Source organism: Chanos chanos, chromosome 10 (assembly GCF_902362185.1).
Source record: "Chanos chanos chromosome 10, fChaCha1.1, whole genome shotgun sequence".
NCBI classification, from domain to species: domain Eukaryota; kingdom Metazoa; phylum Chordata; class Actinopteri; order Gonorynchiformes; family Chanidae; genus Chanos; species Chanos chanos.
In genome coordinates this window covers 33,377,047-33,498,942 of record NC_044504.1, presented here as the reverse complement: position 1 = coordinate 33,498,942, position 121,896 = coordinate 33,377,047, and the positions used below count along the sequence as shown (strand labels likewise).

At 41.4% G+C, this 121,896-nt stretch overlaps 10 protein-coding genes across 17 annotated transcripts; 5 read left to right on the top strand and 5 right to left on the bottom strand.

The window, feature by feature from the left end:
• Window positions 1–1,626: 1,626 nt before the first annotated feature.
• Window positions 1,627–5,169, top strand: sap18 (Sin3A-associated protein). 2 transcript variants are annotated; one of them, XM_030786854.1, is made up of 5 exons: window positions 1,627–1,647; window positions 3,933–4,001; window positions 4,431–4,540; window positions 4,657–4,779; window positions 4,909–5,169. In XM_030786854.1, the coding sequence occupies exons 2-5, from the start codon at window positions 3,933–3,935 to the stop codon at window positions 5,063–5,065; spliced, it is 459 nt and encodes a 152-aa protein (XP_030642714.1). In that variant the 5' UTR covers window positions 1,627–1,647; the 3' UTR covers window positions 5,066–5,169. The 2 variants fall into 2 exon arrangements, with proteins under 2 accessions (XP_030642714.1, XP_030642713.1); XM_030786853.1 differs by lacking the exon at window positions 1,627–1,647 and having other exon boundaries at window positions 3,877–4,001.
• Window positions 5,170–5,961: 792 nt separating this feature from the next.
• Window positions 5,962–10,552, bottom strand: ska3 (spindle and kinetochore associated complex subunit 3). Its single transcript, XM_030787594.1, has 11 exons — window positions 10,444–10,552; window positions 10,263–10,324; window positions 9,945–10,116; window positions 9,328–9,790; window positions 9,061–9,143; window positions 8,398–8,573; window positions 7,924–8,103; window positions 7,372–7,572; window positions 6,718–6,812; window positions 6,379–6,509; window positions 5,962–6,125 (listed from the first exon to the last, which is right to left on the bottom strand). The coding sequence occupies exons 1-11, from the start codon at window positions 10,550–10,552 to the stop codon at window positions 5,962–5,964; spliced, it is 1,836 nt and encodes a 611-aa protein (XP_030643454.1).
• An 8,460-nt stretch (window positions 10,553–19,012) lies between these two features.
• On the top strand, window positions 19,013–20,906 carry cox17 (cytochrome c oxidase copper chaperone COX17). The gene is made up of 4 exons (XM_030787113.1): window positions 19,013–19,102; window positions 19,781–19,919; window positions 20,054–20,161; window positions 20,742–20,906. Exons 2-3 carry the CDS (start codon window positions 19,801–19,803, stop codon window positions 20,136–20,138), a joined length of 204 nt encoding a protein of 67 aa, XP_030642973.1. The 5' UTR covers window positions 19,013–19,102; window positions 19,781–19,800; the 3' UTR covers window positions 20,139–20,161; window positions 20,742–20,906.
• A 2,964-nt stretch (window positions 20,907–23,870) lies between these two features.
• On the top strand, window positions 23,871–26,169 carry popdc2 (popeye domain cAMP effector 2). Its single transcript, XM_030787251.1, has 3 exons — window positions 23,871–24,364; window positions 25,401–25,509; window positions 25,660–26,169. Exons 1-3 carry the CDS (start codon window positions 23,871–23,873, stop codon window positions 26,167–26,169), a joined length of 1,113 nt encoding a protein of 370 aa, XP_030643111.1.
• A 1,289-nt stretch (window positions 26,170–27,458) lies between these two features.
• pla1a (phospholipase A1 member A) lies at window positions 27,459–35,412 on the bottom strand. 2 transcript variants are annotated; one of them, XM_030787659.1, is made up of 11 exons: window positions 34,836–35,412; window positions 33,579–33,798; window positions 33,228–33,405; window positions 32,876–32,984; window positions 31,914–32,015; window positions 31,619–31,711; window positions 31,272–31,457; window positions 30,248–30,337; window positions 29,676–29,784; window positions 29,267–29,422; window positions 27,459–28,724 (listed from the first exon to the last, which is right to left on the bottom strand). In XM_030787659.1, exons 1-11 carry the CDS (start codon window positions 34,900–34,902, stop codon window positions 28,646–28,648), a joined length of 1,389 nt encoding a protein of 462 aa, XP_030643519.1. In that variant the 5' UTR covers window positions 34,903–35,412; the 3' UTR covers window positions 27,459–28,645. The 2 variants fall into 2 exon arrangements, with proteins under 2 accessions (XP_030643519.1, XP_030643520.1); XM_030787660.1 differs by having other exon boundaries at window positions 31,272–31,439; window positions 34,836–35,409.
• A 1,022-nt stretch (window positions 35,413–36,434) lies between these two features.
• Window positions 36,435–38,222, bottom strand: hsd3b1 (hydroxy-delta-5-steroid dehydrogenase, 3 beta- and steroid delta-isomerase 1). Its single transcript, XM_030786883.1, has 3 exons — window positions 38,072–38,222; window positions 37,528–37,692; window positions 36,435–37,240 (listed from the first exon to the last, which is right to left on the bottom strand). Exons 1-3 carry the CDS (start codon window positions 38,220–38,222, stop codon window positions 36,435–36,437), a joined length of 1,122 nt encoding a protein of 373 aa, XP_030642743.1.
• Window positions 38,223–41,541: 3,319 nt separating this feature from the next.
• On the bottom strand, window positions 41,542–48,593 carry LOC115823533 (kelch-like protein 9). The gene is made up of 7 exons (XM_030787593.1): window positions 48,589–48,593; window positions 45,518–45,815; window positions 45,167–45,299; window positions 44,740–44,936; window positions 43,791–44,628; window positions 43,219–43,332; window positions 41,542–42,038 (listed from the first exon to the last, which is right to left on the bottom strand). The coding sequence occupies exons 1-7, from the start codon at window positions 48,591–48,593 to the stop codon at window positions 41,542–41,544; spliced, it is 2,082 nt and encodes a 693-aa protein (XP_030643453.1).
• A 1,472-nt stretch (window positions 48,594–50,065) lies between these two features.
• hao2 (hydroxyacid oxidase 2 (long chain)) lies at window positions 50,066–57,857 on the bottom strand. 5 transcript variants are annotated; one of them, XM_030785852.1, is made up of 9 exons: window positions 54,606–54,776; window positions 53,940–54,004; window positions 53,317–53,469; window positions 52,996–53,147; window positions 52,315–52,598; window positions 51,856–52,074; window positions 51,294–51,452; window positions 51,104–51,173; window positions 50,066–50,916 (listed from the first exon to the last, which is right to left on the bottom strand). In XM_030785852.1, exons 3-9 carry the CDS (start codon window positions 53,445–53,447, stop codon window positions 50,861–50,863), a joined length of 1,071 nt encoding a protein of 356 aa, XP_030641712.1. In that variant the 5' UTR covers window positions 53,448–53,469; window positions 53,940–54,004; window positions 54,606–54,776; the 3' UTR covers window positions 50,066–50,860. The 5 variants fall into 5 exon arrangements, 4 of the variants coding, with proteins under 4 accessions (XP_030641712.1, XP_030641708.1, XP_030641709.1 ...); XR_004025619.1 differs by lacking the exons at window positions 53,940–54,004; window positions 54,606–54,776 and adding an exon at window positions 57,793–57,857 and having other exon boundaries at window positions 51,294–51,448; XM_030785848.1 differs by lacking the exons at window positions 53,940–54,004; window positions 54,606–54,776 and adding an exon at window positions 57,793–57,857.
• Window positions 57,858–76,652: 18,795 nt separating this feature from the next.
• wars2 (tryptophanyl tRNA synthetase 2, mitochondrial) lies at window positions 76,653–92,036 on the top strand. Its single transcript, XM_030787134.1, has 6 exons — window positions 76,653–76,757; window positions 86,054–86,311; window positions 88,859–88,939; window positions 89,617–89,699; window positions 90,011–90,129; window positions 91,486–92,036. The coding sequence occupies exons 1-6, from the start codon at window positions 76,653–76,655 to the stop codon at window positions 91,932–91,934; spliced, it is 1,095 nt and encodes a 364-aa protein (XP_030642994.1). The 3' UTR covers window positions 91,935–92,036.
• A 5,008-nt stretch (window positions 92,037–97,044) lies between these two features.
• Window positions 97,045–117,096, top strand: tbx15 (T-box transcription factor 15). Of its 2 annotated transcripts, XM_030786968.1 has the most exons (9): window positions 97,045–97,246; window positions 103,341–103,548; window positions 106,448–106,549; window positions 109,353–109,524; window positions 112,069–112,236; window positions 112,687–112,751; window positions 114,258–114,355; window positions 116,261–116,615; window positions 116,646–117,096. In XM_030786968.1, exons 1-9 carry the CDS (start codon window positions 97,045–97,047, stop codon window positions 117,094–117,096), a joined length of 1,821 nt encoding a protein of 606 aa, XP_030642828.1. The 2 variants fall into 2 exon arrangements, with proteins under 2 accessions (XP_030642828.1, XP_030642827.1); XM_030786967.1 differs by having other exon boundaries at window positions 116,261–117,096.
• The last annotated feature ends 4,800 nt before the right edge of the window (window positions 117,097–121,896 follow it).

Sequence of the window (121,896 nt, the reverse complement as noted above, 5' to 3'; positions counted from 1 at the left end):
CCAATGCACGTCAGCACTGCACATACTCTAGGCGGGGCTTCCTACACTACATCGACATGAAATTTAAAAAAAAAAAAATCATCTAGACTCTAACCTTGTGTGACAAGTATTATGAACAAAATAAAATCGAGGAGGGGGGCGTGTGCGGTGTAGCTAGGCAGGCCAACATGAGTCTTTAAATAATTAGGCATTCTTAAGGACTTAGAATTAACGGTAGCCTGTTAACAGTTTCAAATATTAGAAAAGGATGATGGTCGTTGGTATTTTCTTATACTTATCACTACCATGCATAAATCATATTAACTTAACCAAATACAGTAATATCCAATTACATTGTCCAATGTCATTACACTCTTTGATAACAGTCCCCTTATATGCTGTTATGCCATTATTTCATTCATTCTTTCTGACTCCCCACTGAATGTAACAACAGATCTCATCTTTTGTCATAGTGTCTCAAATGGAGCATTCAATGTCAATATGTTTATATGAGTATTAAATCATATAGACCAGTCCAGTCTGTCCCTGACTGAGGCAGTTTTTCTATCATATAGATTCTGACATACCATTTCACATACCGCTTTAAATATCATTTAGGCACAGAATGTTCCTAAAAGTTATTGAACTTCTTAACAAGTTTTTTTGTTTGTTTGTTTATCCATAAACCTGTTTTGACAGGAGTGTAAAAAAAGAAATGGATGCATGCAATAAACATTATTTAATGGGTAAATAACCTCACAGTTTATGGACAACAGGATCCTACATCAGAGAATTATAATCTATGCACTGTATATGTAGTAGAATACAGGTAAAAAAAAAAAAAAGAAAATCACCACATTGTGTGGTAAACAAATAGAAATACATCTTTAAAAGATTAAAGGAATAATGAAATAACGATAACAAAAAAAATTTAGTGTAGTGTAATGCCGATAGCATAGTGCTGGGAAAAGGTGAACACCACAAACCTCCCCACACACCGCAATGTAACTGTAAAAGGACTGACCGTCAAATCTACAGTGCCAAATTAACTCCAGTAGAGTTAAACCAGATCCAGTTTAACACTTTAAGAGTTAAGAGATAGAGATCATTTAACTGTGTTGATTTTACTTGTGCAGAGAAAAAAAACAAAACAGTAATCTTGTGCTATGGCAGATAACAAGGACCCTTAACCCAGCATAGATGCTCGACCCAGTCGCATGCGTGATCATAGATAAAGACAGGCGCACATACACATAGAATGAGTTAGTCTATAGTGAATATAGATAGTGACATGAACAGTAAGAGCAACATGAAATAACAGTTTTACGCTAACCCACCGGAAGAGCGTGATGCATTACCAAATTTACAGTCAATGTGAATTACAAAACCTGGAAAAGAAAAAAAAAGAAAAGTAAAAACTATTTGAACTATTTTTAGTGCTAATACAGAGATACAGAGAATAAGGCACTAACACCTGAGGACGAGCAGGCTCCAGATAGATTACAATAACCATCTCTGACAGAGCCGCTCTGTTCTCATGAACTAATGTACGTTTACCCATGAATCTCCTTTCCACCCCAAATTAAGCATGGCGTGTTCCCTCTCAATACAAAACTGTGAGCACATGTTATTTAGTACGTCATTATACTCCACACAAAGCTTGAAAAAGCCGATGCATCGGTGGGTAGAACAGCACATGTGGAAAATGAGGATTTTGGTGAAAATATGATAAGTTTTGGTACCACTTTTTTTTTTTTTTAACAACGGAACAAGGCAGAACAAACAGAAAAAAGTCTGAATGTTTCCATGTCTAAATATCAATATAAAAAATATATACAAATTCAGTAAAGATGTGATTCCTTAACAAGGAACTGGACAAATACAGCAACCAGTTATCCTCTGCTTGATGGATCTAGTCTATGTTCAGTCACTCAAGCGGAGCAGCAGAGATGCACAGGTTGTTGAGGGCACAAGCCACCTGCACTATCTTGTCAAAAGTGGTCACGTTGGAAGTGCGGTCAATAACCGTAAAAGGGCTTTCTACAGGTCCTGTTAGCATGGAATATCTCTTCCTCGCCATGGCAGTCACTTTTTTCACGTGCGCGCACACACTCATCCTCTGAGAGGATGCTTGTCCCAGCATGGCCCCCTCTCTGTCTTGACCCTCCTCATTACCTCCATTGCTATTTCCACTGGTGATTTTGAGCTTCGCTCCACACGCACTGACCAAGTCACCAATGTCAAGATCACGACCCGTCAGCACCACATCGCCTGGTAGGAGCTTACATAGTAGACCGCAACTTTCTGCCAAACTTTTGTTGCTGACGTAACCTGGTGAGCCTCTTGAGACAAATGTAACCACACCTTGGGGAGCAATACCAATTAAGTACTTTAACTCACTGACACCCGAACCATCAGAAGACTGGGTCATCATTGGCACCGTTGCTGTTGTTGTCGTCCCCTGATTGTTTGAATCCACGTCTACTGGACTTTCAAGGGAAACGGTAAAGCAGTCAATTATTACAGCACAGTCTGGGTAGGCAGACCTCAAGGCTGCTGGTAGGTTCTTCCGAAGCTCAGCTCTGGATGGCCAGAACACAGCAGTCGGCACCAGCGCTGTAAACATTATGTTAATGATTCTGTGAACAGTTCTGGTCACCGTGGCCACCTTAACACCGAATCGATAGGCTAAGTCCTGGTTCCTTAGATCTAGCCTAAGGCGCATTAGTGTTAGGAGGAGCTGCTGAAACGGAGAGAGTTTTGCATTCTTGTCCCCCTTCATATGGGGAGTGAGAAGCCACATCACCGTCTCAAACACAAAGTAGTTTGGCAATCCTGTGTAGAACCGAACCTTTTCTGGATCGTTCCTTAGAGAGGCTTCAGTGAGGGACATTTTCTCCATAGACTCCCTCAAAGCCTTGTTCTCTCTCATCAAGGCTTTGTAACTAGCCTCATAGTTCAGAGATGTAGTAGCAGTGCTGTTTCTGTTTGGCTTTTCTCCTTTGATCTTTCTTTCAACCAATGGCTCACTTTCTTCTTCTTCTTCCTCTTCCTCCTCCTCTTCTTCCTCCTCCTCCTCATAAACATCATCACTGTCACTGTTTAAAGAGGACGATACACTTTCAGCATCTCCTGGGTCCTGTTTCTGACTATGCTCCTCAGTGAATCTGCCTTGACCCTGTAGAAAAAGCAGAGCATTGGCTGCCTCTACTTGTGCCTCTTGTTTATCATAGAGTTCAAAGGGACGTGCTTCCTTCATATCAGGGGATAGTGGAGCTGATGTGAACACTGATGGAACATAGTCTGGAGACCTAGGGTTCTTCACCTGTTTACCTGGAGAAGGAAGCAAATAGATGTAAAATTAGATAGGTCTCATATAATCCACCCTACAAGAAAAAAAAGCATTCTTTGGTCATATCCAGCAAAACGAGAGGGAGTGCTGATAAATTCCAGTGGGTTTACCATGTGTGGATGATTAATGCTTATCGGCGTACCTGAGATGAAGTGAGTACTGCAAAGTCTACTGCCTTCGTTGGGCACCCAGCCCTCACGATTCACAGCAGCAATCCACCGCTGTTTTCTCTCTGGGTCTCGAGGAAATCGGTAAAAGGATAAAGTCGTTCCAGGAGTTCTCCTGTTCCGACAGCCTGCTACCACGCACGTGTGAACCATATTAGGACCACGAAACGCGTAGACCTGTGCAGTTTTAAACTGATGATACCAGTGCCCTGACTCCCAAGATGGCGGCGGGAGTCTAGGAAACTACTCCAGACCATGTCGTAACTTAAATGGCCAGCTGGTGGCTCCATCGTGTCCTATTAATGCTGTGATTGGCCAAAAGAAGCAACAGTCCGCCCATATGTAACGTAATCAAAACGCGCCTAAAGCGGGGCTTGATGCACACTTGTGAAGTAAAATCTTAATTCATTTCTGTGGCATATTTTGGGTTAAAGATGGCTGTAGAATCGAGAGTTACACAAGAAATCAAGAAAGAGCCAGAGAAACCAGTCGACAGAGAAAAGGTAAAGCTATAACTATTTATTTCTAATGAATAGGGGCATTGACTGTAGCATAGTGCCCACTCTTCGTTATGCAACGCTAGTTAGCATAGTCGGCTAACCTAGTTTACTTAAATTTGTTAGTCGTTTAACCACCAAGCTAATGTTTGTGTTCGACTGAAACAACAGTTTGGTGAACCTACCGCTGTGTGAATTATCACTGGTTCTGTTGTGCACCCTACCACGTCATACTGGCTTTTCCTCCATCAGTTCAAAGTCGTGCAATTGTACATTTTTTGCTGATACCGAAAGCCATCGATGGTCACCAATGCTTTTACTGTTCCCTTTTTGCACTGACCAGCGCTAAAAAAACGGTCATGTTCTCAATTTACCTTCAGTTTCACGAGTTGACCAGATTCGAGTATGTTTTTTAATTAGAATGTTTGTCCACAGACATGTCCGCTCCTGCTGAGAGTGTTCACTACAAACAACGGCAGGCACCACCGAATGGACGAATTCGCCAGGGGCAACGTACCATCGAGTGAGCTGCAGATCTACACGTGGTAACCCATATTTTTGATATACATTTGATACAAGGAGAGCATTATCATATTTTACCTCGGTTATGCATAGCATACATTGTATGCGGCTGTTAACCCCTAGTTCTGTTTCGATTCAGGATGGACGCAACTTTGAAAGAACTGACAAGTCTTGTTAAGGAAGTATATCCAGAGGCTCGGAAGAAAGGCACACATTTTGCTTTTGCCATAGTATATCCGGATCCCCAACGACCTGGCTACAGGTAGGCCACATGTACTCTTTAAATACACGCCGTATTGTAATACACTTATAGTTTTATGATGTTGTGCACGATCTCAGTTGAGATGCACTGGTAAACTAGAGGTGTTCATAAATAATGCTTCACTCCCAGGGTTAAAGACATTGGAAACACGGTCTCAGGACGAAAGGGCGCAGACGACTCCATGACTCTTCAGTCTCAGTGCTTTCAGATTGGGGATTACCTTGATATTGCCATCACTCCACCTAACCGTGCACCTCCTCTCCAAGGTCGCATGAGACCCTATTAACAATTTCCGATAGCATCCTCTCTCCCAGAGTAAGAGGACCGCGGATGGGGATGCGGGACAGCGTTGATTTGTTTGATCTTTTTTTTTTTTTTTAAATTCTGCGATTGCTTCAGGATCATTATGATCATTACCAGTTCCTCTGTATGAAGATTTGTGTTAAATAAACTTCTTTTTTCTTAGTATTACTTGTATGCTTGATTTTTCTAGTAATTAAACCATCCAGTTTACTTATGATTCCCACCCTCTCTCAGTCAGCCAGGAAATTCAATGAAATACATCAAATAGAAGAATATGCACACAATTTGTGATTCATTAGACTATATCATTTATTTCTTTGATTAACAAATGCTTTTCCTCCCAGTTTTAAGATAAGAAACTGCACTGAACTGGAAACAGACAGTCAAGCTTCAAGAGTTTTAAGTCTTCATTCATGGGTGCAGTTAATTGAAAATTGCAGCATTGAAACATTCCCTTTTGATGATACATGCTTGACAGATTCAGTCAGTCAATGTGCCTAGAAGCCAGATGCCAAAACAGGTGAAGGCCAAAGTCTAAATAGTTTTTATTTGTGAGTTTTGTCAGTTTATTTGAAAGAAATAAAGATTTGAGCTTTACAAACTTCCTACAAATTGCCACAGAGCAATAAAGTAAAAGAATTCTTTCCTAAAATCTATGAGGAGCTTTCATATATATCATTTTTAGCCAAAAATGTGATCCAAGCACAATTTTTTTCTACAGATATATGTGTTCAGTCATAAGTGCAAAGTGTGAGAAATTTTGCCTTTGTACATAACCAGCACCGTATCCGTTCACCACATATACAACAGGAGGAATGATAGGCAGTCTTTCAATACTGCAGCGACAGAGTGTGAAAGCAATTGATCAGAGCCACTGTTTTATGTCTGACTCAGGATCCTGTATGCATAGGTGCCAACACCCTGAATATTTTCTAGTCTCTTCAGCTCCACCAGAGACAAGATGTACATTGGAGCCTTTGGTCCCACCGCTAAGATCCTCTTCAATTCATCCATCTGAAAACCACCACAGTTTGGGTCACCACCTGTCAGGGAGAACAAGACACATTTAAGATAATAAATTATGTAGGGAAATTCTCTCACCTGGTCAGCCTGGATGTGCAGAACGGCCATAGTTCATGTCATTACAGTAACTATTTTAAGCACAAGGTGTGCATATCTGTATTAACATGCAGAATACGCAATATCTCCAATGTGATCTTGACTCAAGATGCCTGTGATGTCTGCCTGTGAGCCCTGTTATGCTTGGTATTCATTTGTTTTCCTAAGGTTCCTAACCTGTATGTTGTTCCTGAACAGCACTGTTGATTTTGTGGATGGCCTGGTTCAGGCTGGACAAAGGGATTTGTCTGAGGTAACCAGCCAGACCGTGAAATTCTCCCTCAGACACGGGGGCCAGGCACGGCGCCCTGCAAGAAAAAGAATCAATGTCACAATTGTCTATCAAACATCTTGCCTTCTTAACTTCCTGAGACGTTTACACGGAATTACAAAGCTGCTTACGTGTACCGCAACTCAGCTGCGAAAACGTTTGTTGAGAACCCTATTCAGGGTGTTTGACAAGATTCAAAACAAACACACATAGTTGTGGTTGATATACAACAGCCTTCCTCTTACCTGTTCTCTTTGCCTGGAGCCACCACCTGATGACCAGGTTTAGAGTTCAGTTGCTGTGATGTCGTAGTGGGTTTGGATTTTGTTTGAGACACGAGCTATGAGGTTAAATACATAAACAGAGAAATGCAGAACGTGACTTGCCTTGCTTAACATTGCTCTGTCGTCATTACAAGCACTATTTTTCGTTAACGGCCAGACATACTGAAATTTAGCCATTTAAAATTTAACCACGTAAGCATCACATACTGAAGCTTTCTTAGGTGAAATTCTGGTTACAGTAAAATAAAGGATTCAGCTAAACCTATCTGAGAAGAAGAATTTCTGCATTTATAAAAGCTTTATATTAAAGGTTTTTCACAGTCATCTTTTTACACAACCAAGCCTCCAGATGGCGTTAGCACCATTGTTCTGGTCAACATTACCATTTAAATGAATTCTGCAAATAATGGGTCAGTTACCATTGCCAAATTGATATTCAGACAAATTTTCAGGCAGTTATGGAGTTCCTACCAAAACCTCATCTGTTATTATGTCTTTGTATCAGAGTTTCCACTGATGCCTCCTTTTATATTTACTCAGTTCTCTCTGCCCTGGATTGTTTTGTAAAATTGTTTTTTTATGTAGCTCTGCATAGCAGTAGAGGTAACTGCTCACTTTAAATATATCTTGTGTTATGGAGCTCATATCAGGCATATCCGGGGTGGATATCTCTAACGGGAAGTTCATCCTGACTTGTGGGCTCGCCAGACTCCACTCCTGGGTGTGGCCATCCAGCGTCTGCTGCTCCGACGTGGGGGGCTCCTTCGGCCCCGACATGCCATGCCTCCCAGCCATCTTCATACCACTCACGGTCTTCTTAATTCAGAAAACAAAACAACAAAAAAAAAAGCAGCAGAGGAAAGGAATACAGAAAGTGTTGCCAGTATTAGTGTTTAGGCTTCAGTTCCTTCATGGCATTCTTATCATATAAACAAAGGAAGGATAAGGACAGAAAGAATGGTTGGAAATTAGGCCATTGCATTTCTGAGATTTTATCAAAAGGAAGATCAGCTTGTTGCTTCAAACAAATCAGACAGAAAAACAACACGAATGACACACAATCCGTTCGGCATTCAGATACTGTTTGACTTGTTGCGACATGTGTCCCAGGAATGCTGTAATCCTAAACTAGGTTGGATGAATGACATTTGAAGACTATCTGCTTACAAAAGGCAGAGAGCTGCCCAGAAATGACTGTAGTGTTGGCATCTCTGGTGTGGGTTCATCTTTCTGAGTGAGCCTGACTGGCATCTCTGGAATGTCACTTGACCAAGTGGTGCTCATGCCTGAAGCTCTATTGGCAGTTGGACGTTCCAAGGGGTGGGGCTTGCTCTCCTGTCTATCCTCCTACAGGCCAAGTACAGTAGGTCAGTTAACACAGTCATTACTTATGGCACCATTAACATGTTTCTGTGAAGATGAGCATGTACATCCACAAAAGCATACACGCATCATTCTTAACACTCTTCTTCTATGTCTATGAAATTCGTTTAAGGTAACTTTAAAAACTGTTCTATTAATAAGAAAAAAAAAAAAAAAACCCTCATGAGAAAATCTCTTGATAAAAGCTTTTTTCCCCCCTTAACCTAAACAAGTCACTTTTACATCATCATCATCATCATCTTTGTGTAACATGCTCACTTTTCTCACGCTGAGGAGTTTGCTGACATATGGAGTCTCAAAGGCCGGGATTTCGGGAGTAGGGGGAGATTCCGGAGCATTCTCTCCGTCCTGAGGAGGAGTGGACAGAGCTCGATGTTTGGTGATTTTAAACCCCGGAGTACAGAACACTGGCTGCTCTGGGGATTCCATGCTTTCTGCCATAGAAAAAAAAGGAGACATGACTTTTCCTACCATTTAAAACCAGTTTGTAAAAGTCAAATGTTAGTCTCTGAGTAACGCACATTGTCCTCTAGGAATAAGCACTTGTCCTCCTTAAAAATTACAAGGCATACAGGGAATCCAACTCAGCACAAACACACCTGATTCCACCAATTACTGACTTGAAAATCTTGCTGTTTTATGGATGAGAGTTGCCTACTTCTACTCTAAGCAAATTTATTTTGTTTAAAAGAGATTCTGAGCTCTCTTTTCATCTAACTAATAATAGAACTAAAAAAAAATACTAGGCTATCACACTGTTTTCCTATCCCAACTCTCATTATGACAGAACATTTTTACACCGAAATAATTCGACCCAGACCACACTGAACACATGACGTCACCAGCATATCCGTTTAACAGCTAAGCTGTGTCAGAAGAAAAACAAAAAATATTCATAACTTGTATTCATAAATTATTCACCATTGGAATCATGGCATAGCACAGACGATGATTCTGGAGTGGAAAGGTTGTGATTTGGCATGCGAGAGGGCTCCTCTGTTTTGCTGTTAAAGACAAGGCATTACAACACAATACTAACACAATATAGTACTGATTATAAAATATAATTATATAATACAATACTAACACTTACAATATAATACTTTTTACCAAATCTTTCGCTCATTCACTGACTGACATGCATACACAGACACACACACAGACACACAGTAGTAAGAGTGAACCAACCTCTCTGTCTTGGTAGGTTTTTTGCGGTATAAATCCATGGTAAAGTCGTTATTTAAGCACATCGTGTACTCAGAGATCCCGAAGTCCTCTAGCCGAGGAGTCGGCGCGTCCTCATCCATGCGTAGGACGCATTTAGGGGTTTTCGGTTTGGGAGGACACAGGCTCATGACCAGGGGCGGAGGCGAGAGCGCTACAGCAGGCCGTGGCGGAGGATCCTGTGATAACCCTGGGTTACCTAAGACCCTCTGCAGATGGAGCTCAGAAAGTCCAAAATCTGAGAGCTGAGGGGTGCGCATGGGGTCAACGGGAGGAAGAGGAGGAGGAGGCATCTTCTCAGGTGTGCCAGGAAGATGTTCTTCAGTCTCTTTCCCTGCGTTGCATTCCTCTTCATCCTTCTCTGTTTCACCCCCCACCTCCTTTTCTGTCTGCTCCTCCCGGGCAGCCCCAGGGTCTCCCTCCACATCTAAAACAAGGGACAAAGAAGAGGGCCACATAACTGGAAGAAACTGAAACCTCTACAGAAAAAAGTGAAGCATTTTGTGCTCTTTGGCACTGAAAAGAGGGATGCAACACTAGAAACTGAGCATGGCTTGGTCGGTAACTTAGACAACGCCCACCTGTGGGTTTCTGCGCGGTCTTCAGGGGTCTGTATCCATATTTTTCATAGTGTTTCTTCAGTCTTTCAATGTCCTCTGTTGTCCGCTGCTTCAGGACCAAGCATGTCTTTATAAACCGTCTCACTTCGCTGGCTTCATTGTCATGGCTCATCAGCTGAGTCTGAACTAGTTGCTATACGGGGCAAGGAACGCGATATGGCAGACTCAGTCACGTTTCTGAAAAAGCTTCAGAAACTTCAAGTTCAACTTTTGATGTGGAAATGGGTTATCAGAAAACAGCTGAACATTTAACGATACTGAACAATAGCATCCACTCACTTTTAGCCCCTTCACCTCAGACCGTAAGTCGTACAACACTTGCACGGCCCCTTCGTTACAATCTAGACAAGAGAAAGATTGATTATTCCCTTAAACTTTTTAATTACCTGTCTCTGAGTAATTTTGAAGTAAGGGTTCGGAGCCAGCCAAGCAAATAGCTGACATGTCAACTTTACTTTACCCTCGTCCTCATTGAAGTTCTGACTTGCATTTTGGAGATTAGCCGTTTCAGTCTCCACGAACACAGCCAGGCTCCGTAGCTTGGCAAAGAAACGTGCCGATGTATCCATTCTACCAGAAATAGAACTACGTCAAAAACCTGTATTAACCGTGCCTCTTTGTCACATAGAACCTGGTTATGTTAACAGAGCGCACCATCCCAATAATAACACTAATAATGAACGTCCCAATAATAACAATAAAGGCGAAACGCTACCCAACCAATTTAACTTACAGTGAACTGAGTTCTTCTGTGAAATTGTCTTAAAAAAGACCTTAGAGCAGAATAAGCAACGACAGAGAGGTCGTCGGAATGATGATGTACTAAATAAAAACAAAGCGCACCTTCGTTTCAGTCGAATACAACTTGATATATTTTCAAATTTGGCGGTATTTCCGGGATTCTTCTTCGTCAGTGCTCGTAGATCCTTTGGAAGCTCTGCAGACTCTGCCACCTACTGTATCGGAGGATAGAAATCCTTCCAATGTGTAGTGCCATTTGGATTCTGTTAATTAATCCTGTCTCACTGAGAAAAGAAAAAGGACCCTCTTGGTCTTCCGTATTCCACCCATTTCACATTATTCTATCTAAATTATATCTCCATCCAAGCTGTTTCATACAATTAAGTCATACCTCCTTCTGCAGCATATTCCCTGCAAAGTAATCCAACATCTTCAACGTTTGTCATGTCTGACCCTTATTACACCTCTTTATCCAAGATGAACTAAAAACCTGTGTTTGACCAATGAAACCCCATGTTACTTCCTAAAGCCTGTTCATTGGAAAGTCATTGTGCCATGTCCTTCAGTTTCCACTTCTAGAGTTTTTCTTAGTTGACACCATTCAAGTCTGAAGGTGGACACACACACACACACACACACACACACACACACACAAAGAAAATAAATGAAACAGTGCTTCAAGTGTTGTCATTGTTTGATCCTCAACATACACTTGTTTCAATGACACTATGCAACATTATATATACATATCATTACATACATTCATGGGAAAGTACAACTGGATCCACATACCATAAGTCTGTAAGTAAATGTAAAAATTTGACTCCGGTCATTCAGCTCTTTTTGGAAACACATGATCCCACCCCTCCATTATAAACTGCCCTGTAACGCTCTCAGTATTTAAATGTGTTTCCTTATATGTGTCAGTCAAGTGCAAAAAGTTAAAGAAAAAAAAAAGCTTATCAGATCTGTGCACCAGCGAGTGACTATAAATTCCTGCATCCCATTGAAGGTCACATCAAACCTTTCTGCTCATTTCCTCTGAGGTGAGTCTTGGACATACAACATGTCGTGTGAATATTTTTAAAACAGCATTTTAAAATGGCATAAATATTACCAAGTATGAGAAACACTTAAAACATGTATTTTTATTGTAAAGTCTGTCCAATGTTGCATTTGTGGTCAATGTTTCTTTTTTCCCCCTTTTCTTCCTTTTTTTTTTTGACCCTGTTCATCTCAGCCAGTCGGACAGTCAGTTCAGGACGATGGCACTCTTTGGGAAGGTTCTGGAGCCTGTTGGCTACATGCAGACCATGCGTGTGCTGGTCCAGGGGATCTGCTCTTATCTGGGTGGCACTGCTACTCCTGAGGATGTAGAGCAGGTAAAGAAGAACTTGGACCAGATAGATCAAGACCTTGGCTCCTTTGGCCCGGGCTTACTTAATGACCCAGAAGTCCATAATCTGGAAGATGACTTGGTGGTGGTGTACAACCAGCTGGGGGCCACAGTGAGAGCCCAGCCAGAGTTCACAAAGCGGGAAACCGAGGTATTTCTGAGCTACGTGCGGGAGCACCGGCTGGAGAGGCAGCTTACGGCCATGTACAGCCGCATGATGGGTATTTCAGCTCTGACTGAACAGCCCACCCTGCTGGAGGAGCTGATTCAGAACCGCAAGCCCAAACGCTGGGAAATGAGAGAGTTTTGTGTCAAGGTAAGTATGTGTGCAGTGTTGGGTTTTTTTCTGTGTGTGTGTGTGTGTGTGTGTGTGAGAGAGACAGAGTGCGCATTTAGTTTTTGGTCAGTGGAACCTGTGTTTCTCAACTGATTCTCACATTAAGTGAATTCTATTTAATTTATGGAACAAAGGTGAGATATTACAATAAATACTATAAAATACACTTTCAAACTTTGGAAATGAATGCTTGTATGTATGATTTGAACAAAAATTAAAGAAGTAAATCAGGGAACATCTAAAACACGTACTGGTATTACACAAGTTGAACAAAGAGTAGCATTTATCTGCGAAATGTTAGTTGGACAAGAAGAGCACAAAACTCGCTTTGCTGTAATCCTAATTGCCATGGCTGCTATCCCTGTATATATAACAGCTAATGCCATCTCCATTTCATCTGTAAGGTTTCTATTATCACAAAAGTTTGCTACTTACTTAACTAAGAACTTCAGTGAGGTCACGTTACATTGTCTGACCTTGCAACAAATATCCTTTTAACTTGGTCAGTTTTTTTTATAATGTTATCAAGAACAACCTGATTTGGACTGATAAACTTTTCACAGTCTCAAGGACCACTGTAGGTTATGTACACAAGGTCGTCATCAACACATTACTTGTGTTTGTCAGTTGACCCAAAAGTCTAAGTAAAACAAGATAGAAGAAGCTGAGATTTTCAAGGTCTCATTCTCTCTTCTTTGTATTTCAGGTGAACTTTGTCCTGGGGACTGGTCTGCTATGCCTCTTCGTAGAGGCTTCTCTAACTGGGCGAGATCAAGCCCTTCTCATGAAGACCTGGTCGGACCGAATGGGCGCCCTCTACAGAAAGATGAAGTCCGTCGGCAGTCGCTGTTCTGGGTACTTCCTGCAGCAGGCTCAGGAGGACATCCAGAAGCAAGTGTTAGAGGCCCAGAAGAGAGGTCAGGCTCCAGAAGAACAGGCAACAGAAATCATGAAGACCCTCGAGCGTAACTACGACTGGCTACGTTGGGCTGTGATGGTGCATCCACCTGTGGGTGAATGGAAGGAGATTGGAGGAGAAGCCAAGGCTGAAGGAGAAGATCAAGGGAAGGAGACGCAGGAGAAATCTGAGCATTTCTTGTATTTTTCAGGAGCGCCCTATTCACACGTAGTAGCTTGTCACAGGGACACGCCATCTTCCCTGGACAAGAGTCGCATTCATCAGCTGATTGTGGACCTGGAGTGGAAGATCCCAAACCCGCCACCTGAGGTGTACGCAGCCATAGAGGAGGATCCTGGAAAAGCACGGCTGTATTTGGCCAATCGGATGTTGAAGAAGCTGCAGGAGGGGCTAGGACCGGGCGTGGCTGTCTATGTAGTGCCAGGCAAAATGGAAATGAAATGTAATTTTCCTCAGGCATCTTACTATTTGTATGAATACAAGCACAGGCTGGCCTCGGGCACGGTCTGTGTCTTTGGGTAGATGCGTAGGAAGGTCACAGGTCATGTCTCATTAAAATAATAACCATAGATTTGGTTGGCTTGATTTTTCAACAAATGCTGGAATTTGTTTTAATACTCAGGAAGCACATTTTGTAACAACAAAAATGTGTACATGACATGTCAAATTTATGTAAAGAAGCACGACTTACAACTTAATAAAATTGTGTCATTTTCAATTAGAGAGATGTCTAAAGCCTCAGGTATTTAAAAACATCATATGAGTTCTCTGTACTTTTTAGCCGTCTCTTCTAATTCCCTTGCGACCTCTGGAAAGTCCTGTAAGACCTGATGAAAACTGTTCACAGACAGAGAGAATAACTGACATGTGGTCAGAGCTTGAGCAGTGGCCAAGTGCTTTCCTCCGGTCAGAAGACACGACTCTATGGAGGGTGAGAGTTAAAAAAAACAAACAAAAAAAACCACATGACATATACAGAGTCAGAGTGTTCTTTACAATGGGAAAACTATTAAATCAATATTATATGAATGGTACTACTGGTATTACAATCAGAATGACTGACCAGGGATTCACAATGACAACAGTTAATTCAGCATCTCACATTTTTCATATAGTTATATATCCATTAAATGATTTTGGGTAAGACCATATAATAACACCAGTATGTCACCACGCCCACCAGCAAACACCAAGACAAACATGAAGAGGCAAAATAACAAAACAAATGCTCATTTCTATAAAATGACAGATACTAATTCATATAAAATACAGAATCTTTGATTGAACTCACCTCCGAAATAGTCTCCATCACAGAGCTCTTTCTGAAAAGAGTCGGTTTGTACGAGGACCTGACCGCGCTCGATGAAGAACATTCGGTCAGCGCGAGCGTTCCGACGCGTGATGATGTCATCCACTTGGAAGACCTCATACTGCAGCAGGGGAAGGATGGCATTGGTGAAGTTCACGTCACGGCTCTGGAACATGGGAACTTTTCTCAAGAGGCTGGTGCACATGATTGTGAGAATTTCCTAGAAAGAAACAAGACAAAAGATCTAGCTCCAGCAGGAAAGAACATTACTACTGTTTGAAAAAATAAATCTCTTTAATAGCCTATTTTCATTAACCTAAATAAACAATGTATGTTAAATGCAGTGACAATGATGTGTTTGCATGTGCCTCAAAAATAGTTAATAACAGTTTATCAGGTTTATACAGTTGAAAATTTGAGTGGCACCTCTTTAAGAGATGAAGAGACCAAATTCAGGAGATCCCTCTCTTCATACCATTTCCCCCCATAACGTGCCTGGTAGTACTTCCTTATACGAATACGCAGGGCATTAGGCAGTTTCATAAAGGTCATGTAATCTTCCAGATGATTCATCTGTGAAGAATCAGATGAGTTAACACAATCTGCTATGCCTTAGGCTAATATGTGTGTCCACCGCCTTGTCCATATATGGAGTTTCCATGCACCTTGCTTTTATAAGCTTTTGCTGTGCTGTCCACATTGGTCATCATAGCTGCGGTGTTGGCAACCAGCACTGTGTACATTAAAGCCCCAGACACTATGCTTGTCATAACAATCCACAGCTCCACCTCATCTGAAAAGCAAACCAACAACGACATTTAAATATTTAACTTTTGAATAGACATTTGCAGTTTTTTTTTAACTTTTAAAAAAGCATTTTATAAACAAGCATTGGGCCTCTTAATGGACACTGAAGTTTTAAACAGACTTAAAAAAAAATTACACAGTGGGAGACAGAAAAATCGACCGAGTTGTTAACCAAGCGAATAATGAAAAGTATACTCCTTGCTTGTTGGAGTGTCGGAGGAACCATAGGATATTGCAGTCATGTGAGAGAGGGCACGGAAGACACCAAATGAGTACTTCTCCCCCACTGTGGCATTCTGGGAAAAAAATGACTGAAGTGAAGTTCCTGCATGCATAATTTAAACTTAATCTTAAACAGACCAAATTTAGTAACAGCACACGGTGAAAATGATGTTTAACGTTCAGATTAGGGCACATAGACTATAGACATTTTACAGACCACCGATCCCCTCTAGTCCTACTCTTAGCAGTAATCACATGTTAGTACATCAGGTATACCATTAGATTTTCTCTTCTAATCCAGCAGTCTGAGGGAAACTCCTCCAGCATGGGCACAAAGTACTGAATACAGCCATTCCAGTGGCACAGTAGGAAGATCATCATGAACAAAGACAGTATTCTGAGGAACACTCCAACCACCTCAAGGTTTGCATTTGAAACCTAAAGGGCAGAAAGAAAGCACGTTTTAACAATATCTCAGCTAAACCGTGCGAAACGCAACACAACAACATGGAAAGCGTAGAAATTTAGATGCCGCAAGTAAAAACAATTACCCTCTCTACTTCGTTGAAAAACCTGACGAGGCGGGACACACGAAGCAGACGAATCAGGCTGAGAATTCTAACAAACATCAGGATCCGCACCATTTTAGTTGCCTTGGATGACAGGACATCACTGTGGTAATGCAGATCCTGTCGTGACATATAAATCACAGTAAAAACATATACGCTATCCGTGAACAGGCCAAATTTGTTTTGTTTAGTGCGTGACTTTATGGTGGAGAGGGCACAGTGATATTACAGCAATAAGCAGCATGTAGCCAATGGGGAATGCTGCAATCAAATCAGGAATGAACCAGCTCTTTAAATAGTGTCGCCGAATGGCTTTTAGATCCAGAATGGCTCCCTGTGGAGAAAACAAAAATATCATCGGTTAAGCTCTGTTATTTCCTTCAAAGTAGTCAAGTAGTATCAGAAAAAAGAAAAAAAATTAGATTCCATTTAATACATCTCTGACATATACTGACAGTTGCAGAATCCTTGTCCACTTCAGCAATCATAATAAAACATATTATTACCTGTATAATGAGTTTACAGGCATGCAAATTTTTAATAAAATGTGATAGAACTCTATGTGTTTCCATAATTTCCATAATCCTATGCACATGAGAAAGGCTTGGTGTAACAAGACATTGTCAAACGATCTTAGATTGTTAAAACACTCATTTTAAACACATAACTAAACACTCTTACCGGCACAACCTGATGGCAGTAGTCATTCTGTTTGCGTGTAGTCTTACCTCACTATCCTCCGTAACAATACCCATCCTAAAATTCAGGGCTACGTCAATCAAAAACAGCGTGTCTGAGAAAACGTTAAAACCCTCCCAGCCCACACTGCCATGGCCGTCTAAAAAAGCAATCTCCATTGGGATTCCAATCAGGTTCAGAAAAGTTACGGCCAACATGCACATGGTGTAATAACTCCTGAACAAAATTGAAAAGGAAATCAAAGTTACACATACTTGTGTTACATATGAAATATCCTACATCATGACATGGCATCACATAATTTTATTGTTGAATAGAGTTCTGGGATCAACCGTATCGGTACATTATAAACTAAGTTATAAAGAAATAAATGATATAAATAAATGAACTATAAATTAGAAATGATAAAAACAGCTATAAAGTTATCTCAGCGTGCCATTACAGCGGAATTCTTCACATAACATTAACTTGAGTGTGCTTAAGCTTGAATACAACATTTGTCACTAAAATATGAAATACGGGTCTTTTCCCTTGAAAGAAAAAAAACCCCAAAACATTGAATTCATTCAGGATCGTTAACTAGGGCAGATGACAAACAGTACCTGATTGGACTGAAGGGATGGATCACCAGAACCCCTCGCTCCCTCTGTCTGATACACTCTTTCTCAACAGCCACCTCACTTCCATACACATGAAGTGATTGTCTGTTTAACTGGGGTAACAGCAGGTTCCTCAACCCATCCATGCTGCAGGGCCCAATAACTTTAGATCCTGGCTTTTCCATCTCGACTGGATCGTTAAGCCTTTGTGTATGTCCTCTACGGAGTGTCTCTGGATTCAGTGTCTGGACTCTGATGCTGGCCTTTTTTTCCCCTTCTTCTTCTTCTTTTTTTCCCTTGTCGTTGTTGTTACGTGATAATTTTCCAACACACTTCTTTGACCCTGTCTGAGAAGGGTGGCAAAGGAGACAGCTGGTGCCAGTTTCCATTCTGCCTAATCTCACTGTTGTCTCATCAACTATTCAGCATCTATGTTTCATGCACACATGAATTAAGGCCCATCTGAAATGCATCCTGTCACTGGGGTTTTAAAACAGACAATGACTGGTTTTGAATATCACTATTATTGTCACCCGAACCAGACAAGTGGTTCCAATAGCTCTGACCTCCAAGAAACAATGTAAATTGCTACAGAACACAAAAAGTGTGGTAAATGGTAAATTGCTAGAGAAGCAATACACACACTGAAGAAGACACAACAAAATGAGTTGAATTTTCAGGATAGGAATCACAAGCTTTTATGCAGCTTGGGTTAGCATATAGTCAAAATGTTTACCTTGTGGATCAATCTGGTCTCAATGACATAAAACTTTGATGAAGAAGGTGTGGAGTATTAAAGTCTGCACGACATCACAAACGAGACAGTCTAATGGCTTTATGGCTCATCAATTTCAGTATTGAATTACTGAGTTATGTTGTCAGGCAGGGCTCCCAGTAAAAACTTTATGAGTCTCGAGATAGGGTGTTGAATAACAGGGTGACGTTCAAATAATGTAACAGCCAGATGATCTTAAATTTTCAGAGAGTGAAAACAGTAAACGCGGCTGAAAAGTAAAATGTTTTTTTTTTTTTTTTTTAATGCTGCACAGTACATCGTCAATTTTAAAGAAGATCTATATGGTGCTTATGAGTCTATTTGTAACAAATAGCGTGTGTTGTGTGTATCCTTTATGGAAAAAGTCTGCCCATGAATAAAGGTAAATGTAAATGTAAATATTTAGTTTGTATAGATATGCAGCGTACGTAATTTGCCACGGGTATAATCGTCATCATCTTCCAAAGGTTACTTCATTCATTTGTATGTATTTAACGCACGAACTCTGTAAAATGAAAATATGACATATTGTAAGTGTTTCTCTCCGTCTGCGTATTTCATCTAACGGCATCATTCATGCCCTGACAAAAAAGACTATTATTTTGACGACATTCTCTCGCCTCTGACCAGGAAGCAGAAACTTACTCTTAAAGAGAACTTCATATCCTACTCTCACGCATGTTGTGTAAGTAAGGACGCATGTAAAATTGCATCAGGTTGATGTCCTAGAAATCGTCTCTGTAAAGGTACGTTTTTCATGAATATATAGTTACTACTCCTTTGTCTAATGTTTACATCCCTTGTCCAGAATACAAACTACATTTTTTAATACCAACCTCTCTATCGCTTTCGATCTACACGGGTTACACAGTCTGGTATTAATGTTAGACAACCATCCTTTTTGGACTCGAAGAAGCATCATTGTTTTGTTTAATGGTTTTGACTTTACTGATTTAAAGAAATGACTATCCTATGTCTGCATTATGTGAGCATACATAAAGATATAACACTGAGCTTTGTTTGTGGCGCATAATTAAATGATTCTCCAAAAGCAGAAGCCAGCGAATGCTAAATTGGACTAGCTGGTTAAAACAACGTGCGCGTGTGGTTATAAGACATCGCTTCTCTGTATCAATTTACTGTTCCGTACTCCCGATAAATGGATCTAACTGACCTCTGAGGCGTTATAATTCCTTACGCAAAAATATTAACACCTGTTAAGTCCCAGGCAAATCTCATTTATAAGCAGGGATGTTGTGAGTGTAAAGCAATTTTGTAGGAGAGACTGTGCGAAGCATATCTTGCACATATTTGTATTTGAAAACGAGCCTAAATTTGTATTAGTGGGAATTAGAAATTTGCGTCTCTCTGCACAAGAATCTCACTGCATTTATTGTAATGTCAAATTTCCTGTTGTACGACAGTAATCATCCCTTGCAAAGAAATGTCGACATTATCTGCTGCCAGTGTCGAGCCAACCCCCGCCATAGAGGGCGCTGAGGAGAAGAAACCATTGAAACCATGCTGCGCGTGTCCCGAGACCAAGAAAGCAAGGGATGCCTGGTAAGGATCACAAACAGTATGAGAAACTGGATATTAATATATTTTAATCCGTTAAAGTGCATATTGAAGAAATCGTTGTGGAGAACGGGTTATTGCCCTGTAAGAGGTGTTATAATGACACTCTTGTGTTTTAGCATCATCGAAAAAGGCGAAGAAAATTGCACGCATCTCATTGAAGCTCACAAGGAATGCATGAGGGCTCTTGGCTTTAAGATATAATTTCATCCTTCTGAAAATGAGTGGTAAGTCGCTTCTCATATACGTTAAAATTAATTTTCCTAAAGAGGTAAATCCATGAGAACGGAGCGTTGTTCTACTTTGCTGATCTGTGCGAATATTGATGACGCTGCTGAAGTGTCGTTTGTAGAACGCCAAATCTGAGTATCTCACTTTTGGACTGTGCATGCGTACATTATGTTCGAAAACTGAGCCAGGACACAATAAATGGGCGGGGCTTAGAGTTACATGAGCAGAATGTGCTTCCCAGAGCTTTCCAAGCCGCATGCGAACTCAAAGAAAGATAAACGATTTAAACCCCCCCCCCCCCCCATTTTCAACCATTGTCATGACTGACCTTGAATGGCACCGTTTATGTAATTTTTCTGATATGTAGGTAGAGAATTAAGTTTGTTTCTTTAAGTGTATGTCATCTGTAATGATTGGGGTTTTATAAAGGAGTAAACGCTGAACTATTGATTGCATTTTAATAAAGTGGTGCCCACTGTAAATCCCTGTCAATATGAATTTCTAAAAAAACCCCAAAAAACACAACTTCAGTGCTCAACCTTGATTTGATCCTCTCTCTTCTCTCCTCTCTTGCAGTTTGGTGTGGCTGACTGGATGTGTGGATGGGGACCTGGAAGCTTTTCTCCATAGTTTTATTTATAACCAGAGAAGATAATGAAACACTGAAATGTTAAGGTTCTGAATGAAATATTATGTCTTATTTTCTGAGTTCTGTGTACGTTGTTACAAATGTTGGATGTTCAATAAATAGGCTATGCAATATGTTTTTTTTTCCTTTCCTTTGACTTATTTTACTTACACATTGACAGTTACATGTATTCATTTAATGATGCTTTTGTTTTTAATTGACTCAAGTGAGACAGAGTACAATCCAAGCACCACAACGGGGCTGGTTGTGGTATAAAGCTAAGCTCAGTGACTTAACCATGCTGAAGTAAAAGCGTGAACTCAGATGCAATTCGGGAAACTGCTAATGAACAAGGGGCTACAAAAGGAAACTATTGTTTCAGTGTAGTGGATGAAACAGTGTTAATAGTTTGGATGCTATGAACAAAACAGCTGTACTACCTCAGTAGCAGCAGAACAGTTCTGTGGCATCATATTCTACAGTTTTTGATGTACCTTTTGAAAATAGAGTATCTCAAAATTAAGTGCTGGATAGTACCTTAGAGGTGAAGGAATCATAAATCATAAAAAAGTAAATGGACACAGCATAAGCATCAGCACAGAATACTTATAAGGGAGTGCCAGGTGATATACAAGAACTAAGAGATATGAGATTTCAGTCAGTAGGTATCCAGTCAGGTGTAAGGGAGTAGGTTAGTTAGCAGCATTTTGACTAAAACCGAAAGAAAATGCTTAAAGTCATGATCTAATTTACAGAAGATTTAAGCCTAATTCTTGTCTTATTTTTAGTTGTTGGAAATAGTAACATGGCAAGTGATACGTTAAGGTGTGTTTTTGAACCATTCGTCGCACTGAATGTGCACGCGTTTTTAATCATGTCAGAGGTGTTGAGAAACTGGTTCTGCATGGTAGCTGTACTTAGACATTATACAGGAATTAATCTGTTCCAGGAAAGAATCAGGAACCCGTCACCCATTTAGTGTAACAAACCATTCCCCTCGGGTTGAGTTTATACTTCCAGGTTAGGGAGTCCTTTCATGTAGTCCCTCTTGCCGTGGTTTGGCTGGTGACAGCTGCTGCGCTCTGCTATGTACACATGCTTAAAATAGAGCAGGCACTCCCACCCAACTCTCTTGACTTATCTGAATTCTTCCCACAATGAGGTGCCGCTAGGCCGCCTGAGCACTCACGATGGGCCACTTGAGTTGAAATGTGAACTGGCCACGGGGGCTATATAGTCCACCTCGGAATTCTCAGGTTTAAAGTCTCTTTTCGGCGTCTGGTTTTCTACCAGTGCAAACGCTGTTTCTGGCTGGCAGCAGACAAGTATGATGACGGTTCGTGTCTGAATCATGCGTCGTAGTGCAAAAAGGGACTTGGGGATGGATTAATGGGTCAATGACTAGGGTGATGTCATATAACTCGAGAGGATCTGCTAATCTGTGTAGATGATAAGTTTGAATATCATGGCAGGAACAAATGTTGCAAAATTATCTGTTTTTTGGGGTATTATGTACATGCATAATGGATAAATAATGTCATCTCAGTCACTACTAGTTTCCTCACACTTTTATAGATGTCCTCACAGTAGAGAGGGACTCTCTCTCTCTCTCTCTTTCTCTGGCTCAGTGCCTTGTATGGATGTGATGGTATATAAGTGTGCAAGGTAACCTTTGGTGCTTATCTGTCTCTGCAGTGGGAGGGGCCTGTGTGATCAGGAAAGCCACATGTAGAGCAAGCCACTGGCTTAGACCTGTACGTACAGACACACGGTTTGCACAAGAGAATGGGACATTGTGTCTGTGCTTACATTATAGGGGTAGAAGAAGAGACACTTTCCCCTGTGCATGCCAGTGTATTCCTGGATGTGAAATGTTGTATGTGTGTCATTCTCTCTCTGTACAATCTTACTCTCACACAGTGCTGTAAATGGTTCAGAAGCTACACATAAAGGACGTACACCTCCCCATTCCACACAGATGTATAAAATGATTATGTGTCACACACCAGAGCTCTTCATCAGATAAACCCAACCCCTTTGTATTTGCATATATGCATATTTAATATTATCAGTGCATTTAGAGGTTTTTTTTTCCCTCCCTCATACAACAAAAAAGTGTGAGCGGGGTGATTAGAAACACTCCTGAAACTCCATCCACTTTCTCTCTTGGACAGTGCGCAATACTTCTCTAACTGTCCGTGACAGCAGGGCAGAAGTATGTGAAACTTTGGTAGGGGGATAATCAGAGAGGGGGTAGTAAACAATGTAACATGAACCTCCACGTAGTTCTGTTCATTTCAGAATCTCCAGATATATGCCTCCTCCCGCCCCGCCCCCCTAAAAGAAGAACGTTTCTTCGAAGTGGGATTCCCAGTGTTGAGTCCAAACACACCGCGGTTGAATCTGCAGCATTAAAATTTCATGTGTCTGGTTCAGTCATGTAAGTTTCTTAGTTGGTGTGACTTTCGCGGTGACTTGGTGAAAGCTTTTCTCTCTGTCACTTGTTATCGTCACTCTGCTCCCTGTCCATCGGTGTGTTATGTTAAGTAGCTGGTCTGCTTTCTGTCTGTGACTCTTTCCTCCTTGGGTTTCAATTCCAAACATGGTTATCCTTCTCTGGGTCTCTCCCTCTGCCCCCACCTCTCCTGCGACCTACTGCCAGCGTTGCTTACTCTACCCTGGGAGAGGCAGAGAAAGAAGAAGTTGCACGGTGCAATATATTGGAAAGACATAAAGATGTGGTGTGAGAGAGATGGAGTGACTCACTCTGTGAGGAGAGTCGCATTCCATTTTCATTTTTCATGATTTTTATTCAAGGAAAGTAGTGAACACGAGGGAGCAATCTGTTTTCTCTGCATTTTTTTTTAGTATTGCTTTGTGTACAAATGCTCTGTACCCATGGGAAATTTTATGAAGCAACATTCAGAACAGAAGGCAAATTCTTTTACCATCATCTCCTGACGTCTATGCTTTCCAGTGACTTATTTTATATTTTTAACTGATCGTTTGCCAAGTTTTTGGGGTTTTTTTTCCATTCGTCCTGGTTGAGCCTCTGTAGTTCAAAAGCTAAAATGAGCATGAATACTGACAACTCAACCCTGTTTGAAACCATAGTTTATGGTCATTCACCATGCGATGGATGGACCAACAACACAGAGGGCGCCTTCTACCAGCTTGGAAACGCCATCCTCTTCTTGGGGTACATGGGTGGGAGCGGAGCGTACGGAGCCCTCTACATTTTCGGGTTCCTCACGCCCTCCTTTCTTTGCCATTCGCTGTGGGGCTGGTGGTCGGTCTGCGGCTTGGACGTCTTCATTTGGAACCTGCTTCTGATTCTCATCTGTCTGGCTCAGGTGGGTTTCCTGATCTACAGGCTGATGCAGGACGGACTGCACAGCGAGCTCTCCGCGCTCTACAACGCCGTGTACCTCCCTCTGGAGGTACCCGTACAGGTCTTCAAAGAGATCACCGCTGCCTGCGAGAACAAGGTTCTCTCCCTGGCGCCGGAGGAAACGTACGCCGTGGAAGGGAAGACTCCCATTGACCAACTGTCCTTCCTGCTCTCCGGGAGGTGAGTGAGCGTACGTTGAGTCAAGACGCTCTGTTTCTCCTATGTCAGAGTTTATTTTACAAACATCCATCAGCCATATTTACAGATGATACATTTTGGCAAACCATGGGGTGTATGCGTAAATATTAGAAGTGATTGTTAGTGTTTCTTTCTGATCTGTTTATGTTAACTGTTCTTAATGAGGAAGAGGGTAACAGCTACATCATTGTTCAAATTTATGAGTGATGTTTTTCACTTTTCTCAAACATATGACTCTTACAGTACTCTTTGACTTTGTTGTCCATTTTTTATCAGTGAACTATACATCTGAAACAAGGTGGTTCTTGGTTCTTGGTTTGGCATAAGCAGACTTGTCTTTGTGGGAAGAGTTCCGAGTTGTCAGCTGTTTACTGGAGAAACAGTGTTCTGTGAAGTTCTGGTACTCTGACCTAGCACTGAAATGGTCTACAGTGGTACTGAAACCTAAACCCTAGATCCATCATCCTGCAGGATTTGGACCAAGCTGAATCTAACATGCCTAACTCTGCTAGACGGGGTCTATCTGATTGCTCTGAGTCCTGGAACCTGGAATGTCAGGTTGAGACCGAAACAAGACCTTTCGGGAGGCTAGATCTTCAGCTGTGGAGTTGCAGACAATGATCTGTGATATTAACTGAGCAGTCAATGTTACAAGATTATCAAGAATAAAAATCACAGCACAAATGCCAGTAACTGTCCAGTTTTATGATGACACTACGTTAATAGTGTACAAAGCAAGACACCCCTTTTTTGCAAGATATTAGATGTAGTCATTCAAGTGGGTCACAGACCTCGCATGGTATGCAGAATCATTTCTTTAAACGCACTGACACTTGGCTGAGTGCAGAGTGAGGTTATTTACGACACAGCAACTGTGAAATTATGTGTAACATTTCTTCTGCGTTTTCCACAATCCCAGGTTTTCTTTTTCCCTGCTTTCCTTTTCATTTGATGCGTGACGTGCCCGGACCATGTCAGCCCTGTTCATTTGTCCTCCCTGTCTCGCTGTCTCTCACAGGATTCGAGTGTCATTAGAGGGACAGTTCCTCCACTACATTTTCCCACACCAGTTTCTGGATTCTCCAGAATGGGAATCCCTTAGACCGACGGAGGAAGGGAACTTCCAGGTACCAAAACACAGAAGCAATATAAAGCCGTCTGCTCCATAAACAAAGGCGTTATATTAAAGTTTTAGAATTTTGGACATTTTTGGCAATTGTTCTGGTGGAACATTGAATAGAATGATTAAATGTTCTCTTTTACCGCTACAATCTTAGGTGACACTGACTGCCGAGACAGACTGTCGTTATATATCCTGGCGCCGGCGTCGGCTTTACCTTCTGCTGTCCAAGGAGCGTTACATCGCCCGCCTTTTCTCCGTCATGCTTGGGAATGACATTGCCGACAAACTCTACTCCCTTAACGACAAACTCTTCGCCAAGAGTGGCGTGCGCCTCGACATCCGTCTGCCCAGCCTGTACCATGTTCTCACCCCCTCCCCGCTGGGCAGCGAAGGGGGGAGTGTCAGCTCACCTGCCCGGGGAAGTCAAGGGGACCAGACGGTAGTGACGGTGGACCCGGCCAATCAGAAACCAGACGCGTCCGCCGCCCAGCCGAGCCAGGGAAAGGCCCCCGTGCCGAAACCCCTGGCCTCCAGTCGCCAACCCTGGCCCTCGGACACAGAGATGCCCTCTGGTGAGGACTCTACCAGCCTGGTCCTGGAGGACTTTGCTGATATGACAGGCTCTTTAATGGACTATGGCAGTGAGAGGGACTATTTGAAGTAGAGAGTGGGTTGCTGAGGCTAACACACTGGGCCACCTCTTAAGCCACATGTAAGTACACGTGTGTGTGAAGAGGCATGAGCATCCGTTGTTGCAACACCTTTGCACTAACCTAGCATTGGACTGGCACCAAACACGTCGCCTAACATTGAAGATGCAGAATATGCAGCTTGCTTTTCTGTGGCGTTCTACATTGTTGTTTTTTTTCTCTTTCAGATTTTGTTGAAATATTTTGCTGGTCTTTTAACACTCTGTGTGATAAAGTCATTTTATACTAAGAAAACAACTTGTATTAACACTTGGTGAGTCAGATCAGCGTGGTATTTGTGTATGTGTATTTTTGTGTCTGAGGCAACAATATCAGGCCTTTCTTAGATAGTAATAGTAGAGAAAGAATTTTATAGTAAAGTAACACCGGTTACATATTTGAGTTTGAGCAGGTGGAAGTATTGGGAGGGGCCTCTATGTAGAGAGTGGCTTTAAGCCAAGAGGAATTTTGAACCGTGGGTCAGGCAGCATTGACTCACTTAGCTGAATGTTTTGTTTCTGTTTATGTTCTGGAGTAAAATCCTGGGAGTCTGGTTGTTATCCAGAGATCTCGACATACCACAGCTGAATAGATCTATTAAATCTATGAAACCCTCATTCAATGCCCTCTTCTCACCTAAAACATGTCTTCAACCAGTCGTGCGGATTGCGTTTCAGGAGGGGGAGAGGGTGGTGTTGGATAGCAGGACAGCTGCTTGGAGGAGGATTCCACTGAGTCCTGACCTTCACAAAGGCTCTGCAGAGGAATGAGAAATGTGGGAGAGGGGGAAGAGATAGAGACTGACCCTGCTTCACAGAGTACCCTTCTTCATCAGATACAGCCCAGTGTCTTCTCCTGTCTCTCCCTCTCGTTTCCTCTACCGTTCAGCTGAATTTTCTACAGCCTTAACGTTCAACAGGTGGCCGAGCTCTCTCTTGGATGACGAGGCTGGCGGATAGGTGGTTGAATAGTTTTGTGTCGTAAGGTCGACTGATCAATATTTTTCATTAATCTACCAGAGGGCGATAATCCCGGAGGTGTTCCGCTCCGGTTCCAGAGAGGACGGGCTCCGCTGGCACCTACGGATACCCCCAAGCTGTAAGAATGGTTTCACCCAGTGTCTGAGTCATACCCTGGCCCAGAGTGGAACAAGTCTCACCCTAAATCACACTACTTCCCTCACAGGACCTTCCTCCCTCAGACGTCATCCGTGTGAGGCCCAGCAGAGGGAAAAGACACAGGACATATCACGCAGGACAGAAACACTGGTGATGAGTAAAGTTTATTGTACTGTTTTCAAGAGTATTTATTTGAGGACACTTGTATTTCGACACGTGAATTCACTTTCACTGGTTTTCCTAAAACCACCCAGAAAAAAACCCCAAAACAAAACAAAACAAAACTTTTTTTTTTCTTCTTCTTGTTATGTATAATTTTGTTATGTATAATTCCACATGCTACTATAACATTACAACTGTTTAGTCACTAAATAGCTAGTGTGGACGAAGGTGTGTTTCGTGGATTTGTTTGTCAGAATATATACAACAGGTCACTGGATTTAATAAGGTTATGGGGCGGGGGGGGTATTTTGTCTGCACTCGTCATGTGTTCGGACACATTGGTCAATGTAAAACCAAAAGTAAACAGTGCAATGGTGTTTCTGGTAGAAAAGAGGGGAAAATGTATTGACATAGTAGAAGAAAATAGTGTATAAATAGTGTATTTTCATGGGGCCAAACTGTTCCATTAAAGCTCTTATTGAAAATTCATGTCTGTTGTTCCTCTTCCACGGTCATGTTCCGACTTAATATTCTCCATTACATTTTCTGAATTACAGCTCTTCCACACACATGTCTGAATATAATGTAGAGTGTGTTAAATTTTCTGCATTTTTCTACAATGCATAAAACATTACAACACCTTTACAACACGCAGCCTTACCCTAACTCTTGCAGTAATCAGCAAATACATATCAACATCCTGTCCTTTCATCTGAACTGAAACTTGAAAAGAGATATAGGTCATATGTTTAGCCAAATTAAGATTAATGTTGCTAAGCTTCCATTAGAGGATTAAGCAGTGTGAAGCTGTAGTCAAGACTACACACATGAGACTTGTCATCTTATGTATCTCACAGTTATGAATATTATCAGAACCCTAATTCAATTAACTTTAATCGAGTAGACAAAGTTACAATGTTTTACTGTTTTTTTGTTTGTTTGTTTATTTATTTCTTGCTTGTTTTTAACCTGTAGCACTTCCCATCTTCCTTGTTGTGAATTATGTAACTCTGGGCATGAACCCCTCTGTTTGTATTACTCATAATATGTGATTGTGCATTTCTGTAAAGGGTCTTCTCTGCCCACTCTTAAATGAGTGTTTTTGTAAATGAGTGTTTTCTCTCTTGCAGCTCTCACTTTATATGTAGGCCTCTGTGGGGCCCTCTGTCTGTCAGCACACCTGTACAAAGTCATGAGACCATGCTGCAGCTCGGCCAACGTCTACGTTCTTCACACACAGCGGTTTCAACCTGGGGAACCACAGACAGAGAGTGAGATTCGTTCTCAGTCTCTCCCACACACCCCATCAAACAAACACACACTCACACACACACACACACACACTCATACACACACACAGATATACAGATATATATTTATAGATACAGTGTATATGCAGTCCTGGTATATTTGTACCTAGCACTTACTCTTATATGAAATATCAGCTCAGTGTATTGAAAATGGTAAGAAATGTAGGAAGACCTGATACAGATATACACACGGTATCTTCAGATCCACTCAAGAAATTGGAAAATGTAAACTTAATTCCAGTTACTTGCTACTGTATCCTCACACAGTCATAAAAGTAAGAACAGAAACCACCATCACTCAAACACTCAGAAAATAATTCCATATACTTTCCTTATACTTGTACTATACTGTGATTATACTATACTATGATTATTAGATGTGTCAGCTTTGCACAGTGATTTCATCCATGATAGAATAGGATGTTTGGAGAGTGTGATAGACAGAAAGAGACAGAAAACAAGAGAGACAGTTTGTTTCCCACCTGTTGTTTGGAAAACCAGAGATGCAAACAGATTCGATGTGGATGTTGCTCTGTCTATAGAATCGAGCTCCGGTGTTCTTTATCTGAATAGAGTCAACTCTACACAGTCGCTCTGGATGAGCCAACACTCCTTTATACGCAGTGTTGTCCGTTTGTCTGAAATACATACACACACACACACACATACAGAGCTGTAACCACCAGGAGCATGCAACGGCACAATGTTGTGTACATTCACACAATGCCACGCATTATCCTGCTACAAACAGACATAAATGGTATGTATATGCGCGCAAAAAAAATGATCTTGTATAAAAGCTAAAAGGACATTAGATAGTTAATATTTATCTGTAAGGTCCATCTGGGAGCAACATGGATTCCAACATTACAGAAGAGTTAGCAAACCCACAGCCTAAGTTTCAGCTGTGTCTCTGGGAGTCCTATGGTAATGAGGGTAAACTGTAGTTCAGCACTCTTGCTCAAACGAGCCACCTCCAACTCCAGCAGGATATGATGGGCTGTGGAAAGAACAAGATGTGGTACAGAAGGAAGGGAGAGGACAAATCCATGAGTTATGGATGAAGGCAAACACTTATCGCACTTGATATTAACACACCACCTTTAGGCCCTTCATGATCATAAGTTTGTGTAAACTCGGCTTCTCAACGTTGTCCTTTTGCCCAAAGCATCTGGAAATGTTTTTTTTTTTTTGTAGTTGCTATGAGGTAATCAATTGTTATGGGCTACACAAAAACCGTCATGGTTTACAATGTTTGTACTTAGTACATACTGTATCATGAAATGAGGGAAGTCTGGTCTTTACAGTTAAAACTAGATGTCTGGACAGATGACAATCAGAAGAGTTGTGCTTTATGGACTGCTGAGCAATCAAGGATTTACAGCAAAAGCAGCCACCAATCCACACGCGCACACACACACACACACACGCACACACACACACACACACACTGTAAAACACACCGCAGAAGGGAGGAGCAGACGTAGTGAGGAAGTAAACTTTCCCCAGACTGGGTAAAGGAGACACTGTTAACCCACTGTTCTTCAAAAGACCTGAAATACACACACACACACAAGCACAGACTTGTAAGGGTGCATTCTGACTTTCATATCACATGTCAAAGACATTCAGAGCATTCATTTGCTGAACCAATGCTATCAGAGTCACAAGAGATAAGGTGTTGCTGGCTGACACACACACACACACACACACACACACACTCCTCTTGTACTTCAAAGGAAAGGTTCACTAGATCTTTTCTTTTTCTTGCCTTACAAAACTGAATCAGTGAGGAACAGATGAATTTCATTGGCTGTAACAGTTGAGTTTTGAACATACTAACAGTAGCGTCCTCATAGCTAGAACAATATATATAATTGTATTCTGCTAACTTTTCAACTAGATAAATTGTGGCTTTAAACTGTCATTGTTTACAGCTAATGGTGTTACCTGTTAGAATCGTGAAACTGAGAAACGATAGCCCATGCAACACATCATATTTTCAACAATGGAGACAAAAATACAGTAGGCCTAATGAAAAAAATATTTTTTTTAACCCTCCCTGACATAATGCGTGCGCTAAAATGAGCAGATGTGACAATATTCATTTCTCCCTCAATGGAAAAACATTTAGTTGCCAACATATTCTCGGAATACAAACTTGACCTAGATTGTTGTGGGCCAAACAAATGTGTTCCTTTCACACAAAAGCCAACTGTAAACACTAATGTCCTAATACGTAGTCTAAACGGTCTCTTTTCATAACTATAACCGTATCATTGAGTCTAATGTGAATTACACTCTTCTTTACATTTTGCCAACATAATGACAATAAAGTTTAATAAGCAGTGCTTTGGACCTGCTTGATTTGATGTAAAATCGTTATTCAAATTGCTCTGTACAGACAGTTTCCAGGCGTCACTGTAATCGAATATGAAACTATGAAACAATAGTCAGATGCTATACTTTAGGGAGGAAAAAGAGTACCTATTTGTGGACATTTGCCATCGAAATCCCCGTCACAGCTGGTACAACGTCCTGCAAGGAATTCTTCGTAACTGGAGCACGGGAACCCCATCAAAAGACACGAGCCATTCAGCGCACTCATATAGATATGCACCGCCCTCATGTGGTCACAGATGACATAACCATACACTGGAAAGTAGATAAAAACTGACAACAAATGCAGACTCTCAGGTAGCATGCAGCTAAGTGCCCGTCCTAGCATCTGTCCTCTATGAACCACTTACTGTTTTTTTGAACTGAAGTATTTTTAAAATTCCTGTTTGGCTTTAATATAACCCAAATGTGTTTTCCAATGTGTGTATACGCACTTGAAGCAAACCTCGAACGTGCGCATCCAGTCTGGTCCATTCCTCCGTTCGGAAAGAAGTCAATATGTCCGACAGGGATAGAGATGCCAAAGTCTGCCATGACCCACAGAACAATTAAACAAGTCTGTACTTTTATGCAAATTGAGTAAAGGGTGAAATGCACAAATTAGAAGTATACGAGAAGCCACAAATGAAACAAGTTGATAATCACTGACTTTTAAAGATGCGTTAAAATTTTGTTGTTGTTGGTTTGTTTGTTTGTTTGTTGGTTGTTGTTTTAAAAATTCGTTCTTACAGTCAGAGTCTGTGTGGATGGCTTCCACGAACATGGCATCTGAGGAATCCAGGCGGTCAAAAGGGTCTGCAGTTTTGAACATGGGTCCTGCAGGGTCCAGGCCTGCAAAGTCAAGGAAGGATCAACTTTACAATGCAGACTAGCAAATGGAGGTGAGGGAAACATAGTGAACTTTGTCTGTTCATGTTATTTGTGATAGTGAAAGAAGGACTGATGCTGGTCATTTCTCTGCATTGAAAGAGCAGTAGTCAGTGAGAACAGTAATCTGACTACACTTTTTAAATACATGATTGTGAGTACTCCCTGTCACTGTCTGTCACTTTGATGTCTGCCAATCACTGCATAAGAGCCTCAGAATTCACAGAATCTGTACAATTTACCAAGTTACCCAAAGGACAAACATTATAACGTTTTTGTTTAATGTCTAATGTGCTAATGGTAATGTGTTAATTGTATTGTCTGAGCTCTTCTCCTTCTGTTTGAAAGTTTTATTCACACATAAGCTCCTCTCTGGGATTTTAACTGTTTCAAGGAACAATGGGCTAATCCAATATGTCTGGACCAGTGCATTCTGGTTCCTCACACAGACTGGGCTCTGTCCCCTTAACTCTGCAAAATGGCCCTAAGATCAGTCCAAACACTGCGACAGAACTGTTTGACTGTCAGACTAGCTCCTTTTTATGAAGCATGCAAATGTCTCACAAGGCTATAATATATATAAGGCTATATGAGGCTATATGTATACATACACACGCACGTGTGTGTGTATGTATCTATATATAGCCTTGTGTAATACACATTTTTTTTTTTTTAACCAGCTGAACGTATAACAAAAGACACACATCAAAGACAGAATCCTCCATCATTTAAAATGCAGCACATGGAATCAGAAACAAGGATGACTGTCTCAGTTTGTCGGTAACCAGTGCTCATAAAAGGGGTTTTGAATATGTGTTACTCACCTGTGATTCTTCCTATCTTGCCCTTGAAGAGGGTTCCCACAAATCCTGCAACATGAGCCCCAAGACTTACGCCAATCAAATGGAAAGACTCCAGTGGGCTCCCATGGTTCTGGAGAAGTCAGCAACACAGCACAGTGCTCAGAAATATTAAATGGATTTTTCTTTTGACAAAGTAACTTTAATTAATCGTGCTCCATAACGTAGAATTTTATTGTTGACTTCATTTATTTGTAAGGTTGAGGAATATACAGAAATTGTTGTACAGATAAGCTAAAAGCAAACGTACCAACAAGGTAGTAAAAAGCTAAAGGGAGCATAAGAAAGACCCTGTTCTTTAGGGTTAGAGCTTTACCTTAAGCTGATTAACAAGCACTGAAATTTGCAATGCCACCTCCTTGTAGTTTTCTACCACCAGATTGTAGGCGAAGGATGCTCCATAGATCCAGTCTACCACCAGGACGTTCCCGTCCTCAGCCCTCAGCAGGGCCTTAGCCAGGTCACTCACCCAGGAAGGCTTAGTACCCAGAGCTCTGAGAGAGAGAGAGAGAGAGAGAGAGTGAGAGAGAGAGAGAGAGAGAGAGAGAGAGATGGAGAGTGATATAAGGTTACAGTGAGTAGAGTGTGAATATTCAAGAGAATATTGGAGAGCAATTGCACGTAAGGTCTAACGCAGTAAATAATGACCCAGTTTTGCTTGGCTCACCTGTACCCATGGACAATGACTTTAGTTGGGAGAGATGAATTGAAGTGTGGTGTGTGTTCCTGGGTGTGGTTTAGACAATCCTGTGTGAAGAGGGTAGCACAGTCTGCATTCTTGCGTGTAAGAAGCAGGTATTGCACCTGTAATTTGCCACCTTGTCTGTACTCCTGCCAGGTGGTGTTGCTGAGGTCTGCACACTTGGTTTGTGAGTGTTCATTGCCCCCTGTTGGAATGGAGAAGGAAAGAAATCCTTTCCGTTTTACTTTTTGAAATGAAGTGTAACAATAATAAATGAGTAAATACGAACACAATTTATCTCACAAATTTAATAGCTGAGCCAGTGGATGAGTGCCTGACAAAGAGAACTGGTCTCACAGTGCGAAGGGCGCTCAAATCTCAGAGCACAAATGAAGGCTTTCATAGTACTTGAATCAATAGTTCTAAAGCTTTTCAGTTCTGACGAGAAAGAACAAGGATTCTGTCCATGATGTTCCCTTTAAATGGTAAAGGGATTTTCAGAACTGTGCTCTGTTTGTAATGGATCAAAAAGCCTCGAAATGAATTCAGAGCAGATAATATACTGTGATGAAAAATATGTGTAAACAGGAAAACAGTTATTATTACAGCAGCAGTAAGTACATCAACAACAACAACAACAACAACATACTACTACTACTACTACTACTATTACCACTATTACTCCTTCTACTATTGCTGCTGCTGTTAATACTATTACTACCACTACAACTGTGACTGACAGTAGTAAACAAACAACATTTGCTTAGTTTTTAATGAACCCAGTGATTTATTGATGCCAAGAAATGAGAGAATACAGTAATGCCGGGACACACAAGTCCAACCTAAACAAATACTGTAGCATTCTTTAATGAAAAACTTTAAAATAATTTCTATAAATCATTATGATTTTAGCACAAGTGGTATGATTAGTGTATTTTTTTTTAATTTAAAAATAGCGTAAGTGTTATGATAAGTGTATTTCTTATGACTTTAAAATTTCAGAAAAGAAAGGAGAAGAGAAGAAAAGAAAAAAGAAAAACAGTGATTCTCACAAACTCTGTTGTTACTGTCTGCAACTCCTCACAAGAGAAATTATAGAGTTTTTTCCTCTGTTGTTTGTTTAGGAACAGTACACTTAACCAAAATTCAGCACTCGGTTTAACGGACAAATTTAGAATAATGAATTCATCCCAGATACACGTATTTTTTTGTATATGGAAGCAGGAATTGAAATACACTCACCTACCCCTGACAGAAAGTGTATCAGAATGCTGCAGAGGGCTACAGCTTTAATTCCGTTCAGTGCCATGGAGTGGAGCACAATGAGAACCAAACTGTCCTGAAAAGTCTTTTCTTCCCCCGTTTTCCAAAAAGACAAAACCAAACCAAACAACAACAACAACAAAAAAACCCTTTTCTCATTCACGGCCAGACTTCATTTTGTGGATCCCCTGGTAAGCACTGAGTAAGAGTCCCCTGAATGCAGGCATTAAGGACCTGAAAAGAAGGGGGGGGGGGTGAGAGAAAAAGAAAAGCTATTTCTCAACACTTGGCACTGAGAAATCCAAGTGTCACGTCAGTTTAAATGAGTTGAAGGATCTCTCGGCCAAATGTTTCCTTTAATTTTTTTGTTCGACACTGATTCGCTGTCACCCAGAGCAGAACGTAAACAGAAGAGCCGATTAATCCAGAGCTTCCTTCTTGTGGTTTGAAAGACAGTTCTACATACATCTAAAAAGCGATTTGTGCAGTCTGTTACCAAAGCAACAAGAGACAAATGAGCTGTGTCTCCCCCGTGGTGCAGCTGGTCGGGGACTCATGACCTCACCAGGGCTGAGGGGTGTTTGTCTTCAGGAGCTCGAGTCTGACCTTTGACTCACTGTTTGTGCTCTCTGTGAGGATTTGTAGTTTAGTCGAGTGATCGGACGCTAATCTGAAGGTAATGGAGTGACACGTGATGAAGTCACTGTGGTTTGGTGAAAATCTTATACTGATCTGAGAACAGGGTTTTTTTTTTTTTTTCTCATTTTCTTTCATGCTCGTGTCAAATAAACAGCCAGTACAAATACCTTAATGATGAAAAGAACAAGATTTTTTTTTTGTCTGTCAGTAATTTATTTATTTTGATTTGGAAAAAAAAAAAGAAAAAAGATGTACATCTTTTCGCAAAGCACTACATCTAATTTTGTGATTAGCACATTCTTGCAAAACAACAGATGCAGTTTCACAAGAGACCAAAGGGTATTTTTTTTTCAGAACACTACCCACGCTAAATCTACATAAAATACACGAGAATACAAAAGTCCAAGCGCTCTATTTACTGTGGAACCAAGAAGATCAGAACATAGCTGCTTTTCGATATTAGTTGCTTTTAGACAGTGCAGTGGACTTAGTGGATTCAGTTTTATGGTATATTAAAAAATACATCAGTGACAACAATAGTAAATATAAACACTTCAACAAAACTGAAAGATTACAGGTAGTATTCCCATGTGCCCTAGTCTACAGGCATGGAGAGGGACTGATACAGCATTTACGTTCAAAAACCAAGACCGTAGATCAAATTTAATGATTAACCAGGAAATCTATTTAAAATCCGGTGGTATGAAATCTGAGCAATTTGTGCCATCATCATGAACTATCACACAAACACACACACCCACACACACACGCGCACAAGCACACCCACACGCACACCCACACACACGCACGCGCGCACATGCACACACACCCACACCCACACACGCACACGCACACGCACACGCACACACACAATATTTTTATGTTAGAATAATCGTGACATGAATTCAAATCTTTTGGCTGAGGTTTGTCAAGGAGTCATTAAGCATTCATTTGCTCTCTCTCTTTGGGTAAGACAGACGCGAGCCAGTCAGTGGTGTTCCTTCGGGCTTCCTCCCAGTCATAACGAGGTGTGTATCCCATGTCTCTGTGGGCCTTCTGATAGGAGAAACTAAAAGGTGTGTTCAGCATGGTGAGCAGCTGTCGATTCAGAGGTGGGGTGAACCTCACAAAGGGGCGGAGCATCGTCTGAAGAGCTTCCAGGATAAAACAGATGAAGAAGAGGAGGCGTAAAGGTAGGAAGGGTTTCTCCTGGATACCGAAGCCCAGCGGCGACAGCACCGCGTGGTTGAAGTCGGAGTAACTAATCGGCGGCGTGTCGTCGGAAATGTAGTAGAAGTGTCCACCCACCACGGCTCTCTTCTGCGGGTCCCTTAAGGCGCGAGCCGCTTGCAGGTGGCCGAGAGCCGCGTTTCCCACGTACACGGGGTTCACCCGAGCCTCGCGGCACGACATACGGAGCAGCACGTTCCCGTTCCGGATCCCGTCCCTCATGTGTCCCACAGTGAAGCGACAGCCCTCTCCGTAGATGTACATGGGCCTGAGGGCGCACGCGGCCAGTCGACCTCCGTTTCTGAGCTCCTCTCCGTGGGCGCGGAGGGTGATCCTCTCAGCCTCCTCTTTGGTACGGCTGTAGGGGAATTTGAGGCAAGAGGAATAGGGTGTGTCCTCGTTGCCATTGACGATGGGATCACCCCTGGGGTTTGGACCAGCAACCTCAATGCTGCTTGTATAGATGAAGGAGGCCAGGTTTTCCTGGATGCATGTCTCTAGAAGCAGTTGAGTCCCTGGTATAGGGAGAGTTTACAATGAGGATATGAGATTCTGATGTATTAGATGACTGTTTTTTAAAAATTTACTGGTATTTTACATGCTACAGTGTCAGGGGTCCAGTTGTACACTTTTAAGTAACGAGTATGCACACTATCCTCAGAACAACGCTGTGCTTAATTTTCTTGTAACTTTACATTTCCACCAGCACAGGCATGACCTGTAGGACTGTTTCCTCACTTGATTTTACGGAGTGTTATATTAGCTTCTCCGTACATCCTAAGAGCACCAAACGGCTTCTCACCTTTGACGTTGACCTCGTATAGCTCTCTGTATTCAACAGCACCGGTGACATCGATTAAGGATGCGGTGTGAAAAACGAGGGATGCTCCTTTACATGCTCTCCTCAGGACCTCAGTGTCTCTGATGTCCCCCTCGAACACAGCCAGCCTTGTCCCCCCCCTGCAGTCTGATCAAACAGTTAACCAACAGTGCACTGATGAGTCGTGGCATCGTTTTCCGTCATTTATTTACGGTGTGTCCGACGAATCAGCCTGACTACGATTACTTAAGTCCTGCAAGTAGGCCCACAAAAGGATACACAAAAGACAAATAAAGAGAACTGGAAGGAGAGCAAAAGAGGAGGATTAAAAAGTTTTGTCTGATAGAGTTCATGTCCAAGAGCAGTGGATTTGCATGCACACTATGTGGGGGGGGAAAGAAAGAGAAAAAAAAAAAGAGGAGAAAAATCAAAGAAAATTAAAAAAAAAAACTTCTAAGAATGAAAGAAAAAGTGGCAGAGAAATGAAGAGGGTTACTGGCTAAAAGAGAAGGGTTTTGATATTTACCTTCCAGAGACTGTATGAGTTCAGCTCGCACGTCTTTGTCCAGCAAACGAATCTCTGCAAGATTTTCCTCTCGCAATAGCAGCCTGATCAGTCTCTCTCCCAAAAACCCACACGCCCCGGTCACCACACAGATCTCTCCTTTCAGAGACATGACTGCTCCCCCTGCAAGCCTGCGGTCCTTCTCTGTTTTCTGGGTAAGAGCTTTTCTCTGTGTCTGAAAAGTTAGAGAGCAGTGTGAGAATGGCACCACTCAAGGATTCCTTCATATAAAATGACGCACTTTGACGACTGACAGGCTCAACTGGTGTGTTTTTGAAGCTCGACTGCCTGCCAAGGACAGCCCCATTGCCATTAGGGAAGAAAAAAACTGTCTGCAAGGGCTGGAGTGTCAAGGTGATGCCTGTCTGACGATTGTGTGTTCGATTCAAAGTGTTCCTTCATGGGGAGACAAACTGTCATTTACTGGCCGGGAGAACTGGAACAAATGAATTCAATCTGTAAAACTGTCTGTGATCTTGATGATTTGGAAGGATCTGCTTGTTTTGGAAGCTACTCCTTGTATTTGTGTGTGTGTGTGTGTGTTTGCACTTCCAGTAATTGGAAGTGCTGAAGCTGCAGAAGGGAACTGCTACTGTAACCTGAATGTTACTGTAATTTGCAATCAGTGGTCAAGACTGCCTCTGAAATGTAAATTTATGTGAAAACTACCTGGCTTGCAGATCTTGGTCTCAAATCTATGGATGACACAAAAGCAAAACACATTTATGTAACTGTCTCCATTAATCCTGCATTATGTTACTGTGACATCTTGTACATCTACTATATAAGACACTTTTTGTTTCCTGTCGGTGTTGGAATACACTTGTACTCTATTGATGATGGTACAGGACAATTTTCCTAAAGGCACCAACAAATCAGACGCTAGCATTAACCCCACTGTCATTTCTGGTCTCAATTTTTTTCCACCCTGACTCTAGAAGACGCTAAATCTCACTGTGCTCTTGATCAGGAAAGGAACACTGACAGTATTATTATACTTATAACACCTTTTTGCACATCATTAACCTACTAACTCCTTGTCTCCTTGTTCGAGTAGTAGTAGTAGAAAATTAGTGCAAGGTAAAGCACTACATATGGGTTTGAGTTTGCTGTGATCACATCCACAGCGATATCATCACACAAGCCTTTCGCATGGTGTTTTTATGTGCTTTGAAGCGAGCGTGCAGACCTTGACACAGTGGGCTTTCTGTATAAATATCCGTCTGATGTCTTATCTGCATTAGAATGGATGGGATTACTGGGTCAAGGAATGTGGCCTTCTGACGTCATAAGGCACATCAAAACAAAACAAACCATTCTGTGTTGTCAGTCTCTGTGCTGTGGATGGGAGAAAATGTGCTACTCTCTCTGTTCCAGTTTCACAGGGGGAAATGGAGGAACTACGGTTTACTTTCCATTGACCTGCGAGGAGAAAAGTGAAGTTCGCTCACATCCAACGGACACAGCTGATTACACAGACAAACAAATCGTCCTGAGTTCTGGATGATATTTTATTGTAAAAAAAGTGATCAGATTAGAAAGACATAGAAAAAAGACATATAAAAAAAGAAATACAACAAAACGATAACCTCTCTTGCTAACTCATACTGATGTATTAATAGGCTCCTGTATGTAAAAGCATACAGGATTGTTCAAAAAGTCATTGAATTTCTGGTTTTAGACCTTATAAATGACAAAGACTGTTTACTGCTGATAAATGAAATATTGTGTACATAAATGGCTTATCTTAAAGAGACATAGCATATACAAACAACAACAGTGTGTATGAAGGACAATATTCGTTTTAAGTTCAATTGCATTACACACAGAGAAAAGCTGCTTCCTCATGAGATCGCAGCTTACCTTTTTCTAATTCATCACAGTCTTTGACAGTTTGGATAGGAATTATCCAGTTCAAACTGAAACAACAGGTTTTGCTGCAGGACATGTTGGATGTTCTGAAAATAATGTGGTTTCTGGGTTGGCCTGCTATTTGGCAAACCCCCTTTCTTATCCCGGGGCCTGTACTATGAAGCAGGATTTATGGGTTAGCGAGGTAACTTCAGGTTTAACCCTAGGTTTTCAGTGTCACGAAGGTGGTTCACTTTTTACCAGGGTACATCGCTATAGTAACTTAAGCTGCACACCTAACCTGCTCCGGAGCAGGGGGGTATTCCAGAAAGCGGGTTTGGTGAAAACTCTGAGTTAGTTAACTCACAGTAACTAGTAAACCTCCTAATAGAAGAGTCCTATGGCTTCATTCTCCTAGCAAAACAAAGCCATAAGGCTCTTCTATTAGGAGGTTTACTACTTGTTCTGAGTTAACTAACTCAGGGTTTTCACTAAACCCGCTTTCTGGAACACCCCCCAGGTTATGTTCAAGATAAGAGATCAAAACGTATAAAGCACCGCCTACTGACCAATCAATTCTCTTTGGAAATGGCGTCACCATTCCTTGAAGATCCTGTGGACCTCGATGCACAGATTACATGATTAATCTTATCATTACAATGGCCAAATTTCATAATCATCAATGTAAATTTACAGGTAAAAACCATGTTTTACTGCATTACCAAAGCGTTCAAATTATACATTTATTCGGTGCAACACTCCAAAACGGAAAGCAATTAAAACAGTAACAACTTGTACTACATTAAAAATGTTATTATACGGTTCCTAAGAATACCGTAGAAAGTTCCATCAAACTGAATGGGCCATCCCAACGTTCGGAGATCCTCTATGTAAGGAATAATATATAGTCCACCGGTCATTATCGAAAAATAAATCCCTTCAGGATGAAACAAGACCCCTCCACTGCGCATCGGGGTCCTGTTCGTACTATTGGGATTTATTTTTCGATAATGACTGGTGATCTCTACTTTATCCCTTACTTATATAGAGCCTTATTCCCCCCTAGCGTCAAACTATAAAAAATCTATAAACCTAATAAATAATGAATATAAATCTATAGATAATGTAGACCGTATGACGTGTACTATTGTATCTTGAGTGAAACACATGGCTCTAGATCTCTCCATGTTTGCGATTGGTCATCTGGTGCCAATCGCACCGCCCCGTTTATGTGAATGCGTTCAGTACTAGATTGAGAAAACCTGGGTTGACTTAACGACTTCATGACCACCACCGTGACATCGCTTATCCGAGACTGCGGCTGTCAGGCTTTGTCAAACCAGCTAACGAAAAGATACCCTGGGTATGCTGAACTTGCTTCGTAGTACAGGCCCCTGAAGTGTCAGGTTTTGTTCACACTGGTGATTATGCTTCAAGCAAGCTAACTTTGATTTCAAAGGGTGACACTTATTCAATGCCTGTTTTGAGCTACAGCTCACCTTTCAGGTATGGACTTGTTAACCACGGTCTCTGAATAACATTGTCGAGTTTAGCTTTAGCATCCCTCCTCCTGTCCTCTCTCAGTTATTGGCGGTAGGGAGAGGACAATCCTGCATTTGAGCCCCGTCCACAGAACCTTCTGGAAAATGGACGGTCATCGTACAGGCGCGTATGCCCCCCAGGGGCTCCAGCACAGTGAAAACCTTTTCCCATTCGTCTCTCTCGGGGTCATAACACTGAACAATGTCCACCATGCAGCGGCTGTTCCAGGAGTACCCCCCCACCACGTAAATCCGTCCCTTAAACACGGCCACGCCCACGTCACTCTGCCCGCGGGGCATGGGGCTCACCACGGTCCACTGGTCTGTGGCAGGACTGTAATACTCACAGCCCAGTACATCATCGTAGTCACTCGTGCCACGGAAGTGGTTTCCTCCCATCACGTAGAGACGGTCGCCAATGGTGCACATGCAGTGAAGCCCACGCAGCTCTGTCATGTCCGCTCGACGACTCCACGAATCTGTGATCGGGTTATAACACGAGAGCTCTTTCTGGAAAGCGTCTCTGGTTATCCCGCCTGGAGAAGGGAGGGAAATAAATTCGGTACATTAAACGTGTCTTTGGCCGAAGACGTTTTCCGTCAGCAACTTCTCTGGCATGAAATCTACCTCTTTTTCACTTTGTGACGCGCTTCGGCTGTGGTCGAAACGCAACAGAAACACCGCATGACATATCATAAATTTACTGAGGAAGAGGTGCCTCTGGGCCTTTATGGAAATTAATATTGTCACGTTACATAATATTTCACGTGACTGAAATATTACAGTTTAAACATGAGCTTCTGCCTCCAGATCTATCGAAACATACTGTACCCCTGTCAACTGATTGAACTGTTTCCCTGTGTTTTTAACTGAGACATTGACCTTTTTAAACAGTTGTAACCAACCTCTGAAAGAAAGCTGAAAAAGAAAAAGAAAACTTTTGTTGAAAGGCCTGGCCTGAGAGGCAATGGAAACAGGGTCATGAATGTAGAAATGCTGTTGCAGGAAGGATGTGGTGAGCGCTACAGGACCTGGCCGAGTTGCCATAAAGCCCCCCTCCTACTCATGTCACGTACTTTTGAATTCTCTCGGCCCCTCTCTACATGTGCTACCTAAAAGGGACTGGGTTCAGTTAAACAAAATGCACTTTTTAAACATGACGGCAAAATGCATGCTGAATTGGAACAAACATTCGAGTTACACAGCAGTGACTATTTTGTGACACCTGGTGTCAAAAAGGAGTCTGATATTTAAAAACTTCTTGTGTGTTTGTGAGAAGATTTAAAAATGTATGTACACGCTGTGGTGTTGAGATGTGACCCCTGATAAAGAGAAACGAGTGTCATTGACCCACTTAGGTCAAAGCCTGAGTCTTTGTGCAGTCAGCACCTGTGTGAAACTTCTATTTTACTCTCAGATCAACAACTTAAGTTTCACTTTCAGTGTTGCTAAGAGACCTTTAAAGATTCTGATCGTTCTGAACATTCTGGAACCACGACCACAGTAGAGAAACCTGTTCAGAGGGCTTAAGTGGATTAAAATAAGGCCAACAAGACAACAAAACGTGCTTTGTGTGCCTGACTTAATTAGCCAGTGAAAAGAGCTCTCTCTCCTCAGGCTGAGAGGATTATAGTTTACGTTTTTACATTTCAATAACTTAAATTCAGTCATTCGGAGAAACTGCTACTTAAACTGTAAGCAAGAAATGAGACATACCTGAAACATACATCAGGTCACCGTGTACTGTGCCAGCATGACCATAGTGAGGTTCACTCATGGGGCAGACAAAAGTCCACTCATTTTTGTGCAAGTTGTAACATTCCACAGAATCTGCAGAACAAGCAGTGAGGGTTTAGCACACATTAAAAAGGGACTTAGCAGGGATTTCAAGATTTGGTATTTTTTTCTGGTTCTGTATCTCTGCTAAAATGATTTGAGGTTATGAGTGAAAAGATATAGTTCAATGTTGGCTGAAGATAAAGAGATTTTGTACAGTAAATACACCTCTGTTAATACAATCCTCTTAAAATTTCCTGGAAACTGAAATGCTCTAACAAGCCTGAGAAATGCCAAGTAAATGTATGTTTACATGACATATGCACTTTAACTTTGGTTGTTGTTGTGTAATTTTTTTTTATCAATATTTCCTAACGACAGTTTCTCGCTGTACTCCTGTACTCACTTTTATTCACGAACCTTTTTTCTCTTTTTCTTTTTTTTTTCTTTTTTCTTTTTTCTCTGACAACACAAGAAAGTGGCATCATAATTTCAAAAATCGCATGCCTCACCAATCTCGCCCGTGGCGTTTCTGCCTCCGACGGCGTAGAGCTTGTCCTTCAGCGCGCTCAAATGGAAGAACGTTCTCTTCTCGTTCAGGGAGGCGATCTGGAGCCAGCGGTCGAACCTCGGGTCGTACCGGTACGCGCTGTCCACGGCTGTTTTGCCCTTGGTGTCGTATGTGCTCTGACCACCCACGATAAACAGAAACCCACCGAGCAGCGCCACTCCATGCTGGTATCGCGGCACTTCCATAGGTTGTAGGGCCCTCCAGGTACCTCCACCCTCTTCGTCGTAAAGCCTTAGCTCCCTGCTCACCACCAACTGCTGCCTCATCACTCCACCCAAAGCCAGAAGGTGGGTGGAACTGGAGCGAATGCGCGTCCGTTCCGTCTGCAGCGCCGGCTGGAGAAACGGCATCATCTGGTAGTTGCTGGCCTCCAGGAGCAGGTTGACGCAGCCGGTGTCCGTGCGCATGAAGTGCTCCCCACCCTCTCCTTTGTTCGCTCCGTCCTCCTGGTCCTCCTGGGATATCTGGAGGAGCTCGGAGGGAGTCATGAGGGGGAAGCGGATGTGTCGCATCAGCGAGTAGGCGGCCGGCCGTCGACCGGCCGGGTCATGGGAAAGCCAGGCTCGGGCGGCTCTGTAGAGCTCCATCTCAGAGAACCCCTTGAGGGAATCACTGGACAGGGTGTGGACCATGCTGGACTCAGACAGCTGTAGGAAGCGGCCGCTGTGGACCAGCACTTTGAAGTTTTCACACACAAAGTCGTGGATGTGGTTTTGCACATCTTCCAGAAGCAGGTCGTTCGCGATGCGCTCTACCTCCACGCAGTTATCGATTGTGATCTATAGTGCGAAAAAAACGAGAGAGAGAGAAAGATCGCAAAACTTTAACACTGTTAACCTATTTGCACATGCTCAGAATGAGAGCGAATGCCCGTCCGGAAGGACCTGTACCTCACTGCTCAGCAGCTGGTTGCAGAAGCTGAGGACAGGCATGACTTGCAGGAAACTCGCCGCCTCCAGTGTGTCCTGCAGTGTGTCCAGGCTCAGCTTGAGACGAGACGTGTAGATGAACTGAATGATGTTCCTTAGACCTGTGCTGCTCACTCCATGCAGTTTAATCTCCTTCAACTCCTGTTCCCTCATTCCTCCTGACACAAAAATGGGAAGAAAAGAGAGAAAGAGGCGGTGGTTCTTTCTTCATGTATTTATTTATTTTGTGTGTGTGTGTGTGTGTGTGTGTGTGTGTGAATGATTCGATGGAAAAAAATGAAAACAGATGTTAAGTCTGGGAAGAGTGTATTACATAAAAGTATTGTATTACACGTATTACATGTATTTTCATAATTAAACACACCCAAAAATAGAGTCAAGGACTTACCTGTAAACATGGCCTTGAAGTAATCACTGGAAGAGGCCATGATGACCCTGTGAACTGGGAATGTTTCGTTGCTGTCTCCAGGCACCAGAGTGACATCACAAAGTGTCTCATCATGGCGAAAGTGATCCAACCCCTGACAGAGGACCACAACGGCAGTTTAAACGAATGTAGATGTTTCAAAACCCCCGACTACCAGAGTGAGACGGTGAACAGATGGCTGTTTCAGTGTTAAAGCATTGCACAACTTAAACTGTGGTTGTGATCTTTGCTGTGAAACAGTGAGAAAGAGTAGATAGAGGCTCTGTGGTCAAACCACATTCTCTCAACCCTGTTACATGATGTGCTGTTTACCTGGAGGATTGCACACCCGTGCTCCTCACTGCAGAACTCTTGAATTTGAGGTTTTGGAGGGATGCTGGGCTTTGGGCTGACCTCTGGAGGCTTTGGATTGACAACCTGGGGTTTAGGAGGTAGCTCTGGGGCTTTAGGGGGAGCTTCAGGTTTAGGAGCAGGATCAGGAGGCGTTGGAGGAGGCGCTGCCGCTTGGGGTTTGTCTGATTGAGGAGGGGGTCTGGGGGGCTCCCTCATTTGTGTCCTGCTCCCCAGACGAGACAACCTCCGATGCAACTTCCCCTCCTCTCCACTGTTTCTGAAATAAAACAGAGTTCTAGTCAGTCTAGCACCTTCACCAGCTTTCACAGGCTCACAGTTTACTCTGAGTCATTGCATGACTTTTTGCTCGTCTGGTAGTCCTCACATGTACTCCGTCAACACATGGGCACTTTCTCTTTATCTTACCATGCTGATGAAAATGATAATAATATCATAACACTTTATTTGGATAGCATTTTTCCTACAAAGAATGCAGCTCAAAGTTCTTTTACATTTCAGCATATAACAGAAGACAAAATAAAATAGTGATAAATAGACCACGCAATAAAAAAAGAAAGATAAACCACACAATCCAAGGGGCATAAAACAGGGAAAATCATCTAAGTTAAAGGATAAAACAATTTAAGGAAAAATAATTCAAAGGATGGATAAAATGATTAAAAACCAATCAAATGCAGCGCATATGAAGGTGAGCCAAAGCTAACAAGAAAGGTCTGGCTGCGATATTTCCAACCAGGGTAACACACCTTTGTGGCATCGGTCAAAACAAACATTTACTTAATGGCTTTCCACTATTGTACACATGGCATTCATTTTTTTTTCTTAATATTGTTTTAACAGTCTGGAGAGGAATATTCCGGTGCTCTTACAACCTCATATTAAATTATTAAAAATACTCATAATAATAATATAATAAGCTAATAATAAGCTAGATTGAAAAAGTATGTTTTTAGTTTCTGTTTAAAAATGTCCACTGAGCCTGCCTCTCTAATACTAGGTGCATTGTGGATGAAGGCAGCTTCACCAATTTTATTTTTGGGGATTTTTGGAATGTTTAAGAGACCTGCTATAGAGGACCTAAGGGCTTGTTAAGGGATATCAAACAACAGAGAATGGGAGATATAAGAGGGTGCTAACCCATTAAGAGCTTTGTATTCAAGTAGAAGGACTTTAAAACCAGTTCTAAAAGATACAGGGAGCCAATGCAGTGTAGCTAAAAAAGGAGTAATATGCTCTCTCTTCTTTGTTTTCGTTAAAAATCTAGCAGCAGAGCTCTGAATTAGTTATAGTTTCTCAGTTGAATTTTTTTGGAAAACCAGCAAAAAGAGCATTACAATAGTCCGGTCTACATGAAATAAAAGCATGAGTTTCTCAGCATCCTCTTGAGTTAAAAGCGGGCATACTTTGGCAATATCCCTCGGGTGGAAGAAAGCTGTTTTGGTTACCTTGCTTATGTGGGCTTTGAAACTTAAATCTGAGTCTAAAATTACACCCAGACTTGTTACTTCCAGTTTGATGACCTAAGTTTCCTAGCCTAGTAGAAAGTGATCTCTTTTGGCTTTGGGGCTAACTAATGGTATTTCAGTCTTCTCTTAGCTCAGCTTTAAAAAATTATTACTCACCCATTGGGTGATTACGGACAGGCAGGTAGTCAGGGAGCATAATGCATTTATGTCATTTGGCTCAACGGAAATGAATAATTGTGTATCATTGGCATAGGTATGAAAGTTAACATTGTGGTCCCTAATGATATTACCCAGCGCCAGCATATATAGTGAAAAAAGAAGGAGACCAAGACAGCTTCCTCGTGCAACACCAAAAGATATGTCGTATTTCTTTGATACATGATCTCCAAGACTAACATAAAATTGTGTCCCTGTAACGTATGTATGGAACCAGTTAAGAGCACATTCAGTGAGACCAACCCAGTTTTTTAGACGATTGATTAGAAAGCTGTGGTCAGTTGTGTCCAATCTGCAGCACTCAGATCTAAGAGAATAAGAACTAAGACCTTGTTTGCAGCAGCACTGAGTCTGAGATCAGTGACTATTTTTGTTAGAGCATTCTCCTCACTGTGATTAGATCTAAAACCCGACTGGAACTTCTCTAGAATATCGTTGTTGTTTTTAAAAGCGGTTTAGCTGTTTAAAAGCTTCTTTTTCAACTATCTTGCTCACGAAGGGTAAGTTGGATATAGGCCTGTAATTGCTTAGCACACTCTACTCTAGATTTGGTTTCTTCAATACTGGTTTCACAACAGCAGTTTTGAATGCACTGAGGACTATACCAGTCTCAAGAGATGTGTTAATTATTTTTAGAACAGCTGTCGAGACACTGTTAAAGACATTTTTAAAGAATTTAGTGGGGACAGGGTCAAGAAAGCAAATCCAAGGTTCACTCTGTCTTACAATCTTACAGGGCTCTGCTTCGGCGATGCTACTAAAGTTTCTCATACTTGCGGGCCTATTACAGGGCAGATCATATGGGTTACAGGAGTTCCTGACAATACTCTTCCTGACAGCTCTTTGTTGTTGTTGCTTTGAGTTGTTATTTTGTTGTTAAAGAACTGTGCAAATTCTTCACATTTTGAGGCAGAAGCCAAGCTGAGAACGTCAGAAGCTAGAGCGGGATTTAATCATTTGTCAATAGTTGAGAACAGTACACTAGAGTTGCCACGATTCTCTGCAATGAGTGAAATGAATCAAATGTGACATATATATTCCTAATAATGGCACAGCCTGTAAGGACATGATAACTTGTTTGGCACATTCACTAAACGTACTAAACAAACATAATGCCATGAGAGCATAATTTAAATGTATTGACCATGTAGCATGATCAGTGATCAGTGCCTGAAAAATGCCAGACCGGTATGTTATCGTGAAAATATTTATTTTATCGTTAAAATAATGTCACACAATATTTTACATTTTGCAATTGTTTTTTTTTTTTTTACATCTTGATCTGAGGAAAGTGTAATGTTATTCCTGCCGTCTAATAAGGACGTAATAAGGACATCAGACTCTCACCCCATCTCTGCTTGTCTCTGGTGGTGGTGTCAGCAACGCTCATCCAAAAAAAAGTTCCCTGAGAGCCAGCGAGACGTCTGGTAGCCGCTCGGACGGACCTGACCACCGGTGATCACAGCATTGGAGTTGCTTGACTGAAAGACAACGTTTGATACACACTGTCAGAAGTGTGAAATAGGAAGTGAGAAGCAGGGGACTAAGATTTTAAACTCACAGCAATGCAAATGGGTGCAGGTTTTTTTAGACCATTTAGAGGATGTGGGCTTTTTTTTTCTTCTCTTCAACTGAAGCAAACAGGCAGAGTGGTACAACATCACTGACGCTGGAGACTAAATCGTTTGCTGTTTTTTTTTACAGCAGTCATGTCAAAAATGAACCCGAGATTCAGAGTCATGTGGTGTATTTTTTAAAAATGTAGTACATTTAAATCAGTTTTCAGATGTATTTGTTACATCATGTACCTTAGTTGGATATATTTTAATGTGAGGTCTACCTCAATCACCGTGGCTACAGAATGCACTGTGTGGGGCTGTTCCCATCAATGGACTGTTTGTGACATAGTATAAACAGTGCTTTTGAGTTCATGTTTTTTTTGTTTTGAGTTCTGTTTTAATGTTTCTATTTGTAACTGACTCTTCTTTGACATCTGTCAGCAATAAGGGAGATGTACACTAATAGAACAAACAGAGCAATCTAAATAAGGAAGCACACACAGAGGGTGTTCCTACCCAACAGGACTTACCTAACGCTGATGTTTTCTCTGCAGGTTCACAGCCTGTCTTCTCATCTCAAATTCTGAACAACTCACTGAGGTCTCACTCTGTTTAAAAAAAAAGGATGAGTAAAATGGTATACACTGTGTTTACCACAACTTCGCTGACTTCCTGTGTTACTTCTACTTCATCTCTCTCTCTCTCGCGCGCGCTCTCCTCCCCCTTTTTGTTTTCTCAACACTTACAGTTAGCGGAAAGATAGAGACTTTTCTACTTCTTCATTTTAACATTTCACTGATGTTGCCGACAGATAAGGGGCCGGGATCACAAACGAAGCAAAAATAACCACACTTCTGCTTTTGCATCCATATTATGGCCTCATGAAATCATCTTACAAACAGCAACAAAAAAGGGAATATAATCCCACGGTGACGCATGACAGCATGTGTGTGTGTGTGTGTGTTTGTGGGCACAGCCTCATCCCATATTCTTATGTGTGTTTCTCAGGTCTCTCATCTTTTGGTGTTTCCCCTCTGTTTGATCTCCAGTTCCAGGAGACCTTCCTACACAAGACTTTTGTGGGAGGTTCAGTGAAATTTCAGCGAAAGTTTAGCATTATAAAAAGTTAAAAAAAACAAAAACAAAACACTAAAAGCGTTATTTTTTAAATGATGCCTTGCTTCATGCACGACATAATTTTTTTTTCCACTCCAGTATGACACTTAAAAATGAATAAATAAAAGAAGTGAGAGGAAACACAGAAAAAGGATCATTTCTTTATTTTGTCTAATTTTTCTTTTTTTTTTTTTTTTACCCAGGTGCAGCATCAAAGTGGCTTTTCCATAGTGAATGAATATTCAGTGAATGGAGAGTTACAAGGCATTGCTGCTTCACTTGAAGTATACAGTGCTGAAACCATCCCTCCTTCCAATATTACAGTTTATGTCACCATCTGGTACCATCATATTACCATCAAATTAAAAGAGCAAAGTTTTCCTGGGGGAGCGTTAATTACTTTCTCATATATTCAGTAATTTTGCATTTCACACCACAATGTACCTGATATTCCACTTTCAAATCACTTCTGTTACTTTTTTTCTACTGCCTTTACTGACAGTCCCTCATGCTCTAAGCAATCCCACTCACAGGTGAAAATGAAACATCTCAGGGGAGAGCTAGTGATGTAATATAACCTGAGTAAAAAGTTGTCTTTGTTTCAGGTAAAAACTCAAACAGGATAAGATCCAGTCTGGGTTAAATAAACCATGTATTTTTCTAAGAGCCCAGGAGAGTTTCTGGAATTTACTTCATGTATGAAATGGAGTTACTCTTGACAGTTGATTAGAAAGAAAAAAAAATGCTGTAAATGTACTATGTGTTTCCATCATCCTAATCCTAATCTCATGTGCTGTGTTCTTAATGTGTGTCACACAAACACTGAGTACACTGGGCCCTGTGTAAAAACACGGCATGGGATTGAAAAGATCACTGTCGTGGCCTCGTTAATTACGCCAGCAAAGTCCATCCCGCCAGCGAGCGCACTTCTCGTTGCCGTCGGGTCAAAGTTTGGAGAACTGAATTAGGTTCCTGTTTATCTCTGCAACACTTCTGCAACCTGAAGCGAGAGAAACCGAATGTCAGCTTTGCACCGATGTGACATGAACTTCTCAAAAACGACCGATCTTGGTCTGCACACTGTAACCTCGCAGTCCGCTCTGCAGGAAGAACTTTCTGGAACACGACAGAAGATTTCCAGAACACACGCTGGGGTTATCTTACGTGCTGCGTCGGCACAGACTCACCGGACAGAGCCATGGACAGACGAAACTCGTCGTTCAGGATCTGCAGCACCTCCCTCACCCCTTCTTCACCCTGTTCGACAAAAGTCAGTCAGTCAGTCAATCTACACATGGTTTGGATTGAACTGTGGTTATGCCAACCCCCCTACACATATAGACACACACCCACACACAAACACAGACAGACAGCTACCTTGTATGCAAGGCCCCAGATTGCTGGCCTTCCGATAAACACACACTTGGCTCCCAAGGCCAGGGCCTTGAGCACATCGCTGCCCGTGCGGATCCCACCGTCCATGTATACCTCGATCCTGCCTTGCACTGTGTCCACGATCTCTGACAGACAGTCTATCTGTGGGCAGGTGGAGGGGGCGAGGGACGGAGGGGGGAGAGATAAAGGTGGAGAGAAACGGAGACATGCCTTAATAAAAATGGTTCTTCAATCCAGTGAGGCAAGGTACACTTTGGACATTTATCGAGATGGCCATTTTAGAGATTCTGGCCGTTGTGTTTTTCGATTAAAAAAAAAAAAGTCTTAATGAGCAGTAACGTGGGGAGGGAATGTGTTAAACATTTAATGTAGTAAACATCGCAGTAAAATACGTAATACACTGGGTAAACCTTAAGTAACAAAGAATTGCAGGAATTGAACCGTTAAAATTATGACATGTTACAGTTGTAAGGCTTCGCTTTTATGAGGCAATGGAATCTGTATTGTCTGGGGCATAAAGAAACCATGTTCCTCTGTCTCTCACCGTAGCCGGCCCTCCATCAAGCTGTCGCCCGCCGTGATTGGACACTATGATGCCTTGTACACCGTGCTCCACAGCCAGCTCTGCATCCTCCTTGGTTAGGATGCCCTTAATGATAATTGGCAGGCGTGTGAGGGATTTCAGCCAATAAACATCCTTCCAGCTAATGGATGGGTCCAGAGTGTTGGCAGGGATCCCGTATTCCTCTGGTCCTGCATTCTCCTGTAGGGAGCGAGAGTATACCAACAGTTAGGAACACACACACACACACATACACAGAATACATGAATATATTCATGCGCACAGAAAGGCATGCTATACAAGTGTACATGTTATAGGATGAATACATATATGTGAACATATATGTGAACAAAAACATTTTTAATCTGATTTTATACAATATTGGAATCTTAGGGGGAAGCATCTACACTGTTTGGAAAATCTCAATATGTTTATTATTACCTGGAAGACTCCATCAAAATTTTTGACCTTGAGGTGAGGTGGGAGTTTGAACTGGTTGCGAATGTCGTTGCGGCGTTTTCCAGTGTATGGTACATCCACGGTCAGGACGAGGGCTTTGTAACCGAGGGCTTCCACCCTGTGAACAATCTGCTCAGACACTTTGCGGTCACGGTAAACGTACAGCTGGAACCATCGGTAACCGTTGGGTGCCGCGGCAACAATCTCCTCCACGGAACACGTGGAATAGGTGCTGGTGATGTAGCAGGTGTTTACAGCCTCCGTAGCTATCGGCAGGTGGGTAAGGGAGAGAGAAAGAGGGAGAGAGAATGAGAGAGAGAGAGAGAGAGAGAGAGAGAGAGAGAGAGAGAGAGAGAGAGAGAAAGAGAAAGAGAGAGACAGAGAGAGAGAAACATCAATGTGGGAAATACCGCTTGAAAACAAAAAATATAAACATCACAATATCGCCATCTAGTGGCTAGACTACAGATAGACCATCTAAAAAAAAGCAACATGTAAGACCTTGTTTCTAAAATGCCAAGAACCAAGAACACTGCTCTGTAAGATAAATTCAGTATAATTACCAGCCTTTTTGTTACATTCATTATCGCTGTATGGCCACTAAACTGATTTGTCCGACATGTGTTTGTGTATCTTTAATCAGTGAGCCAATGTTCCTCTCACCTCTGGCAGTGGCCATCTCACCCTCATGCCAGGCCAGGCAGTGAAACGCAGTGGGTGCGATGCCCACTGGGAAGCTGATCTCAGTACCCAGCACCGTGGTCCGAGTGTCGCTCACAGACACGTCCCGCAGAATCCGTGGCCTCAGGCGGATGCTACAAAAAAAAAAAATTATAAAAAGAAGAAGAAGAAAAAAAAAAAAAAAAAAAGACAGGAAGCCACAATGAATATAAACTTAAGACAGCTGTTATTATCATCTGCCAAGAGCGTGATATTACGTGTTGGTAATGGAACCGAGCGTAGATGAAAAGGGAGAAACGGCACCGTTTGTAGGCCAGCAGGTTGTCATCTCTCGTGCAGCACTCGTCAGCGCCGGCTGCGTAATAGTCCCAGGTCGCCTTAGACAAATGCTCCTTGGCATACTCCTCAAAATCAGTGAGACATACCATAGCCATCTCTGCACAGCGACCTCCCTCTCTGCACAAGGACAGTATTATCATCTCTCTTATCGTAAGAGCCCTGATTCTCAGTCAGGTGAGAGAAAGAAAGCTTGTTTGTCAAAAGTGGAGCTTAGCTTTGGCACAGTTATGCCCAAACTGTAATAATCAGAGCTTGTTAGATGCATGCATAGAGAACTGAAACTGAGAGAACTGTTTTGAACTCCAGATGTTTGGTAGGTTTTCAAACGTTCAGCAAAAACGAAACTAAATGAAATTAAGTACAGTACGCTGTTATTTACAAAATAAATAAATAAATAAAATAAATGAGCCAACATTTATCTATCAAGACACAGTTTCACATGTTCAAATACAGAGCTGAGCCTAAGCTAATTTCTCACACGTTTTTCATCATGAATGAATCTCAGAAAACACCGTAAAGACATTTAAGAAATCTTAACATCAAAATAAGAATGATTCGATTTCCCGTCATGGTAACTTTAACCTTACTTGAAGCAAGTTCGTGCAGCACAAGGTCAAAGAGATACAGGCCGCTTTCGTGAACCGATTTCCCCCTGTGTGTATGTGAGCAAAACAGTCATTTACATATTCAACAGACTGAATAATGAGGGTGGGAACTAACCCTCAAACCACGGTTAAGGATTCTTTTTTTTTTTTTTTTTTTTTTTTTTTTGAGGAAAAGTAGAATGTACAAAGATGCAAATGTGTTTTCTGCTGTAATTCTGCATGAAACGTGTATTGTTTATCACACAAACAAATTATTTGCAGTATTTCTCCCTCACAAGTGCTACGATTCCATTTCAACTCCAACTTGAGGTTAATAGTTAAAGCCACATTACACAAACATGTTCCAGGCCTCGCCGGAACAGCCCTGAACTACGGACTCTATAATACATTAACCTTCTCAGCCAGGATTGTAGCCAGACATAAATCCATTCATCACCATATTAATCAAACAAAAACAAACTTCAAACAGTCAAAACAAGAACAATGGAAAACACGTAACAAAATCGCCGTACACTTCTGAAAAAGCCTGACCCTTTGGGCGGTACAGTATTCAAGCTTAACCACAAAAATGTGAAACTGCTAACCGTAACATATTTGCCAACATATAAGTCTATACTTCCAGTAAGTACATCTATTTTAATCACTTACCACTCCAGTCAACAGCATTGCCTCTGTAATGGAATCTCTGCTCCCACAGAGTGACACTGAGTGCCCTTTGTGTGATGAGAATAGATAATACTACCACAGATTAACACTGACAGTGAACGGGACCCCAGGATGACTCGCTTCTTCATTGTGTTTACATAGCCTGGAAATGTGCTGATTGGTGAGCAGATGGCCACACTGAGAGACATTTCTGTCTCTGTGTGTGTGTGTGTGTGTATGTGAGAGAGAGAGAGAGACGATGACCCTTGCTGAATTTTTCTTCCCCATAACCATGTTTATAATTCGGGTAATAATTTATGATAGAAGTGAATGTGTTTTATATTTTACTCTACCAGTCTTGCTCTATCAACTTGTACTATAAATGTGTATTTTTTTTTGGTAAATGTTTAACCAGCCCAAACTAACCAATTAAAGGCCTTAATCCACTTCTATCATGTTCCCTTGCTCTTCTCAGGAAGGGAAAATATTGCATGGTAATCATTATGTAGACTCAGCTACAGCAGGAAGACACAACTCAGACTACAGTTCACAGGTCCCGCTGGAGTGCACATGTCCATTTCTCAGGTAAAAAAACTCAGTCTCTAGTTGTTAGAAGAACTAGTGCTTCTAAAAGTCCATAGCCTCTACAGAAACTGCTTACTGACCAACACTGCTCAGAATATTCCCTTAAAGACATTCCAGACATATTCAGAATTTCTAATGCCACAAAGGAATTCCACCATCATACACTTCTGGCCTCCCATTGCTGTCATAAAGAGATCAGCTAAGAACCATGAGGAAACTAGTGATTATGCTCACTTGAGAAAAGCCAGTAAATAATGTCAGATTATCTATATTATCTTGAAGAAATGGCTTTTGTGTGAACAAAGACAAAAATGAAGCCTGATTTTTCTGTGACAGGAGAGGTTGCTTTGAGACATCAGGTGTACAGAGAATTTGTTAGAGTCAGCAATCTTGTTGAAAATCGGCTGTGAGGATAGAGCCAGGAATATTTTAAGAGATGGAGTTAGACTAACAGGGTTAAACTAACACCTCCTGCTGTATGAACTGGTTTCAGGGCCTAGACAGCCGTTTGGTCTCGCACATCACACTTCATAAAACAACAGCCTGCTCTATGCAGTAGTAAGAATCCTCACTCATTAAGACACTTTCACGTCAGGCAACGCTCTGCTTACTGCACTGGTTCCCACCAAATACAAACTGGATTTTTAGATTGATTTTTAGATTTCAGTTGGTCTCGTCTTCCACTCTAAATCCCTGCTTAACTCTTTCCCACTTTCTCCATTCCTAGTCTCTCTCGTCTCACTTAAGTTACTGTTTCGGTGGATTAACTTACCGAGCGGCAAGCTCTACAGAAATCCGGACCCAAGAGCATTTTAATGCTCTTTAAATTCTATGGGTCAACTGCGTCTAACATGACAGTTCTAGCCCTGCGGGAAGTTACAAAACAGCGCTCTGAAGACAGATACTTTCCTGCTGCAGAACTTTCTCATTCCATTTCCAACGAACTATATCGAGAGGACAAGAAAACGTGTTTCTAGTAGGCAAGTCTTTACTTATCCATATATGTTTCTCAAAGCGGAACACCTACAACGTCTATCCTCTCGTCAATTCGGCTCGCAGCTGACTACAATGAAGCCTCACTCTATTTTACGACCGTGAAAAACTCATGCGCGAATTCTTTCTGGAAACTGTTTTTTCATTGTGCGCGCTGATTTAGGGCACAAACTAGGTAGTGTAATTTTAGAAAATAGAACAGGACTCAAATAAATAACTTGAAGGTTTCCTACAGGGCAAAGCAATTTCCCCAAACAAACGTCATTTTTCAGAGATGCTATATTGCTTAAACAAGATGTACCACATACTCGTCAGTAAATTGCCAGTAGCCTAGGCTACGATTTGTGGATCTACAATAATAAAAGACCAAACATGAAATCCAGATCGATGTTTTGTCATTGTTTCACAACATAATTAATTGCGCAAGTCGCCTTACAGCAATAATAAACCAGACAGGAAAAAAGTGATCGTACCTAAATTAAGCAGCCTGTTAGCCATCTGCAATTTTTACACACCCCCAAGTGGCGTAGCTGAAGATATTTGGCGCAGTCTGCGCAAACACTGCCTGAATTTTCACTAAAGGTTCGTAAGTGCTGAGAACTTATTAAAAACAGAATGAACGAAACATTAATAAAGTTTTAAAAAAAAAAAAAGTAAGATTATCTTATAGTGTTCGTCTGCATTATCCAAAGTGTTCTAGAAGCGTTTGTTGTCATGCAAATTGCTATAAACTACTTGTAAAAATATAGACATAAAAGAAGAAACAACAACAACAAAACTCCATCAGCCTGAACTACATGGCACCCATACTGTTTATCTGTACTATCCATTCGGATCCTTGGGTTTTCTTAGATTTTTTGTTGATTTTTTTTTTTTTAAATTCAAACCAGACAAAACGTTTTCTTTGAAGATGTTGTTTCTCCCCAGACTGAAACTCAGAGTCCTTGCGTCACTTTTTGTGCTCTGTGGGGTAAACTAACGATAAGGAATTTGAGTCTGTATGGCTTTTGACAGATTAAGAGTCAACTACTTAACTGTTTCGTTGTTGTTTGATAAAAATTTGCTGGGTCAGTCGGATCTTCTCCTAGCTCTAAATCTGGGTAGTTTTATATCTTTTTAAATTTCGAATTTATAGGGGGGGGGGGGTGGGGGGGGGGGGGCGCTACCACAATTTTGCCTACTTCTCAACTGCTAAAACTGTTCGTTCCAATCCCGGTTTATGTACATCACCAGTTCTTCCGCTTTTGAAATGTTCCTCGCAATTAGAGGATTTCTTAAACTGGAGAAACGCAAGGGTCTGCGCGACATCTTGTGAGGATCTCGCAACCGATCTAAATTAACAGTTGACATTACTTGTCAAGGTAATCTTAGCGAACTTGTGAACTGCCGAATAAAGGCCAATTTAAAGTTTTAAAATTGATATAGATTTATAGAAAACGGTTCTCTCTCTCTGAAGACCAGCAAGAATTAGCTCTAGTTTTAATCTATCACATCCAATATTCAATATATTTGATTCAAAAAGGTCTGCATACTCTGTGGCAATACTCATGCCCTATGACTAAAAGGTCACTACGTCTCAGTCTAATAAACTAACAAATGAGAAATTACTTACCTGTTACAACCTAAAATGCTCATTTTACTGTGGAATCTGCAAACACCGAGGAGTCACTACCTGAAAAGAAACGTTTTACAGAAAAAAAAACACGTGAGTGATACGTTTATCAGTTTAATGTGACGTTGATCGGAATTGTAATTTTGGTTCTATTCCAATATTCTTCATAAAAACTGCGATACGTGCTCAGTATCTTTCACTGTCTCACAGGGTATGAACATTTTTTATCGAAGGACACTGGATGGCGGTAGAGGAGGCAAGAAAACACAAACATGCTGAAATACGCAGAAAGTTTTAGATTGGGTAGAGCGGTTAGGGAGACTGGACAACATGGCGTTACGCTGCAGAATTTTATCAGCGATACGTTCTACAGTCATCTTGGCCGGTCGCAACCTCATCAAATTTATAATGGAATTCTCTTGCACTACTACATGTGCAAACACCTAATTTGCATTTTTAGGCTTTGAACCACCTTACCATTCACCAACTACCATCGACCTATTATAATTTTAACCATGATGTGTTCCATCTCTCCTGTTTGATTATTAATAAGAGTGAGTTTCCAGTGGTAACTTCTGCATGCTTTTTTATTACACTGTTTCCCAGAATGTTGTTTGTTGTAGAGAGAGCTTGTTTTATGAATGTGGCTTTGTGTACTGTTTGTAGGTTGTGAATGGTTAGAGTTGACACCTACACCACTCTACACGTGGGCCATTTAACTGCTTTCAGTTAGTTGTAAAAGCACATTGTTGTGGTACACTTCTAGAAAAATTTTCTGTTTTTTACGCTAATACAATATATTTACCAAACTGTCGTTCCAACACTCTCAGTGTTCTCAGGGATTATTATGAATTTATACATACATGTCTTCTTTAAATTTTAAAGTGAGTAAACTTTTAAGTTTTATCCTGTATAATTTCTCAGTGTATCATATTTGTATTTATTTGTTTATTTCTACTTTTGTCAGTGTTTATATGTAAAAATCATCTGTGTTTTTAGTTTTATGCCGTGTTATCTCTCTGTCTCTGGTGAGTGTCCAGTTCATATGCGACGGCGAGCAAACAGATGAAGTTATAAACGTCTTACCTTGTCATTGAAGCTCTCTTGCTTGGATCCTGTGACCTGTTCTCTTGTCCTCCCCGAACACGTGTGTACCATAGGGTTGTACCAGGAAGGCCTAAACCCCTCCCATTAGAAATGGGCTATTCCCTTACCTTATGACCCTGTCCACAGACTCTCTCTCTCTCTCTCTCACATACACACACACACACACACACACACATACACACATACAGCTGTTAAGCCCCACTGTCAGCACTCTGGCTTCAACCCTCTCATTGTACATAGCTAAAAAAAAAAGGGGGGGGGGCAGATAGTCACTTTTTGTCTCAATTGTCTGTTGAGTCAGTGTCAATGTAGGGATCCGTACATGTAATGGATAGGAGACTGTGTCTTTAGGTTAAAAATTACGTACAATACTTGAATTTGAAGGTCATGATTCCATTGAATTACTTTTGACTGCAGTGATTATTCCACTGTCACGATACTGTGGTCAGAAATTTTGTTTTTATCTTTTATATGTAAAACTAAGAGGGAAGATCTTATTTTTGAAATTGGAACCAGAGTAACACTTTGGTATAAGAAATCATTTTCAGGCTAACCTGAGCTTCAGTTAATCTTTCTAAATCCTGGTTTGTTTTTTTTTTTGTTTTTGTTTTTTTTTTTTTTACACAGTTTCTGTAAAACACTCCGACATACAATTTCATTTAAAACCTGTTCACGCTGTGAGCACCCCGAAGCTAAATTAAATGCTCTCGGTTCTTTTTAAAATCGGGTTATTTCAGCCTGATGATCTCGGTCCGAAGACGAATGGCTTTACGTTTCACTTCGCCCTGTCTGGGGTTTTTAGTTTTGGTTTTGCCTTGAGACGGGGAAGAGGGTAAAACCCCTGTGTTGAAGACAAAGTCAGGTTGTTTGGACGGTCTCCGCTGAGGGACACAGATTGGTGGCTGCGGCCCCTTCAGTGAGGTGTAAATTGTGTTAATCCACAGCTGGCTCTGATGTTGATCGCATATCTTTCCATCTCACTCTTTCTCTCTTACTTTCTTTTGAGCGTGAGGTGTTGAGTTTGTGTGTGTGTGTGTGTGTGTGTGTGTGTGTGTGTGTTTTCTTTTGGGTAGAAAACCTTTTTCACATGCTGCTGTTGCTTTCTCTGACCTAGGGCCACAGGATCGGCCTTCACAACATGTGTGTTAGATTGTGTGAGGTGTTCTCCTGCCCCAGCCAGAATCTCTCCCTCTCCCTCTCTCTCTCTCTCTCTCTCTCTCTATCTCTCCCCCCTCCCCCTCGCACACACACACTCTCACAGACACAGAGACACACATACGCGCACATATTTCTGGCACTAGTTCTGGATAAGAGTCTTTTTCCTTTAGTTCCACATTGGCTTGAGCCAAAATAACATTGGCTGCTGGTCACAATATACTCCCCAGATCAAAAAAAACCCTCTCTGTCTGTCAAACACTGTTTAGGTTCATCACACATTCACACAGATCATGTGCCATAATATGTTTGCTCCACAGTATGTATTTGGTGAAATTTCATACCCCCCTTAGGACTCAGTGTCATCATGTGTGATGAAGTGGTTGTTAATCTCTAGTGGTGGCATCTGAGTCTTCTTTAATGTAACAGTCATTTCACTGTTGCCAAATCTAGAAAGCAGTAGGCAGAGTGCTGAAACAGTGTAAATCTCTCCCACTCAGTCAATCTATCTGTCTGTCTATCTGTCTGTCTGTCTGCCCCTCCCACTTTCTCTTCCCCCCTTTCTGTGTTCTTTATTCCAGCCACAGAGAACTGGCAATAAATGATTGTAGCTTTAGGTTCACTACTTTAAGGTAATTGGTATTTTAGGCTAGGGTGTCATGAAACACGTGTAAGAAGAGCAAACAAAAACAAGGAAAGGTTTCTTATCATAACCAGTGTGATGACACAAGATGCTCATAGAGACAAAACCATAGACTGAAAATGAATTAAAGCATTCTTAGGCTATATCAGTATATTTGCAAAGAAAAAATTCTCTTGCTTTTTCTGTGCTGCGGTTTTGTTTTGTTTTTTGCGCTGTAATGATAGAATGTTATTACGCTTCAGGGGCGTGTATTCAGTTGCCTCTGTAGGATGTTTATGTTGCTTTGGCAAGATGTTGACATAGGTTAGTTCAGCACTGGACAGCTCTCTCAGGATGCCATTTTGACATATACTGACCCCGGCAAAACACCATTGTACCCTTAAACACCCAGGTCCCTTCAAAAGTGAAACTATTCGTCTGTCTTTCTCACAGAATTCTGTGCAAGAGTTCTAAACCACAAATTATAAAGGAACAAGACAAAATGCTCGACTCTGCCAAAGTGTTAGCAGAGCAGTCCATTCTCACTCTTTGTCCATGTGTAGAAACTTGGGATAGAAATGTGTCCTTAGGAAATGGAGCATTTTAATGCTTATCCTGATCTGACTTCATTAAGAAGGCTTTCAGTCTCATAAATAGGGATTGTAACACTGTTGTTTTCGCTGTCTCCATGACTGTGGTATTTCCGGGAAAGTCCCTCTCTGCGCTAAGCTCCTCAGTTCTCTGGCGAATGGAAGATGCCCATAATGACGACTTTAATCCTCTGAGTTTCGAAAATTATGCAAATTACAAGTTTAGTTATGTGTGGCTGTTCATGTGTTAGCCCGTAGGTCCTCTCTGTTTTGTCTTAACCTTAGGTTGCTGAAAGATAGAGAGATAGAGACAGAGAGAGAGAGAGAGAGAGCGAGAGAGAGAGAGAGGAAGGGAGGAAGTAAGAGACCGTGTGTCTGTGTTTATATAAATATGTTAGAGCGAGTGTGAATAAGGGAGAGGTAGAAACGGAGAGTGTATGTGTGTGTGTGTGTTTGGGTGTGGGTGTGTGTGTGTGGGTGTGTGTGTGTGTGTGTCACCCTGCTGACTCTGGCTTTGGATACTCAGTCCTGGTGTATTTGGCTGGCTCTAGCTGGCAGGCAGCACCGTATTTGCAACTGCCAAACTTCTCCTAATCTATCACAGCTTTTTATTTTAGTCTGTACTTGTCAAGGGACTCACTGAGAATGATTTAATGCTCTTATTTTTATTGAAGTTATTTTTCAAAGGTAAATGAAGAGATAATTTCTCAGTTTGCCTTTTATTTATAGTGTGTGTGTGTGTGTGTGTCCGTATATCTGTGTGTCTGTGTGTTTCTGAATGAATAAGTGTATGCAAAGGGTGGTGACATATGATAATAAGCTTGTGTGTTTTTTGAGCGTCTGTCAGTTTGTGCCTCTATCTATCTATGCATATTGCATGATAATTAGCTGGTTTAAAATCCAAATGATGATGTTGCCTCCATAGCCCATTCCTTTCATACTGAGATGCTTTCAGAAATGATGAACATTTACACATGTGTTACAGCTGCACATAAAATAATAATAAAAAAATGGACATTTTCAAGTGTTCTCATTATTCCATTTATATTTAGCTCAAAGAATGGAAGGAATTAAATGTTTTTATTGGATTTTTAGATTTAATAACACAGAGCAGGGCAGATGTGCGTGTATGTGTGTGTGTGTGTGTGTGTGTGTTGGGGTTGGAGACAAAGACAGAAGTGTAAGGATAGCCACAATATCTTTTAATTTTGTGGCTTGGTGCATGGGTGGATGTGTGAACCTATTTTCTGGTGCAAAATGTTCTTCCCTGCCACCAAAGTCTGCATAAATGGTAAAAGAATTGAGTCTACACATAGGATACAAGATTTGTGTTGTTGAGGCAACAAGGGGGAAAGCCATGTCATGATGTTGGCTTTTGTGCATCCTAGGAAGGTACTGTACCCGACACACTCTTTGAAATAAGAGAACAAAATATAACAAAACGGGATCAAGGCAACAGGGACAAAAGCATGTTTGTTGAAAGAAAACTGGCGCCTCGTTCAACGTACACAATTTTTGGTTTTATTCAACAAAGCATGAAATCTCGAGAAATCAGCATCAGATCAAAATGGCAATATCAAATGGCAAATGAGAAACATGAATGTTTAGAGTTGATTTTAAACAAGACCTTCAGTAGGCCTCTGTATCATGTGCGTGTGTGTGTGTGTGTGTGTGTGTGTGTGTGTGTGTGAGGTTGGTGGCCGGTGACATAAAACTCCTTTCCGAATCCAGAATACACCTTCATTCTTAGCCACAGGATAGCTTCACAACATAGTAGACCCACTTTTTTTTTTTTTTTTTTTTTTTTACAAATACAGGGCTGACAGAAAGACTGGAACAAAGGAGAGTCTGAGAGACATAGATGAATGGTGCTGAAAACAAAGGGAAGAGAGAGTGTGCCACGTTGACGAAGGAAATGACGCTTTTGGGTGGATCTTCGCTTGTGGAGATGAACCAGTTCCCTCCTGCGCTCGTTTAAAAATCGTGCTTTGACATAAGATAGGGAAAAAAAAAAGAGAAAACAATTACATGGGCTGGATGCAGACTTGTAGCTGCCTAACAAAATGGACATTCGTTTTGTTTTTCAGTGAACCTTTAAACGATCGTGACTCGTATTAACACTGGAGTGGCGGATGCACTTCCTTAGTGTAAGAAAAATGTACAGGTAGCATGAAACAGTGATTGCGACTGAGAGATGATAAGCACCTTTGAGAGTGATAAGACTTTAAGAGTGTGTGTTTCTGTGTGTATGCATGAAAGTGTGTGTATGTGTGTATAAGTCTGTGTAAGTGTGAGTGTGTGTGTGTGTGTGTGTGTGTGTGTGTGTGTGTGTGTGTTAGAGTATGAGGAGTGCTATAGATCTGTTTCCCATTAAAAGCAGAAGCCCCTGCTACAAAGCTTGGGTTTTAGAGGACTGGTAATAAGGAGAGTGTCAGATTTCTTAAGTCCTGTGATCTGCCATTCTAATGTTTCACTTTCAAAGCTTGTCTTGCTGGCCAGCCAGTTGTGTTTCTTCCTAAGGAGCACTCTCCACCCAGACTTCTCTAAACCTCTGATTTCTGTGGGGAGATGGAGACAGAGATTGACTTAAACACATTCCAGTTTTTTTTTTTTTTTTTCAAATTTATGACATCTCCAGTTCTGGCAAAGATTCATGATAGGGCATTGTTTATACTGTAATTAATTCTCAAGTCACGATCAAAGACTGTGGATATGGTGTTCAGACCAGATGGATGGTGTAATGGGCTGAAGTTACTGGCACCTCCTACTGGTCAGGCCTGGGGGAGGTGGTTTGCACTGTGATTAACCGGACGTGTACGGGTGACTCACTCTCATTGTCACTCGGCAAAACTCACTCAGTGAAAAACACTGTCCTTAAAATCTAATCTCCTCGATAGACAACATCATACAATTCAGAGTGCCAAACTCAAGCGAGTGGTTACTGAAGAAGGGAGTGCTTAACCTCAATCACACCAGAGGTCACTTTGGAATGGGGGGGAGGAGGGGTGTGTGCTTCTGAATGAAGGGAGAAAGTAGTAAGAAATATATCTTCTATTTGAGTGGGTGGTTACAGAGAGGTAAACAAGCTGCCTCATTCTGATTGGCGAGCTTCTGTCCTCTCACATCAGAGCCAATAATTATCTTGTTCGTGTCACTCAGTCCGGGGAGAGAATGTGACAGCTGCCTAATCCCTTTAGGTTCCTTTGGTGGTTATATACATACTGCATGTCTTCTCAAACTATAGCTATCTATGTACACTGTTTATTACTCCCTATGTTCTGTTTGTCAGGGTCAACCTTACTGGATATAACCGGTGTTCTCCAGATTTTCCTCGTGATGTAATAGAAGAGAGGAGAAGTCATCTCCTGCCATGGTTTCGGAAGGGTTGTGTGTGTGTGTGTCGGGGGAGGGGGAGGGTGAGGAGGAGGAGGGTGGGGGGGGGGGGGGGGGGGGGCTGGCGCTCATGTGCTGTCCAGATCCGTGCGTACGGAGCGGGTGCCCGCCCCTGCAAAGAGAGACGGAGGGAAGAGGGAGGGTTATTATTCATCGATCTGGTATTTATGAGAGGAAGGAAGGAGCCTTTGATAGATTGTCCCTGCTCTTCTCCTCACGATCACACACACTCGTGTTGTTCGAGTCCCTCTCTCTTCCTCCTCATATCTCTGTCTTTATCAGTCCGGCGTCCTCCCCGCTGCGCTCCGTCACTCTCTTTTAACTCACCAGGGAGTAAAGAGAGAGCAGTAACGGTGTCACGAAATGATGAACTGCGTAGATTGAGCAGAAGTGAATTAAAATGATGGTCGGATTGAATTAGGCACCTTAAGCGAACTCGGATCGTGAGCATAAAATCCGTATCGTGGGTTCGTGAGGTGAAGCGTTCTGGAAAAAAAAAAAAAAGAAAAGAAAAAAAAAATCAACGATGAGATGGGAAGAAAAAAAGAAAAAAGTACGCATGTATTCAGAAAGAAATGCAAAATGACGTTAAAAGGGTAATAATCTTTCAACAATTGTGACAGGAGGTCCTAAATGGATTGGGATACATGTGTTTAACACATGATCATCGTTGTTGTTGTTGTTGTTGTTGACAGAGTCATGTCTCTGTTTTGGAGACTGATCTGCAGGGGTTCACTCTGCTATTCCTGTCCAGGACATGGCAAACCGCAGGAGAGAGCCCTGCAATCTTTACCGAGAGAAGCATTTACTGCCTCTTAAAGACAGCACAGAGCGACTTGTGAGGCTGGTGCACTTGAGGAGATCTTGTCAAAGACGCCTTCTTTAATGTCATTTCTACATTTAAAAAAAAAAAAAAAAGTCTTTTATGTATACGTATGCATCTCCAAAGGCTAAACGTGCAGAGTGAAAAAAAAAAAAAGGTTTGATACATTTAGCCTTTAAAAAAAAAAAAAAAAACGTTTTAAAACGTGCCCTCATAAGTCAGTGTTTCTGATGTTTGAGCTCTGTCAGTCTTCTCCCTTCGTCCTCCATCTCTGTCCGAGCGCTTTATGGCAAAACCCACAAACCTGTCAGCCAGGGCAGTTAAAAGGACCTGTTGCTTTTATCTGTTTTTTTAGTGCATTCAGATGAAAATGTGAACACCACTCACAGAATGGCTAACTCTGTCTCACATCTGCACTGCAGATTTCGTACAGCATGTAAGTACCCTGCTCTGTATGAGCACTGCAGGCCTCTGTGTGTGTGTGTGTGTAGGTGTGTGTGTGTGTTTTGTCTGGGACTGTATTTTAACTGCTTTGATACTGGCTGAAAGAGACCTTAAAGTGTGTACTGATGAGAAAATTTGGTCCTTTGCCTCCCATTTATGGAAAAGGCCACTAAATTCTTGCCACCGGCCTTTTCTCCCATGACTCTCCAAAAAGAAAAAAGAAAAAAACACACACCCTGAAATTAACAAGTCAACACGTAACCCGAGACCAACAACAGGAGTCTAATCTGAGCATTTTTGGGCATAGCTGGGGAGAAACACCATGGAGAGAACCAACAACCCCCCCCCCCCCCCCCCCACCCCCGGTGTCCCTCTGCTTCATAGGGCAACTCCAAAAACAATGAGGGAAAATTGGGAAGATTGGAGTTGGCACCTCACACTCTGGGAGCTCCAGTGGAGGGGACGCAGCCCCCCAGGCGGGCTCTGCCCAGCCGGGGTGAGGTATCGCAGGGGAAAGGAGAACTGGCAGCTCCACTTCCTCTTGGCTCTGCGGAGGAGGCCTAATTAACAAACCCTTTCATAGCCTCCCCGTCTCTCTCTCACTCTCTCTCTCTCTCTCTCTCTCTCTCTCTCTCTCTCTCTCTCTCTCTCTCTTTCTCTCTTTCTCTCTTTGTCATTCTCTTTTCTATCTCTCCCTCATCTTTCTTGCCTCTCTCCACTCCTTTAACATCAATATGGAAAAGATCCCATGCAGGGAGGTTGAGGACACAGAGTAAAATAAATACCAGATGACTGTGAGAGAGTAAAGGGTGAAAGAAAGAATGAGAGAAAGAATATCTTTATGGTCCTATCATAGTCCACCTCGGCGTGCTAGAGTAGAGACTATGATTGCGGCGTCGCCGGGATGGTCTGAAGAGGAGTGATAGGACTAAAGTCTCCACTGATCATCTCTGCACACTCACCTGTTACTGCCCATCATCTTCTCTTCACTGACTCAGCTCAGCGGGAACACTCTTTGCTGAGACTGCTTGTCTGATAAGATGCCATTAACTCTAATTCCTGCTAAATCACTCTTGCTCTAGAGTGCTGTGTTCACTTAAAGCAAGTGATAATAATTTATTCCAAAGGGAGAGAGTTAAATTTCTGGTATAGGGTATGAGAAGGTCAAGTGGAGTCTGCTTGTAAGGACATAATGTTGTATTTGTGTAGCTCATATATGGCTGTGAATACAATGAGACTGTGTCTCTCTGTGTTTTTGTGTCTGTATATAAATCAGACAGACAGAATTTAGACAGAAATATTTAGATGTTTCCACCTTAAGTACTATAGTTACTCTTAACTAACACATGAAAGTTCAATCAAACTAACAAGCTTCAGTGTAAAAAACCAGTGCCTTTCTACCTCTCCAATAAAACTATGGTTGTCGTTAATCGAATAATGGCGTTTGGTAACATTAAAGATGTTTTAAAGACTAGGAGGATATTCCACTCATGTTTCACAAAGGCATGCCTGGCTGCTTCTCCCACTTCACGATTTAACTGTTAATTATTTAGACCAAATTATCTCATAAAATTGTTTTCTTCCCAATCATTTAGTCCACTGATTATTTGATAAGGATGATGAGCGGGACGATTACCCATCAATATTAATTTCGATGTCTGATCTTAAACCGTTTATAGACTTCCTGAAATGGAAGAAAGGCGGTCAACCGAGTGTTCAAACACGTTGCGATGAGTGATTCCTTCCATCGACCACTGACTGGAATAATGACGTCAGAGGGCGTGGTGCGATGCTCGGAGGTGATGGCAGGAGCATTAGACAGGTGTGTGTCCTTTGCTCACTGAAGCAGAAGTGCTTCAATTCAGAAAAAATAAATACTCCGTTGCTGTAATAACACTCAGAGCTTAGACCCAAACCCCAACTGACTCACTCGTTTGATGTGAAGACATTTGAGTGTTTTTACAATTGGGCTCCTTTTAGAAGATCAAGCAAGGCGCATATATTCGTTCACAGTACGCGTAAACACACACTATCCACACAATGCTTAAACTTAGCTACCTATATGTACAGTTATATGGCCAGTCATTGTTCTGTTACTTCAATTACCTTTTGACAACTCATCACAGACATACATGCTTCTGATAGAGATGTGGACTTCATAAAGAGCAACAAAGGGATATCTGCGGTGACAGACGGAAAGAGAGAGAGAGAGAGAGAGAGAGAAAGAAAGAAATGGAAGAGGAGGATGGATGGATGGAACAGTAGTGATTCTGCTGGGGAGAAGCTTTCAGATTGGGGAGTGTTTTTTGGAAGAAGCAGGGTAATGGACATAACAGACAGTGGGAGTGAGTAGATAAAGATTGCGCAGAGTGAACTCACAGTGCTGCTGTCAGTCCCTGAGCTTGGCTTTTCATCAAGCACAGCTCCCACAGGAGGAATCTGCTGCCTGATAAAGACATGACTGGATACAGCACCAGACAGGTGCTCTGTGGTATTCACTCCAAGACACTGTGTGTGTGTGTGTGTGTGTGTGTGTGTGTGTGTGTGTGTGAGAGAGAGAGAGAGAGAGAGAGAGAGAGAGAGTAAAGACTGCTTGTCAGTAAATTGGACAAATGCCTGGGAGAGACAGACAAGGATGACACAACATAGTTGAGCACTCATGGAAGAGTGAAGCACATCAGGAGTGTTTAAATGCATGATCAAATGAGTAAAGCAGCACATCTTTGTCCTGTGTGAAAATTGAACTACATGGACAAAATGAAAAGCAGTTATGACTGTGATTGTGTTTAATACATCATAAGTTTAGTTCCCGTTTGGCTTGGGGATGTACTCAGTAAGCCTGATGAAGCAGGGTCTCTCTCTCTCTCTCTCTCTCTCTCTCTCTCTCTCTCTCCATCTTGCTCTCCACTTCCCTCTCTATGTCTGAATATCTGTCTGCCTCTCTCCCTCGCTGTCTCTCATTCTTTGATAAATACTCTAGTCAGATCCCACCCCCTCTTACTGTGCACATAGTTGAGTGCTCATTCGTTCAGTCTGGTTTCAATTTCTGGAAAAACGAAAAGGTTGTGAAAAGGAAAAACTCTTGCCTTGTAAATCCATTATTGTTCAGGATATACCTTAAATCCAGCTTTAATAGGACTGTTTGTTTAGGATATTCTCTCAATCCTCCACTACATAATCCCATTCACGGACCAGGGTTTAGCAGGACAAATAAATACGGTAATGGATCTCTTCACATATCCAGAGAAAGGCAGCTACGGCACCCAAGCCCAATCTCTTCCAGATGGCACCGATAGATCACATTATTTACATGTGCCGCACTCAGTTTCCACGGCAACACCGCTCCACTTCTACACCGCTCCCAACTCGAATCATTCTTTTATGGGCCTTGATTACGCAGGAACGAAGATCGCTTTCACTGGGAACCTGATGTTCTGGTGTTCTGACCTAAAAATACACCTTATCCACGAATCGGAGAACGTCCAACACGACACATTTGCAAAAGATATCTGATATCCTCATTCAGCACACATTAAAGGCTAATCATTTCTATCATTTCCATTAGTGCAGCGCGACGCCGAATCATTCACCCGTAAACTGATTCATTATTTGCTATCCGTCTCTGCTCTGTTATGGATGATTAGCTTTGTTCATGATGCTTAATTATTTCTCTCTGTCTCCACAGATCAGAACAGATTGCTGACAGATTTGTCCGTCCTCACAGCCAATGTATGGTCTGTCCAGCAGAGGGCGACCCAAGCAAAGGAAAATGTAGTGGGCTCATTTCATGAAGTTATAACTCGTTATGTCTCACGGTACGGACAGATTTAGATCTGGCATTGATTTAACTTTACAGTTGAAGTGGGGGAGTCACGCAGTGGTGTGAATATCTTTTCAGTTTAAGGATGTACAGGTTTGCCCGTGTGCTCAGTTTGTTACACGGCTTTTGTTTGAAAAGATCTGAGTTGAATGAACGGATTTTAACTAGCCTGTTTTGGATTTAAACATCTTCATATCTGCAAGCATTGTTTTAGAACACCTGAAATGTCTAAAACACAAAATCTTGCCGTGAATCTCTCGGTCTCTAACTTTTGATCTAGAACTTCATCTACAACTTTCTCTTTAAGAGGCTGTGGATGTATGATAGAAAATAGGCTACATTTCCAAACATTTGACAGAGAAATAGGGGAACATAAGTGAGATAACTGAGATGTGTTACTGTCAGATGAAGAAATGTAACTCTAAATATGTAGGCCTATATGTTTTGTTCTGCAAATGTTATTCAAATGTTAATCTCCAAACAAAACGCTGAGTTTAAAGTTTATGTAAAATTGAATTATTTTAGTTTTCCCAGTATTTATTGTAATCTAGACTTTGAATTTAAGATCTTGGTTTGGTAATAATTTTTTTAAAAAAAGACACGTAACAAAACACAATTTACAATTTCGGCATCAAAAAATTTACAGTTAAACAGTTTTGCGAATTCTGTATAGATGGAAGAGGGTCATTCTAATATCCTAACAATAATTCATTAATTCTCAGTATATAGAAAATAGAATACAGCTAAGTACACCACTTCCGTAATTGTGTTGCAAATTTCAAATGAAAACCTCATGTTCAAAAATTAATGAAATTATTTACTAAATGTCTGCCTGCTGGACAAATAGTTTTACCTTTTCCATTATAATGTCTGAAGTATATTTCGTGCAACATAAACAGTAAGTCTGCAATATCAAGCATTGTTTTTATTTTTTAAATATTTGTTTTTTGAAGATAACGGAAATGGCGAAACATTTCTTTTTTCCAGGTGTAGGCTATATACTCAGTGGGATGTTCCCCTGTGCTTCTGAAAATTTAATCGAACTCGTTCCGCCAATATTTTGTCTGTCTTCTTTTCATTTTTTTTTTTTTTTGTGTGTGTTTGTTTGTTTGTTTTGAAGCAAAACCTACGCTTGGAGTCCCCTTAAACTGTGCGGTTTAACGCTGTTAGGGAACATTATAACAGGAATAGTTCGTAGCCAACCTACAAAACAACTGTTTACCTGCGTTTAATCTACCGTACAGGGTTGTGGTCAATTATTCATAACCATGTGACAGATTGATGCACACCCAGTGTGAAAGTTGTTTTATTTGTCTGAGGTAAAATCCAAGAGTACAAATTTGCCTTAAAGGAAGTACGTTTTAAATACTAAATGAATAAAGCAGTACTCGCGAGAAGAAAGAGAATGGAGAAATAAGTGGATTCTACAAATACCGATTTAAGCAGCATCGCGAGAGTTTCACTGACGTGTCCACCACTAGTGAAAGTAAATATAAAATTGAGTGTCCAACAATGCCCTGCTTTGCCCTTGGTAATACTTTGCATGGTAAATGAGACTGAACCTGTCTAGCAAACTCGGTTGTGGCCTTTCATACTGTGATTTTCATTTCCAACCTTAACCACGACATTCCAGTATCACTGCCGGTTCAGCTAACTCTGTCACTTTACAGCAACCACCAATGATCGTGTAACAATCCGCCTGAAATGTTTACGGTTTGTTTAAAAACCTGTTAATCTCCGGGTAGCCATATTTAGGACATCAGAAGAAAATCCTGCTGCGCAGGGCAAGCGCGTGCTTCGCAAATCTTAATTATCCTGAAAAAGAACCGTAAACTGTAAAACCATAAAAACTACCGCCGTATCCTGAGTGTCTCAAAGCCCTCTATTGTAGCTTTGCTTTAAATTTCCCCCAAATTACATGCAAATTGTCTAAGAAGTTCTTGTTTCTGTGTTGGAACTTACTAATTTTCTGGCATGTCTGTGAACTGACTGGGGTGACACAACAGAAAAAGTATGAATTCCACGTCGTCGTTGCGGATTACGAAAATGCTGTTTTTTCAGTCGCTGTCTCCTGGTCTCGTCTCAGTGATATTTTGACGTACTTATTTTGGCTGTTCACGGGACATGCTGTGCGTTCATAGCTTTTTCCCTCTCCTTGAGGTTAACATTAGTTTCATGGTAACTTGTCCCTGTTTACTCGCTGTCTTTAATTGCGTAATGAAAAATAATAATTTTCTTAATTAGTAATAGTTTCAACCCTCAAACATCAGTCTCACTTCAAGACTTGAGTTTCATTACTGGTTCACTGGTTCTCCTCTCTTCCTTCTCGTGTAACAGCACCAGTTTTTTGTTTACCATGGAGAATGTAAAGAGATTACACTGAAAATAAAATGCAAATTGAAATTACAGGGTTTGGTGCAGAGGACTGGAGGAGGTTCCAGGCCTATGACTTCAGTGTAAAGTGATACCCTTTGTGTACTCTGAAGAACAGTGCACTGACAGGGCGGTGAGGCCTGGAGAGTATATGCACTCATTCACTCACACTCACACACACACACACACACTCACACACACACACACACACACACTCCCCAAATCTATGCAAGGATGTATGCTGATGAAATTGGGCTAAGAGGCTTTGTTTACTTGTCATCTCTGTCCTTTATAGGATTTCACCTCCCTCTTTTTTTCCTTACCACATCAACACCTTCCATCAGCTTCTACAGAGCCTCTGCTTGCCATATTTACACTTTACTCTCCTCATGTACACTACAACATTTCACAACTGTTTCTCGTTTTCTTTATCTAAGTATTCCACGTTCATTATGATTAACCGGTGCGTTAGATTCCTCTGAAATGTGGCAGTTGTTTTTGAAGAGCATCTTTGACAATATTTATCTAACTGATGTCAGGGCTGTGACTCCAGTGAGCTGACTCCGTAACTTTCGGCCATCTTTCGGAACACTTCTCACTTTATGTTTGACACCATAATACATCTGGACAGAAAGGAAAAAAAAATCTTAAGAACACACACACACACACAGAGCCATTAGTTTCTGCCCACAGCGAGTGCAGAGATCAGGACTGTAGCTTGCCTCCAGAGTAGGTTTATTTTGGCTTGACCCGTGCCCCTTTAATGATTAAATCATTTATTAGTTCAGGGTATCATTAGCCAACATTAGCACATGTAGTCAGTTAATGACAGCACTCTCACCCACCTCATTCACAAAAGTGATGAATGATGGAGTGTTACAACACAGTAAAGACTGCACATACAAGTGTGAATAACTTACTGTGTGTGTGTGAGTTCGCGAGTGCTCGCCCGTGCACGCGCGCGTGTGTGTGTGTGTGTCTGCCTGTCTGTCTGTCTGTCTGTTTGAGATAGATAGAGAGGTGGGGTGGGTGGGGGGAGTTACTTTCTAATGCCAACAAATTAGAACAATGAATGATTAAACAGGGTGAAATAAATCAGGAAGTATAAAACAAAACAAAAAAAAGAGAAAGAAAGAAAGAAAGCTGCAATCATTTAAAGATGATGAGCACTTCCTCAGGGTGCTGAATGAAGTGAACCCTCTCTCTTTCTTTTTTAACTCCAAATACATGGACAGAAATGGAGAGTTCAGAAAAACGACGTGGAAAAAAAGAAGAAAAAAACGAAGGGTACACGTATGAAAAAGAATATCACTCAAATTACATTTGGCTGAACTGCGCAGAATTTCTGGGTGGATGCTAGCACATGATTCACATCGAAAGAGACAATTATTGTTTCTGTCTCTGCAGAAACGGCGAGATCAAAAATGTCAGTATATCAAAATTTGGTGTTCTTTCATGGTCAAATTAGGGGAGGTCTCATTTTACCAGCGTCAGCCATCTGTTGATAAACCACAGTGATAATATATGCAGGGAGCTGGTTTCCATTATTCCAAAAATGACATGTATTCATCTCTTCACCTTTGTCAATTGAGGAAAAAAATACTCTTTCTCACTCATATGGTCGTGTCATTTTACATGAAAAAGTACCTTTATTCAGGGTAATAAAATCTCGAAAAAGGAATGAAAACTAAGGTTTTTATTAAGCGGCACTTAACACAGACATGGCCAACAGAGTGTCTCCGCAAGTGGACACAAAAAAGTTATCTTTTTATTATGTTTCAGGTTATCTGTCTCCAGTATCCATTTTGGTTGTTCTACGATATATTTCAAACCTTTTGTTTAATAATTTGGTAAATTTGTTATCTCATATGCACCGAAGAACTGAAGACAGGACTGAAAGACAGAACAAGAGGAGAGAAAAAAGAAGTGAGAGAACAGAATCCCCTGTCCTCTCTCTCTCTCTCTCTCTCTCTCTCCCTCTCTCTCTCTCTCTCTTCCCCTCTCTCTCTCACCGCTGCTCTGTCAGCGCTGTAACAGGGAAGCTAGACAAGGTGCTGAAACACATCTCTCCTGAGGGAAACCCCCCCCCCATACATACGTACATAGATACACACACACATACATACAGCTGTCTGCTGCCCTGCCTGTTTAAAAACACACACACACAAGCACATATGCTGCTTTAGAGATAGCGGACAGCTGGGCCACATTGCATGCCCCTGCACAGCACAGAACAGGACTGTGGGACTGAGCTGGAACGAGCTCTGGCCGCGGTGAACTCTGGTTGTGAGTGGGGTTTCTGGTGAAAGCTGTATCACAGGATTGTAATAGAGATAACTCCATTACGGCCCACCATGCGTGTATTCATACCGCTGTCTCGGCCTGTGCTGCAGGCTAGCGAGACACACTATGGTCCTAATAAGAACCAGACTCCTGCTCTGAGAAGCAAACACAAAATACTTCTCCCCAAATGTTTATTTTCTCCACCAAAGTTTCACACAAACATATGGTCGGGAAAAAAAAAAGAGAATTAAAATCTACAGAATTTTCCTCTTAACTGAACCTTTAAATTAAATCAGCCTCTCAGTCTGTCCATCTTGTCCACTCTCCATCTGTTTGTGCATCTATCTATCTATCTATCTATCTATCTATCTATCTATCTATCTATCTATCTATCTATCCATTCATCCATCCATCTATCCACTCATCCATCCTTCCATCCTTCCACTTGGGTGGCATGCTCCCTGTGGCCTCGCTGGACTGCTGTGTCAGAGGGTAAGGCCTGTCTGTCAGTCTCAGGATGCAGGTATGTAAGGAAGCAGTTGATCCAGACTGAGGCCCAGGGCCAGCCCCAGCGCTCCCAGAGCTCCTGCCCTCCTCGCCCAGCCTCTTGGTGGGCTGCGGCCCCCTGCCTGGGTGTATTATCACAGGTGGGCTGTCGGTCACCGCCACTCTGACTATTCTGTCTGCAGCACAGGAGGGGCGGTCAATAGGCCCTGGTCTTGATGTATACCCAGTAGGAGGTGGGGTGGGGGCTCATTGGACCTCATTTAAGGGAGAGCAGTGAGGCATGAAGGTGGTCACACTGACGGATCTGTGGTGAAGAGATGAACAATTAGTGATCAGGGCAGAGTGATGAAAGAGGGTGACTTTCACTCATCAGGGCTGACAGATTTTCGCTGTTCAGAGGATTTTCATCTGGGACCTTTCAGCACAAATAATTGTCCTCATAAACACAGCATTTGCCACTTTAAATCTGCCTTTTAATTTACCGTCTGCTACTGTGTGCAGTGGAAACACACACACACACACACACACACACACTCACACACTCACACATTGCATACAGAAGTCATGTGTAATTGGTTGTCAGGTGAATCAGATCTCTCTGATAAATTGTGGAAAAACAGGGGAATATAAAAGGACTCGGTTAAAGCGTCTGCTCAATACAAGGGGAGAGAGTAGATTATCTGAAGGTTTTTCATGAATAATTCTTCATGACGAAGGGAGAAGAGGAGGAGTAGAGCAACAAATCTCTCTTGGGTGGCCAGGAAACCCAGGCCAGAACAGGGAGGGGTGGGCTTTGGAGGTAACACAACATATCAGCCAAGTACAGACCTTACTCACACTCACTCACACACACACACACACACACACACACACACACACACACACACACACACACACACACAAAAGTTGCGTTACACCCAGATGTGAGGGAGCATTCACTCAGGTTTTCTGTGTTACGGTGCACAGTGCCCCGGGAGAGAACGCTGAATATGGAGTGATAGTTGTACAAATACAACCAGATGCAAAGGTGGGAGAAATGAGCAGCAGATGTGGGATAGAAGGGGTAGCGTGGGGCTCTGAACTCAGCAGACACAGAGGACTGCTTGTGCCCTCTAAACATGTGTAAGATAATCCGCCTCGGTGCATAATCACATAGAACTTCTCTCGTTTTGAGTAAGGTGGGGCATGTTAAACCGTGAAGCTGCTATGGCGGGTGGAATCCAGCCACAGAATCAAGCCAATTAGATATGGCTCTCAGGGGTGTAGGCGAACTGTCTCATGTGATTTTTTTTTTTTTTTTTTTTTAAGTGTGACAGAGAGATAGCAAAACCTGCCTTTCATCACAAATGACACCTTTCTGTTTTATATACATACTGAACTGATGTTCAAACTCATCAAAATACAAGTGTTTGTGAGTTTGTCTTAACTTCTTGTTATTTTGACATACTTTATGTACATGACAGTTCGCTTGCTATCCGACATAGATCTACCGCCCCCGCCCCCTCTACGGACCATTTTGAACAAATTTACCACTCGTGCAAATGGTATTTGGTCTTGTGGAACAGTATTGTTGCAAGATAAATAAAAATGCAAAATTCAACGTATTCCCTTTTCTCTTATTATGTATTATTATACTGTGTTTACCCTCTTTCGGTTGTTAGTTTGTGAACTGTTCTGAATGAAATTTCCTGGTAACGTACTGTATGGTCCTACAGGGACACCGTACTGAGCTAGGGCATCAGTATGGCGCTCCACATCAGGAAGAGCATGAAGTCGCTCTTTCGTTTCAATCAAAAGAATACTGTCATTAGAAGATTATTCAGCGCCGAAACATGTACAGAATTAAAGGTAACATATGATTTTAAATCTTTGAATCTGTGGGTGTGCGCGCGAATAAGCGGTGGCTACTAGGATTCACCTTCACTGGTAGTCGAATCTGGTCATACAAGCCAGTTATGGTGCGTTCCATTTGAACTGGGAAGTCGGAATTATAATCAGTCAATTAAATTAAATTAATTGATTAAAATTAAAGATAGTTATTTGTAAAAATTTTACTGATTTTATGTTTTACTTTTGAATCTTAGCATAATTAGACCTCGACATATTGTTCTGAATACAAGTAGCAGGTATGCATAGCCTTTCACTTTTAAACTGACAACTGCTGGCAAGTTCGCAAGACTTTTTAAATAAACTAAACGATAAACATCCTTATGGTCTGAAAGCTCTGTCCCAGTAAACACGTTGGGGGTTTGCAGTCTGTGATCGAGAGAGAGAGAGAGAGAGAAAGAGACACAAACAGAAACAGAAACAGAAACCGAGAGAGAAATGAAACAAATAATCCTGCGACTTTGTTTAATCGTGAAGTTGTATGCAAAGTTTGTGGTCATTCTGTGGCAGAGTTGTTTTTTACCAATGTGTAAGAGACTAATATGACCAAATTATAGTGAGCGTTATAGCCTACATTTACCTTCTTATTAAGAAATGAATTACACAGACTCAGTGGTTCTCAATCCTGCTCCTGGGAGACCCCTGCTCTGCATATCTCCTGTCTACACTTGCTCAAAACACACCTGATTAGTGTGATTAATATGCACTTGATTAAATCAGGTGTGCTCAGCCAATCAAAAGTGCCACTGATGAGTTCAGTCAGGTAGGTAAAGCAGGGGTCCCCCCCAGGAACTGGATTGAGAACCACAGACATAGACAACCGAGAAGGAGGGCCATTCAACAAGATCACCATGACGAAGCAGCAGTGCTGAAATGATGTGTCCTTTTCTCTCTGTGCATTTGGGACGTCCTTTAGGCTCGCGGAGATCTTTCTTTGTTTCAAACTCTGCGGTTTTCGGTCATTATCAACCCAAGAGGCTTAGACCGTTTTACTTATTTCTAGAACAAATGTCACTCTGACAAGTCAGTGGTAGTGAGACCTAAGAGTTTTCGGGTCGAGTTATATTTGTTTCATTTAGCTCATGCTCTTATCAACAGACGCTTGTCGTTCGTCCTTTTAGTGTCGGACGTCACGCACCCTAGAGGTTGAGGCCCTTGCTTAGGCTCCTTGGTCTGTGGTGCAGACCACCACACCATTACAGCTCTTATTGATGACAGTTTGAGCATGATTTCCTTTAAAGGGAGCTGGACCACTTGTTTTAAATTGATTCTTGAGGCACTCATTTTAAATCATTCATTCACTTTAAATGGTTTATTAGCTGTTCATTACATTGAATCACTCACTAATGTGGTACACATGATTTTTTTTTTTTTTTTTTACATAGATATTTTTTGGGCACTTTTGAAGTATGTTGTCCTCCTAAAACACCGAGCAACTCTGATTTGTGTGCAGTATATTGATTTGCAGGACTTTGACTGCAAAAGCTCTTGGGATATATAAAACATCTTCAGCACCTTTTGGCTGTGACTCAATCAGCAGTCAACGCACCATACAAATAATATTATTAACTGATGACATAACACTGAAGCTTTGCCATCCATTCTCTTCCACTGTAAGTTATTTGGAAGGTTTGCTATAGCTTAAATTAGTTTGAGCTTTGTAATTGTCTTTCCATGAAATGTCAGTGGAGTGACACAGCACTGATAAATGTATTTTTTAAGAGTCTTGCCTCTCCTCACATCGGAACACCGTGTACTTGATGAACATATTGTATAATCCAGTAAATTATTTGATTTTCTCCTCAGCAATACGCTGCAGTGTAAACAAGTCAGACATTCTGCTTTGTTAAGCTTTGGAAATGGCCTGAAGAGATGCATAATATCCTCTTATGTTTAGTGCAGTGGTGGAGAGAGTTTTCAGACCTTTGTTGTGTTACTCATTTAAAAAAAAAAACTCCTTAACTCCTCAGAGTAATCTACTTCCTTACTACGGTTGCAGATATGCCTTTTCACACCTATAGCTTGCTTCCCTGTTTATAACAGTCAATGCTTAATGACTGCCAATTCATTCGCCTGCACCTTTCATTCGAATAGGTCGGAGGTAACGACGCGCAGCATATGTATACGACACAAACAGTGATCACTGATCGTGAGCTATCGGATCATGCGTTTGATTCAGGTGTTACGGCGGTTGCAGCAAAACTATGTATACGTTACAGTTCTAATCTATTGAATGGAGGTAGTGTAGCCGCGACAATGGATTCACTGGAATTATTTGACGTTATTATTGTGTGTGACGTTATTCTGACACATATGAATATTACACAGTTGAGCCTGCCTGAAACATTTGGTTTTTGAAATTTCCTGACCAATTTTGGATATTTCTTTTTGTTTTATTCTTTATCTAAATCATCAGAACAAGTAGACATTGACTGAATAACTACATCAATGGATCATTATGTCATTTTCATTATGTCAGAGGCAAAGAATGGTGCTTAGACTTATTTCTCGTCACTCCACGCTTGAAATCCAATTACTGTAATAATACTTAGAGGAAATAAAGAAACCAGACATATTCTACTCAAATGCTCTGCCTTCAAAATAACACCAGACAGTCCAGGTAAGATAATGAACTGTTTATTGACTCGGTGACACCCAAGATGCTAGTAACGACGTAGACCGAGGCGCACGAAGGATGCTAATTGAGCGATTGGAATTTTACCGTGCATTCTTAGCCACCCCGCTCACCCCCAGCCTATTGTTGTTAATTTGATGGACGAGCTGTGTCTGATGACGGCTTCCCCATGCTCCGAGCCGGGAAAGCGCCGCGCACACCTGTATTTTGTTAAGCCAGTGTCATACAGGGCATGTTAGAGGTGTGGGACGTATGAAGTTGGTTGTACGCGAGGACCCTTTAAGCATCACAGCGGTGCTTCATTATGAGAAAAAACAACAGAAATGAAGTGTTGGTTTTCATTTGTTTTAATATTCCCCAAATGTGGACCACTGCAGAAAAAAATGACGGCTTTCATAACGTCCCGAAGTGTGATGTGCGTCAAAACGTCAAGTTCTTTTCTGTGTAAAGGGAACATATGAAAGGTCATTTAGTCATGGCAGATCATTAGACTCCTGAAGAGAAACAAGTTCTTTTGATCGGTGCCTATGCACAGACGATGACTGCGAGCAAACAAAACATATTAAGCGTTTTTGTTCAAGCGTGAACTCGCTTTAAATGAAAGAATTGGCAGGTCTAACGAAAGAAACTTCATAAACATTACAGCCCTGCAGTACTTTGGAATAAGATGTAATGCCGCTTTGTAAGAAAATAGACATTTAAAAATAATTTAGTCTATTAAAGAAATACATATATATTTGTGGACTTATAAATGTATGTTTGCATCTGAAGGTATTAGGAGGGAGAGGGAAGTTGAAATCCTTTGGCTATGTGATTAAAACACAGTTATTCCCTTCCCAGCCCTAAATGGCCTGTGGTCTTAATGGGCAATATCAGTCATCTGAGTGCCGTGCTTTCAGAGAGAGGAAATGACTCTTAATTCTCCTTCAGCTCCAAACGCTCTCACTCTCATGTCAGCTAAAACCATTAAACCAACTCCCAGAACCACACCGGAGCGGAAACGAGAGGAGAGGAGGAATACTTGAACTCAGTTTGATTATATTAATTAATTGCACAATTTGTTTTTAGATGTCAGCTAAGTACTTTATTTCAAGCTAAATGCAGGTTTGGTTTATCAAAGTGATGTATGGGAACGCTGAATCTCTTACACCCATAAATCAGGTGTACAACGGACATATTAAAGTACATTTACATATATATTAAAAAAAAAAAAAGTAGGCTAGGCTTTAGTGTCATGCATCCGATTTCTTATAAGTTCACTGGGCTAGTGGTGGACTAAGTGTCTCGCATGTAGTTTTATGTGTCTTACCTAACTTAGGCTTAAAGTTTTGGAAAGAAAATCTGTCATGTATAATTAAAATGTACTAGGTATCTGGTATCACACTTCTGGGCCATTGTCAATTCAGCATGGCCCTGTTTAAGAAGAAGGAAATTGCTTGGCTATTCATAGATGGAGAGCAAATTTTGGCTGAGGCAACTGCTGAAAGTTTCCAAAATGATATTAATAGATATGCACAAGTTATTTCTACTACTTTTTGAGTTTCATTTAGCGAAAGTGTTGTTAATATCTTTGCCTCTTAGCATCTTCCTTGGATCAGGAGAGTGGGAGAATGCATACATTTGAAACATTTATTGTTCTACTTAAGATATCTGACATGTCATTTTTACTAGTAGCTCTCTATACCATCAATTTAACGAATAAAATATTATGAATAATAGCTACATTCTATGCACACCCCAACATTTGTCATAAAAAAATCAGAATGAACTGTAAATGTGTCTTTGTAATGCTTAAGATAATCAGCAGCTTAGAGATGGTTTAGTAATAAAAGTCAGTGGTGCTAAACGGCTCAGGGTTTTGGGTCTGGTTCTGCTTGTGGAGCAGTGGTCCGTAGTGAGGCGTCTGTCCAGTCCTGGTTATTTTTGGAGCGAGGTCCAGCCCTTTCTGCTGGGAGCGCTGTTTTTGAAGGGACTCCAGCCCCATTAATCAGCCACGGGACCCCACGGTGCGAGAGGGCCCCCAGCTTTGGCTCTCCACACTGCGTTTTTCTGTTCCTCTCCCTGCGCTCTCCGCACAGTGTGAAGCATAGAGGAACCTCATCAATCTCACCTGTCCGAAACGTCAACCGCAGATTTAATCAAACGCTCCATCCCCTGCCCCTGCCTCTGCCCCCCCCCCCAACCCTCCCTTCCACCTCCTGTATACCTCCTGCCCTACTGAAAAATACTCTCTCTCTCTCTCTCTCTCTCACTCACTCTTTCTCTCTCTCGTTCTCATTATAGTTTGCCTCTTTTTGGCCATGCCACTCATACTTTCTTCACAGGTTTTTTTTTTTTTTTTTTTTTTTAGCTTTCATTCCATCCACTCCCTTTATTTTAGTCCATTCACACTTTGCTTCAAGCTGAGTGTATTTCAGTACAGAATAAACACACAATCCCCGCTGTATCACCCCTGTTAAAAAAAAAAAAGGGGGGGGGGGGCTGATACATTAAACGCGATTTCCTGCTCAATACTTCACTGAGGCATAGCTCGGTTGGTAGCCTGCCCTAACAGGAGCTGATGTGTGAGGGACATGGTGAGGGAAAGGGGCAGGATGGATGCCTGGCTTTCTGCTGTTCGCTGTGATGTCTGCTTTAATGGGCTGCGTAAGGTTGGACTGATTAACGGGTTAACAGTGGGCTCTGTGTGTCTGAGGCTTAGTGGGGGACACGCTCGGCCTCTCAAACTCAGCACCCCCTGTTCCTCACGCTGCGTCTGTGTTCTTGAGAGGTTCCTTGCACCCATGGAGGGGCTTGCGCTCCCCTGTCGAGGCACCAGAATTGGGACGGTGATGTGGTGAACTGTTGAAATTGGCATGTTAAAATGGCAGACTCTACAGGACTACTTGAGGCCCTCCAAGCTGCCTCAAACACATCGGTGGTACCCGCTGGTTCTTGTTACAGTTGTTACAAGTTTTTGTTACAATTGATGTATTACCAGTAATATTGAACTAGATGCATACTGTATGGTCGATTTGGCCATTTGTCATTGCCTAGTTAATTCTGTAGTTTAACAGCTTAATGTCATACTGTACAGCTTCCCAGTGGGGCTTTTCAGAGTCACACTCAGAAGTCACCAGTGAAAACTAGGCATTGTTAACCTGTCCAGAACAGCAATGTCGACCAAATGCTGATGTCCGAGTGAATGAGAGAAAATGGAGAGAGAAAGTCTATGAGAGTGAAATTTTGTAGATGTGGAGCATTTCATCTTGATATCTAATTGCTCCATTCAGAACAGTTGGAATTTATACCTTTATTATTATTATTATTATTATTATTATTATTATTATTATTATTATTATTATTATTATTTGCCCAGCTGGCCCATGACCTGCTCTCCACATGTAATTATGCTTCTAAGTATATGGAAAAAATGTTCCTTTCCTTTAGAAATTTGGTTCTCCGTGGACATGGAAAAACTGATGAATGCTGTAACAAAAAAAAAGAAAAAAAAGAAACACGTTACACTGTTTTTGCAACTAACCTAATCTTCTCCAGTTGAAGAACAGACCATTTTCCTTGCCAGTGGAAGTCAAGCTCTGCTTTGTTAAAACTGTTGTTTTTATATCAGTAGATATGATCCCGTTTTTCCATCTCTCTGCTCTTAACTCTGTAGAGATGTTTAACACAGTGATGTACTCAAAGACATTAGATATGTTACATCCATTACCTGCTGAAACAAAACACAAAACCAACACATTTACTCTTCAGTTTATGGATCCATACACTGTTTTCACTGGCCATGACATACTTACTCACACACGCAAAGACATAAAGACAGAAACACGCATTCCCGGAAAAAGAACATGAGTATATTACATGGATGTACAGTAAAGTGTACATAACCCTTAGAGCTGTTGGCATTGATGTCTCTCTCACATATACACTACACTACACACAGTATAATGCGTTGACCATCTGGTAGATGTGGACGAAGGCAGCTTTCGTCAGGTTTTTTTTTTTTTTTTTTTTTTTTCACTGTGGTACAACAGCATTGTGCCTGTCAGTGTAAAATATGGGGAGTAAATACCCAAAGTTAGCCCTCCTGCTGTGTCATCAAGATGAGAGGGAGAGAGAGAGAGAGTGAGAGAGAGAGAGAGAAGGGAGGGAAGAAGAGGTAACATGGACAGAAACATGAGAGGCACAAAAAGACAGGCTGAGGATGGATTTCCAGGATCAAAACAGACTGGAATGGACAGACTGGAATGGACAGACAAGATGTTTGGTTGTTATTTTCGTTCAATACCTCATCTACACTTTTGAATATTTTTTGAGTTTAATTATGGGATGTCCCTCCATTAGAGTAAAGCACCAAGGCTGGTTTCCATGTCCATAAACCATCTCAAGATTTACTGCCACAGGAGTCATGAGTCAGGGGTCTGTTGGCAAGTGTCACCCATTTTGACATCAGATCAAAGAAAGTTGAGAGAGATTCAAAATTATGCTCATCCAGTTGATCCTTTTTGTCCAAATGCTAGAAATTAGAACATGACAGTAATTCTTTCATCTTTACAGTGAGTAATAAATCACTGGATGAGTATAAAAATAAATGTTCTGTAAAAAACTATATTACTTCTCTATTAGAGCTGCTCTTTTGTAATAACTGTGTCATATAACAGTAGGTAGTCTGTTGATACATGAAAGGTCTAAAGAGACCAGCTTATCACTGCTGCCATGCTAATTCTTAAATTCTGTCAGCTCTGCGTCCTTTTAAGCCATGAGAAATATTTTGAGTAGCTTATTTGTAAATGTAAAAATAGGAGCAAGATTGTTCCGTTTTTTTTTCCTGAAATATAAGGTGTTTAAGGCAGATATGTGAATGGTCTGTATGCTCCTGGTAGAGTGTAACAGCTTGGTTTATTTCCAGTTTTCCTATTCTTCTCTTCACAGAGTTTTTCCTTTTCTCAAAGAGGCATGCTTAATATTCCTTAGGTAAAGGAAGTAAACTGTCAAAGAACATAACCCACATCTCCCTTATTATCCCTGGCATTTCGCTCTGTTTTGCTCAGAGCGATACACATTTTTTGATAATGCAGGAGCTGATTTTTCTATTTTCCCTGTAATTAAACATCACGCTCACATTTCAGACATTCCTGTCTGTCAGTAGATGTGAGGTGTGATAGGTTGATTATTCCTTCGGCAGTTGTGGTTGGCGTTGTTTCAGCTAATGTGCGATTGTCTCAAATGACACCATTACCATGTCTGAGTGGCTAATAGCCACCCGGGGGGAAAGGAGTAACATGCTTTTTGGGTGTCAACGCGAGGTGAGAACACACGTAAGCCAGACTCATGCCGGACTCCCCAAAATCGGTCCTGACACCTCCAAGAGGCCCTGTGCATCCGGGCCACTGCACCACGATTACTCACTCAGTAATGACATAAGTGCCTTGTTCCTTCCTGCCTTATGCCGGCCTGTCAGTGACTCTGGATCAGTTGTCAAAAGCTCAGGAAGACAAATGCCCGGAGCTGTGCTGACCTGAGATCAGTTGGTTGATTTTTAAAATGGATGTCCAGTATCTAGACGCTTAATGCAGCAAAATGGAAAGATGAGATATATAATTATCATATTTTTCATCACATTTTTTTCTTCTTTTTTTTTTTTTGAACTGTTGCCCCCTCACTTTTCTTTGAATTATTTTAATTTTTAAAAAATTTTTTTGAAAAGCGAGTGTGTCCTCCACTCAGAGAGAAAGAGAACATCAGACGACTGAACACATGAAAATTAGAACAGTTTTGTTTAAAGTAGGGAACATACTGTTTTAAGTCTCTTTCCCTTTTCTTTATCATCTGGTTCACGCTCTAAATCCTTCACTTTCTGCCTGCTGTCTCTCCTTCTGTACCTCCACTCAAATCACTGAACTGTTGGCTCACTGCCACAACCAGCTGGATTTGAGCAGCTCCAGAACCTGGCAGTTCTACAGAAACCCGTACCAGGGCTCCCTGCAGCCTGCCGCGGCCAGAATCCAGTCTGCCAGGCGCTCTGTTAGCACAATATTTGCTCAGGAGTAGATGAGCAAAAAGCAAATCTCTCTGTTTATTAAAAAAGGAAAAGGAGATTCCTCTGCTTGTCCAATTTTTGTAAAATGAGGTCTTTGTTTTAACCCGTCTGAAATGAAATAAAATGGAGTTTTATAATGTTAGTGTTGCTGATTTCATCCCTTTTTGCATTGGTGTGGGCTGCTACTGTAACTGTTGCCCAATGACCCACTCTCATTGGTTGGCTGTTGAGGCTAGAGTGTTTTCATTGGCCGTGGAAGTGGTTCCGCTCTAGCTCTCTCTTACCCAGTGGGATGCTATGAAGTGTGAGGCATGCTTTGGATTTATCGTTTTGATAACAACCATAAAATTGAGTGCAGGCCTCCCCTGCCTCCTAACTGTCAGCCAGACTAACTGCAGGTGTCTCCTCTTTTACTTCCTCCTGTACCTCCTCTCGCTCTCACAGCTTTTCTCCTCACTTCTTTTATTTTTCTTATTTCGGTCCATTTTTTGACTTTCTCTTTCTCGAATATCCTTAGCTCTCTCTTTGTTGAATGTTTTTCATGTCTCTTTCCTCTCTCTCTCTCTCTCTCTCTCTCAAATATAGGGTCCTTCGTCGGGACGTGTGTTCTCTGGGATCCAGCCCACAGGTGTACCTCATCTGGGGAACTATCTGGGTGCCCTGGAGAGCTGGGTGGCCATGCAGGGGCAGTATAGCTCCGTGCTTTACAGCATCGTGGATCTGCACTCCATCACTCAGGCCCAGGACCCGCAGCTGCTCCGACATAGCATACTGGACATGGCAGCCAGTCTGCTGGCCTGCGGAATCGACCCGAATCGATCCATCCTCTTCCAGCAGTCACAGGTTTGTGTCAAATATGCTCACTTGTGCCCAAGATAATTCTGCGGGGCCCTCGCTCTATGTTTGTGAAGTTCATGTATGAAATTAGCTGTCGCCTGGAATGTCTCGAACTAGAAGTATCAGGGAAAAATGTGGGTACCTTTTTTCTTTTTTCTGTTTTCTTTCTTCTTTTTTTTTTTGTTAAAAAGGTCCGTGAGTGTTATTGCTGTGGCTGTTTGTCCAAGCGAACAGTTGAGAGACTCAGCTGGAATTGCTGCCAGTTCTGCCCGTTTATTTAATTCTAACAGACTTGAAATGTTTATTTTACTTAGCTGATCCCTATCTCTTTTTGCCCACTACAAATTCCCTGGGATAAGGAAACCGCACAGATATATTTCCACTACCGACTTCAAAGGAACCCACAAGAACTCTGAAGAGTGAGATAATAGTAGATTAACCGTATGCAACAACTCACCAGTTTTGCAAAGAGATTCTTAGGGTTCTTTTGAGTTTAACCACTTTGGAAGGGAGCTATAATGAGTGTGGACATGTTCTTCCTCTTGGACACCTGAGATGATGGTTGTACAGATGTGTGTGTGTGTGTGTGTGTGTGTGTGTGTGTGTGTGTGTGTGAAAATATAGTTTTGTGTGTGTACTTGTGAAGGAAAAAGTCTTGTGTGTACCTGGTCCATCTGGAACATGCTCTCTCACTCACTCACATGCGCCCACGCGCACACACACACGCACACGCACACACACCTATTTTTATTCCAGTTTAGCTTCATGCCACATATCTTGGCAGCGCTGAGGACCTCCCGTTGAACACGCTAGCTCAAGTCTGTTCCACATGTGAAAATAAAACTGCCGCCCAAAGAAAACACTTGACTTCACTCAAAAAATGGTGACAAACTGAAATCAATCGTATCTTAAGTGAGGGGCTTCAAACAGAAATTTTGTGTCTGTGTGTCTGTGTGTGTGTGTATGTGTGTGTGTGTTTGTGTGCCTGTGTGTCTGTGTGTGTGCATGTGTGTCTGTGTGTGTGCATGTGTGAGTGTGTGTGTTTTTGTTTCTGAAGAATATTTTGAGGTTCCGCCCTGTGGAATAATATCCTCAGACCAAAGAGATTTATGGGAATCTCTCTGGCTGTTTCAGATCAGTATGTTAAACCAAGTGAGAATATTATTATTTTACATATCACAATCCTGTCTCTTGCCTAGTTTTTGATATGGATGAGGGAGATGTGTATTTATGTTTTGGAACTCATTGTTTTAACGTCTGCAGTCAATGGCAGTGCTGTATGGATTCATTCACTCAGGAGTGGACACGTGTTTTGAATGACGATATTAATCCTCTGTCCTCCTCATTAATCTTTATGACTCTGTATCACTTTCTCTTCAGTTCCTTCTCTGTCAACCCACCCTCTGTATGATCTTCCCACGCAGATGAACCGGCAGCAGTAAATTTCTCTTAAATCGTTTTTTTTTTTTTCGTTCGTTCCTCCTTAGGTTTGCAGGCTCCTTACAGTTCTCCTGTCAGTGGAAGAGACAGGACGAAAGATGCCGACACCCATAAACTGTAATTCTGTGAAACAGAGGGATTTCGCTCCTCTGTGTCTGTCTCTACAGAGCTGGAGGGTTTTTTGGCGAGAAGTGTGTGTGTGTGTGGGGGGGGTTGCATGCAGAGGGAAAGCTCTCTCTCCTGCTCTGTTGCGTAGTTTCGGTGTGAGGCAAAGGCATGTTTAACTGGCTTAGCTAAAGCCCCTTAAGATGTTTCTGTATAAATATGTAATGACTTGGAATAACCCTTTGTATGATGAAATTTTTTACACGTTGAACTGTGAAGAGACCCCCCCCAAAAATGTTTCACTTTTCCAAACAACGTCCTCTTTTGTTGTTTGGACCATTTATCAGGGCTGATTTGGCTGACAAAGTGACAACTAATTTCCACAGAGATTTTGAGATTTTGTTTTTGGGATGAAAACAACATGTACGGAGAGAAAATGTAACAACAGAGGAAAGTCATTTAGCTCTCTATTCAAGCCAAAAGAAAACTGCCACTCTGGTTGTGTAGGTGAAAAATGTCAAAGCAATAAGCAACCTTAAACTTCCAATAAATACCATAAATACCATATGTTGTAAACTATAAATTATAACTACTGGGTTAAAATGATAAAATGACTGAAATTCTTATTTTCGGCCTAAAATTGTGTATTTTTTTTTGGCGTTTTGCTAGTGTAGAATGTTGTGCAACTTCGAATGTTTTTTTGTTTTTTTTGACCAGCGCAAGGGGTAAATGCATACTGTTGAACTGGACAAAGAGAACAGTTCTCTGCAGCTCACTGCGCACCTGTTGGGAGGTGGGAGTACCCCTGCTATACACCTCACAGCCACACAGGGGGGCTATGGAGCCACCCCTCAGTGTACATGGTCAATGCCACACCTTATAATGTCTCTGCTTCAGATTTTAATCAACTTGTCAGGGTGTCGTGCTGTTTTGTTTCCCCCTGTTGACCTGTCTGGCTTTTCGTAATTATGCGGCGATATCTGACCCCGTGCTGGCGTTCCCGTGCAGGTATCGGAACACGCAGAGTTGTCCTGGATCCTCGGCTGTCTCACCAGCATGCCTCGTCTTCGACACCTGCCCCAGTGGAAGGTGAGCATCAGGAATGTACCATTCATTGGCACGGTCCACTTCTCACCAGATTCGACTTTGGAATCCTTTACAGAGTATAAGTTTGCATGTGACCCGTATAGCACCTCCCCCTCTTCGTTGTATAATCAGAAACATGAGAAGACAGAAGTATCGTCACTTTGATTTAGAGACAGGTCTTCTTTGTTTACCTTCATTGAGGGTGTGCGTGACAGTAATGGTCAGTTGTATAGACAGTGACGGTGTCTGAATACCTGCCACAGCTTGACAGGCACACGAAATGACTGTGATTTGCCCGAAGAGAACGGCGCTTTGACACTGCCACTGGAGGAGCCCTTGGCCAGAGGCGCGCTGTAGCAACAGGAAAACACACCTCGCTGTTTACTCAACAGTTGAGTGCATGTGAAACGTGGCGGAAAATAATCCCAGAACGCTGCCTTCTCACAATGTGAGACTCTATCGCTCAGACAGATTACATTTCACCAGGCAGGAGCAGAAAACCAAATCACTAAACTTTAAGGGAAAGAAAAAATGAGGAAAGGCAAAGATGTACCTCCAAATGATCAATGTAATGATCTAATTATCCATCAGCATTTGTGCGTGTATGGTATGCATGTGTACATATCTAGAGTACTGCATACATATACTGTCTCGTTATCTCTTTATCTCAATGTCTGCAGATGAAGAGTAAGCAGAAGAATGAGGGCAGTGTGGGTCTTTACACTTACCCTGTGTTACAGGCTGCAGACATACTTCTCTATAAGTAAGGCTCCTTTACAGGTTTATACCATGCTCTCTCTCTCTCTCTCTCTCTCTCTTCGAGCTACGTGTCACTGATATGAGTTCTCATAGAAACAGTATTGATCATTTCCCTGTCTCCCTGCTGCTTTTTGATATGTTTTTTTTGTTGTTGTTGTTTAATCAGTTAGTCTTTCCTTACTGTTATATACTTTCACAATTGTGCTTTTAGGGAGAAGTCGGTAGAGTCTCTTTGTTTTGTTTTTGTTTTTGTTTTGTTTTTTTTCCTACAGTGGCTGTTCACACTGAAAAGAAGTGAATGTAATTATTGTGCAGGTCCACTCATGTTCCTGTTGGGGAGGATCAAGTCCAACATTTAGAGCTGGCCCAGGACCTGGCCCGAATCTTTAACAACCAGTATGGAGAGTTCTTCCCTGAACCACGGGCTCTACTCAGTGAGTGGCCTGTCACGTTTTTTTTTTTTTTTTTTTTAAATCACTTACTATAACAATTCAAAGGATATGACGTACCTTTTTAATATAATTTTGGTTTGTTGTTCTTATACACCACTGTGTTTTTAGGTTTTAGTGATGACCAGCTGTATATGGAGACTTAGTGGGTTAGTTGTTTCTACTGGCAAGGTTATGGTAAAGATAAAATGAATATATATCTTTTTATGTGGAAATGGAAATAACACGTAGCGCTTACTTTCTGGCCTGGGAAGTGGGTTGCATCATGCCCTCTTACTTTTTTTTGGCGATTTCTGTGCCATTTTTATGGTGAACGGGCAGATCTTCAGAATTACAATTTAAAAAGCTCTTGGTATTTTGGCCTTGGTATTTTTATTGAAAGCATAGATACAATATTTTGTGCCTATTGCAATAAATTGACCAAAGTGTGTGTGTTTGTGTGTGTGTGTGTGCATCTGTTACATATGTAGATGCAGATATATCAACACCAGACATATCTTACACAAACACACGCGTACACTCACACACACACATGGCTGGCATGTTGTATCAGCAGTATGGAGAGTTTGTCTTTGAGCTGAACTCTTTTATGGTCCGTAATTATCAGCAGCGTCGAAGCACAATATGAAACCAATCATGCGTGAGATGGCACTTTGATTAAAGGAAGATTCCCTTTCTCTTCTGCCTGAATAATAGAGTGATAATAGATTTGCTGGGAAGGGGGTTTCCTCTAAGCAACTTCAGAGCGGACAGATAGAGGCAGAGCGGGGTATATGGCAGAAGAACCGGTATTGAGATGAGAATATGGTTTGCATTGGTCCACTTTCGGTTGTTAACATTTGGAAAATGTATGTGGATGCCCCTAAGCCGAACTCGGAACCAGAGACAAGAACTAAAGACAGTTATTGGACATCTCTGCAAACCCAAATCAAAGTGCTGCTAATGGTTACCCATCTGGCTTATGATGTCATCCTGTAAGATAAAAATGAATAAAGTTAAATAATGCAACTGTTGGACAGGAGAGTCATCTCTTGTGTACTATGTAGATGTGAACCAAGTGTCACCATTTATATCAGTAATTTTCATACTGGCAGTGAGTTAACTTTTCATATAAGTGCTTGAGTTTGTCTTAAGGGAGAACTCGCTTCTCCACATGGGCATCTCAGAATAGGTGACTACTCGCGATAGTGATTTGACTGGTGAAATAGGTGACTGGTGAAATAGTTGATTTTTTTTTTTGATGTTTCCATGGACTTTTGTTCAGTTTTGCGCTTACAGTAGCATAAAGTTATGGAAAAGATTCAAACAAGAAAAACTCTACTTTATCTACTTTCTTCTTAGGTACCACTCGGAAAGTCAAGTCCCTCCGAGATCCCTCATCTAAAATGTCCAAGTCGGATCCTCAGAAGCTCGCCACGGTCTTCCTCACCGACACACCTGAAGATATCGCCTTCAAAATCCGTCGCGCGGTAACAGATTTCACCTCCGAAGTAACCTTCGACCCCGAAGGACGACCGGGCGTGTCCAACCTGGTCTCCGTGCACGCCGCCGTGTCCGGTCAGAGCGTGGAGGAGGTTGTCAGGCTGGCCCGAGGCCTGGACACAGGACAGTACAAAACTCTGGTGGCCGAGGCCGTCGTCCAGAAGCTGGAGCCGATCCGGCTTGAGATCCAGAGACTGAGGGCTGACAGGGGCCACCTGGAGAGCCTGCTTACCCAGGGAGCAGAGAGAGCCCGTGCACTGGCAGCTCCAGTTCTCAGAGAGGTCAGACAGCGAGTGGGTTTCTCCTGAGAGATGGGGGATAGAGACTGTTCTTTATCAAAGCGACCTCTTTTACTGTTGGACACATACTTACGAGAGCCTGGGACGCCCAGAACCCTCCTAAGGGGGTGAGATGAGTTTATTCTGTCAGCCCGAGATGTACCTGTGAACAATCTCTTTGTCAATTACATTGGCTAATTACATTTGTTTGTTCAAATACACATGTGTACTGTTTTCCATCTATGTGTTTTCTGTCAGTTTTTTCCCTTCTGTTTGTTTTGAGAGAATAGAGTGTGCAGTTGATGAGGTTTTTAAATGGAAAAATAATTACATAAACAAACAAATGTTGGTTGCATAGTAGCAACAGAAATGTCTGTCTACTCGCGGTGTTTGACTGTGGTCAGAAGGAGATCACAGCCTGTAAACCCTCCAGACTCACTGCTGAATGAGCTGGGCAGGATGAGCCAAACCTGACTGTAGGTAGGATAGTACATTAACCCTCTGTTGTTCATCACTATAATTTCTCCTGCTGTCCAGTTTATCCCTCAAATAATCTGTTGATGCTGGACATCAACTAACTTTCCAGATGGATGCTTAACTTTCGACCTGTGTTCATGCGATGACACGGTTTTACGGGTAAAATTGCGCAACAAGTCCCATTCCAGCATGCAGAATAACATGTTGGATTGATTTGAACAAATTGCATTTACGTGATTTAAGCTGATTCCTCCGACTGTGTATAAGGGCGCACAGAGCAATTTTAAACCAGCGCTATTTTCCCTTGTTACATGTATTCAGAGTGACTCATTTTCGGGAGCTACTTCTGCTTTAAAGTGTGTAAATTACCGTCTGATCTTAAAATAGGGACAATGATAAAAACGTGAACGAACTGAAGCCTAACAATAGGGTCTCAGATTTCAAATGAGGAGGTTGTAAATTGATGTCTCTGCGGTTCCAAAGGGTGTGCGGGCTGTAGCTACGCTACTGACGTCAAATTAATTGCGGAAAAAAGGGGTAAAGCAGACCTGGTGGCTACCCATCATTAGCTGTGAAGTAAGGTAGCCTATATCACAGTGTAAACTGCAGGCGCCTGAATTAAAAAATTGTGACCTCATTCAGATTGATTAATTGATGGATTGGTTGTTTCTCAAAGTTCGCAAAAAAAAAAAAAAAAACGATAGTAGCTCAACACGAAACCGCCATTAATGTAAATGCAACAACATTGAGAGCCCTTTGCTAATGAATGGCCGAATGTCTGTGTTTTTTTTTTTTTACACTATTTCCGAAGTTATTCAAATGCGTTCAGCCTCTATCAGAATTCCATCAAAATGAGACGTGTTATTCCTTTATACTCATTTTATCCCTAATGTCAACACCCTGTGAGAAGACCTCATTTCAAAAAACAAACTGTTACTCTGTGCGTTATGATTACTTAAGCAAATATTATTACAGTTTTGGTGCATTATTTTCCGATTTTGCCTTGAAACAGATTGAAAGCTTTACCCAAATAGTTTCCATGGAGAATTGTGCCTATATGCGCAAGTCTTGGTAATTACAAGTGAAATATTTTTGTAGCTTTTAACTTCCAGGAATACTCCCCTGGATTATGGCTGCTAAATCCTAGACAGCAATTAACGAACAAGCTAGTAAAAAGACTCGTTTGTTCAGACCTTTTGCCCTGTGTCGCATTTGAATTACGGCAGCAAATCTTAAAAAATACGTCACCTAGTGCTGCATTCTTCGTCCAAGATGTCGAAGAGCCTATTCATTTGCTGTCCCCTTGGTATATCGTAGTCAAAATAATTACATTTGTTACGTGGCCACTTAGTAAATAAAATGATTTTTTTTTTCATCTTGTCAGCTAGGGCTCTGTGGCCTGATTGAATGTACCCTGTGTTTCGGTGAAAACCTCATTAAACGATGTACATATGCAATTAACTCAAGAACGGGCTACTCTATCAGTGCCCAACATTATGTCGGAACGTTGACATTTTGTTAGATATGTTCTGGAAAGAATAATTCTGCCAATAATGAATCCGCTACTTTAATTTTGTACCACGTCTGTTGAACACCTAACAGTGAGAAATATGTTTATTTTCTGCAGAGCTTCTTTGCTTCTTAGTGTTTGCTTCTTATTGTTTTCAGGGGTCAAGAGTTAAACGACTGTTTCGCCAACTGACTGTTTATAGGCTAGCTATTTTTTGAATTAATTTACAATCGTTTACACCAACCATGCGCAAAGTTACATTTCACTTCGATCATGTCATGTATTGAAACTAAACGTAGCCTAATGTTATCATTCGACTCGTATGTGGGGTAGTGAGAAAATAACAATTGTAACTGATCGGAAATCCAAGCGTTTGACAGGTACTCCGTTTGGAGCAATAGCTCTGTAGCGTTTTCTAAAAAAAAAAGGAAAAAAAACTTTGTGTACGGTAGGCTATGTGACTCGGCGTTTGAAACGTGTACATATATATTATATTATACATATAAGTATACTTAATAAAAACGTGTCTGGCTTTCTGGCTATGCTGAAAATACTTAATGTGAAATGAAATTTCCGCCATCAGACAATGACGCGATGCCCCGATACTGGACGCTGCATAAAAAAAACCCCAGCGGATGTTATATTAGTGCAAGCGCAAGAAAAAAAAAAAAAGTCGTTGATTTTTTCCGTTGATTTTTTTTGGCGAATCTTTCAACAAATCTGTTTCCAGGTAGTCTGCTCCACAGAAACCAATACTGAGAAACACAAATATATTACCTTAATTTGAATCAGCTTCCGCACAGTTGGAGCATCTGTAGAGGACAGGTAATACGCAACGTAATAATCGAATATCGTTGTGAGGCCACGTGCTGTGATGTTTAACTAAAATAAAATATCTTTGTTTCAATGGTAAATGTAATCATATAGAGGTATTTTGATATGTGTTTTTATTCCTTGAAAAAAGGGAATAATTGTCATGAAGTTAAACACCAATATAAAAAGTTAAATGTCTGTCAATTTAAAAAAAGTGAAAGAAAAGCTTGTCTTGTCTCTGATTCAGAACAACTTTTCTTACGCAATTTGTTCCGCTGAAATGCGATATGATGAAGTGTGATCATTTTCGCACTTTTTTTCTGACTTAAGAGTAATTACCCAATTTTACAACTCTAAGGTACCCTACTAGCCTATCCATTATATTATTCAGATGGGGCGCGGATTTGGGTTTTATAAACCACAGACAGTAAGTCTGTAATTCAGTACGAATAAAGGAGATAAGGACAGGAAAATCTTAATTTTGTCAACGGTTACTTATCCTCAATTTTCAGTCAGAATGTGAATGCATGTAAAACATATTGCAGTCTTAATCTGAAAGTACTATGCATGCTTTCAGACATCAGGAACCAGTGACATTTCTTTTATAAGACGAGCAAAATTATTATATTCAGTATTCTACTTAAGGAACTGTTGGGGTAAACATATTTTAAGGAGATTTGCTAGTTTTGAATACAGGCAAGATCTGTCTTCGTAATGAGTTTACGAAGATTGAAAATTTTATTAATTCTGATGTTTAATGGCAAGGTTTCAGTTTCAGTTTTATATTGAAGATAAGTCGCCTTAAATGTTTAAAAATGACAGCCCAATTCTCCTTTTTAGTGTTGCTTTCAAATGCCGACCCACCCAACGCCCGACGACATGATAAAATATTCACAAGTGTAGATGACACAAATGAGATGCTTTCCCAAATAACGACCATTTGAAGATGGCCGGGTTACACGGCTAGGCTGCAGGGGAATAAATATTGATTCACAAAAAGAAGAAAGACACAACCAAGAAAAAAGAGCAATTGCATTCAGTTCCCAATGCGATTTGTGTGATCCCTGGGAGACATTGCTTCGCCAACTTCAACTGTAGGGAGGACCAGCTGATCTTTTACTCGACGCATAAAAATAGTCCAACACTTCATTGACCCAAAGTTTTAGTCTAATTTGCTACCTCAGTGTAAAGTAAATACTCCAGATTTTCTGTTTAGATGCGAAAGAAGCGAATGGGGTCTGATTAAATATACTCGGGCAACAGCGTGTGTTTTAGATAAATCCTTTAGGTTATAAAATGACAATTTAAAATATATATTTGATGTGATTTAAGTCCGTTTGTAATAAGAGACCGCTGCGCGAAATTAAATTGCAGGAGAGCTGGCAAACAATCAGCTCTCAATATTTATGTTGTTCGGTGCCAGGGATGAATCTGAAAATTTTACATTGATTTTTACTGATTGGTTAGTAAATGCATCAGTCTTTGGGTAAGTACATATTCTTAATGTATATGTAGTGATTTGATGAAACCTCGCGGTTTGCCCACAGGAGCTCCACTTCACACTTGAAGGTGCACTTACATTTTAAAGTAAAGACGAAGCATATGCAAAGCAGCATCTTGAAGTTTGAGGAGTGGACATCAGTGATGCATATCACGAGCCAAGAATGATGCATGTAATGAAATAAGAAAGGCATAGAAACTTGGATGGCAGTTCTCTACCTTGGTGGAACTTCATCAAGAACGTAATATTTGGATAGCTGCACTTCCATTTGTCCTAATTATTCCAGAAAAGATATAAACTATGTATTTTTCTCCGTTTAGTCTCGACAAGGTTAATTTAGTGCAGGATTCCTAGGACTGATGGACCAACACAAAGTTACTGCCCTTGGAGAAGCTGTTTCCCACTTCTGCTATTGGATGATATATTTTGGCTCTTTCTCCTTCCTCGTTTCTCATTGGACACAGGGGAAATGACAGGGAGCGAGAAGGTTGCCCTTAACGCTTCGAAAAAAAGTTTTCCAGAAGTGAGTATCAATCAGAGAGAAGGGGGGAAAGACAGAGAGAGAAAGAGAAGTAGGAAGGGTTGACGGCAACACAAAAAGCGGCACAGGCATGAGTAAACTATAGTCTCTGACGAGGTGATTATCTAACTAACTTTGCCTATGAGTGGCATCTTATATCTTTAGACGCTCAGCATTCGCATGTTAGTCATAGATTTTTGGATTACTATTGCCACTGGAGAACTCTTCGCCGTTGTAAATACCGCTCTTAAGCATTTCACTTTGCTTGCTGGCCAGGAGGAGTTTTTGTTTGTCCTCCGCTGGATTTGTCGTAGGAGACATGAGTGACAGGAGGCGATCTGCAGCCGCGCTTAGTTCAAGAGCGCACGCCTTTTCAGTAGAAGCCTTGATCGGGACAAACAAGAAGCGGAAGCTCCGAGGCTGGGAGGAGAAGGAGCTGGAGCTCTCAATGGAGAGTCTCGCAACCAACGGACAGTTAGGAGACGGCGAGGACCCGGCTCATTGTTTGGATATCGATCCCGGTGAGTGCATTAACATCGTTGTAATCTTGGCTTGTGAATTAAGCCACGTAGCCTATTTTCAGGATAAGAGGAGAAAGGAAAATACCAAGTTTGAAACGTTAACTTTGGCATGCTTACCATATCTCACCAATTCCTTTGAAATAATTTAGTTTCATTTTAAACCAAAGAGGCCCATCAGTGTAAATCGTAAAACGCCATCACAGCAGTTAAATAAATGCGATTAAATTACTTTAGAGGATTAGATGTAAAACTGAGCAAAGAAAAGGAGTCAACACCAAAGATATTTTTTATCATTGTGTTTAAAGTACGAGGATAAAACACGTTGTTTTGAAAAAAAAAATTCATCTCCCAACACAGCGTAAGACTATGTGCGTATTAATATCAATTTCCATCACCACTACTTTGTTCTGGGTCAGTGGAAAATTCAATATGTAAGAATGACTAGTACACCTCTCTTTCATCAAGGCCTACTCGTCTCAAAGTTGTCTTGTACCCTTCAGGTGTCGCATACGTTAAGCCCTGACAGGTATTAAAAAGGGGAAAAAAATGCACATCAACACAACACATATTTCAAAGTACGACGAAGAAGAGCTAATTAGTCAATGTATTTTTAATAACTTAATTTTTGTATATTTTCAATTCAATAAGTTTCGTAGGGTATTTACGTCACCGTTGTTTTCCCCTCTTCATACGGCTAGGTCACCCATCACCTACCGTCCAGGTTCTCTGAAAATAACATTCGAAAATTCATCCCTGTCAAATAGATTGCAAATAGGCCTTACGTGTGTTTGTGCGCCTCTACTTGTGATAGCTATGGCACACGCGTGTGTCTTGCGCAAGAGTGCGCGTGTGTATCTGTTTATTGTATTGCCACTACTCATAGACTGAATGTTGCAGCTTTGGTGATCACTTCATCATCTCGCTTCAGCAACATCTGCCACGGGGTTAATCATCCAGTAGCACACAGAATGCGTCTATTCTGTTATCTTCTCTTTTGATCATAATTCTCAGTTACGTTGCCTTTCTCGTGAGTACCGTTTTATTTACTCATTATTCACCGAATCTGTCTATTAAAATACAGGCTACTAAAGACATCTGCGTATTCGCTAATGCTCTGCCTGCAATGCCAAACCTCAACGGACGACTGTCCTCTCCGAATATCTGTAATCATCATTGACTGGAATCAAATTATTATGAAAAATATCAACATTTACACGTCTTATCTCTGAGTGGGTCTTACCTTTCCTCAGAGTAGAGAAAAAAAAAAACAGAAGTAGCAATGCTAGCAAACGGCAGTTTTAAATATGTTTATATTTTTATATCATAATTATTTTGTCCGGCAGTACATTTATAGTACAAATAATAAGTTGTTTGTTAGATTATACTCAAAACAACATTCTGGCACTTAAAAGAGCACAAGTGTGTAATGCCTACCGCCATAGCCCATTGCTAGTCTCGGTAAACAGCCCAGTCATCACAATGGACTTCTTCGTTTTTATTCAACATATTCACAATATAATTATGAACATTGTTTAGGATCACACAATCTGTTAATCGAATGTTTGTGCAATGCAAGGATGCTGCTCCACTCAAATCAAAACAGATACATTTTTTTAAATGTATTTAGATGATTTTGACAAACGCTCGGCCTAGAGGTTTTGCTATTTTTATAATAGGCCTAATATTCAGTTGCTAATGTTATTTTTCCACATTGATTAATATAATTATATTGCTTGGTGTACTATTCCGTTTAATGTATTCGGCAATAGGCCTAAATAACGAGTACACTTGCTTATTAAAATGAAAAAATGCGCCATGGGCTCAGTAATAAAAAGAAAATTCATCTCATGAATTTTGTGTAGTATCTGCACATCCTGGCAAGTGTATATAGATTTATTTCCAAATACCATGTTCACATATTCTTGGTATGTAGAATTGCACTTTTACCGTGCGTTACATCCGATCATTCACGGTGTCTTTCTGAAATCACTGTTCCGTTTTGCCCCCAAATTACTAATGGAAACCCGTTTGCATAATAAATTACAGCCACTTATGTAGTGCTGTAGGATCCCCACAACATTTTGTTCCAATAAAGTAAAATATTATTTCGTGGGCAAATTGTTCACTGGGAAAATTCTGAATATGTAAATATAATTTAGATTAATGGTATGGTCACAGTTTTTGAGATGAATCTACTATCAGGCCCTATCAGGCACTTGACGAAAGAGCGCCGAAGACTGTTTGTATTTTCTGTCACTACAACTTCTACTACAGGACAGTAATTTAAGTATGTTAAGGGTGGTAGTAGTAGTATAGGTGTATTTAGTATTTTTAAGTATCGTTTAAATATTTCTACGTTCTTGCTTGATAACTGATTGTAACCCAGACTGTGTCATTTGATGAACTGCCTTCGAGCTGTCTTGACCTGCGCTCACACTTCGGAGCGTCTGCTTTTGATGTGCGGGACAAGTGCTCAGTCATTTAAAATGCTTTTTAAAATGCTTCCCAAATGAGAATGAGGATCAGGGAACTAAATCTGTTTACGGCACAGGCATGAGATATGAACCTTCTGCAAACAGATTTGTCAGTCAAGGACGGTTAATGTCCACTCTCCCCAAGAGTATCCGCGAGATCTTTCTCGCAGAAGACATCGGATCTCAGACGTCCGGGCCACTGGGGGTTTTGCTCTTGACATCATCGTTAGGCTTAGAGTAACTAGGCAATGTTTAACCTTTCGTTAGCATATCGCTCCTACTGATCAGCGCGGGTTGAAAACAGACGGACACCGTGGTCAGTCTCTGGTTGGTATTTTTGTGATCATTTTTACGTGTCGAATTTACCTTTATCTACGACTTCAAACCCTCACGTAAAAGTTGGACTGAAACGTTTTTGGGACGCAAAGGAAGACAGTATAACAAGGAAAACCACAAAGGAATTACCGAGTATCTGAAGTGAAAGAACTCTCTTTTGGGATCCCAAGTCAGTCGGTCACTAGGTGGCTCAACATTTATCAAACGTTAATTATCTAATTATGCCGTCTAGTTGTTAAGATGAACTAAATTTGATTGTTGAAACTCAGATTTGTTAGTCTGTCAAAGGAGAGAAAAACCGGTAAGTTGAGGCACCAGTGTGAACCTGTGTTCACGTTGTCATCTTAAAGGCAACCTGCTTCACAATCTAAATATTTTGGGATCAGTTTTAACCCATTGTGGCCCCACGAACTGTCATCCTTCTACCTCCGCTTAAAGTGAACATTCGCGTAAAAATAACCTATATTTTTGTTGCTCTGATATTTCAGCATCTTTTCGTAAGTGTGTTATGTTTTATCATTTTAAAATGATCACAGCAGATAATAGTTGATATTAAATATCTCCATAGTTTTTTAAATTTATGTATGCATACATACAGAAAGGAATCGTACAATGCCGAGTGATAACGCCCGTTGGAAATCATTTGGATCACAACTCTTCATAATTATGCTTAAATGATTAAATATCCCGAGGAAACGCAAAATAAGGATGTGTTTATCCTGAAGAGGTTTTGTTATTGAAATTTTAGGTTTCGTAATATTTTTCAAATAGTCCAATTTTTTTTTTAAATCTCTCCCCTGAAAGAAAAGGATAAATACAACAGTGAACAGATGTGTGCACTCCAAAGAGGTTTTAATCTTTATTTTTATTGCCTCCCTCTTACATGAGACTGAATTAAGTCCAGCGGAAACAGGTGGTTCTGTTCCTTAAGGATTAGGTTACTCTGCAATTTCATGCTTGGTGGATCGCTACTTACCCAAGTTAGACATTCCTGTTACAAGGGCATTAAAAGCATATTCTATTCATAAATCTTGCAAGACATTTGAGTGATGTAACGGAGAGGTGCTGTAATATTAATTAGGGGATAAATGTAAGCACCCAAACATATCAACTTCTTTCAAGAACTAAAAGAAAGAAAGAAAGAAAGAAAGAAAGAAAGAAAGAAAACAAAAGGAAGGAGAGGATACATGGACTCTGCATATTGTCTTTTGACAAATCAGTTCTTCTTAACATTAAAATAGTAAACAAAACAGACCTCTCTTCAGACTTCTTAACCTCAAAATGTGTGTTAAGATGAGCGAATAAACACTATTGTGCCTGTTTTACTTTCCACCTTCCAAACTTATTCTAACTCTATCCACTGTGCACATCCACTCTCAGAGGCTGATCTTTTACCATGGGAAAGGTTAACTGATCTCTCTCTCTCTCTCTATCTCTCTCTCCTTCCTTCCTTCTTTATCTCTCTCTCTCTCTCACTCGATCTCAGCACTTCTTGCACTTGGTCCTCTAAGCATTTGATCTTCTGTGCTTGTTGGCTTGGTTCATTATTAAACAGACATTTAACACTTTTCAACAAAAATAGATTTGAGCACTTCAAGGCTTTGTTCTAGCATTACCTATGATGTTCTGCTTCTGTTTTGAATTCGATGTGGCTATTTATGGGGTAGTGTTGATGCCGGTGTAATGGAATTGACAGCTCAGCATGTGTGTGTGTGTGTGTGTGTGTGTGTGTGTGTGGAGTGGATATGTAAAGGGAGGCCCTACTTGATATGAGTGCTGAAATGCCAGTCTGAGATGCGTAGGACAGAACTGAATGTGTTGTTGCTTTTTCTATCAACAGTCACTCTCCCGTTGTGTGTGTGTGTGTGTGAGAGAGAGAGAGAGAGAGAGAGAGAGAGACAGAGAGAGAGAGAGACAGAGAGACATACAGAGAGTGAGGGAGGAGATGGAAGTCATCATTGCAATCACGATGATAGGATCTCTCAAGAAGATGATGAAAAGTCTTTCTCCTCCCTCCCTCACTCACTCTCTCTCTCTGCCTGACCCCTGGTTTCGGTGCTACAGAATCCTCTCTCTCACGTGTCCTCAGAGGGCTTTGCTGGTCCGGTTTGTTGTTTGGTCTAGTTTGTTTGAGGTGCTGTAGATTCAGTGGTTTGGCATGGGCTCCTGCCCAGCTTCTCTGCAATCTTACATTTGCATAGACTCATTTGCATCATGTGTACTGCCAAAATAATCTCCCCCTTGTTGATTGACTGTGTACATAGTAAACTTACACATAAAATACATGAGCAAACCCAGAGTTAGAGCTAACATTTGTAGCCTTATCTTGAAAAAAGTAGTGGCTATGTATTAGCATCTCCTCTCACATTTTAGTCATCTGTAATTGCTTGGAGGAAGGTAAATGGACACATAATTTGACATTTTAATTGGCAAACACATTTTTGACTACCCATTTTTTTCCTGCAAGGAGGTTCTCCATTGTCATGCATTTTAGATGGTATTACTCTCCATTTAGTGGCAAGGTTTCTAATTTAACATAAAAAGGACATATAACATATAACACACACACACACACACACACACACACACACACAAATAAATAGATAAATAAATAAATAGATCAATATAAATAAATGTAAATATACACACACATATATACATATATACATACACACACACATATTACATATATATATATGTGTGTGTGTGTGTGTGTCTGTGTGTGTATGTATGTATGTATGTATATCTGTATGTATGGAAAAGGAGAGTAAACAGAAAATATAGCTCCTTTTTATCTTCAAAATGACCCATCACCAAATGCATCATCTTTACAATTTCTTGCTGCTTTTTCTTCAAAAATGAATAAATATTTTTAAGAAAAGTTTTTTTGTTTTTTTTTTTTCAAATTTTTGATATTACATCAAAACATGACTGCATTGTTGTAATTTGTGCTCATGGTTACTTCGAATTTTTATTCAATAATTTATAAGTCAGCCAGTTAATTTATTTGGGACTTCGTTTGTCATACCACACACATAACAAAGTAGAAAAGTAGATGAGAGAGAGAGAAAGAGAGAGAGAGAACGCGAGAGAATGCTATATTGTTTACTTTCTGTCGTAAAACCCATGATGGTATGATTCCATCCAAGTTATCCTTCGCTGCTGCAGGTGATTTGGCGGCAGACCGAGCGAAATCCCGTGAAAAACTTCAAGCTTTCCTGAGGCTTCTGTTTGTCTTCGGACGCTTTTATAATGATCTTATTTACTCATGCTGCCATTCGCAGATTCGGAAGCCAGTCCCGGTTCTGACGGCGAAGGCCTGGCGGATAGGACGTCGTGTTCGTTCGGCTCCCCCGCAGACCTGGCCCCCGCTTCCTGCGACCCTTCGCCCTCGGCCTCCATGGAGGAGATCCAGGTGGAGTTGCAGTGTGCAGACCTATGGAAGCGCTTCCACGACATCGGCACGGAAATGATTATCACCAAAGCGGGAAGGTAAATGAACCCTTTAAACCTCATTGCTCAGATCTGTAAATAAAGACTTTAATGAATAGATAATAAACGACATACAACTGAAATAAAAATGTGTCCGGAGTGTATATTACACGTGATACCGCTCAATGGCTAGAGACAGCAGTTTCCATTCAGAGAGTGTAGTGTCAATAGCAGAGCTCAGGGAAAATGTATTTGATGTAGGCCAGTTGACTGAGTGAGGCCTAAACGACGCCTTTTGTCCTACTAAAATTCTTGGAGGGCTGAATGTATTGAGGCAATATTAAAGGCGCATTGCGTGAACACTTTATGGAGAGTCATGGCTTCACTTATTCATTCAATTAATATTGGTGACCAAAAGAAGAAAGTCATTAGAAAACGGAGCAAGACTACCAAGACGTTCAAATACAGCAAACAGGCCTACATATTTGCCCCGATTCTGACAAGTGGATGACTTAGCCATTGCTGACCAGATTCTTTATGAAATTCACAACGAAACAAAACCTAGCAATTACAGTTGCACCATACGCTGTTATTAAAAACATATTTCTTCTCCATAACGAATGAAGTAAAGATCCCTCTCTCTCTCTCTCTCTCTCTCTGTCTCTCAGACACACACGCACACACACAAACACACACACACACTCGCACGCACGCACGCACGCACACAAACACCGTTGTTTTACACTGAGAGGCCGTTGCGCTGGGGGAATAACTCTATTACGCTATGTTTTTGGGGTGCTAATGTGTTGCACATGGGGACAGGGCTCCGGACGCGCGAGAGCCGTTGTCTAATCACGCACCAAGCATGACGCTCTGGGGTAGTCCATTGCTGATGACAAAGAAAACCGACAAAAAACGGAAACTGTTTCTAATTAATTTCTTTGAAATATGTTTTTGGTTTTCTAGTTCTTCTGGGCGATAATTACAACCTAAACCAAGTTTATAACTTAACCTACAAAGTCCCCAGCTAGACCTTTACGCTTTTGTTTCTCTCGGTGGGATTCGCAGGTATTTCCGTGCTAGTTTCACATTTTACGACCAAATCAATATGAAAACTTGTCTTGATTTATTAATGTGGCGTTCTCCTCGTTTTAAAACATAGACTAAACATGTACTTAAGCGGACTTTATTATTGCAGTAGATGTCTGTAAAACTAAGGCTATTAATGAAAGGGTCGAGGTTGAGACGTTTACCAGGGGAAAAACATAGCCCTCATTAAATGGACTTGTGACCTACGCAGTGTGAGAACTGTGTTGGCTGACGGGAATTAACCAAGCAGTCTGGTTAATGTTTATAGCGTCAGCGTCGACCGAATATTGGCTTTCCTTTCATTTCAGAACTCTATAAGTTTAAACGAACATTTTCGCGCTTTTGGGCCTTGTGCGCGGACTTACGCGTCTTGGGTAAGCTATGTCAACGTTATCCGAAGCAAATGTCACCGAGGTGTTTCTTTTATGTTCTTACTCTATTCAGCTATTGCGTATCGAGAGACTTATCTTTCCTCCTCTCTCACCTCCCTTTTCACTGAGCGCCAAATAATCAGTACCAATATTCTTTTTTAAATTTTAATGATAAAGTATATATATATATATATATATATATATACACACACACACACACACACACACACATATACAATTAGAATTTTAATAGCACACTCAGACCATGGTATCCCTTTTCCCAGGCTATGTAAGTTACAGTGGAATACGTTTACAAGTGATTAAAATTGTAATCATTGTTTAAATTGTTTAAACCGCTAAAATAGTGAATTTCGTCATAGATCAGTTTCCCTTTTTCTTTTTCCATTTTTTAAATTAAAAGGCTTTGTTTAACAGTGTGTCTTGAACGTTATCGGGAGTCAATTAAAATGTTAAGCCATGGGGGAGGGGAGAACGGGGTTTAAGAACATTTAAATCATATTGTTTTACCAAGCCCAATTGTCCAATCGCTAACTTTAGTAGTGTCTGATTCATTACTTCCCAGCTGAGTTGTTCATTCAAATATAGAATGCAGTTGTTTTTGTGCTATAGTTCAAAAATTAGATTTATACTGGTAATCGACCTTGAAACGTAATTACTCTCTCTGCTATCCAAGACTAACAGGAATAGTAGTGGATATTATGCCTTTGCTAATAATAAGCCTATAAATTCCGAGGAGAGGAGAATAAGAATACAGCCCCTTTCCTTTTCAATGGGAAAGATTTATGACGTTTAAATGAAAGGGGGAAGGCAACGTTTGATGTGTAAACGGAGGAATTAACTTGAAATGTCTCACTATGCAATTTTGCGTTTTTAATATGGATTCTTTGTTCACAACTTATTTTCCTCATTTGCCTTCATGTAAGCCATCTGAGAGCCAAATTAGAAGTTTGGGAGATTATTGCTGTTTAGGACATCAAGAAAAAAAAATGGCTTTCTTGAAAATTATTTTCTTTCCTTCATAGGCTGATAGCCATTTTTATTAAATCTTTGCACTAAGTATTTGAAACTTTTAGCTGTGTATAACACTTTAAGTGTATATGATATTTCAGTTGCTGTGATTCCGAAGTCTCTTAATGTTTTCCATTCTTTTTTTCAGTGTAATTGTGCCATTGGTTTAATGTCAAAATCCATCATGACAAACATGTTTGACAGCTTGTTTTGAAATTTCAGTATTTCACTGATCATTTAGAGATGTGTTTGGCTCATTTGGAAATGTAGTGATTAAATTAGCATTTCCTAATCTCTCTCTCTCTCTCTCTCTCTCTCTCTCTCTCATGTTAACTCCTAGAGTGGTGAATTTCCTGTGTACTTGTCTGTAACACCAACTTTCATTTTGCTCGTCCTAACATTTTTGACTTTGTCCTTTTTTAACTCCATTGGCACTGAAGTGGTCTCTGACATTCTGCTGTCTATTTTAGGAGAATGTTTCCAGCCATGCGAGTGAAAATCGTCGGACTGGACCCCCATCAGCAGTATTATATAGCCATGGACATAGTGCCAGTGGATAACAAGAGATACAGGTATGCAGTGGTCATATATACTCACAAGGGTACTTGTGGAGACAGGCTGGTATATGACTGACACATGTGTATTTCTCCAGAGAATAAACATATAAAAATAGAGAAATACAAGTGGAAAATTAACACTATTATTTTGGTTTAATTCCCCGCTGGTCATAATTCTCTCTACTCTTTGCTGAGTAAGAGCAATGTGACAATTTCGGCTACCACAAGGCATGAGGCAAATGTCCAGATCCACAGTAAGATGGTTGCTGTGAGGGAGAGAGAAAAAAAATGATGATTCAGCGCAAATGGTGACTTACTGAGTCACTGTGATTACAACCAAACCGTTTCCATCACACTAACTAACACATTCAATTAATTTGATTGGAAACAAACACTGCATATCTGGATAGTATTCAATATGATATAAATTCATGAAGTATTACGATTTATTCCAACCTGCATGTGACATAACTTGTAATAAGTTCAGTTTTGTAAAAAAAAAAAAAAAAAGAAAATTAAGTGACTAAAACATTATTCATTCAGAGCAGACATAACATACAAATATATTTGGAGCGTATTTAGTGCTGACAATTTTTTTTTTTTTACTGTACCACATTCTCCACAGGGATTATGTGGAGGTGAGCTAATTAATAAACCAGTCTACCCGTTAAATAATATGCTGGTAAAATATATATTCATCCACGCTTTTTTAGTAAGGGTAGAACACCTCTATTAAAATCTTATGATGGCATTTTTCCCTCTTCTTTTACATGTTTAAACAAAACATACAGGAGAATGGACCAATAGGCAAAAGACAAAGTGCGCCAGTTGGGCTGTTGACATTTTCTTGAGTGAAAAAGTCATTTTTGAACTGACAAGTGCTTCATGTGACCGTGGATATGCAAACGGAAATACGTTACTATGGCGTCCATAAGATTCAAGAAAAACATCAGTGTTTCAACTGATGTATCTTAGTTTTAGTCCTGCCCCCCCCCCTCTTTATTTTCCTTGTGCTGCTGCTCATCGTATAGCCATTCTGTCATTAATCTAATTAATTCCGTAATTAGGTTAGAATGTGTCTATACTCACCAAAAATAGAGCCACAGCCATGTGAAGACTGTGACGGGGGCCTTGAAGAGAAGCATTTAAGGGGAACCCAAATATCATGGAGGATTTTTGAAGCCAAAAGATCCTGTAAAATTAAATGGGATTTCTTCCTGGCTTGGGAGTTTACCACAAGGCTTTGCAAACTTGCAGTGCGAAGCTGTCACTGGAATTCCTCATGTGTCTCGGGGGCTGAGGTCTGGAAACACGGCCTTTATTGGAATTTACTCACTTTACTTAGGCTCGTTGCCTTTTTAAAAGAACGTTCAGTTTATATTAGACTTGTTAAATCTTCGTATATGAATTACTCTCTCCCTTTCATGTGGGCACTTGGTACGTTCACATTTGAAAGCACAAATAGGAAAAATGCTATTTGGTCCAGCTCGTAAGATCTCTCTCGTTAGTATACATAGCCATTGTCTGTCTTCTCTCTCTCTCTCTGTCTCCTTCCCTCGCCCTTTCTCTCTCTCTCTTTCAAAAAGATCAAAAATATAAAGCAAAACTACAAAAAATAAAGCTGCAAAACCATGTATTGTTGCAAATTCTGAACACAGTTCACTCCATAAGGTACAAATTTAGGGATGCTCACTCAGGCAGTCAGGTAACTTAACGTATGACTTCATCTTGGCTTCCGGTGTGTGTGTGTGTGTGTGTATTCACGTGTGAGTCTTTTATTCCTTCTAGCTGTGGCCCGTGTGAGGGTATGCGATAATTTCATCTTTCCGTATACTGCACATATGTGTACGTATCCTAAGCGTGTTCCTGTCCTGTTTCTGGACAGCCGTGATCTACAACCCCACCTCCTTTGTCCAAAAGGGTGTCACATAAAGTGGGATCTTTATTGATTGTGCTTGGGCCAGATGGCAGATTTATGAAAGATGAAAGGGGACTAATCAAATTTCCAGTCCGGTTTGAGGCTTAGGTTTCCCTCTTCTTTAACACTTTCCCTGCTACACAGAGCATAACCCTAAACAGGGCTCCAAACAGGAAATTACAGAAATGCCTGGCATTCTGTGTGTGCGTGTGTGTTGTGTTGTATGTGTGTGTGTGTGTGCGTGTGTGTGTGTGTGCGTGTGTGTGTGTACGTGTGTGTGTTTTGTTTGTGTGTATGCATGTGTGAACTTCCCCTATATATTTTAGTGTGAGTGAGAAAACAAGTGCTACCTTAAATTTGTTTGAAAGTCTATGGATGCAGTGGTGTGCTCATATGTGTGCTGAGGGTTACAGTATGGGGGAGGAGATGCAGAAGAGGGTATGGGGGACATTTAGCACTGCCAAGCAAGCAATAGCATGAGGTCCAAATGAAAGTTCTGTCCGTGTTTTAGTACTGAGTGATGACTTTGGCAGAGGCGATACAGCTAAGCACTTTCAACTGTGCACATAACCAGAACTAAAGGCAAGCAGCTGTGCCTCTCGGAGCGGTGCAGAGCCTCTGGTTTTGTCCACAAGAGGAATGCAATGAGAACAAGCCGACAGGGAGAGATTACACTGAACGCCGTGCCATTGAAAAGCTTATTACAACCAAAGCTTAATTAGGTACTTGTGGGAGAATAATGTCTTGAAGATTATCAGCAATATGTAAAAGTACTGGGTTTTGTCTCTGCGGCAACTCCTTGAGATGGCACGTCTGTCAGAACGTACTGTGGAGAATATATACGCATCATGGCTGTTTATCTGTTTTTGTTTTTTGTTTTTTTTTTTTTGCACGTAACAGGTACGTGTATCACAGCTCCAAGTGGATGGTGGCAGGGAACGCCGACTCCCCGGTGCCTCCGCGGGTTTACATTCACCCAGATTCGCTGGCCTCGGGAGACACCTGGATGAGGCAGGTGGTCAGCTTCGACAAGCTAAAGCTCACCAACAACGAGCTGGACGACCAGGGCCACGTGAGTGCGCCAGCCGAAACCGAACACGCTCAGACACGTACAGTATGATCTAGTATGATATAGTTTAGGGCTCTGCAGGTCTGAGAATGCCTGTGCACTTTTTGACCCAGACCATCTATAAGAGGACAGAATATTATACCTGCTTAGTGACACAGGCTTTACTTAACGCAGAATGAAATTCGTTATTGAAATTAAACTACGTACAAGAGGGGTGAAAACCCTCTCTAAAATGCTTTTTTTTTTTTCTCCTATGGGAAGTGATTCTTTTTGATGCTATGCCTTTAAGATTGATAAATGTCACTTGGAATGCACACAAATCTCTCATTATTTAATAAAAACACCCTGAACGGATCCCTTCTGGGCCTGGCTCTGAGAGAGAATACGCAGCGGTTGTGCGGTTCATACAGTGAGTTCACAGAGATGGTTTTAGTATGAGAGCATCAGACAACAGTCGCACATTTCCAAAGATGTTTCGGGGTGTTGTCATGGATATGCCTTGTCATGGTTACAGCGAAAGAGAAAAATGGGGTGGTAGTGAGAACTCCATCTGAGAAACGATACCCGCAAAAGCAATAAGCCTGACGCTCTCTGTGTGTTTTGAGATGGCTGTGGAAGTGTGAGCTGTATGGTTTCAGAAAAATGCCTAACATTTAGCAAACAGAAGTTCAGAGCTAATCAGAGAGACGCTAGATTAGACTGGATCTATGGCTAGGTTAGCTTTCGTGATATTTCTCCTCTTCAATCTAAATCGATCTGAATGGTGTTGAAACAGGTACACTTCAGACACGGTGATGGCAAAAAGACAACCTGACCTTCCTTTTGAGGTCAGTGGACAGGAGATGGTCAGATTGCTTTGATAATATTGACCATTCCTTGGTCCTCTGAGCTGAGTAGCGAGTTTCCGTATGCAGCTGTAAGGTTAACGGTCCCAGCTCTGGACTCGGGTAGTAAAAACTTTGTTTGAAAAGACTTAAGATTCGCTTGCCGTGAATAACGGACACTTGGAATGAGCCTTCAAGATGCGGCCCCTGTTCCTTCAAAATGGCCGCCGCAGGGCATGTGTAACACAAGCGCCGCCGAATGCCATCTTCTTTTCATATGGAGCTGTTTTCGCTCTAGACGCTGATGCTATCATTCGACCATTCTGACAAATGCAATAACATATGGGTGTTAGAACTGCAGTGGGATGGTGTTTTTTTGGAAAGGGGAGAGGGGCTTTTTGCTTTTTTTCTTACACCACAGCCTCGTAAAAACATTTTTTTTTTTGTGTCTGCCTGGAGGAGGAGAGGCGGAGGGGAATGAACTGTGGAACGTCCTGTGTGGGATACCTCACCGTGCCGAATATCTGCCTCTTCTTCCTCTTCTTCTCCTTCTTCTCTTCTTCTCCTCCTCTTCCTCATTCCTCTACCGAACACACGCTCTGTTATATCGCAGTCCAAATGGTACAAACTATTGTCAAGCTGTGTATAGTTACAGAGTGTTATGCAGTGTTATTTTCTGGTGATTTATTGTTTTTGAGAACAAATAGTCACTTCTTGTGAGGCTCAGATGGCAGCCACGTCCCTTGTTGGGTACTGGCTCTGAGGTTAAAACGGTTCAGACGAGTTCAGACGTCTTTCTTTGTGTCGAGGTCTTGGCAGGCAGTCTTCATAACTGTGTATTTAGAGGGGGGAAAAGTGCATTATTGGACCTCAGCATGCCTCGATACTGGGAACAAACTCCTCAGGTCTTGCTGTCACGGACCCAGCTCTGTTAACGGTGGACAAGCGCTGGATCATGTGCAGTTCCCTTAACGCTGTCAGCCCGGGTTAGGACATGAGTCACTTAAGTTTATTGCATCACTTCACTCCAGTTATACACATGATCCAAACATTCTACCCAAGACATTACTGATATGACACAGACACGGAGATGATGCGGTCAATCATATCAGCATGGATATGCAGAGAGTGTAACTCTTACCCTCGTAGAGCAGTCAGGGACTGCGGGAGTTCAGCCGTAGCATTCTGAAGAGTTCCCTTGGTGACGCTCTGTGAACCCGTCCGATCTTGCCTCGGGGCAGAACTCGGGTCTCGAGGGTTGTGCAGTTGTATAAGGTGATGCGGAAAGGAGGGGGGGGGGGGGTTGAGCTAGAATATTAAATTTACCAACACCAGTTTTTGGCGCTGTTTTCGCAAAGTCCTCTCTTCTCCGGGTTGACCCCCTTGGTTGTGGCAGGCCCAGGGGATGCTCACTGACACTGGCCGTAATTAGAAGCAGATTCGGGGCCTGAGGGGAGGCTGTGGCCAGCTTGCTCTGACGCCGACACACACTAGTGTGAAATACTCACCCACGGCCTGTGCTGATTCATATCTGTGTGTATGAGCACACACACAGATGCACTTACAGACACACACCCACACACACACACACACGCAAATAAATGGGAAATAACTACGTACCATATACCCAGAAAAGCATTAGCAGATACCACAACATTGTCATAGGGATGTACAATCAGTACCACTCGTGAACATTTCTGGTTCTTCTCCTTTTTCTCTCCAGATCATCCTTCACTCCATGCATAAGTACCAGCCTCGAGTCCATGTGATCCGGAAAGACTTTAGCAGCGAACTGTCTCCCACAAAACCAATTCCCAGCGGTGAGGGAGTGAAGACTTTCAGCTTTCCCGAGACTGTATTCACCACCGTCACTGCCTACCAGAACCAACAGGTCTGTATCCGCCTGTCTGTGTACAACACCATGCAGTCCAATCAGGAGTAGAGTAACAAAGGCAGTGTGATGCAATGCACTGTCCAATCAAAGGAGGGTTGCTCTCTACTGTCCAATCAGATCTCTGCCTCAAGCCTGCAGTTTGTGTGAGCTGTTGAGACATTCTACTGTTATGGGACAGAATAGTTGTTGTGGTTTACTCTCAGTTCTTTTGGCTGTAGAGCATCATGGGAGGAAGGTATACCTCCAGCCTTTCTTTTCGTTTTTCATCGAAAATAGGATGATGCAATGCTGAACTTTCAGTGCATTATCATTCTTTCTCTGTTAAATCGAGTGGAAATTAAATTACTTAAAACCTAGTCTCTGCAGAGTTCTCTACATCCAAGGCATTTTGTTTTTCAAGGTTGTTTTAACTTTTTAATGTCATTTCGCCTTTTTGTTTTTTTTCAGATCACCCGACTAAAAATTGACCGCAACCCATTCGCCAAAGGATTTCGGGACTCGGGGAGAAACAGGCAAGTTTTCACAGATTGCAGATTTTTGTCGTCGCAGCACCTGTCGTAGTATCATCTGTGCCGTGTGTACAAATGCTCACGTTTCTCAAAAAATGCCTTTAATATCGAAATAATCGCCTGGAGGTCCCAAGTGTCTCAACACAGAGAATCACTCATTCACTGTCCTCCCTAGAACACTCCTTTCTGTCTGTGACATCAGAATTCCATTTAGCGGAAGGCAGAGTGAGCTTCATTTTGTTCTCTCCCTCTCTTGTTTTCTCTTCCCCTGTGTCAAATATGTGCTTTTTCAGTTATTATTTTGCTCTGTTCTGTTTCTAGCTCTCGTTCGTTTTTCTCTTCACTCTCTTTCTCTCTCCCCCTTTCTCTCACTCCCTCTTTCTCTCTCTCTCTCTCTCTCTCTTCTCTCTCTCCCTCTCTCTCTTCAAGTCACTCTCCATCACTATAAGATGTGAGCCCGAATTATCATATAACGAGGGAGAGCCTGAAACAGACCCTCAACACATGAAAGTGCACTCCCATCTGGAGCGCATTATTGGCACAGATATTTGAGACATCTTTTTTCATTTTTCAAACAATAGAGTGCCTGATTTATGAACTAGCATTAGATTTTCATTGCCGAAAAATACAGATGAAAAGATTATGCAGGAGATATTTATAGGGAGAAAATACACTTACCCTCACACATATATTCTTATTTAGCTCATACTAATGAATGTTGTAAATATTTAGTCTTTTTCTATATGGAGTTGCCGATACACCGCAAAATAATGACCGTCCAGTCAAAATGACTCTCATGGTATGAAATGTCAGGTATTACTTTCCACCTGAGTTTAATTTAGAGATAAATAATGCATGCATTATAAATATTGATATTTTAGTAAAATGGCAAATTTGTGCACAACACGTCATCACTGTCAAACTTTTTGTAGTTATTATAACAGATTCTGTTTGTGATGACTATTGTTTTTATAAGTGAAATCCCCAAGAAGGGATTCATTGTTTTAGTGGATTTTTCTCTCTGCTGAACAATTGTGAATGAGTGGCGGCGTGGTGAAAGCCTGAGTGATTAGCGTGTCTCGCTAACGAGCAGAAGTGACTGGAGAGTTACAGCCTCTAAAATGAATCAGGCAGGGGCAAGGGAGTCTCTCTCCGAGCCGGGGCCCAGTGTTGCACAGGGGAGTAAATCACACAGGAAGGAGAGCCATGTACACAGCCGAGATGAAACATCACCCAGATTTATGTGCACAGTAAAAACCTGCTCCTTTCTACAGGCCCCAGTTTCCTCTGACTCTTTCTTTTCTTCTTCTTCTTCTTCTTCTTCTTCTTCTTCTCCCTCTTCTTCTTCATCTTTTCTTTCTCTCTCTCTCTCTCTCTGGCAGATGAGCGCAATCTAACAGTCACTCTTTGTCTCTGTGCTTATTCCCTCTGTTTTTCCCGCTTTCTGTCTCCCTGTCCAATACACCCATTATTTTTTTTAAAATCTCTCTCTCTCTCTCTCTCTCTCAGGACTGGTCTGGAGGCAATCATGGAAACGTATGCATTTTGGAGACCGCCAGTAAGGACGCTAACATTTGAGGACTTCACCAACATGCAGAAACAGCAAGGTGTGCAAAACTAGACCACAGCTCCTTAAAACCACCTAATCAATCTCATCAGGTCTAACTTTAGATCTGTTTCAGTTTTTTTTTTTATACCAGTTACCTCAGATTGTTCAATAAATATCGAATTCTGTTGGTGGCCTGCTGAAATAAGCTTGTGCGTGACTATGAAAATGTACCTTTGCTTAAATAACCATCTCTAATTGCATAACCGGACCTTGGGATTAGGTTAGCAGGAAGATTTCTTTGAGTTTTAGAAAACATTATATGCACTGGGCATCCTTACCATGTTTACAGTCCAGAAATCACTGATGCCTGATGCCTGTTCCAGCACAAAAACACATCCTCTATATCCATCTCGTCTGAAGGACATTGAAAAGACAAAAAAAAAAAAAAAAATGCAATTAGCTTTCTTCTTATTATCATAATTGCCTCCCTCTTTCCTCTGCCCAGGATCTTAGTCATGGCTAGTGTCAAGAGCACTGACAGTGAAATGCAAACTTAGTTTCCTCACTGGTGCTCCCACATAGGGCCACAATGACGCGAGTCCAATATTTTGTCTGTGCGGACATCTGTTTGTTATCATCAATATCCTCCGAACGGATTAAATTTTAATTAAAGAACCTGCTCCGTTGATGAACTTTTGTTTTGATGACAAGATCACATCAACCCCCATCTGCCCTCTCTGCACCATTCGGTCTCCATTTTGTCCCCTGAACCTCCAGGCGGTCTACTGGAGTGATCACTGATTCCCTTAGCAACTGCGAGGGCCTTCTCAAACTTGCTTGAAAACAATGGGAAACCATGACATCATCAAGAGATCCCCTCAGACTCGGCCAGCAGAGCAGAACCACGTTACGACAGAAAGGAACAGAGCAGAGCAGACCAGAGCAGAACAGAACAGAAGAAAGCAGAGCAGATCAGAAGAGAGAAGAACAGAATACTTCTCAGCTGTGTGTTGTCCAAAGGCTCATGGAACCGACCCAAACCTCAACCAAGAGAAAGTCCTGAATTATTTAGTTGTGCAGGGTTCCCCCTCCCCTCCTTCCTCCTAACCATGGATTGAGTCTGGATTTTCAAATAAGAGGATGAATGCTGGCCAAATTCTCATTAATAAAGAAATATGTGATCGATACCCCCACAGCCATCATTCAGTTCCAAGCGCTTGACTTATGCGATGGGCATCCACGCCAAGCCTCTGCTCTCCCCCCACTCCCTCTCTTTCTGAAATTCATGCATGCATGTCTAAATTATGAATTCTGCTCTCTTAGAAATGAAGGCAAGCACCACAGAGCTCTGCTGACCAGACATGTTCTGAACACCAAACTCAAGCCACATTTAGGTTTGACGCATGCCGTGGCATTTCTTAGAGGGGTCTTAGCAAGTTAATGGCTGAACATCAAAGAATATTCATAAGTTTTTTTTTTTTATGTATCTTATAAAAGTTATATATTTTTAGAACTTTATATGTGCACATATATATATAAAACTTGATTTGAACTCGAAAATGGTGTGAGGATTTCAGATATGAGAACGTGCACGTACACACACACACACACACACACACACACACACACACACACATATATATGTACTTCAGCTTAGACTAGAGGACTGTTATGTAGATGCATGCTCTTTAGTATTCTTCCAAGTGGCACTTGTGCCAAACTTAAACAATCCTCCTTTATTCTTACAGAAAGTTTAGGATGCAGCGCAGTACTGAGGAGCCGCTGGGACGGCTTGTAGTCCAGAGGTTGAAACAGGGGATACTCTGGCAGTGTGATTTTTGGCTGCTGCCTGTGTTTTTGTTTCACTCTCTAGAGTTGCCCTCGTCTCACCGTTCCTCTTCTCTCTCTTTCTTTGTGTTTGTGTGTGTGTGTGTGTGTGTGTGTGACTTTGCCTGTTTTTCAGGTGGAAGCACTGGGACCTCTCCCACCACCTCCAGTACTGGTACCCCATCTCCCTCTGGTGCAGCACATCTCCTCTCTCCCTCCTGCTCTCCTCCCACCTTCCACCTGGCCCCCAACACCTTCAACGTGGGCTGCAGAGAGAGTCAGCTGTGCAACCTGGGCTTGTCTGAGTACCCAGCCTGCGCCCGAAGCAACATGGCTGCCCTGCAGGGCTACGGAGGATTGGCCGACGGCTCCTACAGCCGCCTCCAGACGGCAGGAGGTACCGTGTCCTCCGCCCAGACCACGGAATCCTTCCTCCCCCAGAGGACTTCCTCTCTAATCGCCGCGGGGATGCAGGGTGGTTCCCATGCCTCGTTAACAGCCAGCGGGGGTGGTGGAGGCAGCGGCGGGAGCAAGATGGATGCGTACGGAGGTCAGCTGGCCTCCTTCCCCGCTTCTCAGCTACAGTATGTAATGCAGGCGGGAGCGGGCTCCACCTCTGGCCCCTCCTCTTCACCTGGAACCTCCCCTTCCTCCGCCCACATGTTCACGGGGAGCCATCATCACGTGCAACAAAGCTCTTACAATGCATTCTCCCTGCACAACCCCTACAACCTGTATGGATACAACTTCCCTGCCTCGCCTCGTCTGGCGGCCAGCCCAGAGAAGTCCCAGAGCGGCCTGCTGTGCTCTTCCTCCCCTGCTGGGCCCTTTGCCGAGCGTCAGTACCTGTCCAACGGTGGCATGGACAGTATGCATATGATCAGCAATCCTGCCGGCAGTCAGCAGGGGGCAGTGGCTTGCGACGGGCGTCAGTATGGCTCCTCCTCCCAAATGTCCATGCACATGGTTTAATAAAAAAAAAAAAAAAACTCAGAGAAACTCAGAGTCTACCATCTTTCACCATAAACGGCACTACTCATTTTTTTTTCACGGTTTCACTCATCTCCCATCGAACCCTCAGTGCTGTCATTGAAAGACAAGGGTGTAGCTGTGTGTTCGGTGATGGAAATACCAGCAGTTGTCCTTGAACGTATTATAAGCAAACCTTTCAAAGGAACTAATCATCTCATCATATTTGTGCTTACAGTTATTGCCAGTTGGACTTGTGAAATAAGTGGATAGATATGCACGCTTATAAAGTCTATCCATACTGACTGATGCAACTGCCAGTTTGTCCGAGAGAGACAGTTTGAAAAAAGGAATTTCCAGATGCTGAAGAGTTTGCTAAGGATTCTGGTGAACATTCACAATAGGTGCAATAACAAAAACAGTATTAAACCTGTCTGGGTGTTGGACTCAGTGGATTATTCAGCCCAAAGGGTAGTAATTTCAAGCACACAGTGCCATTGCTTTTTTTTTTTTTTAATTTTTAATCTGACAAAAATATATACCACACGTCCCTCTAGACTATGTGTGAGTGTTGAAAGTTGGTAAGATTGTCAGTGTTCGTTTTTCGGAAACAATGGAATTCTAATGAGTGTGTCAACTAGACCTACGTCTCGACAGAGATTTAAACTGGTTTATAGGCTCAGCTGGGGAGCACAGGATATGGACACATGATGTCAAAACTCAAATTTACAGTGGATCTCTGTCACTGTGTGTGTGAGTATGTCTGTGTGTGTGTGTGTGAGGGTGTGTATGTGTGTGTACGTTTGTGTTAGTCTTAGAGGATACAGAGTTACAACCATATTTTTGAAGGATTGATTTTCAGAGGCTCTGGACCTGTCTAAATCTGTCGCTTCTGGATTCAGAGGACAATTTTTTGAACTATTTTTTTGCCAGTTTATCATTGGCTTAACTATATTTTGAGTGGGTGACCTTTTTAAATATATACACAATGGTGGATGCACGCAAAAAAAAGTAAGCTTTAACGTTGCTGTGTGATAAAACTAAGAAACATAGTAAATCACAGTAAATAAGTATGTTTTGGAGTGTTGTAGATAAATATATTTAAGTGGTAAGCAATAATACAAGTTTATTGGCCATTTATGGTGTATTAAAAATTACAGTGAATAAAGGGGCAGAGCAGACATATTCTTTCAAAGGCCTTAAAAATCTGTACATTCAGGTGCCAAGCACAAAAGCTCAATAAATAAACAATTTAAATTGTTTGCTGCATTGATACATGTTTGTTTTTTTGTATACAGCTTAACGATGCTTGTTAATAATGCATTTATTATTGTTATCATCAATCACCCTAGCAAAACCAAAGTCAGTAGTGTAACAGTGTAACTCAAGAACGTAATGGAATATTACTTCCAAAAATTTCCGTCAGCTTAATTGTTGTTAAAACACTTGTGAAAAAAACAAACAAAAAAAGTGAATATCCTATTGTGGTAAATGGTGATACAAACATTCATCCCAGCTGTACACTGTAGTTATCTGTAACATCACCCATAACACAAAGATAAAAATAGGTTTATTAAGCTTGAGTATCATTAAATGCGTTTGTCCTCCTCTACTATGTGAGCGTTGGACTTGATCGAGAATTTTTTCTATGGACGGACATGTTTTGACGGGCCTGAAGGTATGGGCCTGCATATTCATCTAAATCTGAATGAATAAATTCATCAACATCAGAGGCTTTGTCCTGTGGATTCTGTTTAAAACAAAGAAAGGAAAAAAAAAAAAAGAAAAAGAAGGAAAAGAAAAGGCATTCAGATCATATGTGCCCCATTTTTTTGAAGGCGGATGCATATAAATATGCCACCTGCCTAAAAGAGGGTGAAGTGAAGAGGGTGGGATGGATGTGGGTCGTTTTTACATTTCTGGTTTTAATATCGCTCCACTTCATACATTCCCAGCATGTATTTACGATCTTTCTAATCTGTCTCTGCCTTACTCCTCATTATCCATGCCTCAGACTCCAGTGATTTAGCTGTACAATCAGCATCTATTACATGGATGTCCTAAAAAAAGACTGTTTTTTTCTCTCTCTCTCTCTCTCTCTCTCTCTCTCTCTCTCTCTCTCTCTCCCTTTCGCTCAAATCACCTCCCATCAAGCATTTCATTCTAGCCATGAAATATCATATCTGAATCATCATCAGAAAATGACGGCGGTAGAAGACCGTGGAGCCATCACTGTGTATTGGAAACACCTGTTTTCCAAGCTTAGCTCTAGTAATGACTTGATATACCATAAAGGAGTGCATGATTTCATAATTTGGCATGGCTCCATCTATCTGGACATTATTTCCAATAATTATTCACGTTTACTCGTCTGATATCCTCTATTATGGATCCAGCAACATTGAAAATAAAGTATCCTTTTCTACAAATGTAGCACAGCCTGATGTAGTAAAGAATGGAAATAAGGACTGAGAACAACACAGTGTGCAGCTATGCACTGTGCGGTGAACATTCTGTGGTTTAGATTGAACTCTTAAAAAGCAAAAACGTACTGCCCTTCTTTTGTTGCTTTGAGGTATAGAAACACAACCTAAAATATGCAAAGAGCCTTTGTCCAACAAAATTACTGATTAATGTAGACAAGTTATTGTCCTGTTCTAAAATATGAAACTGGAAAATTTTGAAATTTCCAAGCACACTGATCACAGAGTAAAATGTTTTCAGAAGCTTTTCGTAATGAGAGTTCTCCTTACCATATAAGGTTGTTGCGTTATTTTGAGTGACAACATCTTGACTGGATTCCATAGTTCTTTGTTCAGTCGCTAATCTTTTCTTTGGAGCTCCCTTTGGACTTTGGAGATACTATGGCGTGACATCACTCTTCTGAACGCGCTAGCAGCCCATGCTTGGATTCTAGTTCTGTGGAAAATGAAATGAGAGGGCAAAAACTGGTGTCACTTAATTGAGAAATTCAAAGAGTGTCTTCTGATGGTTTGGACAGCTGGTTTGAAGTAAGACCAGTTTTATAAGTCTCTCTTATGGTCTTATAAGACAGTCTGATGAGATTTCTGGTAAACTATTGCCCTCTTGTGTTTATCTTTTTCTTCGCTAGGGATTGCTTGAATAAATCAAGACCAATGTACGGACCTACGCCGGATTTACTGATAGTGTTGTGATACTGAGTTCCAGCAATAGACACATAAAGACACAGAGCAGATTAACTGGTATTTACTTGGTGATGACTCAAACCCAAAATAAGCATACAAAAAATAGCCATTTAACACACTCACTAGCTCACAAACTCACTCACTAATTCATTCACACACACACACACACACACACACACACACACACACACACACTTTCCATCTCAACACAATCCAATGTCCTCTACTTCTGTAAAGTACTGAGAGAGTCCCTTTCAGCTTGGGCTGATGACCTATCTAATTGTTTTCACGTGGGGTTTCTCAGAAGAAAGTGGCTTGACTCCCTGGCTTGTCTCACTATACACCCATGATAAATCTTGTCAATTTCTATAACTCATGGTCAAAAACCTTTTTTTTTTTGGAATGCTCATCAATATTTGTATTGATGATACTTCATGAACAAAGCCCCTCAAGAGGTAAAACATACCCACAACCCCACGAAAAAGGATTTTCTTAACATTGATATTTTTGGGAGTTTAAATCAGGCAATTTTTAACTCTGACGTACCTGTAAACTAACATTCCTCTCTGCACTCACTGATTGCGTTAACATTTCCCCATGCACTGTTACAATGCTCATTTTTCACTGGTTGTTTTGATATCTTTCTTGCAGGGAACCAGAAAAAAATGACGTGTGAAGTGGAGTTTTAAGCCTTGGGGATGTTGATTTATTCACGCAGCAGTCACATGCTCTGTGTGAGAAAAAACTGTACTGAGCAGCTTACATTTCAGAGCCCAAACACAAATTCATTAAAACGTACACACATTCATGGACACTCACTTAAAACATTCACAGGAACACTTTGCCGAGGGATAACCCTTCCAAGAAATGCCGAAGGTAGACACGCGGGTCAAAAGGAAACCTTTGAAACTCTTTTTTTTTTTTCATGGAGAGGAAAGGAGATGTTTGAGATACCAACACTCCAGAGATCAGTGGTTCTGATAAAGCGATAAGACCAGATGGAAACACCTCAGCCATGGGCCAGGACTTCTCTCCTGTGGCTCCTTACCTGCTGGGTACAGAGGACTCCTACAGAGCCGCTTCCCCTTCTAATGAGAGACATCCGGTCCAATTCGACCTGGTCTTGGTAAATGGGGCTCTGAGCCAACACCCTTTCACCCCTCCTGAAGTCTTGGACAAGGGTTTAAGTGAAGAGTGTGGAGGGAGATGGAAGACTGAACTGTTGGTTTTGTTTTAAGGGGGTCTGAGGTTGGTGAAAAGCGTCTCAGGTTGCGTCCCCGGTCCTCTGAAGCTCTACGCTGCCTAGGAAAGTTTCTCTTGAGAGTCGAGCCAGCGGCTGGAGAAGAATGGTACCCAGATGTGAAGTAAAGAAAACCTGGGTCGTTGTGGTGGAAGAGGGGTGGTGTTTTGTGTAGGCCTGTACCCTGATACGGGGAAACAGGTGTACCCAACTCCACTGGGACAAGAATTAAACACAAAGCTGGTCTTTACTCTACCCTGAACGGTGCTAAGCACAGAGAGCAGAATTTTGTACTAAACTGTTAGGGAGTTAGCCAGTGTCTCATGGTAAATAGAGCACATTTATATTGTATTATATTATATTATATTATATTATATTATATTATATTATATTATA

Coding starts and splice junctions, on each gene's coding strand:
- cox17 (XM_030787113.1), top strand. CDS start 19,801: ATGTCGACATTATCTGCTGCCAGTGTCGAGCCAACCCCCGCCATAGAG. Junction 19,920..20,053: donor AAGAAAGCAAGGGATGCCTG/GTAAGGATCACA, acceptor CTTGTGTTTTAG/CATCATCGAAAAAGGCGAAG.
- hsd3b1 (XM_030786883.1), bottom strand. CDS start 38,222: ATGTCTCTGAAAGGAGAGATCTGTGTGGTGACCGGGGCGTGTGGGTTT. Junction 37,693..38,071: donor ACTCATACAGTCTCTGGAAG/GTAAATATCAAA, acceptor CTGTTTGATCAG/ACTGCAGGGGGGGGACAAGG. Junction 37,241..37,527: donor ATACGAGGTCAACGTCAAAG/GTGAGAAGCCGT, acceptor TCCCTATACCAG/GGACTCAACTGCTTCTAGAG.
- sap18 (XM_030786854.1), top strand. CDS start 3,933: ATGGCTGTAGAATCGAGAGTTACACAAGAAATCAAGAAAGAGCCAGAG. Junction 4,002..4,430: donor AACCAGTCGACAGAGAAAAG/GTAAAGCTATAA, acceptor GTTTGTCCACAG/ACATGTCCGCTCCTGCTGAG. Junction 4,541..4,656: donor GAGCTGCAGATCTACACGTG/GTAACCCATATT, acceptor GTTTCGATTCAG/GATGGACGCAACTTTGAAAG.
- pla1a (XM_030787659.1), bottom strand. CDS start 34,902: ATGGCACTGAACGGAATTAAAGCTGTAGCCCTCTGCAGCATTCTGATA. Junction 31,712..31,913: donor CATCCACACAGACTCTGACT/GTAAGAACGAAT, acceptor GGGTCATGGCAG/ACTTTGGCATCTCTATCCCT. Junction 29,423..29,675: donor ACACAGCTGAAACTTAGGCT/GTGGGTTTGCTA, acceptor TATGTATTTCAG/ACAAACGGACAACACTGCGT.
- tbx15 (XM_030786967.1), top strand. CDS start 97,045: ATGAGTGACAGGAGGCGATCTGCAGCCGCGCTTAGTTCAAGAGCGCAC. Junction 103,549..106,447: donor ATTATCACCAAAGCGGGAAG/GTAAATGAACCC, acceptor TGTCTATTTTAG/GAGAATGTTTCCAGCCATGC. Junction 112,237..112,686: donor CTGCCTACCAGAACCAACAG/GTCTGTATCCGC, acceptor GTTTTTTTTCAG/ATCACCCGACTAAAAATTGA.
- ska3 (XM_030787594.1), bottom strand. CDS start 10,552: ATGGATACATCGGCACGTTTCTTTGCCAAGCTACGGAGCCTGGCTGTG. Junction 10,117..10,262: donor CTGAGGTGAAGGGGCTAAAA/GTGAGTGGATGC, acceptor TGCCCCGTATAG/CAACTAGTTCAGACTCAGCT. Junction 8,574..9,060: donor GCTATGCCATGATTCCAATG/GTGAATAATTTA, acceptor TTTCTATGGCAG/AAAGCATGGAATCCCCAGAG.
- hao2 (XM_030785848.1), bottom strand. CDS start 57,815: ATGAGCATTTTAGGTTGTAACAG. Junction 52,075..52,314: donor ATTTTGATGGAGTCTTCCAG/GTAATAATAAAC, acceptor CGCTCCCTACAG/GAGAATGCAGGACCAGAGGA. Junction 51,453..51,855: donor TTGATGGAGGGCCGGCTACG/GTGAGAGACAGA, acceptor ACCTGCCCACAG/ATAGACTGTCTGTCAGAGAT.
- popdc2 (XM_030787251.1), top strand. CDS start 23,871: ATGAATACTGACAACTCAACCCTGTTTGAAACCATAGTTTATGGTCAT. Junction 24,365..25,400: donor TCCTTCCTGCTCTCCGGGAG/GTGAGTGAGCGT, acceptor TGTCTCTCACAG/GATTCGAGTGTCATTAGAGG. Junction 25,510..25,659: donor CGGAGGAAGGGAACTTCCAG/GTACCAAAACAC, acceptor CTACAATCTTAG/GTGACACTGACTGCCGAGAC.
- LOC115823533 (XM_030787593.1), bottom strand. Junction 45,300..45,517: donor ACGGGTGTGCAATCCTCCAG/GTAAACAGCACA, acceptor GTCCTCTGTCAG/GGGTTGGATCACTTTCGCCA. Junction 44,937..45,166: donor CTTCAAGGCCATGTTTACAG/GTAAGTCCTTGA, acceptor TTTTTGTGTCAG/GAGGAATGAGGGAACAGGAG.
- wars2 (XM_030787134.1), top strand. CDS start 76,653: ATGGCGCTCCACATCAGGAAGAGCATGAAGTCGCTCTTTCGTTTCAAT. Junction 89,700..90,010: donor GCAGACATACTTCTCTATAA/GTAAGGCTCCTT, acceptor ATTATTGTGCAG/GTCCACTCATGTTCCTGTTG. Junction 90,130..91,485: donor TGAACCACGGGCTCTACTCA/GTGAGTGGCCTG, acceptor CTTTCTTCTTAG/GTACCACTCGGAAAGTCAAG.